Source organism: Brachyhypopomus gauderio, chromosome 7, assembly GCF_052324685.1.
Source record: "Brachyhypopomus gauderio isolate BG-103 chromosome 7, BGAUD_0.2, whole genome shotgun sequence".
Taxonomy (NCBI): Eukaryota; Metazoa; Chordata; class Actinopteri; order Gymnotiformes; family Hypopomidae; genus Brachyhypopomus; species Brachyhypopomus gauderio.
The window spans coordinates 15,911,273-16,050,194 of NC_135217.1; the positions used below are offsets into that span (position 1 = coordinate 15,911,273).

Consider the following 138,922-nt stretch of genomic DNA (forward strand, 5'->3'; position numbering starts at 1 on the left):
CACGCCCACTAAGATCACAGGGTGCTGGTCTTTTATTAGTTCCAAAAATTAATAAGGTAACAGCAGGGGGAAGAGCCTTTTCTTGTAAGGCCCCCCAGCTTTGGAATAATCTTCCTAAATGCATCCGGGACTCCGACACAGTCATAATCTTTAAGTCTAGGTTGAAAACCCACTTATTTAGTTTAGCGTTTGATAATTAATATCCCCCCTTAGATAAAAGTACAGATCCAGGGGTTCATAGACGAAGGGTTTTATGGTAGACTGGGGCGCTGGTGCTGTCGTCCTGTCACTGCTCGTGGTCACTCAAGTTTGTTGACAGTGCAGTGGACGGATGCCATTGTCTCAGAATGCCCCCAAGCCTATGTTACCTTCTGGTTCTGCCTTTTTAGCTAGGCTGTAATAATTTAACTAAATGCCGGAGTTGCTGCCACACTCCGGAAATGTTTATAATTTTACCTGTCCTGTATATGTCCTCATACAGAGCTAATTTTCCCTGTTTCATTTCTCCACATGGCTGCCCGCCTGCTTGAGGAATAATGAGATGAGGAGACCAGCGATCCATCCTGAGCCAGCCACCTCCTGCCTAACCGGATGCATACATCATGATGGACATTATTACATATTTTTCCTTTTCTTTCTCTTCTTTCTGTCTAAATTGTTGTTGTTGTTGTCATGGTGACCGGTGTTGGCCAGAGGAGGATGGGTTCCCCCCCTGAGTCTTGGTTCCTCTCAAGGTTTCTTCCTCATGCAAAAAAAACTAGGGAGTTTTTCCTTGCCACTGTCGCCCTTGGCTTGCTCACTGGGGGCTAGGACTCGGCACTTGTAAAGCTGCTTTGTGACAACAACTGTTGTAAAAAGCGCTATATATAAATAAAATTTGATTGATTGATTGATTGAAGAGGGAGTTCTTGTAATGATACGTGCAGCTGAATTTTGAACCAGTTGAAGTTTGTGAAGTGATTTATGTGGTAGACCAAAAAGAAGGGAATTACAATAATCTATGCGGGATGTAACAAGGCTGTGGACCAGAATAGCAGTAGTGTGGGAGGAAAGAGAAGGCGTTAAACGATTGATATTTCTAAGGTGAAGGTAAGCAGATCTGGTAATATTGTTGATATGTGACTGAAGTGATAAGGTACTATCCAGGATGACACCCAAACTCTTTACCTGAGCAGAGGGAGAGACAGAACAATTATCAATGGTGAGAGAAAAACTGTTAGCTTTGGATAGATTGGATTTAGTGCCAACAAGTAAAACCTCAGTTTTATCACCATTTAATTTGAGGAAATTGAGAGAGAGCCATGTTTTTATTTCAGCTAAACAATCTGTAAGGAAGGGCAGAGGAAGATTGGAAGTAGGCTTACTTGAGAAATAGAGATGTGTGTCATCCGCGTAACAGTGAAAGTTGATATGATATTTACGGAAGATGTTACCAAGGGGGAGAAGATAGATTATGAAAAGAAGGGGGCCTAGGACAGAACCCTGAGGGACACCAGAAATTACAGGAGAAGGTTGAGAAGTGAAGGTTTTGAGCTGAACTGTGTGCGGTTTGACAGATATGATTTGAACCATTGTAACGGTGTGTCAGTTATGCCGATGGAGGACAGTCTATGAAGAAAAGTGGAGTGACAGACAGTATCGAAAGCAGCGCTCAGATCTAAAAGAATAAGAATAAAAATTTGACCGGAATCAGCTGTGCAGAGTAGATCATTGGTGACTTTAACAAGTGCTGTTTCTGTGCTGTGAGAGGAACGGAAACCAGACTGAAATTTTTCATAAAGATCATTGTGTGACAGATAGGAGTGAAGCTGAGCTGTTACAACTTTCTCAAGTATTTTTGAAATGAATGGGAGATTGGAGATAGGGCGTAGGTTATTAAAATCGGTAGGATCAGCACCAGGCTTTTTAAAAATTGGGTTGATAGCTGCAGTTTTCAAAGCCGCTGGTACAGTCCCAGTTGTGAGAGAAGAGTGAATGATTGCAGTAATAAGAGGAAGCAGGGAAGAAAGACAGGATTTTACCAGTTTAGTGGGAAGAGGGTCCAGTAGAGGTCTGCGCGGGACTGCTTTTTTAATCCCGCTCCCGCTTGTTTTAGACCCGCTCCCGCCAAAAAATCGCTTGTTTTAATCCCGCTCCCGCCCGCACCTGCTTGTTTTAATCCCGCTCCCGCCCGCACCGGCCAAAAAATCGCTTGTTTTAATCCCGCACCCGCCCACCACATACACATTTCTGTCGACCCCCGCCCGCAATCCTAATATGAATTGAATTAATTAGATTTAGTACTTGAAATTTTCTTATGTATTTATTAAAACAGCAATATAGCGATTGATCGCGCTGTCCCATTTCTTACCACAGTCCAAACACATCCCGTTAGGTGACGTACACCAACACTTTCTGACATGTATCACAACAAGCCGATTTCCATCTCCATTAATTACAATGGAATATGACTTCCATACATCAGACTTTCCTGTAGTTGGCTTAATTGTGGTGTATTCGCCTGTTTTAATAGAATTTTCCACAGCTGAAACTGGTTGACCGTCTACAGCAGGGGTCGGCAACCTATGGCACGCGTGCCACCATTGGCACACCGAGGCATAGTCACTGGCACGCGACACGCTGGACCAGCATCAGCAAAAATATATATTTTATTATAAATTATTATGTTAATGGATTATACTTTCGCGAGTGACCGTAGCGCGCGACTCCGCACGCACACCTCGCGCGAACGGCGGAGGCGTTTAAACTTGGCGATCGATCGCGATATAATACTTTTTGTGTCGATTTACACCTCCCCCGCTCCTCGGTCAACAATTTAAACTCGCCGCCATAGTGGCACACTCATTGACTGGACATGTTAAAGTTGGCACTCCATGTCTCAAAGGTTGCCGACCCCTGGTCTACAGTCTCTGCCATTTCTGTATCAAAATGACAAAATGACGCACACTTCATGTTCACGTGATCAGTTGCTTAGCCAATATTTTGAATTAGTTTATTGCTTACTTACTGAATGATTAGTTGTTTTCGTCCTGTTCCTTATGCATGGAAATCATTGCGTTGTTATTATTATAATTTTCTAGACTATTAATTTGCGGGATTTTTCTACATGTATATGTGGTCCCGCTCCCGCATCGCCTGGACTAATTAAACTCCCGCTCCCGCCAATAACAATTAAATTCTGTCCCGCGCCGCAAGATATTCTGTCGGGTCCCGCGGGATTACCGCGGGAGTGCAGACCTCTAGTATGAGGGCCCGACGTCCACAGATGGGGGTTGTGCTTACAGCCCAACACCGTGCAGGACGCTTGGCATTTGCCAGAGAACACCAGGATTGGCAAATTCGCCACTAGCACCTTGTGCTCTTCACAGATGAAAGCAGGTTCACACTGAGCACATGTGACAGACGTGACAGAGTCTGGAGACGCTGTGGAGAGCGATCTGCTGCCTGCAACATTCTTCAGCATGACCAGTTTGGCAGTGGGTCAGTAATGGTGTGGGGTGGCATTCCAGAGGTAGCCTGACTGCCATTAGGTACAGAGATGAAATCCTCAGACCCCTTGTGAGACCATACGATGGTGCGGTTGGCCCTGGGTTCCTCCTAATGTAGGACAATGCTAGACCTCATGTGGCTGGAGTGTGTCAGCAGTTCCTGCCAGTGTTGTATAGTAACAAAGTAAAAATACTTCACTACTGTACTTAAGTATATTTTGGAATACTTTGTACTTTCCTCGAGTTAAAAATTTTTTGACAACTTTCACTTTTACTTCACTATTTTTTCTATTGCATACTTTTACTCCGATACATTTTCAATGTTCGGTTTAGTTACTCGTTACAAAAAAAAGAGAAAGAGAGAGAAAACGCAATGTTTTGACCCCACCTACTGAAGTCAGAATCATGCCTGGGCTTGTTCATCACCGCCAATAAGATACACCTGTTTGGCGCCCATTAAGCACAAAGCCAGCTCGCAATCAGCAGCCACATGGAAGACGAGATGGAGACAACGATGACAACAACAACAGCAGCAGTAGCAGCGGCGGCGACGGACTCGGCTACAGGGGAACCACCAGCAAATCATGAGAACCCGTGGCCTTATTTAAACACAATGTTTGATTTCTTGGGGGTTAAAGATTTGTCGTACCGCATGAAGTGCATGTTATGCCTGCCCAAAGACGTGGAAATTCTATCGTACAGAAACTCCCCGTCCAACTTGAAGAAACACATTGAGGTAACTTCTTATGAAATTGTTATAATCCTCCTGTTTCCTTAGCATGCTCATTAGGCACTATTGTAGAATCTTGAATATAACGTTACTTGTACAAATGAACTTTTTGTTTGGCATTGTTTCGGTTTCACATGTGTATTTAGCCTAGGCTAAATGTTGGCTGTAGCAGGCTACCTAGCCTCTTTGATTCAAGGGGGGATGAAGGTGAAAGCGATAGCTATTTAGAGTAAATTTAACGAATATATGAAAGGCATGCAAGTTTTAAATGACAAACCATTAACATGTGCTACTCTTTAAAACTGAAACAAACTTTGTGTGTGCGTCTGCTGTCAAGCCGAGGTTTGCTGACCTTGTAGCCCAAAACCATGTCAGTACCACTACCATGCTTTACTGTAGGCATGGGACACTTTTCTTTACTAACTTGGTCACCACCACACATTTGACACCATCAAAAACAAATTTGTTTATTTTGTCAGAGCACATGACATGCTTCCAGCAATCCTTAGTCTGTTTTTTTTGAGACCATGATAAACAAATTTGCTTTAGATTGCATGTGATGGAAGTACAAAGAAAAGTGTCATGCTTGCAGTCAAGAATGTTAGTGGTACTGACTTGGTTTGGGATTGCATGAATGGTTGGTTTGGCAATATGAATTTCATCAAAAGAAGCAAACATGTCTACATGTATTGTGACTGCAGAAGCAGATCAAGATACACTATGGAATTTTAACATGGGGGGTGTACTCACTTTTGCACCACCATCATTTCACAAAATGGTAGTCATTGAAGTTAACATTACTTTTGTAAGCTGAACAGATATATTAAACTTACGATAAGTTTGTCTTGACACTTTGTAGTATCAACAGATTTGCCTGTTGGTTGGTGCACGAAATGAATGAAGGCAAGAGAAAAATCAAATGCTTTATTTCACTGTGACTATGGCCACAACATAGCAGAAAGCTGCATCATTTAAGTGCTACAACTTTTCTGTATTTCAGGAATTGATTACATCAAGCAGCATCTCGAGAATCCCTCCATGCAGCCAGGTGATGCGACCAGGTCAAGTTCTTCAGATGAAGATGACTTCTTCTCGTCTCTGCAGGCGTCTAAGACCCAAGATGGTGCCAAACAATTTGATGCCTACCTGTCCTGCTCAGCTGACCACAGGGATTTGCTGAAGTCATTTCCTTCTGTCTGCAAGCTATCTGTCAAGCTCAACATGCCCCTCCCAGCGTCGGCAGCATGTGAAAGGCTGTTCAGCATAGCAGGTCTTGTTTTCAGCCCACGAAGAGTACAGCTAAGTTCTAGGCATTTTGAAAGCCAGTTGCTTTTGAAGATGAACAGAAAGTTTTATAGTTTCATGTGATAATGGGGTATTGTGCAAGGATTACCTCAAGGGGAGGTTATTTTAAATACATAGCACTGACCTTATTTGAAGGCTTACAAAATGTTTTGTTTTTGTCAATTTTGCCTGCACTTGATTGTACATTTTAACTGTGTTTAGACCAAAGTTTACTAAAATATAAAAAATGTCATTCAAACTGCATTTGCCTTGTGTACTTTTTACTTAATACTTTTCATTACATTACTTGAGTAGATCTATTTTTACGTTTCAGATACTTTAAGATACAAGACGTTTCAGATACTTTAAGACTTTAACTCAAGTAACATTTGAGTCACTGACTTGGACTTTTACCAAAGTCATATTTTGGAGGGGTACCTATACTTTTACTTGAGTGTGAGATTTCAGTACTTTATACAACACTGGTTCCTGCAAGATGAAAGCATTGAAGCTATGGACTGGCCCGCCCGTTGCCCAGACCTGAACACTGAATCCACATTTGGGACATCATGTCTCGCTCCATCCACCAACGTCACGTTGCACCACAGACTGTCCAGGAGTTGGCAGATGCTTTAGTCCAGGTCTGGGAGGAGATCCCTCAGGAGACCATCCGCCACCTCATCAGGAGCATGCCCAGGCGTTGTAGGGAGGTCATACAGGCACATGGAGGCCACACACAATACTGAGCCTCATTTTGACTTGTTTTAAGGACATTACATCAAAGTTGGATCAGCCTGTAGTGTGTTTTTCCACTTTAATTTTGTGTGTGGCTCCAAATCCAGGCCTCCATTGTTTAATAAATTTGATTTCCATTGATGATTTTTGTGTGATTTTGTTGTCAGCACATTCAACTTTGTACAGAACAAAGTATTCAATGGCAATATTTCATTTATTCAGATCTAGGATGTTATTTGAGTGTTCCCTTTATTTTTTTGAGCAGAGCATAGTTTGAATACATACACTACCACACACACACACACACACACACTTCTACCTAAATGTATGTATAGTTTGTATTGTGACACCACCACATAAGGGAACCTGTGGGATATCTAGTGGTTATTGACACACTGTTTCCTGGTAGTGTTGGTTTAGGTTATCCTGGCAGAGTAAAGTCCCTAATTTTCTCTAACTGTTCATTGAGACACATTGAGAGGGGGTGTGGTTTTTTGTTTGGTTGTGTCTGGTTTTCCCTTTGTGTGCATGTATATGAGGGTATGTGTATATAACTGTATGCATTTTGACACTTTCTTGTAATACCCATAGAGGGAGACTTTTATTTTGAAAGTAAACCCTGTGTGGAGAACAGGAAAAGGAAGTGGAGCAGCCATTTTTTGGGGATGGTAAAAAGAGGCCTTATAAGCCGGAAATATTGGTGTTTTTTTGGGACTCTTTTTGGGGCGGGTTTTGATTCTACTGGCCTCATCAATGGACTGCAACACATTCAGGCCTTGGACTGGTCATGGTTATTAATGTTCTGAGCTTGGGGACTCTTTTTGTTGCTGTTGCTCTGTTGGGGGGGAGAAATGCAGAGTAAAGAGTAACCGGAACAATCTCTGTTGTAATCTGGTGTTTGCTTTGTTTATACTCACCCAATTAGACCTCGAACCTTATTAGTAACGGCTGAGTTAGTCAGATTGTTACAGTATGCATATCTATAGTATATGCATAGTATATGTCAGTCATGCCAGTAATGTCAGTCGTATCAGTCATATCAGCCATGCCAGTCATATCAGTCATATTCTGCCAGTCATGTAAGTCATGTCATGCCAATCATTTCAGTCCAGTCATATCAGTCATATAAGTCATGTCAGTCAAATCATCAAATCTTTACAGTCATGCCAGTTATGTCAGTCATATTAGTCATGTTACTTTGTTCGTCATCCCAGTGATGTCATTCGCGTCATGCCAGTCATATTATGCCAGGCTTTGCAGACTACATTCATACTTTGAATACACGGGCAGTCATGTTAGCGTGCTAGGTGTGGAAGGAGTGAATTAACAAAGCATAGTCTCTGGCTCCCTCAATCTCTCTCTGTCAGTAATATACAGGCCCAATCACACATGCAGGCCAACCTATATTGCTCACATAGATGCAGCCCTAGCCAGATGTGCTATTTCTGTGTCTCCCTTTCTGACACACGCAGATGTCTGTAGAGCACACACTGGCCAACCCCAAACAGCTTCTTTTCACTTTTAGGTCTAAAGGATCTTTTGGGCTTCCTTTTGCCTATTGAGACCAAAATGCCTATTCGTGTGTGAACCCGCCAATCGCCGCTTGCGGCTATATTTTTTCTTTCTTATTCTTATTCTGTTTCTTATTCATTTTTTGACCTAAAACGCATTGTGCAGCCTAGACAATAATGCATAGAAACCCCAAACTTGGCAAAAAGGTTCAGTTAACTCCAAGGACCAGATTTCCATACAGGGACCCAAATTGGCCTGATGGTGGCGCTATAGCAGATCATGTTGACTTTTGGTCCATATCTCCCACACTGTAGGTCCTAGAACCAAAATTCCAGTTCTTATGCATTCCTTGTCTAAATTCAATAGGACAATTCATATACAACCATGAAGCTCCGCCCACTTAGATTTTTTGCTAATTTCATGAAACTTGATACGCTGATAGGGCACATGATTTTGAGGTTCCATCCTAGACTCAGTAGGTATAGCCCAAAATGTGACAGGGCCTACTCACCGCTGTAAACACACTTTACATTTAATACTTACTTACGGGTTAAACATAGAACTTCATATTGTTTCGGACAACACTGCAAAGCCTAGTGACTCTCGCGACGCTCGCGAAAGTATAAACGCCTACACCGCTCGCGCAGGGTCGCGCGAGGTGGGCGGAGTCGCGCGCTACGGTCGCTCGCGAAAGTAGGCTTGAGAGTCAGCAGCAGCGGCTAGCTACAGCCAATGGCAACAGCGTCTAGCTACAGCCAATTGGAACGTGGAGAGAGAACCGCGGCACCGCTGAAGATATCTCTGAAGAATGTAAAACTTTCAAGAATGCTTTCAAAACAGTAACCCAGCAAACACACAAAATCCTCACCTTTCTTACAACTTTACTACAACACTGTGTTTAAGTCATTGTGACAGCACTGGAGAAATAGAGCGATCTATGTTCACTGCAACGGAGAGATGAAATAATTCTGGCAACTTGGGACTATGGAGTGTTTAAACGGTAAAAAAAAATAATAGACCCTTTCAAAGTTTGTATACAAAGATGACGTCACAAAGATGCGCACGCATATTGGCAACGGAAGTGTAGCATTTTATCATTGACTTGCGTTAGCATCAGCGCTGTTTTTTTAAATATGTAGTGTTGTTCAAAATAGAGATGTCTGGTTGTTGTGTATACGGCTGTTCGAACCGTTATTCGTCGGGTAAAGGTTTATAGTTTTATCGAATACCATCTGGATCGCGTCCATTTCAGAGCAATAGGAGACGGCTATGGCTGCAGGCTATTAACAGGGTGGACTGGACAGAGGACATCATAAAGAATGCCCGCGTCTGTAGCGCCCATTTCATTTTAGGTCAGGTGGATTTTCGTACATTTATTTAATTCAGGACGTCTGGTTATAACTGTCAATTACTCGGCGAGGGCTTAAAATAAAAATGGGCTTGTCCGAAGTGCTATTGCTAACTAGCTAGTGCAAGCACTTTCGGATTTCACGTATGTATTTCATACATTGTATATGCATTGTCTATTGTATATACACATATGAGATTTATCATTTCATTTGCCACGTTTATTAAACTGAGTACAGTAACAAATAAAATATTTTTCTACAATATATTTTTCTGTACTTTTTTTTTTAAATCATTGTAGCATGTTCACCAAAATAATCACCTCATTTCATCCAGTGACTTGTAGGCGCGCAGTTTCTCTTTAGTGTAAACGCTAGGTTTCTCAATCAAATAAGTAAAGATATCTGGCCACTGAACTGGAGGCCATTCTGACAAATCATTCTCCCATTCTAATATTTTGTAAGGATCTGGAAGACTTTCTCCTGTCAGTAGGGTGAGTTTGCTCATATAAATGATACGATCTTGATTATTAAGCTGACTGACGTAGAGACTTACAGTAGATTCGGCTATTATTGAGAGACTTTTATTTTGAAAGATCGAATTAAATCTAAATCCCTGCGTATATGCATCATCATTGTGTGAGGATAATAGTGCAATAATGTCTTGCTACACATACATACAGTGCTTGAAAATAGTAACGTTTATTATCTTGTTTATATGGTAAAGAATTTGGATCTGCACTGTGGTCCCATGGGACAAATCTCCACTTCCGTTGCCAAAATGCACGCGCATCTTTTTGGTGACGTTGCTCATGAAACCGTCTATAATAACGAAAATGTGGAGTACATGTACATTTGGCGCATTTCCACTAGGGCCTGCTTGGCGCGGTACGGTTCGATACGGGTCGATTCGCAACGGAACGGTACGGTCGTGTTGTGTTTCCATTACAATGGTGGACCACCACAATGTGGGTGGAGTCGCTGTTGGCGCGCGGGTTGTAGTGTCGTAACATCATTTGTATGCGACCACAACACCGGTCGATGCCCCTTAACACATACCATTATTGTATCTTATTTATCTTTATCTTCATTATTGTATGTGGTTGCTCTAATTATTGATAATAATTTGGTATTACTCAAACAGGCTGAACACACCCTGCATAAAAAGCATCAGTCATACAATCAAATGAAATCAAACTTTATTATGAAATATAGATATTTAAAGTACAACATATGTAAATAATATAGTTATAGTTAAAAAAAGTGCAAAAAGCAAATATATACGTATAGCTTTATATGAAATAAATATTTATAGTACTACAAGCAACATTTTGTGTGCTTTTACTGGCGTCCGTCTCGCATGGTGTTCACAAGTTCACCAAGCACCCTGAGGAAAGCCCGGTTGAAGGAAACATTTTCCGCCAACTCCGCTCGCCTCGTCAGTGGAAGGGGAATCTTGAACGTAAAAAATAACAAATATTAAACACAAGTATTCCCGTGAAGTAACAACAATATACCATGTCATCGCTGCTGATGCTTTGTTTATGGCTACAGCTAACTAGCAACTAGCAAGGCTAAGAGCTAGCTATTGTACAGTAGTGACTGTGGTGGTAACATTAACTACAAACACAGCTCTAAATTCCTGCGTTTACAATAGATGCGTTCATATTACGTTCATATTACATCTTTTACGAACCTAGTAAAACTGAAATCACAATACACTCACCATTATCCGTGGCCTCCAGCACTGACATTGCCGTGTCTGTCCAGCTCTTTCTCTTCCGTTACTGGCTGGCCGGTGACCGTATATGACATCCATTTGCTGGAACCATTTCCAGTCTTTGCGGTTTGCTCCGCTGCGTCCGTTATGGTCCTTCACCGCCCGGTAATCGCGTTAAGCTTTTTTAGCTTGGACCGACCGGCACTGCTGAACGGACCGCTGGTAGCCATGAGTGGCCATTAGCGCGGAAACCTCGCTAAAAACCTTTACATTTCTAGTGGCCCCGTCCAGTTCGCCCTGGATTTTTTGATCGCTGATTATTAACAGAAAGGTTTGTACGTCGGTGTTTGACTTCGCTCCTTGGGTTTTAAAAATGGCTGAGGAGTCCATAGCATAGCGGAGGAGTCGCTCTCCTGACGCAACCTGTGACGACACTCCCTGGCCAATCAGTGTCATGCTGTTCCTCCACGTCACAGAACTGTACCGCTTCGGAACGGTTAGAACCTCAAGCGAGTCGGTACGAAAATAGTACCCGAAGGGGCCGGCTCACAGGGTACTGGTACTAATGGAAACACCCACAAACCGTCGCGAATCGAACCGTACCGCGCCAAGCAGGCCCTAGTGGAAATGCGCCAATTGTGGTGTTGCTGGTTCTCGCGAGAGTTTCATTTTCGTGATCTCGTGTTTTTGAACGGCAGCCAGATGAGTCTGCGATTTCCCAGTCGTGTGAGCCCGCGTCGCCGATCAGTCATGTAATGTGAAAGCCACAACAACTGAAAGACTCGCGATTACAGCACAACCAGTCGTGTAGTGCGAACGGCACAAAAACCTGACGACTGAAAAGTCGTGTAGTGTGAACCTGGCATAAGTCTACATCATGTATATTCGACCCAGTTCCAACCCGTCTGTTTAAACTTTAAAGACCTACTCCCAGCCATTGCAGGGCACTTACTTAATATGATTAACTCCTCCCTTAACCTAGGGTATGTGCCCAAACAGTTAAAATGCGCCGCAATTACACCCTTGATTAAAAAACAGAATCTCGATCCAGAGATTCTAGCCAACTATAGACCAATTTCTAATCTCCCATATGTCTCTAAAATTCTAGAAAAAGCAGTTTCCAATCAGTTAAGCCAGTGGTTCCCAAAGTGGGGGGCGCGCCCCCTAGGTGGGGCGCGGAGCTATTGCAGGGGGGGCGCGGAGCTTGGAAGTAAAACGTGCACATGTGTCAATATTAGGGATGCACCGATTCCGATATTAATATCTGAAACAATTCTAGATCGGGTATCGGTGACAATGTGACCGATCCATAAAAACAGATCTATTCAGTCTAATTCTATGCTTGTATTGCTTGCTTTTCTGAGTTAGTTCAACCTTAAATATCCACTCTGTCCCGGATAGAAGTGAACCTGGACAGTTAACAGGCGAGTGAAACACGAAGCACACAGAGGAGAGGTCAATCACTGACTTGTACTCGCGCTGGTGCTATTCCACTTAGTCCGTTTATTTGCCGGTTGACCAAATTAAACCTGGGCTCCAGCACTACTTGACTGTTCATACATGAACTGGTGAGTTGTCCAAAGCTCATTGAATGCGTTACTTACAGAAATGAAATAAAGATAAAATAAAGAGCAGTGGTCTGAGTCAACAATATTCCATATGCGCACTCAACTCGCTCCCTTAAAGAGACAGTACACATATTTCTGGCCGTTACATGCTTTGTGCTCTGCGTGATGTCTGCGCTTGCAAACTAGCCGCATATGAATTGCTTTTTCTCTTATTTCACAGGGTTGCTCATGTAAGCGATCAACTCCCAATTTGAAAGCCTTTTATAGCCCGAGGTCCTTGTGAGGTATGCCAAGTTTGGTTCTAATTGGCCTGTCGGTGGCGCTACTGTATCCAAAAACCTAAGAAATCATAAAAACTCATGCTGCAATCCTGTTATGCAGAATACAGACAAGTAATGGGTCTTGTATGATTCAGATCAATGAGTTCTATAACATTGCATTTACATCTCATAACAAAAAGTGCACTGCCTGACCAGAAATTAACCTTTTAATTCACCAAAATGTCCTATTTCATTACTGAGATTAATGAGATATCAGTATGGTAGTACTTGGGCTCCATCTAGTGGCCAAATTACGGAACTGACTGAAAACTATTGCTCACATGAAATACCACACAAACACACAAAGCTGATCTCAGCATGTGATTTAGTTCTGTGATCTAAATCATTTTGCCAATACAATTTATTTAGAACCTTTTGGGCCTTTAGTGCCTCAATAGAATCTTTTTTGCACATTGATTTAATTATGCCTTATTTCCACAGAAACAGCTTCTTTTCACTTTTAGTTCTAAAGGACCTTTTGGGCTTCTTTTTACCTACTGAGGCCAAGAGACCTATAAATCACATACTGCAGCCTAAAAACACATACTGTAAAACACATACTGCAGCCTAAACATAAGGCCCAGAAACACCAAGCCTGGCAGCAGAGGTGCAATGAGAGAAATATAGACAGGGACACACATTGGCCTGATGGTGGCGCTATAGCGCACCATGTTGTGTTTTTGTCCATATCTCCCACACTGTAGGGCCTAGAAATGAAATTCCACTTCTGATGGATTCCTTGGCTCAAGCCAAACAAAAAAGCCTAAAGAACCATTAAGCTCTGCCCACTTAGATTTTTTGCTAAATTGCATAAAATGCTAAATCTACTTTTGCCTACTACTCCTTGGGTTTTCATGCTATCCTCACAATCTTGGTGCCAAACTACTCAGAAGAATCTCTTTATCAAGAAATATGAAATTTACATACAGTCTTGTTGTCACATGTCAATCAATAGCTCTGAGGCATGGCCAAATTTACTTCAGCAGCTATATCTCAGCAATGCTTTGACCAATCTTCATGAAACTTGATCAGCTGATAGGGCACAGGACTGTGAGGTCACAGGTCAAAGGTCACAAAATGCTGACATCATCACTTAAATAACAATGGTTTTGGCCATTTGACAGACTTAACATTGGCCAATCAACATGATACCTGACCAATATGCATATCTCAGGACTCATGCTATGCAGTTTTGAAACATTTGGACAGTAGATGGCAGTATTCGTGAAAATCATGCATAACTCCTCCAAATGTTTGCTTATGAACATGCAACTTGATTCTTTTGATTCCTTGCAGTACACCTGACAACTTTGCTATTACAAGCAACCCACAACCAACTGCTGTTGACTGTTCTTGCTCACCATTACGGTTCAAATTTTCATGATAATGCAAACAAAAAATTCTCTCCTCTTCTAATAGATGCCTCTTACAAGTAAAGAAAAAGTGGCTCGCCACAGAGCACATGTTAATGTTGATCCTGCTGCAAGGGCAAATGACCTTGATAAAATAAGACAACGGTTTCATGAGAAAATAAAATCAGTGACGTAGATACCCTAAAAGGGTAGTTTTATTGAGATGTTTGAAATCAAAATGGAAGACAAAATAAGGCCCTGGACATTCGATTAACAGTTTCAGTCATCTTCTGTACTTTAGCTATCAAAGAGAAAGAGACAGGGAAAGATCACAAACATCCAGTCACAGATCTGCCCAGGGAAACACAGGTGCAGATGAGGGAAGAGTGGAAGCAGTATCAGAGGCAGTACTGAGAGAAGAGAAGAAGAAAAGGGTGTTTGCTGAAGTTTTGAACCTAACTCCTCTATCACTGAATTCAACAGCAGATGAGCAGCTTTTAATTGCCCTCCAGAGCCCATAGTGTATGATGCTCATCATGACTATGTGCAGTCAAGTTTAAAGAGACCACAGGCATCCTCCACTCATGTGAGGGCAGTGCAGAAAACTACCAGCAAACATAGAGCAGTACTGAAGAAAAGGGAGAAGCTAAGGTTCATAAAAAAAGAAACTTGAGTGAAAGAATGAAAAAAGCTGCAATGGAAAGTTGATGAACTCAAAGCAAAGAAAAGAATGAAAGTGTGTGTGAGATTCATAAACACTGGATGAGATGGTATTACTATCCATTGTGCCATTAGATGTTAAGTCACATGAGTTTCCTTGATGGTAAGAGAGACGTAGGGATTGTCTCTGTCAATTAAGGACACATCATCAGTAGTGTTCCTTTGCAACAGGGGGTGTTTCAACCTTTCAACACTACCAGACATTTAAGGATGGGGCAGATTTAGGGGTTTAGGGCAGGAATAAGGCCTTAACCTCTCACTCTTCTTTGTCCAGACTGGTCAAATATTAAGAGCTAGTGGGAAGGAAAACACGTTTTACCCAGAGCAACCCACTCTCTCATTCTCAATTCAATTCAATGGTGCTTTATTGGCATGAAAAATATGTATATTTGTATTGCCAACGCATAGGGTACATACAATTGTAAAATATAATAAAATAACATAGTAAATTAGAATAATAATAAAGTAAAATAATGGCTATATTGTCATTACTATTTCCTTATCCACCACTGCTTCCGCGACATTTATAATAATAGTTTTGATAAAATAGTGGGTTCATAAACATTGGACGAGATGGTATATAGGACACATCATCAGTAGTGTTCCTTTGAATCAGGGGGTGTTTCAGCCCTTCAACACTAGACACCCTCATCAAAGGTGGTCAGCTACAAGGTGATCAAGCCTGAGCTTGTGTCCCATACCCAATTACAAGTCCAAGGGACTATGAACGGCAGGGGCGTCCACTCCCCTGAGTCAGGCTTGGAACTGACTGCATACCTTGAGAAAGGGTGTGGGGTGGCTATTCGCTAGTGATTGGGTACAGTAATTTTCTGACCCCAGCAGGGGTCCTTCCGCTTCACCTAGTTCCAACGGCTGCTTCTTTCGGCTGCCTCAGACATGGATTTGATTGTCTGTCACAGTACCTGTCCCTGAAAACCAAGGTCTTTTAAAAGCCTGATGGTAGAAGTGGCCACAACACCTCAGCATCCTACTTCTAGAGGTGTCTTCAACTATGGATTTTCATAGTCGAATCTGATTCGTCAGATTTTCCCTTTAGTCAACTAATAGTTGAATCTGGGTTTTTTTTTATCTAGAGCACCTAAATGGGATCCCCTTCTCATTTAGGACTTTTTTCCACTTCAAAGTAAAAACCTAAAACATTCAGATAAATGAATAAACATGAGCCTCAGGCTTTTATTTATTTTATTTTTTTTCAACTCTTTATTTAAAGCATTTTTTTGTTTTGGCGAACAGGATCAACATAGGTAAAGAGAAAATTAAAAAAAAAAGGAAAAGAAAAGAAAAACACACGCCGTGGGGTGACAGTTCATATGTTTAAGTCCTTTGCATTGAGGTTCTTGTAGAGTGTCCATTTCTGCCAGTTCTGTTCAAACGAGGGTTTTTTGATTCGCAGTAGGAATGTCAGTTTCTCCATGTTATGCAGCTCTACCATTATTTCCATCCATTGTTTTATTTTTGGTGTCTCTTTTTTCAACCAGTTCTTTGTAATGACTTTCTTCATCGCCACGAGCATTATTTTAAAGATATAGACGTCTGCTTTTTCAATCAGTCCCTCTGGAATCAAGCCGAGGTATAGAATCCGTGGATCTCTCGGTACTTCGTATTGGAGGACTCCATCTATTATTTCTAATACTTCCGCCCAGAGTGGTTGTATTTTCACACATGACCAAAAAACATGTAGGTGACTGGGATTTAAATGGCCACATTCTCTCTAGCAAATCTGGTTAACTTTAGTTTGTTTACTTTTGATAAGGGGGGTAATAAAGTACCTTAGTAGATTCTTCCAACCGAATTCTCTCCAATTTCTGGAGCTGGTAGAAGTGAGTTGTGTTTTACACATCAAATGCCAATCACCTTCTGAGACATCCAATTGCATTTCATTTTCCCATTTAGCTTTTACATAATATTAATTAATCCCATTGCATTTCTGAAGGCAGGAATACAGTTTAGAAACAGTTTTAGAGGGCATCTGTTTGACTGAGACCAACAACAGTTCCACTAGCTTATTGCAGTTGTCTAATTGCGGCTTCACCTGGGTGTCGTAGAAGTGTCGTAGCTGCAGATATCGAAACAGATCTTTATTTTCTAGTTTGAATTCCTTTTTAACCTTTTCAAATGATTTAAAGTTGCCTGCCTCAGTCAAAGTACCTATTGCTGTTATACCTTTTTCCGTCCATCGTTTGAAGGTCTGATCAGTCATTCCTGGTCTGAAGGTACTAGTATGTGAGGGCCAAAGCAGTAATCGGCAATCTCCCTCCAACTTATTTCTCTTTACTATCTCTGTCCATATGGTCAGTGTTTCTGTAACAGTAGTGTTATCGTCCTCCTGGAATCTACTCTGTTTCTCTCCCAGTCTGGCCTGTGGTTTAACTTTGCTTTGGGTCAGTTCTATCTGTTTCCACTTGGCAGTATAGTCTGAGGAGCACCAGCACACAATATATCTCATTTGGGCAGAATAGAAATAATCCCTTAAGTTTGGTAGGGTAAGTCCTCCCTGTTCTTTCCCCAACTGCAATGTCTTGAATTTGATCCTCGGCCTCTTGCCTGCCCAAATAAACCTTGATATTTGTCTGTCCCAGGCTGTGAACTGAGAGTCTGGGATTTGGACTGGCAGAGAGCTAAACAGGTATAATAATCTGGGGAGTATGTTCATTTTTATTACTTCTATTCTTGAACTAAAGTCCATAGGCATTAATGACCATTGTGCTAGATCTCTTTTTATGTTATTGTTTAGGTCTGGGTAGTTTGCCATGAAAAGTTTCTTCAAATCTTTTACCAATTTAACTCCCAAATATTTTATTGATTCCCAATCCCATTTTAGTTTGTACTTTTTTTTAAGGAAATTACTTGGACTGTAGTTGATACTAAGTACCTGTGTTTTTGTAATATTTAGCTTATAACCAGATTTCTCTCCGAATTCATTAAGGATTGAAAAGAGCTTGGGAAGGGATGAGTCTGGATTTTGGATATATGTGATGATATCATCTGCGAATAATCCTATCTTATGTTCTTGTTGTGCTATCCTTATGCCTTCAATATCATTGTTTTGTCTGATTTCTTGGGCCAACGGTTCAATAAATAAAGCAAAAAGTGAGGGGCTTAAGCAGCATCCTTGCCTTGTACCTCTATAGAGACTGAATCTAGTGGAAAGGGTGCCATTGATCTTTAATCGAGCTGTTGGATCCTTGTAGAGGGCTTGTATGCTCCTTATGAATTGGCTACTAAAGCCCATTCTCTCCATAACTGCGAACAAAAAGGGCCAGCTCACTCTATCAAAGGCCTTTTCAGCATCGAGGCTTATTAGGACAGCGCCTATTTTTTGCTTATTGACTATGTCTATGACTTGAATTGTCCTTCTAATATTGTCCTGGGTTTGACGGTTTTTTATAAATCCTGTCTGATCCCCATTTATCAAGTTAGATAGTAGTGTTTCCATCCTCTTGGATATTATTGAGGTATAGAGTTTATTATCAACATTAAGCACAGAGATTGGTCGATATGACTCACAATGTTCCTTGTCTCTGCCTTGTTTAGGGACTACGGAGATTATCGCTTCCCTCCAGGAGGGTGGAATGGTAGCCTTTTTAAGTGTCCAGTTAAAGGACTCCAGCAGTAGGGGTGAGACTTCCTCCATAAAAGTCTTGTACCACTCGTTTGGGTATCCATCACCCCCTGGACTTTTGTTGGTTTTCAGTTTACCAATAACTGTAACCAGTTCAGCCTTTGTTATTGGGGAGGTTAATGCTTCGTTCAGGTGTAGGTCTATGGTTGGAAGGTCCAATTTGAACAAGTAGTTTCGAATTACGGTTTCATTTGTGTTTTCCAATGGGGAATATAGTGTTTCATAGTAGGTCTTAAAGACTGTGTGGATGTCCTCTGGGTTAGAAGTTAGCTTATTAGTTGAGGGGTCTTTAATTTTGTTTATAAAGTGCTTAGTTTTTTGTCTAAGACGCCTTGCAAGAATTTTTGTTGCCTTTGATCCAGATTCATAAAACGTTTGTTTAGTGAATCGCAGTTTCTTTTCAAGATCTTCAGATGCCTTTTGGTCCAGTGTTTGTTTTATTGTTTTTATTTGTTGTGCTACTTCTTCCCTATGGTTAAGTTGGTGTAGCTTTTCAAGTTCTCTTAACTGTTTTTGTAGGTTGTCATATTCAAGTCTCTCCATCTTTTTTATATAGGATGTTTTTGATATCAAATATCCTCGCATTACAGCCTTTACCGTATCCCAAAGTATTGTGGGTTCTACTTCATCATCTTTGTTTAAGATTATGCATTCTTGTATTTCCCTCTTAATAGCCTGCACTACCGTTTTTTTATTTAATAATGCTATATTTAATTTCCATTGAGTTGCTCGTTTCAAGTCTTCTATGTTAATTGTTAGATATATAGTGTTGTGGTCTGAGATATCAGCGGTCCCAATTGAACAGTCGCAGACCCTATGTCTATCTGTGGTGTTCATTAAAAAATAATCTATTCTAGAGTAGACTTTATGAGTTGCTGAGTAATGAGTAAAGTCTTTTACGTCTGGGTTGAAGTCCCTCCACACTTCAAATAGCCCATTATCTTTAATCAGGTTTCTCATGTTTTTAGATATGTTTTGCTTTTGTATTCTATTACTTGTAGTATCCAGACTGTGGTTCAGTATAGTGTTCCAGTCACCTGCACAAACCAAAATGCCTTCACTCATGAAGAGTATTTTGTCGAAGAGAAGCCTTAGAAATTTCAGATCACTCGCTGGAGGTATATATACATTGACTAAAGTAATCACAACATTATTACATCTGCCCTTAACAATAACATATCTGCCATTCTTATCTGTTTCTACTGCCATAATTTCAAAATTGACATGGTTAGATATTAGCGTAATAACCCCCCTCTTCCTACTGTTTTTGCATGAACTGAAAAAAGAGTTAGTGAAGCCTAGTTTTTTTAATTTTTCATGTTCATTCCTTGCTAAATGTGTCTCTTGGAGAAACACCATATCTGATCTTGCCTTTCTCAGCTTTGCGATGACTTTACTCCTTTTTATAGGATTACCTAGGCCATTAACATTCCAGGACACAATTTTAACCCCATGCACCATAGTTACATAACAGTGTGAGTGCTACAGTCACCCCTTTAAACAGTACGTGTGCGTTATAGAAAAAATGAACTGTGGAATAAAATCTAAAATAAATAAAGAACAGGCTGAACCTTGGACTCCAGTGATGGAGAAAAAAACTATCCTTCTCCAGGGCCCTGCTGGTGGGCCGAGGGGGAAACCAATCATAAAGAAAGGGCCCTATGTAGGTGGTTAACAATAAGTTATACACCATCCTATGTGTCCAGCGATCTATACTCTTTCTGGTGCTGCTCCCAGCTATGAACATCTGAAACTCGTTACTCATCTGACCCGACACTGCAGCCAAACCTGGTCCTATCGCTCCTTTCGAATCTCCGAAGTATTTCTTTGGCTCTTCCCGTGGCTGCAGATCGACTTAATTTCCGAGATTTTTCCTGCCGTTGCCAGCCCAGGAGCTCTTTCAGTCTGGACCCAACCGAGTCGAACTGTTCTCTTTCCTCGGGTACGGCCACCGTAAAACCTCGTCTCTTTAATTCCAGCCCAGCTTCGTGTGCGCTATTGTAGGTTTGGGTGCCGTCGTCCCAGTTGATTCTCATATTAGTATAAGGCGTCTGAAATCGGATGTTTCTCTCCTTCAGAGCTTTCTTTAGTCCGTTGTATTCTCTGCGCTTTTGGACGATCTCCGTGGCATAGTCATGGTCGAAAAACAACGTTCGGTTTCCCAGTTGCACTTTCCCTTTCTTCCAAGCCTCCCTTAGCACTAGCTCTTTCGTTGTAAACTCCTGAAAGTTGACGATAAGAGGACGCGGGGGAGCCTCGGACCTTGGCCTGGGAGCGAGGGATCTATGGGCTCGCTGAATTTTAAGCTCCAGCTCCGCAGCCGCTGGAAATTCGCGCTTTATAAGCTCAGACGCAAAATGCGTCACTGAGCTACCTTCCTCTCCTTCAGGTACTCCAAAGATGCGGATATTGTTCCTCCTAGACCTGGATTCCAAATCTGTGAGTTTCCGCTGCATATTTTCTTCCCGCTGCATGGCTGTCGCGAGGACTCCAGAAACTTCCGTAGCCCAATCTTCCACCTGCGTCAGGCGGGTTTCCATCTCCCCCATTTGCTCTTTCAGCCCTTGCACTTCCTCGGTGAGGCTATCTAGCTTGTTGCTCATCTCTCGGCGTATTGAATCCATAGACTTTCTTAATTGGTCATTGTCCCCTTTGAGATCGGATCTGAGCTCCTTTATGGCTTCCAAAAGATCATTCGACGTTACATTAGGTCCGGATGGCTCTGGTGTTTCAGTTGGGTTAGCGTTAGCCTGTGAGGTTGCCTCGCTAGCTTTTGGAGTTTGGCTGTTTTTCTCCTTATGTTTAGGCATGGTTGGTTCAAAAAGTTAGTTTCTTGCTGTTCTGGTTTCTTTTTTTTATTGTAATTAAACTCTCTCCCTACCTTAGAAATGAGTTTTGAATACAAAACAATCGAGTTTGAGCTGGAGCACGTTGCACACAGGTCTGACTACTCCGTCCTCATACCGGAAGTCCATTTATTTATTTTTTTACTTATTTATTTTTTAATGAAACAGTCACGTTGAGGTCTCCGACCCCTCCTTTTGGCCGTGTGTTTGTTGTCTGCTTCAGTGGATCTCACCTGTGGCTCGTCTCGTCATCACGTGGGGATTATGTGATTTGTCTATTTAATGTGCGTTCGCGCAGTGTCCTGTGCTCATCGTTGTCTGAGTCTACGTTATTATTAATTGTTATACGTGCGCTGTCTGCGCTTTTTGTGTGTGTATAATATAAACATAACGTTCGTCCTGGAGAGGATTCCTGTCTCGTCCTTCACTGACCCACGAACGTCACAGAACGACGAGCCGTTGTAGAGACACCATGCCAGGCTATGCCACCCAGGCCAAGAAGGGGAAGAGGCCCAGCAAGCACCACCATGCCTCTTCCCCTACCCAGCATTGCAGGGATACCGAGCATCCCGAGATGATGGAGCAGGTATGTGCGTGTATGCTGCGTCAGGCTCGGGAGACCACCATCTCTGAGATGGCGGATTATTTCCGCGTGGCCACGGTGCGGATATGGAGGGAGCGACATCCCTCTCCCACCAGGGAACCCTCGCCCCTGCGGGTAAGCTCCTTCGTCCTCTGCTCTGCGGAGAAAACCCCAGAGAGCGAGTTTGAGGAGGAGGACTCGGTGTGTGAGGAAGATGAGGAGGGCGAAGAACCTGCTCCCTCTGTGTGTTCCGCCCCCACCGTGGACTACGGTGAGGGTGAGGAGGAAGATGGCGAGGAGGAGGAAGACCAGGCTCACTCGGTGTGCTCCGCACCCACCATGGATTACGGTGAGGGTGGGGAGGAAGAAGAGGATTACTCGCCCTCCGTATGCTTCGCACCCACCGAGTATTACGGTGAGGGTAAGGAGGAAGACCGAGCACACGGAGAGCGAGCCGTTCAGAGGAAGAGGAGGGGAGTTCGCTCCCGTCGGAGTACTCCACCAGGACCGTGAAGGGGAGGAGGACTCCGGAGGAGGGCGTGTCCTCCGAACGCAGTGCCATGTACTACTCCAGGGGTGAGAGCCCGGAGCAACCCATGAGCTGGAGCCTGGGCAGTGAGGAGGAGATGGAGGTCGAAAGCACTCAGGTCCACCGTCAGGTCCAGACAGGAGGCGCTTGGAGGAGGAGGATTCCCCCGGTGTGGTTCCCCAGAGGGAGAGACCAGTCGCGCTGCACCTGGCAAGTCCACCAGACGTGCTGCACCCGGTGGAGGGTTTGCGGCGAGGGCAGGAGGAGGACCCGCAGCTCCCGGCTTCTCTCCACTCGCTCTCCTCTTGGCGCGCAGCCTGGCGCCGTTTACATGTGTGTCTGTCCCAGTGTTCGTATGTATTCCCGTATGTCTGCCCAATCTCCTTTTCCCTCTCGTGTCTCTGTGTGTGATTGTTCCTGTTTGTGTGTTTGTGAACGTCCCGTTGTGTTTGTCTAACGTGTTTTCCCCTGTCTTCCCAGGGAGGGTATTCTAGGCTGTTCATGGCGGACCTGTCACCGAGGGCGGTCACCTCCCAGACACAGGACTGAGCGTGTCGGATCCGCCCACCGATGTGGGTTCAGGGCACTTGGTCCTGTTGGCACCCCGTGACGGGTAGTGCCCTTGGTGGGGGAGTCTGTCACGTTGAGGTCCCCGACCCCTCCTTTTGGGCGTGTGTTTACGTCGTCTGCGTCTACTAGTCTTTGTCAGTGGATCTCCGTGGGTGCGGTTACGTCTTGTGCTGATTCGTCTCACCTGTGGCTCGTCTCGTCATCTCGTGGGGATTATGTGGTTTGTCTATTTAATGTGCATTCGTGCAGTGTCCTGTGCTCGTCGTTGTCTGAGTCTACGTATTTCAATACGATTGTTCCTTGTTATACATGCGCTGTCTGCGCTTTTTGTGTGTGTATAATAAACGTAACGTTCGTCCTGGAGAGGATTCCTGTCTCGTCCTTCACCGACCCACGAACGTCACAGAAACGTTAGAGAACATTAACAAAAAAAGTCACCGTCAGTGCGCTTATCGAACTGTCAGACAGGCACTGTGCAAAATGTCAAATATTTTAAATAAAATATGCCTGCCTGAAAAAAATAATAAATTTGCCACACAACAGCAAAAAATATAAGGAAAGGTTCAAGTAACGGGGTTTAAAAAGCAAACAACAAAAAATGTTTATAGCCCTACTTGCCGAGACGCACCACGACGAGACGACACGACCGAAACTACAAACGGCTGAACTGTTTTTTTTCGCCTTACTCGTTTTAAATGGTAAGCCACGTTGGTTGGTGTTGTGCGAAATGAAAGACGTTGATGACATAACTTGCACTTTACTTTGTTTGATTCATCTTTATCTTTTTCAAAATACTCTCACACTTTTGAAGGTTTTTTAGTAGACATTATAATCTTGGCAGATGCTAACTATCCCGTAGCGTGTTCAGCTCTGCTCATTTGGATTGTGCAACTGCAGGATGTGATTTATTAATGTGTAGTAAGGAAGATGCCTATTGTTAATGCGCACACATCATTTAAAAATATTTTGTAGAAATTAGGATGATTTTATTTGACAAAAGGCTATATATAACAAACACAAAGACATTTCATGTAACAATTAATGCTTAGCAGCATCACTGGGCACCCCCATGCAGTTAGAATTGTACATTCGACTATGACGTTCATAGTCGACTAGGGGGTATAGTCGACTATAGTCAAATCAGCGACTATTGCAGGTCACCCCTACCTACATCCATTGAGTAGACTTGTGCATTCCACCCTCGTTGTCTTGCGTCTGCAGCCTGCTCTGTGTAGCGCAGCCTCTTGTGCTCGTAGGCCTCTTCTGTTGAGTCCTCCCATGGGACCGTAAGCTCAATGATGTTAACAGCTTTGAGTGAGGGAGACCAGAGTACCAAGTCTGGTCTGAGTGTTGTAGCTGCTATCTCTGGTGGGAAGATCAGTTGCTAGCCAATGTCAATCATCTTCCAATCCTGAGCCAGGAATAACTTTCCAAGTTTTGGCTTAGTTGGGAGGTGTTTGGGCTGTAGCTGTCCCTCTCGAATAAATGTTCGAGTTTGGATGGAGTTGGATACTGACCTAGGTGAGGAGTTGATGTTGGATCTCCTTTTCTCCAGAGCTGCTGCCAAACTTTTGAGGACCTGGTTGTGCCTCCAGGTGTAGCGCCCCTGTGTGAGGCTGGTCTTACACCTGGTCAAGATGTGCCTAAGAGTTGCTGGAGTTGGACAGAGGGCACAGGTTTGGTCTTCCCCATACCAGTCCTGGAGGTTTTTTGGAGATGGTAGCACATCATACGTGGCTCTGATAATGAAGCTTATGGTGCTTGCCTCCATTTCCCAGAGCTGCCTCCAGCTTAGTGCTCTCCTCTCTAGTCCTTCCCACCTAGTCCATTGTCCTTGTTTGGTAAGAGACACAGCCTTTGCATTTCTTCCAGCCTCTTCCTGATGGCGCACCTCTTCTACCAGCATTCTCCTCCTCTCTGAAGTTGAGGCCTTCCGCCAAGATGGTTTTCTTGGCACAAGCCCAAAGCCTCCTCTTCCCATCTGGACATGCCCCACAATGTCAGTATGCCTCAGGGCTGACATGGCATGCTGCGCTGCATCGGATGGTGTCCATTTCCGCCCAGCTGACAATGGTGGTGCAGCCTTGCTGATGGTTTGATCTCTAGAGCCCCTCAGAGTAATCAGCAGCCTTACCTAAGAGCACTTGTACTCTTCAACAAAGTTTGTAATGGGTAGCTGAAGGACTCCTCTGCCGTAGCGTGGGACTCCAAACCATTTTTTTCAGTCACCATTCGCTCCATCTTTTCCACAGTTGTTATTGGGATCTCATAGATTGTTAGTGGCCACATTATCCGAGGGAGAAGTCCAAATTGCAAACACCAGAGCTTGAGCTTCCCTGGCAGTAGTGTCATGTTGATGTTTTGTAAGTTGTTGTTAAGGTCCTGTCTTATCTGCTTCACCTGGTCTTTGTCCTTGAGACTTGCATTGTACCATTTGCCTAGGCTCTTGATGAGTTTTTCAGTCACTGTTGGTATGGGGTCTTCATCAATGCAAAACCTCACATTTTTCAGCTGTCCCTTGACAATGGAGATACTCCGGGATTTGTTCAGTTTGAATTTCATCCGAGCCCACTTGACGTTTTCCTGCAGCTTGCCAAGTAGCCGCCTAGTGCATGCTGCAGTGGTGGTCAGAGTGGTCATGTGTAACGCAGCTCGCGCTGCGGAGCGAGGGGATGGACACAAACACTGAGAAGAGCGAGATTTATTACAGGGCATTCCATCATCATCGTCACTAAAGCAATCCGGGGTCATAACGGGAGGGCAGTCCGAATAACATAGATAAACAGGCATGACGAAAACAGGGAAACGCGAACAAGGCAAGGAAACACAGAGCACACGAACCACAGGAGAACAGCAATCCAAACTGAAACAAACCACAAGAGAACAAAATAACCGACAAGGGGCTAGGGAAACACAGGGACTATAAGTACACGGAACTAACAAGACACAGCTGAGGACGATTACGACACAGGCGTGGCAGACAGGCAGAAACCAGGCAGACAGACAAGCAGGGCGGGGCTAACGGGCAAGGAACAACAGAACCAAGGGAACCCAGAGTGACAGCTAGGAGAGGGGGCGTAGCCATACGTGACATCATGTCATCCATAAATGCTCGGATAGGCGGTAGGCGGACGCCTCGTTCTCCTCCCACCACCCACCTTGAGGCCCTGATGATGATCTCCATGGCCATTGTGAAGGCCAGTGGTGAGACTGTACAGCCTGCCATAATGCCGATCTCCACTCGCAGCCAGGAAAATTAAAGTCTGCCGTTGAGAAGCACAATTGTAGGTCTTCAAAATAGGATCTTACTAAGGTGGTGATGGATGGTGGGACATGGAAGAACTTGAAAGATTCCCAGGGTAGATTGTGGGGAACTGACCCAAAGGCATTGGCCAGGTCGAGAAAGGTGACGTGCAGGTTTCTTTTTTCTTTCTTTGCCTCTTGGATATGGTGCCAAATCATACTAGTGTGCTCCAAACAACCAGATGACCCTGGAATGCCTGCCTTCTGTATGGATGTATCAAAGTATTCTTTCTTCTCTAGGTACGTAGAAAACAAGAGAGACAAAAATTTAATTGCAGAGGAGAAAAAGAAGAGGGTTGTCACATTTCTCACTGAGATATGGATGTTTGGAATGTTTAAACATCTCATATGCACAAAGTACAATTTGAAGGGAGTTTTTCTTGTCTGCTAGATATAGTCTTACATTTGATTGTTGATTGTGTATGAATTGTTCTTACTGTACTGAAATCAGAGATCAATCCATTTCTTCATTGTTAAAAGTATTGTTTTATATGGTATTTTAAAAATCTATTAGATTGTGTTCGCTTTTATTAAAACACCTAAATCACTTAACTACATTACTTTTAATTCAACTTTTAATTGTCAATTGCTTGTCGTCAGTTGGTGTAACCGATAAATGTCAATTGGCGTAACCTATTTTTCTCATAAAAATCTAATGCACAAGAAACCTTACTATGAATATGATTTCAACACTGTACTACACTGTAAAAAATTTAATATAAAATTATTTTAAACCAACTGACCCAAGATTTGAGAGAAAACATTAATGTCTATGGCATATTGACTTGCTCAATAGAACAAAAACCCATATTATCTTAGTTAAGAAATAAAATATTTTAAATATAATTTGAAATGATATTTCATAAATCATTTATTTTCATCAGTATACTTACATAACTTATAGAAGGCTGAATTATTTAATACTTGTCATGCTTTTATGGTTACACCATTTCACAATTTAATGTGACTGTGATTCTTTAATTGGTTAAAAATTGTAGAAATGTCATATAAAATGCTATGGCACCAACATAAATGCAAACTATACATCTAAACAAACATCTAGCATGTTGATTTAAAGTGTTTAAAGCACATTTGTGATTTGGACATTACTAACCCATATTTGTCTGACCCCTCAATTTTATACTTTTTGCACATTCATTTATTTATCAATTTTTGCACTGAAGTAGCTTTATTTCACTTGTTGGTCTAAAGGACCCTTTGGGCCTCTTTTTGCCTATTGAGGCCAAAATGTCTATTCATATGTGAACCCGCAATCGCCGTTTACGACTATATTGTTTTGTTGTAATGGTATTGTCTGACCATTTTAATGACCATTTTCTCCATTTTGTTTATTTACTTATTTATTAAGTATCCTTGCGTTTTTCATACACCCACAGTTTCCCTTGCACCTCTGCTTTAATTTTCCCAAAGGTTCTGGAGGAGTTCCAAACCCGAGCTGTAGACTCCGCACAAACGCAACCTCTTCGCTCAGCGACTAAATTCAAATGGCTGATCCCGAAATCTGCTAACTACACAGGGAGCCAGTAATAAAATTGACTAAATGATTAAAGGGCAAGTCGACTTGGAAACCGTGATACGTAGGAATAAGGGAGAAGAAGCTATCGAAGCAGAACTAATTCTTGTGGAACAACAACTGCTGACCTTAACTGGGTAAGACATCAGCTTGCTAACTAATAGGCTAACGAGCTGCTACCCTAACTGCTATAGCATCCCTCTCCCCGAGGGCTGGCCTCTCCAATGCTGCATTCCCTGTTGCTTTTTCCGCTGTTGCCTCAAGCTCACCCGAGGCTCTAGTGTCTGAAGCTAGTGTGGAGTGGTCATGAAAACCTGCTTTTGTCAGGAAAGGAAGGACGCGTTACCGCGAGTAACAGTTAAGTCGAGACGACATCATGACTAGACATTTAGAATTACGGGCTACTTAACTTAAAACGTATTTTTTACGTTTTTTTACGTCCAACTTTATATACCGTAGCTATTATACGTTTAGGTTAGCTAGCTAATGCTATCTAGTTTATATTTTTGATTTTGTTAGCTAGGTAGCCAATTTAACTGTTTTAGGTGGCTATTCGCATAATATAAGCAAGCGAATGGATAAAAAACTTACATTTACCAATTACTGGTATATTCCAGATTTTAAGACAACTAAGCTAGCTACTTATAAAAGTCATATTTTCACAATCTGGCTAGCTAGCTAGCTGATTTGCTATCGATAAAATTTCGTAAAAATAATGTTAGATTCTTGCTTGCTTATTCACATTTTATAAGGACGCAACCTAGTTTTGCGCAATAACAAAACCGCAATGCTGAATTAGCTAGTTAATCAACGTCAACTAGCTAGCCACTTAGCTACATAATTATTCTAACGTTCTGTAGTGTAGTGAAATAATCTTGATACCGTATTATCTTTTGGAGAGATTCAGTGTTTCGTGATCAGTTTCGTCTCATGTAACACGTTTCAGTTGCTTTGGCAACTGCTAATTCCGGACGGTCTTTTTTGTATCTTTGTGGTAGTCGTGACATGGCTCCACCTTTAAACCGTTTGTTGTTTGGCATTTGGAAAAACAAAACTGACAGTAAATTCCTTATTTACAGTCAGTGATAAAAGGATATGAATAATTTGTAATATATTGTACTGTTCCAAATTGTGAGTATATGGGTGCACAAGAATATAACTGAGACCATATCCAGTCTTGTACAAGGGTTAGGTAATACATGCTTCCACTAGCAGTAACGATGAAATAGAGGAAATATGAGACATTCTACTTAACTCGGGTGTAGAGTGAAACTGTTTCTTGCCTTCATGGCAAAACCTATAGAAATGGAAAATGAAACCACCATGGGGCAGTCATGGTTTTGTGGTAGGGAACTGGTAGTGGGCTTGATTCCCAGACCTGAGGCCTTGACAGAGGTGCACTTGAGCAAGGCACCTAACCCCAACTGCTCCCCGGGCACCAGGCTAGGGCTGCCCACCGCTCTGGGCACGTGTGCACCACAGCCCCCTAGTAATCACTAGTGTGTGTGTGTCTGTGTGTTCTAACTGCACAGATGGGTAAATGCAGGGGACAAATTTCGATTGGGGTGAAAATCACAATTGACAAATATGGCACGTTTACATGTTTTCTTTTAAGCCGCATTTGTGTTCTCTTCCTAACTAACATCTGAGGGACCTGAAACAAGACCTCTGCAATATGAGTACTTAAGCTTGTACCAAATGTTTGTAATGCATCTGTCTCTTGCACATACTGATTAGCTTGGCCTTTCTTTATATCCATTTATGCTCAGGAAGGTTACTTTTGTTAGGTCTCGTAATTTTCATTTTTAGTTCACATGAAGACAAGTGACAGATTGGCTTAAACAATCTAATGATTGCTAATGATTGGTTTGGTACACTCAACGCATTTGTTTTGAACTTACTGTACAAAACTAATGCTTCTGATGAATGTAAGTTTAATTTACAGAATAGAACTATGTTCGTTAGAGCTCATATACTTTGCTTTATAAAGTATAGTGTACACCTGACCACTAATTATGCAATATGCCACTCCTGTGTGGAAAATGTTTGTCAGCATCAGCAGGGATCTTCCCAGTTTGTAAGCAGTTGGTAATTAGCAAGGTCACCTTTTTTCTTTCTTTTTTCCCTAATGAGAAGAACGTAACCCTTCTGCTGTGTTTGTTTCAACCAGCACTCGTAGAGTTCATGGTCATTTGATCAGAAATTTTGTTTCCATTATATACACACAATAATACAAATATCACCTAATGTTGTATTGGCACTTTTTATCGAGTTTTGAATTAATATTCAAGTTTTGAACTTGTATTGAGCTCATACTACTCGATTTTTTAAAAACTATAACAAATACTAGGTTGAAACCTGTACTAATTTGTCACTTCACTGAAATGATTATCAAAGTCATGTTTTCTGAAACCTGTTAAATATTCCAAACAGTGCCACAAAATAATCTTTGTTTTCTTAGTCAAAACTGACTTATTTTATTATTATGATTTATTTATTGAAAAAAGCCCACATATACACAGGACAATTACACTATACTAGACAAGTAATGCTTGAATAATACACTGTATTAACACATTTACTGTTTTCTAAACAGTAGCTCTATAAAGATGGTGTCATCCTAATGTTCCTCAGTTTTCTCTTCTCATGAGCATGTTGGGCAATATATTGAGGTTGGTGCATGTTCTTTGCAAATATGTACACTGCATCTGTGGCACATGAAGCTGCTTGTTCTCTTGGTACACACAGTTGGCATCTGTTTTTAGACTCTTTCTTTGGGTGGATATGGTCAACACATAGACTCCTTGTCTGGTAAGTGTAGATGTAGCCGCTGGTGCTTGCCTGGCTCTCACCCTTACGACACAATATGGTGTTTGTGGAAGGTGTTGGCGCCGTTGAATGAAGCATGGGCTCCCCCATGCTTTTGTTTCATTCAAGCTCCAGCACTAGCCTACTTGAGTATGGTCAGGTATCCTTAATAGGTTTGAGAGTCTGATTAAACAGTGTATCTAATGCAAAGTCGCCTAAACTGTGAACTGTTTGACGGTGCTGTTTTTTTAAGCTTTTTTCTTTTCATCATTTTAATTTGTGTATGTAGACTTCTGTATAGTTTTTTTATGAACACTACCTCATCTCCTTAGAATTTCGCAATGCCTGAGGTGAGGGACCTATCAGATGCCCTACCAGAGATGCCCATGGATCCCATTACTGGAGTAGGTGTTGTTGCCTCAAGAAACAGAGCACCCACTGGCTATGATGTGGTAAGTGTCTGAGCAAAGATTTATGATTAGAAATACTGAAAGTCTGGTAGTACACATTTTTACACATTAAAGAAATGCAGTGGAGATGTGTAACTGGGTAGTTGAGTTGCTAGTTCAGTAGACATGCCAACATGTGCCATAACAATGAATATTCAGATGCAAGGGAGACATGTCTTTCTGAGAATTACAATGGATATCTTGTCTTTCTGTTTACTTCACTGTCAAGAGACAGTAGATAATGGGTTGACCTTAAGGCAGAGTGCAAATTCTAAATTTAAATCCCTTTTGAAACTGGGCTGATGAATGTTATCTAGTTAGAACATCACATTATTGAGTTTTCCAGCCTCAGAGTAATGTAGGAATGTAACATCCATAACATAAACTCCTTGTTGAATCCAATTCCATAGAAAGTAATATGAACTTGGTGCCATATTCAGTTCCCTCAACCATTAAAAGGGTTATAAGAAATGTACCTTTAGGTCTATTACCATAATCTCCAAAATGCAACCTTTTAAAATGCAAGTATTTTTTATAAAAGAAAAAAATCACCATCAGGATGTAATTATTTTCAAATCTGCATATACCATAATTATTGTCACTACTGCATTTAATAAAACAGCACATGGTGTCTCTAAGTTGTAGAATACAGAGCAGGCATTTTAGCTTTCTCTCAGATTTTCTATGTGGTTTAGATCAGTGGACTAAGATGGTTATTACTAGGGGTGATCTGCAATAGTCGCTGATTCGACTATAGTCGATTATACCCCCTAGTCGACTATGAACGTCATAGTCAAATGTACCATTCTAACTGCATGGGGGTGCCCAAGGATGCTGCATGAAATGTCTTTGTTTTCGTTATATATAGCCTTTTGTCAAATAAAATCATCCTAATTTCTGTTAATAAATATTTTTTAATGATGTCTGCGCATTAACAATAGGCATCTTCCTTACTACACATTAATAAATCATACCCTGCAGTTGCACAATCTAAATGAGCGGAGCTGAACACGCTTACAGGATCAGCATCTGCCGAGATTATAATGGCTCCTAAAAAAACTTCAAAAGTATTTTGAAAAAGATAACTTGCACTTCGTTTGATTCATCTTTATGTCATCAACGTCTTTCATTTCGCATGACAACAACCAACATGGCATACCATTTAAACCGCGTAAGGTGATAAAAAACAGTTCAGTCGTTTCGGTCGTGTCATGTCGTCGCGGTGCATCTCGGCACGTCTCGTCAAGTAGGCCTATAAACATTTTTTGTTGTTGTTTGCTTTTTAAACTCCATTACTTGAACCTTTACTTATAATTTTTTTGCTGCTGTGTGGCATTTTTTTTATATTTTCAGGCAGGCATATTTTATTTAAAATATTTTTGACATTTTGCACAGTGCCTGTTTGACAGTTCGATATGCGCACTGACGGTTAATGTTCTCTAACGTTTCATTAAAAAACAAATAATTAAATAAATTAAAGCTGAATAAAGCCAACCTACCGTGTTTATTAATTTATCTGAGTGTTTTAGGTTTTTACTTTGAAGTGGAAAAAAGTCCTTAATGAGAACGGGATCCCGTTTAAGGTGCTCTAGATAAAAAAAAAACAGATTCATTAGTCGACTAAAGGGAAAATCTAACGAATCAGATTTGACTATGAAAATCCCTTTAAATATTGTTACTTATTTTCAGTACTGGATAGAAAGATGTATTCTATCCAGTAATTACATTTATCATACATGTTTATTAGCTTTCTTTTTAGCATTAATTTCTGCATTTTCCAGGATTGCACTCCATAGTTTCAAGTTAAGCAAGGTGAAATTATGTAGAAAAAATTCAAGAAAATGTAGAAAATCTTCTGCAGAACTTCCAAACCATCAATACAAGTCATCAGTACTAGAGATAGGACCGATCTGATATCGGTATTGGGGCCGATATTGAGGTAATTTACCGTATCGGATATCGGGTGAATGCGGCCGATCCACTTACTGATCCATTTTGCAGTCTGCAGCTTGCTTGAGCTGGACAATAAATGCGCTGTAACGTTAACACGAAATGCACCAGTGATCCGGATTACACAGTTTACCTTGAACTAGGGGTGCACGATATGGACTAGAATTGCGATGTGCGATAACATTGTTGGATATCCCGATATCGATGTGAACCACGATAAATTAAGATTAAAATACAGAAATGTAGTGTCTCTCTGAACAGCAGCACGTTAATTTGTTTTGTTTTTTACTGTGTAATGAATCCAGAATAATTCCAAATATTTTGCAGGTTTATTCAACAATAGATTCAATCTAGGTTTATACTTTCACGAGTGAGCGACTCCGCACACCTCGTTAACCTCCGCGAACGGCGGAAGCGTTTAATCTTGACGTGTCACATTCTTTGCAGTGTTGTCCGAAACGATATGTAGGCCTAGTAGTATAAAAAAAACACCCCTCAAATACAGGGGAATGAACTTTTACCTGACCAATTTTAATGTTGCTTTGTGTTTCAGGTTTGAAAAGTGCTGGAATTTAGGCTAAAGTATTTGAAAAGGCTTGAAATTGTAACTACTTCGTTTCACAACAAATATCTGTCTGACTGAACAATTCTCTTGTATTACGTTAACAAATACGAGCCTCTTGTAATTCCAGGACGAAACATGAGAGAACGTGAAGACGTTAAGATTGGGCGTTTTGAAAATAAATATCCATTAAATAATGTGATAAAAAAGCGAATTATTTCGAATCATTTAGAGTATATGTATAAATATTTAATTCAATAACGTGCTGGGAATTATTGAAATGGACCTTGAAAGTGACGTACAAGTGCTTGAATTCTACCTTGTATAGGTGTATGAACCCTGCAAACATGACTGTTCTCATTGCGCCGAGACGCGGCGCGCGCGAACTTTAAATAAATAATAACATTAAATAATGTGATAAAAAAGCGAATTATTTCGAATCATTTAGAGTATATGTATAAATATTTAATTCAATAACGTGCTGGGAATTATTGAAATGGACCTTGAAAGTGACATACAAGTGCTTGAATTCCACCTTGTATAGGTGTATGAACCCTGCAAACATGACTGTTCTCATTGCGCCGAGACGCGGCGCGCGCGAACTTACAAAATTCGAGAGGTGCACAACCTCGTGAATCGACAGCGCGCGAGGCAATTGCACACGGGCGAAGCCACCGCGATTACGTTATTTTCGTCTCCCGGACCCTCGCGCCGCATCAAGTGTAAACCAGGCTTAAACCAAATCGCGTGTCTGATGAGCGTGTTCACCCCACTTCAGGGTTGCCAGGTCCTACAAAAGTTTTCCGCACAAAATCTGCGAGTGTAAGTTGTCGGCGGAGGGGGGGGGGTGTTGCGAGTGTGAACTGGAGACAAATTAAGTATTATATCGCGATCGATTCTTAGTGTTGACTTGTAACTTCCGCAGTAGCCCAACTCAAAAGTAGCCCAAAAACCGCACCCCGCGGCCCCAGAATTTTTACCCGCGGCTGGATTTTCAAACAAGCCCAATTTGGCGTGAAAACCGCGAACCTGGCAACTCTGCCTCACTCTGCCTCTTGCCTACTTACGTCACGTGATCATAGTCTGCAGCGCAAATAGCTCCCTCTATTGCTGGACGAGGATAACGCAATTTGAGTTTGCTGTTATTCAAGGAGTTATCGTGGCTCTTTCGATGTGTTTATCGTGAAACTTCACATCGCGATAACGATAAAAATACGATTAATCGTGCAGCCCTACCTTGAACCCCCAGCAGCTTCAGTCTGCAGCTGGCTGGAAAATGTCCGTGATATAAACTAAAACAGTGATTCTCAACTGGTGGGTCGCGACACGTTTTGGGTGGGTCGTGGACAGCTTGTAAAAAAAATGTATTCTAATAAAATAACTTCTAATTTTGTACTTTTATCTTGAAAAAAGACAGAGGCACATGCCAGGGCTCCAGACTGCGACTAAAATGGTCGCAATCGCGACCATAAATATTAATTTGCGAGTAATATAATTATTTCAGCATTATTTTTTTATGGGTAAAAAAAATATTTTTTTTTGTCATTGTAAAGATATCTACCATTTTCTTTAGAGTTTGTATTTTAAAAGTTAAACGGTATGCTGTATCTCCCTCTCACATGTTCGTCTCTGCACATCAACAAATGTGTGAATCTGATCACATGACTCGTGAAGAAGCGTAGCTGAAACTTTAGCACTATAGTGTTGTCACGATACTAAGAATTACAACTTCGATATGATACTTTAAAAAATTTTGAAATTCGATACCATACCAAAGTCAGATACTGTGCTCATTTCCGTTTTAAAGCCTTTTTATTATAATTTTTTTAATAAACAAACAAATGAATATTGTATTTTGTTTCACAAATGTCAAATAAATAAAAGGTGTAGTCCCTACCACATTAAAACAGAAAAATAAATAATTGCACATTTATATAAATTAACATAAACAATAGTAGTGCACTCTGAAATTCACATTTAGAAGTCAAAAAAGGCTAGTGCAAAAAGTGTATTTTAAGTATACTTTAAACAACTTTACGTAAGTATTTAAGTAACTAAAACTTCAGTATTAGAGTTCAGTATTCATAGATGATTGATCCGTTGTAGTACGATCACTCTTTTTTTTTTTCTCCCTGTATGCTGTCGCACTTATGGCTCTTAAACCAAGAATATGACAAACATTTGCTAGGATACCATAATCGGACACATAATTTTGTATGCTATAGCTAATACTAGAAATAGGAATAATCACCAACCTCTTGGAATTCTTTGTACAAATCTGCGTGACTGTCCTTCAGGTGTTTGGTCAGATTCGTTGTGTTAAGCTAGGTTTATACTTTCGCGAGTGACCGTAGCGTGCGAGTCCGCACACCTCGCATTTTATGTAAAAAGAATCGATTGGCTCCTTTGGTTGGTACAGCTTTAAAGCACCATTTGCAGACCGGCCTCAGCGCAATGAACAAAGTCACGTTTGCAAGGTTCATACACATTTACAAGGTGGAATTAAAACACTTGTACGTCTCTTTCAAGGTCAAGTTTCCCAGCACGATAAACTTAATTAAGTTAAATATTTATATATATACTCATAATGACTGGAAATCATTAGCTTTTAATCACATTATTTAATGGTGGTTTCTTTTCAAAACACCTAATCTTAACGTCTTCACATTCTCTCATGTTTCGTCCTGGAATTGTTAACGTCATACAAGAGAATTGTTCAGTCAGATAGCTATTTGTTGTGAAACGAAGTAGTTACAATTTCAAGCATTTTCAAGTACTTTAACCTAAATTCCAGCACTTTTCAAACCTGAAATACAAAGCAACATTAAAATTCGTCATAAATGTTCCTTCCCCTGTTTTTGAGGGGTGTTTCTTTATACTACCACATGTGTTTCGGAGAACACTGCACGCGGTAAGTATAAACGCTTCCACCGTTCGCGCAGGGTCGCGCGAGGTGGGCGGAGTCATGCGCTACGGTCACTCACTGCTGTATGCGCACACTGCCCCCGTGTGGCACTCTTTGCAAATACTGCTCTTTAAAAAAAAACACTCAGTCCTATAGCACCGATACTAAGCAAATTGGGTATTGTACCGTTTTTAATGACGAAGTATCGCGATACTACTCTAGTATCGGTATACCGTGCAACACTATAGCACTAAGCGTTAACTTGTTGAAAATATCGGATTTTTTCACACAGTCTACATCTCTGTTGGACCATAAGAGGACACACTCCATTATAACTGTACATAGTTTTAAGTAAATTTTTATGGGATCAAAAGTCACTCATATGCATACTAGGAAACTTGGTAAAATTCGTTAAGTTAAAAGTGCCCAAATATGCAAATTCTTATTTCTGGCAACCATCAAACATCTACAACTTTGTTTACGTCAGGAATAGATGTATTTTAAAAACATCTTATTTTAAATATTGTTCCCTCCCTGTCTAGGTCAGGTGGATAACAAGAAAATTAATTTAAAGAAAGATAGAAAACGGCCCTGATAAACCTCAGGTAGGCCCACGCTGAAAAAGGGAAAAGAAAACCAAAAATGCCAAATAATCAGCAGCCTATCCTACCAGGTGCTAACCAACTTAATGAAATTATAACTTCAACAACAGATCCATGATAATCAAATTACTAATAAACCAACATACAACCAAACAAAAGATAAACAATCACCACTCCATGGGCAGTTTAACAATGCTTTCTAATGGATTGCTGATACACAACAAAATCTCCCAAAAGGGAGAACAAACGAGGAGAGCCTGCCACTCTCCTGCCGTCCACACTTCCAGAGAGCCTTTTGTAGCCGTGAACTTGAGTCCGACAACGTCCAGGAACACGTGACTCCATAATGGGAATGTCGCCATAATCACACACAGGTGCTCCTTTAAGACACCAGCATAACACTCCACACAACTCATTACTCTTGTCACCGCGGCAACGTCTAAAGAACCGTCTACAAATGACCTTAACACGGACACAAGTGGCGGCCGTAAAGGCCCCAGAGCACTGCGCACTCTGATTTTTGCAATAATTTCTATAGCTTTTAAACGGTCCAACTAAGACCACCAAATAATTAGGGGTCCAAGCACCAGCGGAGCTGGAACCCTATTGTATTTGTTCCGATTTTTAGGGGTCCAAGCACCAAAGGTGCTGGAACCCTATTGTAATTGTTCTGATTATTAGGGGTCCAAGCACCAGCGGTGCTGGAACCCTATTGTATTTGTTCCGATTTTTATTATTATTATTATTTTTTTTTCTGCCTTAAAACGCGTTGTGCAGCCTAAACCGTAAGTCCTACAGACTTCTCCTTTGGCCAACTTGTAGTACTCCTCTCCGCTACTCAGGCGCAACACGCCAGCCCGATCCGACCATAGGTGGCGCTATAGCGCACAAACGCATTAAAAAGTTTACACAGGTGTTTCTCCTACACCGTATGTCCTAGAGATAAAATTCAAACTTCATCTGATCAGGCATGTCCTCATCTAAAAAAAATTTCATTGAAGCCATATGCTCCGCCCCTTATTTTTCGAGCTAATTTGCATAATATGCAAATTTGCACACATTTTTGAGCGCGAACTAGTCCCTGGATTTTTCACATACACGTACATATGTGGTATCCAGCCGCTCACAAGAGTCTAAACTTTGATTCTAGCAGAGCAAAAGTGCACATTTCTGCACATGGGCGTGGCCACATGCCTCAAAAGTCAAAGGTCAATAAATCCTTCGCCAAAAATCCACATATTCTGCTATATCTCAGGTATACTTTCACGTATTCACTCCAAATTTCACACACATGTACCTATTGGGTGTCTAGACCTGCCCATACATTTTGGCAGACATGCACACCTAGGTGGTGCTATAACGGCCAAAATACTCTCCTGCCCACACCGATTGGCCAAATAACTCCAAACTTGGTACGCATCATCTATATGCACCTACGGCACAGGTCCTTGACCTGCACCATCATATGTCCAATATGGCCACCGCTATCGACCAATCAGCTTTCAGTCTGCTAAAATGCATCATGCAGCCTAAACCGTAACACCTACAGACTTCTCCTTTGGCCAACTTGTAGTACTCCTCTCTGCTACTCAGGCGCAACATGCCAGCCCGATCCGCCCATAGGTGGCGCTATAGAGCGCAAAAAATTTTCACGCCTACACCGTATGTCATAAACAAAAAATTCTAATTGCATCTGATCAGTCATCTTCCATTCTACAAAAAATAAATTTGAAGCCATAAGCTCTGCCCCTTACATTTCGAGCTAATTTGCATAATATGCAAATACGCACATTTTTGAACGCGAACTAGTCCCTGGATTTTTCACATACAAGCACATATGTGGTATCCAGCAACTCAGAAGAGTCTGAACTTTGATTCTAGTAGAGCAAAAGTGCACATTACTGCACATGGGCGTGGCCACATGCCTCAAGTCAAAGGTCAAAAATTCCTTCGCCAAAAATCCACATATTCTGCTGTATCTCAGGCATGCTTTTACTTAATGACTCCAAATTTCACACACATATACCTTTTGGGTTTCTAGACCTGCACATACATTTTGGCACACATGCACAACTAGGTGGCGCTATAACGGCCAAAAAACTCTCCTGCCCACACCAATTGCCCAAATAACTCCAAACTTGGTATGCATCATCTATATGTACCTATGGCACAGGTCCATCATATATCCAAGATGGCCGCCGCTATCGACCAATCAGCTTTCAGTACACCTTTCACAAGCTTATCATATGCCAATTAACATGAAACTCACATATTATGTTCATCTACACACCCTCTAATACATATTAAAGTATGATGGGAATTGCACCACTAGGTGGCGCTATACTAGAATATATACTTCATATACTTTCATATACATTTCATATAGCTTTACATGATGTGCCAATGGGTGCCCAAATCTTGCCAAACCTGAGCTTGGACCCCGTAATTGCCGCTTGCGGCTATATTTTGTATTACATTAAGTCCATCCTAAATAACAACCTACAACTAAAAGATGGGTATTTATACCTTGCACCAATTTGCGGGGGTCAGTTTTTGTCAAATATTTCAATAGCTTTTAAACGGTCAAAGTCAATTTTATTTATATAGTGCTTTTCACAACACGTCACAAAGCAGCTTTACAATCGTATGGGTCCAGATCCCTGATGAGCAAGCCAAAGGCGACAGTGGCAAGGAAAAACTCCCTATGATGGTGGGGATTAGGAAGAAACCTTGGGAGGACCAAGACTCAAAAGGGAACCCATCCTCCATTGGGTGGCCCATTAGCACAAGTCCGTGGTGTGCGGGATGGCTCTACAGATAAAGTTAAAGTACTTGTTCCCCAGCCAAGTAGTCACAGTCCCTTCGATGTGCCTCAGGTAGGAGCTAGCATCAGCACGTCCTCTTTCGGAAATGGCACATCCAACCCCTGCATCAGTACATCCACCGGCAAGCCAGACCATCTCCCAGGTGCTTGTAGGTGCTTGCATGCATTCGTCTTGGGTAGAAGCATGCAAAAAGATAGACAATACAGACTAAGTGTGTGGACATCAATTTAAACCATCATTGATTTAAACGTACATAAACGGTCTATCATAAGTCCACAAAACAAGGTTGTTGATTAGGATGCACTTAATGTACTATAACATGTTTTATGCTCTTATGATGGACATTTAAAAAGCTATTGAAATATGTGTCAAAATGCACTTCATAAGATAAAAACAAGTTGTTTTTATGTTAAGGTTTATATTAAGGTTCAATTAAAAACTATTGAAATTGTTGCAGAAAAACAGAGTGCACAGTGCTCTGGGGCCTTTACGACCACCACTTTTGTCCATGTTAAGATCATTTATAGACAGTGACGGTAGTACATTTCAAATAAAATGTCTAATTCCAAATATGCGAACATGAAACCTACTTCACCACAGTTACAATGAAGAGAAAGACATCAGGCATGTTGGATGGCAAAAATCCTAAATAACAGCTGATCTGATATGAGTGTTGCAATGCTTATTATTTTGTATATTATTATTGGTGCCTGATTTTTTCCTTTTAGGACCTACTGGCTCCTTGAGAATTTTTTTTGTCTGGAGCCCAGCATGCAAACCAATCTTGCTGCCATGGTAACCACCAATTGTTTACCCTTTTTTGTACAGTATAAAACTGGGTCTCGACTTAATGACAATGAGAAATGTGGGTCCCAGGCTGAGACCAGTTGAGAACCCCTGAACTAAAGAGCCCTTACATCGGTGTTTGTATCGGTATCAGTATTGGCAGTTATATATTGGTTAGTATATATATTATATATATATCGTTATATATACAAGACAAATATATGAACCCAACCATGAATTAATTTTAGCTAAACTTTTAATAGTAAGGACATTGGTACAACCAGAATGTCTGATTGTAAATAAAGATAACTAGATATAAAAAATCTACATAATGTATTTGTTTATAATGAAACACAAATGCTTGGATGTGCATAAGACATAATATAATGCTTTAATGTTTTTTGAATGACTATCCATTCATTTTATTTGTTGAGTCTGAATGACAAAAAACATTATTAACCTCCTTTGAAAATGAAATGAAAACCTTCACCCTGACTCGGACAGCACAGGCACTGGGATTTGGGCATGCTCAGTGATATGTACTAAATACAATACATGTACAAGGGAATATTTAAGAAAATGATGTATTGTACATTCGTTTCATAAAAAATGAAAACTCTAACTGACTTTCATTCTTATTTTTATTCTTTTTTTCCTCAGATATATACAGTACTAATTATTACTTTCTTAGCAAGTGCCATCATGATCTAAAACAGAAATGGAATGTAGGAAAGTGAAAATATTGCAAGAAATTCATGTTTAGTTTCAGTTCCATTTTTGCATCTTTTTCTCCACAGGTTGCTCAAACCACCGATGGAATTGATGCTGATTTGTGGAAAGATGGCCTGTTCAAATCTAAAGTGACACGTTACCTCTGCTTCACAAGGGTTTTCTCAAAGGAAAATGTGAGCTTTTTTTTTATATCAATTCGTAATTTTTTAAATACTTATTCTTATATGATTGAACCAGGTGTCTATAGTGACACATGATAAAGTGTGTTTTACTGTGTGTGTGTGTGTGTGTGTGTGTGTGTGTGTGTGTGTGTGTGAGAGAGATGGGGAGAGAGAGAGCGTGAGAGAGAGAATGAATTTAAAATTTTTTTGACTAAGATTAAATTAAGAAAAAATGTACTCATATCGAACAGTACAGTGCTCACGGTTTGGTGCGTGCAGTCACACGGAGAATATACGGTACATCCTATAGGGACGTGAAGACCAGTGAATGTAATGAGGAACTGAAGTTCCCAGGCGAGTTGCACCCAGAAACCATAGCTATACACTTTGCTAAGTGTATCTCGCACTATGTTCAAAATGGCCTACTAGTACATGCTGTATACTGCATACTTGCCCTTGTAGTAGAATGCTGTACAGTATCCAGTATGCAACAGAAGCAAACCATGCTATCAATCAAATTTTTTTATATAGCACTTTTTACAACTTTTTACACTTTTTTTGTTGTCACAAAGCAGCTTTACAAGTGTAGGGGGGGGGGGGGGGTCCATGTGGATAGGCAGGCAGTCATGTGGAGAAGATAAAACGGAAGATTAGCTCTGTATGAGGTCTAGGGTTGCAGCGGTAACCTGTTTCATGGTATACCACGGTATTAAAATGCATGGTTATCATACTGTATGCATTTGCTTATTAGCGGTAAAAGACAAGCCAGCGGAGAAACTCATCCACGCATGCGCAACTCCGTTCCGGTTCAGCTACTGAGCACACAGCGGTGAGAATGGCAAAAAGTGCATCAGACTTAACAAATTTTTTAACAAAAAAAGGCTAAACTAAAATCAGCGGCGAAAATGATGTAATTGCGGTGCCTCCGCCCGTGCGCGAGGGCCTCACGTGCTGTTGATTCGCAAGGTCGTGCACCTCTCGAATTTTGTAACTTTGTGCGTGCCGCGAATATACATGTACTCAAAATGATTAGAAATAATTTGCTTTTCATCACATTATTTAATGGTTGTTGATTTTCAAAACGCCCAATCTTAATGTCTTCACATTCTCTCATGTTTTGTCCTGGAATTACAAGAGGCTCGTATTTGTTAACGTAATACAGGAGAACTCTTCAGTCAGACAGCTATTTGTTGTGAAACAAAGTAGTTACAATTTCAAGCATTTTCAAATACTTTAGCCTAAATTCCAGCACTTTTAAAACCTGAAACACAAAGCAACATTAAAATTCGTCAGGTAAATGTTCCTTCCCCTGTTTTTGACGGGTGTTTCTTTATATTGCCACATATCGTTTCGCACAACACTGCAAAGAATGTGATGCGGCAAGTATAAACGCCTCCGCTGTTTGCGGGAGGTGTGCGGAGTCTCACGCTACGGTCACACACAAAGTATAACCTAGCTTTTTAAGGTACTTGCTTTCACTGGATGTGAAAGACACCATTAATTTACATGCTTTAATTTTCAAATTCTGACGTGCCTGTTTTTTATATGTTAAAACCAGACTCGGGGTGAAAACCTTAAAATAGAAATCTCTATTGTGAGGATCATGTCAGAAATAAATCATCTCTTTCTACAGTATCTGGTTATATTCCAACTTGGCAGTAAAAAGGACATTTACAACAGTTGTTGATCAGACACTGAACCAGGCTCAGTTTATCAGATATTAAATAATTGAAACTTAAATAATTGTAGGCCTACTGACATCCATGATTTAGGTTTCTCCAATTTTGCAGTATTTATATTAGGGGTGACCTGCAATAGTCGCTGATTCGACTATAGTCGACTATACCCCCTAGTCGACTATGAACGCCATAGTCGAATGTACCATTCTGCATGGGGGCGCCCAAGGATGCAGCTAAGAATTAGTTGTTATATGAAATGTCTTTGTTTTCGTTATATATAGCCTTTTGTCAAATAAAATCATCCTAATTTCTGTTAATAAATATTTTTATGATGATATTTGCGCATTAACAATAGGCATCTTCCTTACTACACATTAATAAATCACACCCTGTGTCCAAAATCCAAATGAGCGGAGCTGAACACGCTACAGAATACGCGCAGCATCTGCCGAGATTATAAAGGCTACTAAAAAACTTCAAAAATATTTTGAAAAAGATAAAGATGACTCAAACAAAGTAAAGTGCAAGTTATGTCATCAACGTCTTTCATTTCGCACGACAACAACCAACATGGCATACCATTTAAAACGCGTAAGGCGAAAAAAAACAGTTCAGCCGTTTGTCGTTTCGGTCGTGTCGTCTCGTTTCGTTGCGGTGCGTCTCGGCAAGTAATCCTATAAACTTTTTTGTTGTTGTTTGCTTTTAAACCCCGTTACTTAAACCTTTCCTTATATATTTTTGCTGTTGTGTGGCAATTTTTAAAATATTTTCAGGCAGGCATATTTTATTTAAAATATTTTTGACATTTTGCACAGTGCCTGTCTGACAGTTCGATATGCGCAATGCGCACTGACGGTTAATGTTCTCTAACGTTAACTCTAATGTTCTCAAAAAATAAATAAGTAAATAAATTAAAGCTGAATAAACCAACCTACCGTGTTTATTCATTTATCTGAGTGTTTTAGGTTTTTAATTTGAAGAGGAAAAAAGTTTTGAATGAGAACAGGATCCCGTTTAAGGTCCTCAAAATAAAAATAAACCCGATTCGACTATTAGTCGACTAAAGGGAAAAGCTGACGAATCAGATTCGACTATGAAAATCCTTAGTTGAGTACACCTCTAATTTATATAAACATGTGTATAGCTTATTTTTAGAAAACTTGTAATTTCTTTAAGGGGCAGTGTATCTTTTAATAATATATGTAACAAACTAGGATACCGTGATACCGCTGTATTTTCTGAGACGGTTATCATACAGTGAAAACCTCATACCGTTGCAACCCTAATGATGTCATATGCGGGACAGATGAAATTATAAACATTTCTGGAGTTTGGCAGCAACTCCGGCATTAAATTAAATTATTACAGCGTAGCTGAAAAGGCAGAACCAGAAGGTAACATAGACTTGAGAGCATTCTGAAACATTGGCATCCATCAACTGCACTGTCAACAAACTTGAGTGATCACGTGCAGTGAAAGGATGACCACACCAGCGCCCCAGTCTATCATAAAACCCTTTGCCTATGATCCCCTGGATCTTTACCTTTATCTAAGGGGGCATATTAGTTATCAAACGCCAAACTAAATAAGTAGGTTTTCAACCTAAACTTAAAGATTGAGACTGTGTCAGAGTCCCAGACGCATTCTGGAAGGGTATTCCAAAGCTGGGGGGCCTTATAAGAAAAGGCCTGCTGTTACCTTATTAATTGTTGGACCTAATAAGAGGTCAGCACCCTGTGACCTTAGTGGATGTGGGGGTTCATAATAGGAAATAAGTTCCTGGAGGTAATCAGGAGCACGCCCGTGCAGTGCTTTATTTTTTTATATACTTTATTTATAAGGTATCACACAAAAACAACCTATTATACTATTAAACTATATATACTATCATACTAATAATGACAATACGCGATCAGGAATAGTAACCAACACCCAAGCATTTAAAGCTAAAAAGGGAAAGAAAAATAAATAAATAAAATAGATAAATACATAAACATAATACAGGCGGTCAAATTCAAGCATTACAAAGGATCAATGAAAATAAATCAAGCTGGAATATATCCAATATCAGACTGGGACTGGTATCAGTTTAAGTCCCCTCCAAATAGTTAAAAACCACTCCCCAGACACTCTGGAAGCATTTATTTGATTTCGTGTCATCGCAATGTAATCGATCAATTTTTATAATGACTAACATCTCATTTCCAAGACAAAAGTGACTTTTTTAGCTGCCACTATACCCGACAGCTAGTTTGTAATCTGGGACAATGTTCCAGAATGCTTCAGAGAACCAATGGAAGATACCAACCCAATAGTCATGCAACACAGGACAGAACTATTGACGCTTGTCCTGCAAAGCTATTGTCAAAATAAAAATCTTTGATGCACTGTAAATCCCTCTTTCTCCATGCAAGAAACACATTATCTAACTGGCCTGGAGCAAAACAATGGTTACAAGCTATAGGAGTAAAGTTGGAAACTGGAGGCAGAGAAAGAAACCTCTTAATTTGATTCAGAATCCTTAGAGTTTTTAATTATAAAATTATTACCGATTATTCTATTGACAAGTTTCGTCATTGTGCAAGTGGATGAAAAGGTTACCTTTTCATGTTATCATTTTTATAAATAAATGGAAATAATTGTAATTATCAAATATAGCCGCAAGCGGCAATTGCGGATTCACACACGAAAAGACAAAAAAGCCCAAAAAATTGGCAAAATGATTCAGATCATAGAAGTAAATGACATGCTGTGATAAGCTTTTTGTGTATGTGTGTTTGTGTGTTGTTGTAAGCAGTACATCTTGTCTTGAGCCAAGGAATGCAACAGAAGTAGAATTTTGTTTCTAGGCCATACAGTTTGGAAGATATTGGCAAAATGATTCAGACCATACAACTAAATCACATGCTGAGATGAGCTTAAAAGCACTGACACACTGACACACACACAAACCAGAGAATGATGGCTTACCATACAATAACACAAAAATCTTATCTTTGCCTGTTCAAGATGTATCAATACTGCTTTCATTCTGGTTCCTACTCTGAAATGTTCTCACTGTTGTGCCCATAGTAGGGATGCCACTAAGAATGTGTATTTAACAAAACTTTGATGATAAGTAAAGCATGCAGAGTTATATAGAGGTTGTGTGTGAAATGTGAATTACATATCTGTCTTCTCTTATGTCATAACAGGATATATAGAGGGCATGTGTTGAGAGTGTGGATGGAAAAAATTAAGCCAAGTATCGGTTAGTGTGTAGGAAATGGCTAGAGAAATGTATATATGAAGCATATAGGTTGGTCCTGTGTGAGTGTGTGTGGGGAAAAAAAGAAGCGAAATATCTGTATATTAGTCACTGGTTAATAGGTAGTAATGGCTAGAGTTAGTCTGTATGTGAAACCTATAGAGAGGCCTGTGTTTTTGTGAGTGCATGTGAAAGAGAGAGAGAGAGGGGGGGTAGGCAGAGCCCATGGGTTGTAAATTGTTAGAAGGATGGGTGAGTGTGGGGGGAGTGGAGGGGGGGCACTCAGTGTTTGTGAGAATGGCAAGCGTGTGTGGCTTAACAGCTCTCTATCCTTCCCTGCACTGCTTAGTATGGAAAATGAAAATATTCACTGTAGAGCCGTTTGGGAATGGATTTTGCTCAAACTTGGCAAATACCACCACAATGGTCATGTGAATGTGGATGTCAATTTTCATAACAATAAGACATAGTATGGCAGAGTTATTGAAATGTGAATTTTATGTGTTATGATGGTAGCATTGTGATGCAAATGAAAAATATTAATTTGTGAAAACCTTAGGATTTTCTCGATAATCTTAGCATTTCAGAGTCTGCTGAGTATTACAAGGTATGATTTAAGGTGTGATGGAGTTAAAATGCTAAAACTAGTATGAAAATGACAAGTTATAAATATTTGATAATAGTGAAAAAGTGGTACATTTATGCAAAGCACATGTAATTAGAAAGTTGCTAGGAATTCTGCATACAATCATACGAGTCCAAGCTTTTCTTGATAAGTGAAAATATGTAGGAGAAATTCTGGATTTTCTAGTATAGCGCCACCTAGTGGTGCAATTCCCTTCTAACATGAGTATGTTTTAGAGGGTGTGTACATGAACATACCATGTCAGTTTCATGTGTATGTACCTATGATAAGTCTGTCAAATGGCCAAAACCAATTAAGTGGCGAATGGCGGCCATGTTTTTTGAGTGATAACATCATCATTGTGTCTCTTGATACCACTTGACCCCATGATGATGCATGTAAAGTTTTAGTTTGATGTGACCCATGGTTCATGAGAAACAGTTTTTTCCATGTGATAGTGCCCCCTATTGAATAATCATGTCCACCTTTGACCTCTGACCTCAAAATCATGTCCCCTATCAGTGTATCAAGTTTCATGAAAATTGGTCAAAGCATTGCTGAGATATAGCTGCTGAAGTAAATTTGGCCACGCCTCAGAGCTATTGATTGACATGTGATAGTCAGACTGTATGGAAATGTCACAATGTTGTCGATAATGAGATTCTTCTGAGTAGTTTAATACCAAGATTGTGGTGATCAGATGAAAAACCAAGGAGTAGTAGGCAAAAGTAGGTTTCGCATATTATGCAAATTAGCAAAAAAATCTAAGTGGGCAGAGCTTCATAGTTGTATATGAAAAATGTCCTATTGAATTGAGCCAAGGAATGCATAGGAAGTGGAATTTTGTTTCTATGACTTATGGGCCAAAAGGTCACTTAGTGTGCTATAGCGCCACCATTAGGCCAATGTGAGTCCCTATAAGTGAGTGTGGTCGTTTTGACCTAGAGATCTGTCTTGGCAAGTTTGGTGTGTCTAGGCCTTACGGTTTAGGCTGCAGTATCATTTATATACAGGAAAATTGGCAAAAGAATAATAATAATAAGAAGAAAAACGCTAACAAAAACACACTAACGCACTACGTGTGTGAACCCTAATAATAAAAGAAAAACCCGAGCAATAACAATAGGGTTCCCACACTGTGTGTGAACCCTAAAAATACCAGCAATTACAACAAGTTTCCCACACTACGTATGAACCCTAATAATAATAATAATAATAATAAATATAGCCGCAAGCGGCAATTACGGGGTCCAAGCTTAGGTTTGGCAAGATTTGGGCACCCACTGGCACAACATCACGTAAAGCTAGATGAAATGTATATGAAAGTATATGAAGCACGTTCGTGAATGAAGTACCTGCTCAAAAAACAGCCTTTTAAAATTATGGTGGAGTACTGTCCGATGTGGGATTCGAACCGCCATTGTCCACGTGCGTTGGGGCTGGGAGCACCTTGCTCTACCCATTGAGCTAATGGAGATGACCCAATTACAGGCTCAACTCTAGCTCTTTTGAGGAAAAGAATGACCTTTGATTAGCATGCATGTTCAGCATGGAAAATGAAAATATTCACAGTACATCAAGTTGTGGATGGATTTGGCTCACACTTGGCAGATATCACCACAGTGGTCTTCTGAATGTGTCTGTCCATTTTCATAACAATCAGACATTACATGGGGGAGTTTTTGAAATATGTACTTCGTATGTCATGACGGTACTGTTGTGATGCATATGAAAAATATTAAATTGCAAAAATCTTAGAATTTGTTCCACCAGTTTTGCATTTCACATGCTGCTGGATATTACAATATGTGATTTGATGTGATGGAGTGAAAATCCTAGGACTAGTATGAAAAGTGTAAATTATACGTATTGGATAATACACAAAAATCTGTAATTTTTGCAAAGCACTTGCAATTACAAAGTTGTTAGGGATTTTGCATGGAATCATATGAGAACATGATTGTCCTTCTACATGTAAGTGTAATTCAGGAATTTCTAGTATAGCGCCACCTAGTGGTGCAATTCCCATCATACTTTAATATGTATTAGAGGGTGTGTAGATGAACATATGTGAGTTTCATGTGAATTGGCATATGATAAGCTTGTGAAAGGTGTACTGAAAGCTGATTGGTCAATAGCGGTGGCCATATTGGACATATGATGGTGCAGGGCAAGGACCTGTTCCATAAGTGCATGTAGAGGATGCATACCAAGTTTGGAGTTATTTGGCCAATTGGTGTGGGCAGGAGAGTTTTTTGGCCGTTAAAGCGCCACCTAGGTGTGCATGTCTACCAAAATGTATGTGCAGGTCTAGACACCCAATAGGTGCATGTATGTGAAATTTGGAGTGAATACGTGAATGCATGCATGAGATACTACAGAATATGTGGATTTTTGGCGAAGGAATTTTTGACCTTTGACTTGAGGCATGTGGCCACGCCCATGTGCAGTAATGTGCACTTTTGCTCTACTAGAATGAAAGTTCAGACTCTTCTGAGTTGCTGGATACCACATATGTGCTTGTATGTGAAAAATTCTAGGACTAGTACGCGCTCAAAAATGTGGGCATATTATCCAAATTAGCTCGAAAACAAAGGGGCGGAGCATAGGGCTTCAATTTTCTTTGTAGAATGGAAGATGACTGATCAGATGCAATTGGAATTTTTTGTCTATGACTTACGGTGTAGGCGTGAAAATTGTTTCGTGCAGTGCTTGGACCCCTAATAATAATCAGAACAATTACAATAGGGTTCCGGCACCTTCGTTGCTTGGACCCCTAAAAATCAGAGCAATTACAATAGGTTTCCCACACTACGTGTGTGAACCCTAATAATACGAAAAATCTGAGCAATTACAATAGGTTTCCCACACTACGTGTGTAAACCCTAATAATCGGAACAATTACAGTAGGGTTCCAGCACCACTGGTGCTTGGACCCCTAATAAGAAAAATCTGAGCAAATACAATAGGTTTCCCACACTATGTGTGTGAACCCTAAAGAAGAAGAAGAAAAAACCGAGCAATTACAATAGGTTTCCCACACTGTGTGTGAACCCTAATTATGACCTGAGATGATGGTTTTAATGTATTTAATTCTACCATCTTCGCTCCCATACTTCCCCATTATGTTCAATACTATTAATGAACCTCTGGTTTTTTTATTTAAAGATGCTGAGGATGCCACATAATAGTGTTTGTTTGCAAAGCGTTTAGTATCCTGTGTTCTTAGATGTTATTCCTGTATGAATGCAACATCAACTAATTGCCTATGTAAGAAATTCAAGCAAGCAGCATGCTTAATAGGGCCATTAAGGCCATTTACATTCTAGCTAATTACATGGAGCTTTTCCATAATGTTAAAGATGTGCTATGATGTATGACATAAATTGAATGAAACAAAGTATTTCAGTGCAGTCATTTACAAATAAGATATCTAGATAAAATAAAGTAAGAGATCCATACCCACCCAAATAACACTGTCGCCATGACCCCGAAGCCCTCCAAAGAACACTAAAGGGCGGACCAACACAACATTCCCCTTCAGCTCCTAACGAGCTTGGTGTACCCCAAAGCATTGGACCTGTGATCCTTGAATACAGTAGCAACCCTCTAACCCAGTGGTTCCCAAAGTTCCCTAGGTGGGGCGCGGAGCTATTGCAGGGGGGGAGCGGAGCTTGGAAGTGTCGCCCTTGGCTTGCTCACTGGGGGCTAGGACTCGGCACTTGTAAAGCTGCTTTGTGACAACAACTGTTGTAAAAAGCGCTATATAAATAAAATTTGATTGATTGATTGAAGTAAAACGTGCACATATGTCAATATTAAGAGGAGAGGTGAATCACTGACTCGTACTCGCGCTGGTGCTATTCCACTTAGTCTGTTTATTTGCTGGTTGACCAAAATAAACCTGGGCTCCAGCACTACTTGACTGTTCATACATGAACTGATGAGTAGTCCAAAGCTCATTGAATGCGTTACTTACAGAAATAAAATAAAGAGCAGTGGTCTGAGTCGGTCTATGGCAGAAAGCTAAAAAAACAACAATATTCCATACGCGTGCTCAACTCGCTCCGTTAAAGAGACAGTACACATATTTCTGGCCGTTACATGCTTTGTGCTCTGTGTGATGTCTGCGCTTGCAAACTAGCCACATATGTATTGCTGTTTCTCTTATTTCATCTCCTTATTTATTTTAAATTATATTTAGAATTCTTGAACCGTTTAAAAGGTTTCTTGCAGTTTATTTTTTTCACGTTTGACCAAAGTTGTGAACCTATTGTTTTTGTAAGTTTCAGGTTCTTTGGTATTATTTATTTTACATTCAATGTTATATTCATAATTGCACTGACTGAACAAATGCAAGTTGTGTTGTTTTTACATGTTTTTGTGTGTGTTTAAGTGTGCTATACTGGTGCAGAGTTTTCAATAAACTTGTAATTCAGTATGTCTGTTTAAAAAAAAAATATTTTAAGTCGATTCAGCACAGTTTAACTCTATCAGATCGGTATCGGATCAGTAAGCCTCAGATATCTGAATCGGTATCGGAAGTGAAAAACGTGAATCGGTGCATCCCTAGTCAATAGGGGGGTGCATCCCTAGTCAAAAATATTGTCATCTACTAAAGGGGGGCACGGCAGAAAAAGTTTGGGAACCACTGCTCTAACCAAACCCCACAATCACCCCTCCTTAATCAGACAATTGTATACCACATTGTATTTAGTAAGTCACAAATAAAAATAAGCTACATTTGCAGGCTGTTCACAAATTACAAGTGTTGGACAGTAAAAGACACTTTCGGACAATAAGAGTTGCAAGACAATATCAATTTTTTCAAATGTTGGCAATACTTAGCCATTGAAAGACTGCGCAAAGTCTTCTGCCTCCTGTGGAGTTTCAAAGAAGTAAGTGGCTGCACCTCGCATCACTTTCAATTTAGCAGGATACTGCAAGAATATGCGGAAACCCATTTACTGTAGCCTATCAATCATGTTGGAGAAGGCCAGCCTGCAGGCAAAGGTTTGTTTGCTGTAGTCCGGGGAGAACCGGATCGCCTTACCACCCAACTCTACCGCCGTTTTACGCGCCACGGCTAGAATCTTATTTGGTCCGTGAATCGCAGCAGCTTCAGCAGTATAGTGTGTGGAATCAGCTTATGGTTGGCATCTTCCCTTTCCGAACCAACTCGATGGGCACGCATTATTTCATCCGAACCTAGGTCCAGGAACCACTTGGGTATAGCTTTAGACAAATAGGACAGAGGGTTAGCAGTTTCATAGTTTTCAGGAATCCCATGAATCCTTATATAGTCTCTGCGCGAACAATCCTCCAAATCACCAATCTTGTTTTCCAGTTTGGTGCAAAGCGCCTTGAGTTTGTCCACTGAGGTAGAGAGCTGGCTGTCGACTTCTGTCAAATGGTTGTTAACTAGTCTCAATTTGCGACATGCACGTCAAGGTGTCCGCCTGAATGGAAGACATCACTTTTCGAATTTCTGACATTTGTTCAGCCACAATAGCATGAGTTTTCTCTGAGAGTTGAGCAACCACATCGTCTACGAATTTGGGAAGAGCTTCCTTGATAGCTTCTGCCACTGCTAGCCTAACTAGCTTGGAAAGTTCATCGCTCTCGACCACACAAATCTGGTATTAAGTTTGTTTAGAAGCTTGTTTTTTTGATGAAGTCGCCATTACTATTCTAAACTCTACTAATATAACAATTCAGCCAAGAATAACCCCCATAAGTGGTAAAAAGTGAAATTTGGAGGGTAACTGCGGAGCTCTCGCAAAAAGCTACCACATCTCTCGCAGGTGGAGAGATGGAGTCAGGTGACTCCATGGATGAGTCTAATTCTGATTGTGGGAGTGATTGAAAAGCATCAAGTGTTTCCTAATGTGAAATTTAAATCAATATCGACCAAACCAGATGACATACCAGTTGGACTACCAATAAATGGTTTTATATTTTGTCTAATATTCTCTGTTTTATTATCAAAGAAATCAATTAATACATTACTAGTGAGGTTTACTGGAATCTGAGATTCTGTACCTGCTTGGTTTTTTTTTTTGTAAGAAATTGTAGAAATAGTATTAAAAATAAATTTCGGATTGTTTTTATTATTCTCTATCAGTGAGGCTAAGTATTCTGAGCGTGCTTTAGTGAGTGCCCTTTTGTTTTCAATAATACTATCCTTCCAGGCACAGTGGAATACTTCCAGCTTAATGGATCTCTAATCTCTAATTTACGTGCTATTTGTTTTAAGTTTTGAGTTTGGTCAGTGTACCATGGGGAGAGCTTTTTAGATCTAGCCTTTTTATATTTGAGTGGAGCTACTATATCTAGAGCTGATCTGCAGGTATTCTCTAACTAGTCATTAGGCTTTCTAACTCCTCTGGATCCTATGGCGAGTAGGATAAATCAGTTAAATGTGTTGCTGTTGATGAATTTATCAAGTGCTTTATACACTGCCGAGGAGACGAGCTGGTATTTAGGTTAAGATGAAGCTCGAATTGGACTAGATAGTGGTCGGAGATTGCTGCAATTTGCGGGAGTATATTTAAATTACGTCGATACCCAGCGTTAAAATTAAATGTAAGGTATGATTTCAATAATGAGTAGGTCCTTTTACATTTTGTATAATGCCGACATAGTTAAATTTTGAAGTAAAAGTCCTTGTCAGCGGATCCTCCGCGTTATCAAAATGTATGATAAAGTCTCCTACGATTATTATTTTGTCACTGCATACCACTAAATTTGCTGCAAAATCTATGAAATTTTCTGGTCGGTTATAAGCTTGTTCACAATAGCTGCTTTAGAATTGAGCGATTGAATATTGAGGAATCTGATTTTCAGATCAGTCATATAGGTAGTAATAATCGGATGTGAGGTTTGAATATTAGTTAAAATCTTAGGACGGACTATTTTCCTATGATTTAATTTAACCCGGGGCACAGACACAGTCTCAATTCTGTGGGAACTTGGTGACGCCTCTTGGCAGCTCGCAGACAGTCAGTTTAGCCTGTTTGTCTGTGGCCTGGTCGTGACTGGATTGTCAGCAGCTCCAAATACTACTCTGCCAACTAACTAGCAGGCTATGGGCTATGCTGCAGGATAGCAAGGCGGCGCCATCCCAGGTGGGGTGGACACCATCCCTGCCTAAAAGACCAGGCTTGCCTTCCAGTGCTTTATAATTATCAATAAAGCCCACTTGATTTTCGGAGCACCATTTGGTCATCCAGCGGTTAACGACGTGAGCCTGCTGTATTGCTCATTGCCGTGCTGCACTGGGATGGGACTAGAGCAGATTACCACATCGGACATTGTCTGGGCCAATTTAACCACCTCTTTAATGTTAGCCTTAGTCACTACTGACTGCCGCAGATGAATATCGTTGGCCCCTACATGTATAACTATCCTAGAAAATCTTTTATTGTCTAATAGTTTAAGGTTGCCACTAATGTCCGGTGCTCTGGCTCCTGGTAAACAACTTACTGTAACCGCTGGAGCCCCTAAAGGAATAGCTACTGTCACGTGCCGAACGATCACCTATGACCAAAGTCCGTTAGACAGGCTCCTCAGCGGGTGCTTCACTAAGCGGGGCAAATTTGTTGGACATGTGAACTGGGCAGTGGTGCTCTGGTGGGCTAGTGTTTGCGTTAGCTGCAGCCCTCGCTCTCCGACTATGCCGCAGAGACGTCACCCATTCGCCCCACTGTGAGGGCTCTAATACCTGAGTTGCGGAGGCTCTATTTCTCCCCGGCGCGTCCACAGCTATTACTGACTCTTGTTCTCTATCCCTTAATAATGAGTGGACACATGGCTCTAAACTTTCCACTTTCGCCATGAGAGGAGTAACTAACTGGCACCTCTCACAAAGGCTATCACTATTACTGTTGGTGGCGAAAGGGTCTAAGCAAAACATGCCACACTTTGAACAGGTAAATACACCAACACCAGCCATAGATAAATCAAAAACTTACCGCGTTTAGCCAATTTATAAATACTTACGCTAGCAGATTTGTCAGTGGCCGGAATAGTCAACTGCTACTATGGGTTCATACGAACATATAATGCTCCGCCTATTTATTTTCCAACAAGATTAGCACTTCTGTTGAATGTTCCAAAATGTCTGACTGTTTATCAGTATTGGAAAATGGTTTCAGTATTGGAAAAATACAATATGACCTTTATTTGCGATCTATTCAGAACAGAACACGTGCTCAAGCACCCCTAAATTGAGACCCAGATTCAGGATGAGTAAAAAGTCATTTTTGTAATAGACATTTGTCTCTAATAAGCTGATGAATGTTAACACCATAGAAAATATATAATTAAATATTACATTTTTACCAAAACAAAGGAATTGCTCATAAATTACTCATAAATGGTATCTCCCACTTTTTCTCTCCTACTCCTGCTGTGCTCTCTCCAAAGCAGCAAAAATGCTTGACTTGTACAAATTTGTGTTGTGTCTCCCTGTAAATAAAGCCTCATTAGAGGCTTGCTAGCCTATACGTGCCTCTGTAGTATGGTCTGTCTTAGTGCTGGGCAATAAAACAATCTATTTGTTTCGTGATAAATCTTTACTAGATGACAATGATAAGCTTGGGCAATAGAATTCAATTAACATTCGTTTCCATTTCCTGCCTTAAGTAGTGCCGCCAACAGATGCAATCTGATGATGTAGGACACTACTAGGCAGCACACTGAATTGCATGCTATGGTGGCCTTGAAAGCCCATCGCACTGCAAAAGCAAAACGCGCCGCAAATATGCAGAGCAAATTTATAAAAATGACAGCCTGCTCCCAGGACTTCTCATGTATTTGCATTCCCAATTCTATTTCTTATGTATGCTTAACCCATGGGTTAAAGTTTTCCGTCACTATGACGGATTTCCGTCATTTGATTTTTTGGGGGGAAAATTCTGTCAAATCATAATAATAAACCACACACGCGCGTGCTATGTTTTGTGGCCGAAATATGACTCTCACTGGCGCTCATCAGCACTGGATGGATGACGGCGGTGTCATTTGATTGACTTGCGGGTCCGCCTTCAGATTTTCGGACATTACATAGAAAAGTTACCTCCCTCCTTATACTTTCTCGAGTGACCGTGTCTCCGAAACGATATGTGGTAGTAGAAAGAAACACCCCTCAAAAACGGGAATGAACATTTACCTGACGAATTTTAATGTTGCATTGTGTTCCAGGTTTGAAAAGTGCTGGAATTTAGGCTAAAGTACTTGAAAATGCTTGAAATTGTAACTACTTCGTTTCACAACAAATATCTGTCTGACTGAAGTTCTCTTGTATTACGTTTTGTAATTCCAGAAACATGAGAGAACGTGAAGACGTTGAGATTGGGCATTTGGAAAATAAGCCACCATTAAATAATGTGATAAAAAAGCGAATTATTTCGAATCATTTCGAGTATATGTATAAATATTTAACTTTATTAAGTTTAACATGCTGGGAAATATTGAAATGGACCTTGAAAGTGACATACAAGTACTTGAATTGCACCTTGTAAAGGTGTATGAACTCCGCAAACATGACTACACCGCCGTCATCCATCCAGCGCTGATGAGTGAATCATATATCACGCCAGTGAGAGAATCATATAATCGAGGGTCCGCGCGCCGAAAATGACGTAATCGTGATGGCTCCACCCGTGCGCAAGAGCCTCGCGCGCTGGCGATTCGCGAGGTCGTGCACTTCTCGAATTTTGTAACTTCGCGCGCGCCACGCTTCAGCGCAAAGAACTAATTAAATATTCATTTGTTCATTCATTTTGAATATTATAATGTCATGTCCATACTATAGTGACTACATTTCAATTTTTATTTGAATTTGTAGTGAAATATAGAAGTTATGGTTATTTATACTAAAGAATCTCTCCACCGATCACAGACTTTTCTTCATTTAGCTTTAATACAGTCGGAGAAAATAGGTGCATTTCTTCCATTTAAAATGTCAACTTTTTTATTTCTAAACCAATTTAACATGGATGGTGTTGTTCTGTTTGTATTTAAAAGCTCTATCCAGTGGTGTGATTGAATTTGCCATTTTTGGATATTTAATTTTTTTGTAACATACCTACTTAAAGCAGGTAATCTTACGGCTTATGTTTTTGCGATAGTGAATCTGATAAAAACGAGAGCTTCATACCTTTTAAAACTCACCAGAAATTTGACTTGATCTTTAAATAATTTTCTGGAAGAGCACCCCCAGATAACTCCATTATATAAACATTTATGTACATTTATTGCTCAGGTGTTGCATTTTGTTCCTTCATAGATTCTTTCTTCTCTCCTTACACAGGCTGTTTAGATAAATATACTTTATAAATGTGTTTATTGTGTGGCAAAAGAGGCCTTGTCCCAACTACACCACATTGTCAGTAATTGCTGGCATTGTCTTTTGTCAGGAAAAATTTTCAGTCGAATGAAAATTTCTTGCTTTAACCCATGGCTTAACCTTAGTGCTGGAGTAATTATTGAAAGCAGAGATGGTGCCATATAGCTTTGAAATAACTCCTCTATTGTGACGCGTGGCTTGTGGCGAAGGATGAGACACGGGATCCTTGCTGCGACAGACGTCACTTTTATTTATAACAATTATAGCGCTTACTTGCGCACCCAGCGGGGTCCTAAACACGACAGACGCCCCTCCAAGGGCACTACCCGTCCCGGGGTGCCAACAGGACCGAGTGCCCCGAACCCATGACGATGGGCGGATCCAATGCGCTCAGTCTTGCGTCTGGGAGGTGATCGACCTCGGTGAAGCGTTCGCCACCAGTCATGCCAGTCAAGCCAGTCATGTTGAGTCAGGATGCATGGCTTGAAATGACATTCAGTCTTTTGAATTTTCATTGTATTAACCTCGTTTTTTGATAACGTATTCAGGGGTAACAGTAGTTAAATGCTGCCAGGTGCAGTCCTTGAATTTGAGGAAGTTGGTCCTGGAAAGTCATTGAAAGGTCCTTGAATTTGATGTTAACCAAGGTGTGGGAACCCTGTTAAAAGTAAAACCTTTATTAAAATGGTTAATATAAAAAGGGTTATATTATTAAAATAAGTATTGTTGAATGTAGAGACATGTCCTTTATGTGGAATAGCCTACACATTCACCAAAGTCACCAAAATAAAAATTCGGAGGATTCGGCCATTTCTCTCTAGGGAGGCCACTCAGGTCCTTGTCCAGTCCCTTGTTATCTCAAGACTGGACTACTGCAACTTCCTACTGGCTGGTCTTCCTATGCATGCCATCAAACCCCTGCAACTGATCCAGAACGCTGCAGCTCGGTTGGTCTTCAACCTTCCCAAGTTCAGCCATGTCACTCCCTTGCTGTCCTCCCTCCACTGGCTTCCGGTAGCTGCCCGCATCAAATATAAAACCCTGGTGCTGGCCTACAAAGCAAAGAATGGTCCAGCTCCTCCTTACTTGATGGCCATGGTAAAACCCAGATGCATATCTAGAGCCCTCCGCGCCTCAAGTATGTCTCGTCTTGACCCTCCATCATCCAGGACACATGGGAGACAAGCATCCTTTTCTCTGTCCTGGCTCCAAGGTGGTGGAATGAACTTCCCTTGTGTGTCCGAACATCGGAGTCACTTGCTGTCTTCAGACGCCGACTGAAGACCCACCTCTTTCAAGTGCACTTTGCATAATTATGCTTTGTCTATTGTACTTTATCGTCTCTTTCCTCAGGTATTGTGCATAATTGGGTTATAGGAATTGTATACTGTCTTTTTCCTCAGGGGATGTGTATATTCAGGTATAATTGTTAGGTATCATTTGACTTTCGTCTAGTGGTTTTTCCAGCTTAGAGTACCTTGTGTTCAGGACTATCTATTCTACCTTGGAGATTCCAAGCAACTACATAGCACTTTTGTAAGTCGCTCTGGATAAGAGCGTCTGCTAAATGCCATAAATGTAAATGTAAATGTAAAAAAAATGCTAACCAGATGTTTCAGTCCTGTGAGTTACAGTGAAACTCTAGTTTTGTCCTAACTAGATAATTAGACATAAGCATTTGGCAAAAATCATATTAAAAAGAAAATGTCAGGCTGTCCATAATATATAATTGGGCAGTCCCACGGGGCAGTCATGGTCTGGTGGTAGGGAACTGGTCTTGTGACCAGAGGGTTGTGGGTTCGATTCCCAGGCCTGAGGCCATAACTGAGGTGCCCTTGAGCAAGGCACCTAACCCCAACTGCTCCCCGGGCACCAAGCTAGGGCTGCCCACCGCTCTGGTGCATGTGTGCACCACAGCCTCCTAGTAATCTCTAGTGTGTGTTCTAACTGCAGAGATGGGTTAAAAAACATCTTCTTATTCTTCCAATATCCTGAGCAAATCTCATTTTTGGTCAGAATTTCCAGTGTTCTGAAAACTGTTTGCTCTGTTTTCTGCCCTCATCTATTGGTCTGTGTACAAAAATAAACAAGATGTTGAGGTTTATGATTATGTTCATTGATTCATTCATCATTCAAACTTAAATTAATATTTCTCATGTACAATATTGAAATGCAATTAAAATGCGATTAATTTCGATTAATTAATTACAAAGCGTATAATTAATTCGATAAAAATTTTTTAATTGCGTCCCACCCCTAGTAATTTTATATTCAGAGGTGACTGTTTCGATACCCAAGTTAAAAGTGACTAGGGTTAGAGTTAGTTGACATCAATTGTAATAACAAGATTATCAATGATTGTATAAGAAGATGTACTATGTGTCACGCTACAGCCCCTGACCCCTCCGCTTTGGGCATGTGTTTATGTTGTCTACGTCTAGTCGTCTGCATCTGTGGATCTTCGTGGGTTTGCTTGTGTCCGAGTGTGTTCATCAGTCTCATCTGTGCCTCGTCTCGTGATCACTCAGGGTTTATGTGGTCTGTCTATTTAATGCGCATTCTCTCAGTGTCCCATGCTCGTCTTTGTCTGAGTCACACACATGAGTGTATAAGTGTTCTATATGTGCTATCTGCCCTATTTGTATTTTCACTATTAAAGTAACGTTGCTGTGTTTGTGCTGGATTCGTGCCTCGTCGTTCCAGCAGCACCCAGCGTTACACTATAAATATAATAGATTCTTTCAAGAAACATCCTAATACAAATTATAAAACCACAATGGCTTTTGCTCATTCCAAATTTGTCAAACGGCCCATGTCTCTTAAAGTGAAAGACCCATTTCAAAATAATAAATTAGATGCATCCTGTTGTCATGTTTCTTGAAAGATTTACATTTGATTCATGTGCCTTTTGTAAGTTAGAAGATGAATCCATGGAGTATTTGTTTTTTGCATGTCAGTATTCACAAAGTTTTTGCATGGACATTATGAAGCCCTCCTCCTTTATGTAGAATAAAAAACTCAAAAAATGCTACAATCATCTCACACCACATCTCTAGAAAGCTGTTCTGCGTATGTGCATGTGTATATACATATGTGTGTTATTTTGTTTTTTTGTCAACCGCTATTAACGTGATTTATTTTGTCCGCACAAGTTCATTTAAAATTACATTGATTCTGCAGGGCCTATAATGACTTTTAGTTTGCAAAAGTTTGGTCATTCTCCTGTAGATTTTATTGGCAAAATTTGTTTGTTCGGCACTGAATTCTGGTGTTTCCTGTATGTAGTTAACGTGTGTGTGTAGCCGCTTTACATGTGTGCCACCTTCTCACAGGTGAAATAGTAAATTGTCAGTCACATTGTGTGTGAATGAAGTTTTTGCTGAATGCATTTACATGTGTAATTTAATGCATTTAAATAATAAGTGTTAGCTAACAGCTAGCCCTGGCAAAGCGGGATTATACCCGTGAGATGTTTCCTTTGAGATATTGACTTGATAAGTAGGTTACCATTCGCAGATTTCCTGCAAACTACTAAAGCATTTATTAGGCAAAACAAGACTCACTCAGTTTGAAAACCGTTGATGTAAACTTATATCAAGTATATATTAAATAATATTAATAAATAAAGTATATATTTTAAGAATTTGGAAAGTGAAACACTTTCACTTTCGTTCAATGGATGAATTCCGTTTTTTCTTTACACACACAGTTTGAAGTTTGTGATTAATTTTGTTTTGAAAACTATTGATCTTTATTTATACAAAAAATTTAATGACATACGAATCTTTGCGACACCCGCTGGCAGAAAAGAGAATCACATTCTCTTTGGGGTTTAGGCCAGGTTTGCTGTCAAATCAAGGACAGTGATGCTGTGGTTATTAAACCAGGTATTAGTGCTTTTGGCAATGTGGACAAAAGTATGTGGTAGTGCTGGGCGGTATACCGGTTCGCACCGAAAACAGGTGTTTATTTTTGTTCTCATAAGAATTTTGGTCGATTCGCAAGGTTGTGCACCTCTTGAATTTTGTAACTTTGCGCATACTGCGCTTCAGCGCAATGAACAAAGTCATGTTTGCCGGGTTCATACACCTTTACAAGGTGGAATTCAAGCACTTAATTCGCTTTTTTATCACATTATTTAATGGCTGTTTATTTTCAAAAGGCCCAATCTTAACGTCTTCACGTTTTCTCATGTTTCGTCCTGGAATTACAAGAACGTAATACAAGAGAACTGATCAGAGAAGTAACATAATACAGGAAGATGATAAAATCCTGCACCTAACATCCGGAGTCATGCAACAGGCTTGGCTAGGATGTATTAACCAACCAATGACTATGATCTAATAATACCTACTACTATGCCCATGACCCATCATCTCAACTACCCAATACTACTAAAAAGACAAGATAGATTTCACACACCCTATGCACACACTAGTTGCTTGAACAGAACACAGCAGCAGCTACAATCTGATACTGGCTCGACAAGGATCCAGAAGCACAGCGCACTATGTTCATGGTCTATTGCCTCAACTGCCAAGTTGTGAAGTAGTTACAATTTCAAGAATTTTCAAGTACTTTAGCCTAAATTCCAGCACTTTTCAAACCTGAAACACAAAGCAACATAAAAATTCATCAGTTAAATGTTCCACTGTTTTTGAGGGGTGTTTCTTTATACTACCACATATCGTTTTGGACAACACTGCAAAGAATGTGACGCGGCAAGTATAAACGCCTCCGCCGTTCGTGCGAGGTGGGTGGAGTCGCGCGCTACGGTCACTCGCAAAAGTATAAACCTAGCTTAAAGCTGCTTATAATTGACGCGTCGCGACTGGCGTGAGGCTCCTCGCGGCAAAAATTATGCACTCGCGGTGGCGTCGGCTTAATTGTTACATACACTACCGTTCAAAAGTTTGGGGTCACCTACACCAGGGGTTCTCAACTGGTCTCAGCCCGGGACCCACTTTTTCTCATTGTCATTAAGTCGCGACCCATTAAAGAAAAAAAAGTTGTAGGTTTCCATACACCATGCACTTTATGTAATACAACTTGTTTGGTGGTCTTATGAAGGACCTTTTAAAAGCTATTGAAATTATTTAAAAAAACAGAGTATGCAGTGTTCTGGGGCCTTCACGACTGCCCCTTGCGTCCGTGTTAAGGTAATTTGTAGACGGTGCCTTAGACGTTGCAGTGGTGAAAGTTGCACATTTAAAATAACATGTTGTCTGCTATTTAAAATACGTCTATTCCTGACGTAAACAAAGTTGTAGATGTTTGTCTTAGTTGCCAGAAATAAGAATTTTCCTATTCTGGCACTTTTGCTAATACTGTCAAAGTTATTTTGTGAGTTTAATCGAACCAACAATTGTAATGCTCCAGATTCTCAACTAGCTTAAAGGAAGGTCAGTTTTATAGCTTCTCTAATCAGCAAAACTTTTCAGCTGTGCTAACCTACTTGCACTAAATATCCAATAGCCTCCTTACACAGTTAGCAAACACAATGTACATTTAGAACACTGGAGTGATGGTTGTTGGAAATGGGTCTCCATACATCTATTTAGATATTGCATTAAAAACCAGACATTTACAGCTAGAACTGTCATTTACCACATTAATAATGTATAGAGTGTATTTTTGATGCATTTAATGTTAGCTAAATTGAAAAAAAAAACTGCTTTTCTTTCAAAAATAACATTTCTAAGTGACCCCAAACTTTTGAATGGTAGTGTATTTATACAAATACACATATGGTCGAAATGATTCGAATCATTTCTAGGGGTGTGTTTAAAAAATCGATCTTTCGATTCAAATCGATCTTCATTTGAATGATTCGATATCGATTTATGAAACCTCAGATCGATGTTTAGAATTAGCCAATTTTCCCCGCATATGCGTACCGTTTTAACGTCTCGCGAGATCATCCTTTTTTTCTCAAGCACCGCCACTTGGCTGGGGTGATCAGTTAAGCATGGCTGCAGCAAAAGTAAAAAAATGTAGGTCTGATCCACATCTATGATTCAATGAACTACTAGTTCGCTGTGGTGCCAACCACTGGCGAGCGATCGATCGCGATATAATACTTAATTTGTGTCCATTTTACACCGCCACCCCCTCCAGGTTCAAATCTCACTCCAAGCGATCTTGAAAAGTTGGCAACCCTGTAGATGTATGGTTACATTTTGGATTCAGAAACCATGATGGTAGGGAAGAGTTGGATAAAAGCACAGCCGTGTGTAAACTGTGCAACATGGAGGTGAAATATTGTGGGAATACCACAAATCTGAGAAATCATTTAATGCGACACCATCCTAATATTCAAAAAACGCCAGAACCCAAACAAACTCCACTACAGAAGGCATTTGCGATTAAACTATCTACAAGTTCTCCCCGTGCCAAAAAAATAACCGAAGTGCTTGAATTCCACCTTTTAAAGGTGTATGAACCCTGCAAACATGTCTTTGTTCATTGCGCTGAAGCGCAGAATTCGAGAGGTGCACGCGATTACGTCGTTTTCGGCGCGCGGACCCTCACGCCGGTCGCGACGCGTCAAGATATACTTTATACTTAGTATAAAGCTGTGAAGTTTTCTCAGCAGTTGGCAATATTGTTACTGCAAAATGGAGCTGTCTCACTCCTCAACAGTTGGCAATATTGTTACTGCACAAAGGAGCTGTCTCACTCCTCAACATGTTGATCAATATTGTTACTGCACAAAGGAGCTGTCTCACTCCTCAACATGTTGATCAATATTGTTACTGCACAAAGGAGCTGTCTCACTCCTCAACATGTTGATCAATATTGTTACTGCACAAAGGAGCTGTCTCACTCCTCAACATGTTGATCAATATTGTTACTGCAAAATGGAGCTGTCTCACTCCTCAACATGTTGATCAATATTGTTACTGCACAAAGGAGCTGTCTCACTCCTCAACATGTTGATCAATATTGTTACTGCACAAAGGAGCTGTCTCACTCCTCAACATGTTGATCAATATTGTTACTGCAAAAAGGAGCTGTCTCACTCCTCAACATGTTGATCAATATTGTTACTGCACAAAGGAGCTGTCTCACTCCTCAACATGTTGATCAATATTGTTACTGTACAAAGGAGCTGTCTCACTCCTCAACAGTTGGCAATATTGTTACTGCACAAAGGAGCTGTCTCACTCCTCAACATGTTGATCAATATTGTTACTGCACAAAGGAGCTGTCTCACTCCTCAACATGTTGATCAATATTGTTACTGCACAAAGGAGCTGTCTCACTCCTCAACATGCTGATCAATATTGTTACTGCACAAAGGAGCTGTCCCACTCCTCAACATGTTGATCAGCTCCTTTTCTTGCAGAAAAATTTTACAATCTCCAAGATGTCAGAAAGCAGTCATGAATAAATATTAGTTTTTGGACCTTAATGTTTACAATATTCAGAAGTATGTTCATAAATGTTTTTGTTACATGTAAAAAAACAATTTAATTTGCACTTTAAAAGGCTGTTCAAAACCGCTTTCAATGCCTTTTCTGGTAAAGGAGCTATGTGGAAGAGTGTGCATTAATTGATATTAAAAAAAGAATGTAACTGTTGTTCACAGTATTTACTAATATCTTAATACATTTTAATAAAGTTTGAGTGTTCCTTGTATCATTACAACATTTCACATTCAAACTACACTTTTTATTGTAACTGAAATGTCCCTACAAGAATCGATATTGAATCGGATCGAATCGAATCGAAAATCGAATTGAATCGGGACCTTGTGAATCGAAATCGAATCGAAATGGGAAATCAGAGGCGATACCCACCCCTAATCATTTCGCTTTTTTATCACATTAAAAGAGATGGTACCGTCTCCCCAGTATTCGACCACTGTTATTATTTATTTGTTTAAATATTGTTATTTAATTAAAGGTAAGATACTTGGGACTTTTCAGTACAATACCACCATTGTCAAACAGCCCTGTCTAAATACCTTTTATATGTTATTAACAAACTGGTGTGCAATATATAATATTATGTGTAGCTGGTTCACATAAGTTGTATAAACCTACAGTTTTGATGCTGTCTGAAAAATGGTTTAAATAAAAGGTTTTGGATTTTTACTGTAAAAGTCATGCTATATAATTCATTCACTGCTTTAGTGCTATCATGTGGGACCATGCAAATCTGTATTACATGTAATACTTAGGTGGAGACGTTTTTCTAAAAGTCATGCATGGGGGGAAAAACCGTCAAATACCATGAAACCGATATCATTTCGAAAAATGACCGAATTTTGGTCATATCGTCGAGCACTAGTATGTGGCAATGTGGACAAACATTTGTGCCAAGTACTGCTGGAAAATGACATTTTCATCTCCAAAAAGCTTGTCGGCAGAGGGAATCATGAAGAGCTCTAAAATTTCCTGGTAGATGGCTGCTCTGACTTTGGTCTTGATGTAATACAGTTGACCTACACCAGCAGATGACATGGCTCCCCCAAGCCATCACTAATTGTGGAAACTTCACACTAGACCTCAAGCAGCGTGGATTGTGTGTTGTATAGTGTGTTGTATAGGGATGGGTATTACCACCGATTTCCCAGTTCGATTCGATTTCGATTCACAAGCTCCCGATTCAATTCGATTTTCGATTCGATTCAATATCGATTCTTGTAGGGAAATTTCAGTTACAATAAAAAGTGTAGTTTGAAATGTAATGATACAAGGAATACTCAAACTTAATACATTTTAATAAAGATATTAGTTTTAATACTGTGAACAACAGTTACATTCTTTTTTAATATCAATGAATGTATCCATCACTCTACAACAATGTACATGTAATGCACACACTTCCACATAGCTCCTTTACCAGAAAGCGGTTTTGAACAGCCTTTTAAAGTGCAAATTAAGTTGTTTTTATAACATGTAACTGTTGTGTTTCTTTCACTTAACACGAACAATAAAATCACGAGGCACAGAGACAGAGGGAAAGGAGATAACTTTCATTCTTTACTTTTTACCTTCCTAGTATCACTGCGCTGCAACATCACTTACTATAGTATAGTTACGCTAACTAATGAACAAGAAGAAAAGTAGTTCGCGTACAGTTTACTAAGACACATTTCCTCCCTTTCAGTTGTAAAATTTTACCAAACAAATTATTAATAAACATAACAATGTCACTTGTATTACAAAAATAAATTTTTTTTTAACACGTATCGATTCAATTCTCCACTATCACCTATCAGTCCGTAGATTTCAGTTTATCTACAAATTAAGTCTTTGAGGAGGTTTACGTATACGTTCTGGGTAACGCAGCTGTTGGGAAGTGGTAGGCTGTTCAGTTACAGGAACAGTAACTGAGTCAGACAAGGTCTGAGGTGTGTCTGGCATGATGAGAGCAAACTCCCCCGCATCCTGGGATGTAGGTAATGCTTCCCCAGTGTCCTTGTATTTACCTTGTACTGTCGCATCCAGGAGTTGGTCTATATGTCTTCGCCAGACCATGTTGTGACCAACCTTCACTGTGTATGTCAGAGGTCCAGTCTTTGAAACAATTTCACCTGGCTGCCATTTCTGGCATGCATTTCTATAGTCTCTTGCAAGCACTTGTTGACCAACATCAAAACTTCTGAGCAGGGCTTTCTTTTGGTCTTGTGTACCCTGTTTTCCTTGCATGTGAAGCCGCAAGTTGGGTTTCAAAAGATCCAAGCGCGATCTCAGATTCCTTCCCAAAAAGAGCATAGCTGGTGACTGATTTGTGACTGCATGAGGGGTGTTTCTGTAAGCAAGTAAGAATGTTGCTATCTTCTCTTGTAATGAGCCTGTCTCCTTGTTCATAGCTTTCAGAGATTGCTTGAAGGAGCGAATAAATCTCTCAGCAAGGCCATTTGTAGCTGGATGGTAGGGCACAGAGGTAATATGTTTGATACCATTGCTTTTGACAAAAACATGGAACTCATCTGAACTAAACTGGGTTCCATTATCGCTCACTAGCTGTTCTGGAAAACCAGTACGTGCAAACAATCCACGGAGAATTTCAATTGTAGTGCTGGATGTCGCCTTGTTCACTGTGAAAATTTCCGGCCACTTTGAGTATGCATCGACAGCTACCAGGAACATCTTGTCAAGGAAGGGCCCGGCATAGTCAATATGAACTCTCTGCCAGACAGTAGAGGGCCATTCCCATGAGTGTAAGGGAGCTTTCTGAGGTTGTTGCTGGGTTTGTTGACATCCTGGGCAAGCTTTAGCTGTCTATTCTATTTGACGATCAAAACCTGGCCACCATACATAACTTCTTGCCAAACTCTTCATTTTGACAACACCCATATGACCTTCATGCAGTGCTTCCAGTACTTTAGGACGGTGCTTTGGTGGCACAATCACCCTTGTTCCCCACATAATGCAGCCTTGGGAAATAGACAACTGTTCCCGTCTGACTGAGTACTCAGGAAACTGTGGGTCACCTGCCACAGGCCATCCTCTCATGGTCAGTTCGTAGACCTTAGCCAGGATTGGGTCTCGATTGGTCTCTCTCTGTATTTGAGTGGCAGTCATTGGAAGTGGTTCCATCTGTGCAATATGGAACATTTCAACTGGATCTTCCCCTGTCAACTTCGTACGTAGCGCACAAGGTAAACGCGACAGTCCATCGGCGTTAGTGTGTCGTCTAGTTCCCCTGAAATCAATGGCATAATCATAGGCCCCTAAGAACAGTGCCCATCTTTGTAAACGGGCGGCCGCCATCAGCGGTACACCTTTGTGGGGGCTGAAAATGGCCAGGAGCGGTTGGTGATCCGTTACTAAAGTGAAGTGCTGCCCATATAGGTACTGGTTGAATTTCTTTACACCCCATACCAAGCTCAAAGCTTCTCTGTCAATTTGGGCATAATTTGACTCAGCTGAAGTCAACGACCTGGATGCATATGCAATTGGTCTTTCGGATCCATCAGGCATGCGATGTGATAACACTGCACCAATGCCATAAGGGGAAGCATCGCAAGCTAGGTGTAGGGGCAAGCTGGGGTTATAGTGAGTAAGCACATTGTCTGAAGTTATTAACTCCTTTGCTTTTTGAAAGGCTTGCTCACAAGCTGGTGTCCACTTCCATTTTCGCTCCAGCTGTAACAGACAATTCAAAGGATGAAGGACCATGGAAAGGTTTGGCAGAAACTTGTGGTAGTAATTTATAAGGCCCAAAAAGGAACGCAACTGACTTACATTCACTGGTTGTGGGGCCTTGAGGACAGCACTAATTTTGTCCTGAGACTTGTGAAGTCCATCTTTATCTATTACATGTCCACAGTATTCTATAGAGTCTTTGAAGAACTCACATTTGTTCTTGTTTGCTTTCAGTCCAAACTCTGCCAATCTGGTTAAAACAGCTTCCAGGTTTGCCAAATGAGTCTCATCATCAGGACCAGTGATGAGGATATCATCCAGAAAGCACTGTGTGCCAGGGATACCCTGTAGAACTTGGTCCATAGCTCTCTGCCACACTGCTGGGGCTGAAGTTACACCAAAACTAGTCTATTATAGCGAAATAGACCTTTGTGGGTATTGATGGTCAGATAACTTTTGGAGTCCTCCACTTGCATCTGCAAATATGCCTGTGCAAAGTCAATCTTTGAAAAACTTTTCCCACCTGCAAGTGATGCGAAGATATCATCTATGCGGGCAGTGGATATTGGTCAGCACGTAGAACCGGATTTATGGTCACCTTAAAATCGCCACAAATGCGTACTGTGCCATTTTTCTTCACTACTAGTACTATAGGCGTCGCCCAGTCTGACCAATCCACCTGAGACAGTATACCTTGGTCTTCTAAACGCTTGAGTTCTGCTTCAACTTTAGGGCGGATAGAGTACGGCACAGGTCGAGCCTTATGGAACTTGGGCTTGGCATTATCCTCAAGTGCAATTTGTGCCTTTATATGTTTCAGAGTACCGATATCCTCTTGAAACACCTGAGCTGACCGTGCCATTAGCTTAGCTAGCTGCTCTTGTACCAAGGCTGGACTGTGTGATGTCATGAGCTGCACTGCTTTGGTGGACTTCCAGTTAAGCTGAATACTTTGTAGCCATTCACGTCCAAAAAATGGTACGCCATCATTTTGCAGGACATACAAATCAAGTATCCTCCGCTTGTTTTCATACTTCACTTTAACTTTCACTTTCCCCACAGGTGCTATCTTCTCCCCTGTGTATGTCTTTAACATTACTCTGGTGTGTTTAAGTTTCAGGTGCGAGAATTTTTCTTTGTAGGTCTGGTGGGAAATGATTGACAAGGCGGACCCTGTGTCCAATTCCATTTTTTATTTCACTCCCTCAACTACAGGTAACACCCAGATTCTTTTATGATCTTCAAAAGAATGTAGTTCTAGAGAAGTCAACTCTTCCCAAACGTCCGAGGAGTCTGAGTCTGTGTCATTCATATCATGTACCTTTTTGTGTTTGCTACCTAATTTCCAGTTTTTTTGCTTCACCCTCATTTTGCATATTTTCTGAATGTGACCTTTTTTGTGGCATTGTCTGCAGTCTTTATCTTTGAACCAGCACTCGGAAGGCTCGTGTGACCTTTTTCCGCATCTAAAGCAGCATTGGCTTTTCTCTGCGCGCTTTGTGGTGAATTTGTTCACTTGGCAGTCTAATACGGTCTTTCTTTGCAGTTCGAACGCGTCCTTCGCGGCTGTTTCCATTGAAATCGCTATTTCCAACGCGCGAGTTAACGTTAAATCATTCTCTGTAAGCAGTCTTTTTTGTGTGCTCTCATTGTGCAGCCCGCATACAAACCTATCTCGTAGAGCATCTGATAACCCTCCGCCAAACTGGCAGTGCTCCGCGAGCCTGCGCAGCTCTGCAATATAGTCTGATATGGACTCGTTCTTCTGCTGGTTACGCTTATGAAAGCGAAAACGTTCAGCAATGACTAGCGGTTTGGGATTTAAATGCATCTGCATCACTTCCACGATTTCTTTAAACGTTTTCTCAGCGGGTTTTACCAGTGCTGTTAAACTGCGTAACAGATTGTACGTCTTTGCGCCCATGACCCTTAGGAGAACAGCCACTTTTCTTTCATTTTCAATGTCGTTTGCCAGGCAGTACTGTTCAAGTCTCTCTATATATGTTGTCCACTCTTCCACTGTGCTATCAAAAGCATCCATCTGTCCTAGATGTCTGTACATCTTAGCTGAAATGGATGGTTCACGTTACTCACTTTCCTTTCGTGTTCGTCCCCTCTCGTTCAGCAGTACCAGCGCCCCTGTTAGCGGTCGTAGGCCGGAGATGTCAGAACAAAAGTGTAGTTACTGACGAAAGAAACGCCGTTGTTTGTTTCCGACCACTTGTCCACCAAAAAAAAACGTAGGGCTCCAAAATCCTCGTCGCCAATTTTGTTGTGTTTCTTTCACTTAACACGAACAATAAAATCACGAGGCACAGAGACAGAGGGAAAGGAGATAACTTTCATTCTTTACTTTTTACATTCCTAGTTAGGCTTGTCACGATACTAAGAATTACAACTTCGATACGATACTTAAAAAAATATTGAAATTCGATACCATTTTCGATACCAAAGTCAGATACGGTGCTAATTTCCGTTTTAAAGCCTTTTTATTTTTTTTAGAAAAAAACAAATGAATGTTGCTTTGTGTTTGAAAATGCTTGAAATTGTAACTTCATTTCACAACAAATATCTGTCTGACTGAACAGTTCTTTTGTATTAACAAATACAAGCATCTTGTAATTCCAGGATGAAACATGAGAGAACGTGAAGACGTTACGATTGGGCGTTTTGAAAATAAACAACCATTAAATAATGTGATAAAAAAGCGAATAATTTCGAGTACATGTATAAATATTTAACTTATCCCAACAAACATGCGACATCAGAAAGACGTTAAAATCAAGTCTGTATCACGTCGGTCAGTCCAGACCCATTTTTGCATGTCTGGTGGACGTTCAAAACTGGTTCAAAATCTGACAGTGTGACTAGGACCTTAACCTTTTAACTTAACATGAACGTCTATGACGAGTTTTCTATCTGAACGTCTGAGGACCTTTATTGGATGTCAGGACGTGCAAAAACTGCAACTGAACGGCAGTAATAGACGTTTAAAAAAGACGTCGCTAAAACTTTCATTCTGGCTTTTCAGTGGACGTCTTTTGAACGTCTGACAAAGTGTCTTTGCTCGTGCTGGGAAATATTGAAATGGACCTTGAAAGTGACATACAAGTGTTTGAATTCCACAAGGTGTATGAACCCTGCAAACATGACTTTGTGAACCCTGCAAACATGACACGCGAGGTCGTGCACCTCTCGAATTTTGTAACTTTGCGCGTGCCGCGTCTCAGCGCAATGAACAAAGTCATGTTTGCAGGGTTCAATTCAAGCGCTTGTACTAATATTTCCCAGCACGTTAAACTTAATTAAGTTAAATATTTATACATATACTCGAAATGATTCGAAATATTGCGCTTTTAATCACATTATTTAATGGTTGTTTATTTTCAAAACGCCCAATCTTAAAGTCTTCACGTTCTCTCATGTTTCATCCTGGAATTACAAGAGGCTCGTATTTGTTAATGTAATACATGAAAACTGTTCAGTCAGACAGATATTTGTTGTGAAACGAAGTTACAATTTCAACATTTTCAAGTACTTTAGCCTAAATTGCAGCACTTTTCAAACCTGAAACACAAAGCAGCATTAAAATTCGTCAGGTAAGTGTTCATTCCCCTGTTTTAAGGGGTGTTTTTTTTATACTACCACATATAGTTTCGGACAACACTGCAAAGCGGAAAGTATAAAGCCTCCACCGCTCGCGGGGGTTCGCGCAAGGTGCGTGCAGAGTCGAGCGCTATGGTCACTCAACCAGGCTTTAGCGCCCTTCGTTGAAATGTTCCAAAAGCACCGCTTGCAAACGGGCTTGTTCATGTCCTTCAGTTTTCCATCTGTATCTGCTTCGAATCCAACAGCACTGCATTTGCTTTAGCTGCCATATTAGCATTACAAACTGTCCTGTGCATTACGGTAGTTTGGGTGGGTCAAACGAAAGCGCATTTTATGTAAAAAGAATCGATACTTAAGGGAAACGTCAGTGGATTTTCAGAGAGTGGAATAGGTTTTATTTCCCTGTATCGGCTCACTTCTTCCCGTGATTTGTCAGCTGCCGTTTTCTCTGATAAAGTGTCTTTTGGGGTGTAGGCTAGTCCAAGGAGTGACATCAATGCAGAAGATTCCTTTGGTTTCTTGGGTGGTGTAGGGGCATCATTTACTTCAAAAGAATCATTGCAGTTGTCTTCTTTCTCTACAGGTACAATGTGCTCTGCTCCGTCACCATCAGATTGTTGCTTTTGAAAGATGAAAATATTCAAGTATAAACTTCAATGGAAAACTGATTAGGAAATCCAGTCACACACACACAGAAAAAAAAGTACGAAACTATCACTGAGTACCACACCCCTGCATTACTGGGGAGGTATCACACACACCACACTATGAGTGTAGGCCTTTATATGAATATATAATTTATATAATACATATTAATGGCACACATTGGTCCTTAAACCATTGTTGTATTGTGCTATTTTAACACTGCAGGAGAATATTGTTTAATATTCTAAGGAAAGGGATTATTTTGAATGTATGTCTGTATAAAGCTGTAGAAGTTATTTTTATATTTGCATAACTTACATTAGATGCTTCTACAGGCTCCAGAGCAGCAGCTTCAGTAACCAGTCTAGAAAAGTGTTGTCACGGGCCTCATCAGTCAAGAAAGGCAGGGCCTTGAAACGAGGATCTAATGCTGATGCGACATACAGCTTGTCTTTCAGCAGAACATATCTTAAAATAAATTTTACATGGATCAATTACCACAATGCATTATATACATAGATTTACCTAAATGCATGCACAAACTGCATGTATATTAATTGTAGAATGTAAAGTGACCAAGCATATAGCCCTTACTAGAAATCCATTGTATTGTCTTTTGTATATATTTATTTATTTCTGCTCATTATAATGGATATCCCAGTCCCTCAAACACACAAGTGAGCATACCTTGATTTCAAGTTGTTGTGTGCAGCAGTCTTGAGGTCCTTAATCACAGTGGAGTCATGGGTCACATTGTTCATCTCCGCAAGGAGCTGTGCATGTAGAGGTGCAATGACGGATAAAGTTTGAGACTTTTCCTCCGACATTACCAGTGTGGCTGTCTTCAGAGGTCCGAGAGCTTTCACCACATCTTCTGCGACAGTTATATCAAGCTCGCTCAGCGTGCAGAGATCGCTTTCATTCCTGCGTACTTCTGGAGAAAGCAGAGTTGCAGAGATTGCCGGCTGCTGCTCCAAAAAGCGTTCTAGCATCTCCAGTGCGCTATTCCAACGAGTCGCCACATCAATCACCAACTTGTGTGCAGGCAGGCCCAGTGTCCTTTGTTGCTCTAAGTTTGTGGCTAGCTGTAGTGCTACGGTGAAAAAATGATGCAATGCGCCTCACTTGCCCAAGCAAACGCGCAACAGATGGAATTTTGAGCGCTGCCTGTGAGGCTAAATTGAAGGTGTGGGCGAAACATCCAATGTGCAACAAGTTGGTTAATTCCACAGCACGGGTCATGTTCGCAGCGTTGTCCGTCACGATAGCTGGATCTTTGTTTGCAAGGTCCCACTCTTGTATCACTTCGGACAATAGTTCAGCAAGATTACTGGCTGTGTGACTAGTTTCGATTTCCCTTGTCTATAAAACATGAGACATGAGCCTCCATTCGTCGTCGATATAATGAGCCGTAATTGTTAGGTACGAATCCTTTGCTCTGGATACCCAGCTATCACAGGTAAGGGCGACCCCCTCTGTCGACTTAAGTGAAGTTGCGAAACTGTGCTTCACATTTCCATACAGGTTTGGAATGGCCACTTCACTCAAATGTTTACGTGTGGGTAAAACATAACGTGGTTCCAGAACATTAATTAGGTTTCGGAAGCCATCATTTTCTACAACGCTGTATGGATGTATATCCTTACATATAAAGGTTACCAGAGCTTCGGTTTTTTTTTTTTTTTTTGCACGGGGAGAACTTGTAGGTAGTTTCATCCCAAATGCCTTCTCTAGTGGAGTTTGTTTGGGTTCTGGAGTTTTTTGAGCATCGGGATGGTGTTGCGTTACATTATTTCTTAGATTTGTGGTACTCCCACAATATTTCAACTCCATTTTGCACAGTTTACACATGGCTGTGCTTTTATCCAGATGTCCCCTACCATCATGGTTTTTAAATCCAAAATGTAGCCACACATCTGACTTCAGGTTCTTGGGCGTCTTCACTCTTGCTCCAGCCATGCTTAACTGATCACCCCCGCCAAGTGGCGGTGCTCGAGGGAAAAAAAAGGATGATCTCACGAGATAAAACGCGAGACGTTAAAATGGTACGCATATGCGGGGAAAATTAGCTAATTCTAAAGATCGATCTCAGGTTTCATAAATCGATATCGAATAATTCAAATGAAGATCGATTTGAATCGAAAAATCGATTTTTTAAACACACCCCTAGTGTTGTATCAAGACCATTGTGGAATTGCTTCTTAAAGTTTCTCTCATTGTATAGTATTATCTTGACAAAATCTTGATGAAATGAAATTTGTTTTTGGGGGCAATAATGATCACCTTCTATTTTGTTCATTTTCCACAGAGTCATTTAGGAAACGTGTTGGTAGACATGAAACTGATTGACATTAAAGACACACTGCCTGTGGGCTTTATCCCAATTCAAGAGACTGTGGACACACGTGAGCAGTTTTTTTTTCTTTCCCCTCTGTTGTTCTTGTTCCAGTTCTCTCTTGGCCAGCTCTCCCCAGCTCTCAGTGTGTTTCAAACTCTGTAACTTGATCACAATGACATTATACAGGGAATGGAGAACAGTTAGCTTTCAGGCAGATCCCCAGTAAGATTGTAAATATCTTAATTTTATTTCACTAGTTTCACTAATAATAATTTTGCAATGTATAATTTGCATATATTTACATGACTAAGTAGCATTTATTCTGTGGATAATTTGATAGGAGTGGTGCCCCCTATTGACTAGCTGCCACTGGTATTGGCTCTGATCAAGCAGCAGAGAAATGTTGTAATGTTAATTTACACTGAAGGAAAAAATATTCATATTCATGAGTTAGGAGATTTTAAAGTTATATTTATTTAGTGCCAGGAAAAAAAAATCTGTGTATTAACTTTGATGAATGCTCCCCTGTTTCAGTACCCTACCCATTCCTTTGAAACCATGAACCTATAAATTCTATAGACACCACATAAAATTAGACCATTTTTATTTGATAATATTATCTTCAGAGTATATGTAAAATATATTGAAATCCACTTAAAAGAGGTTTTCTAAGGAGTGGTGCAGATCTTATCATGGTACAGTCCAGATAAAAGTCACATGAAATTGCCAGTTGTAAATGTACTGTTAGGTAATGTTGAATATGTATATATGTATATAACTGAATGTATATATGTATATAACTGAATATTAATGGATTTGACCTGTTTTGTTAAGTGATATGTTTGTTAAGCTCATTAATATTATGTTTGCCTCTTTTATCACCTTTTGTACAGCCTTTCTGTATTATTTGCTGTCCACATATACACTATATTGCCAAAAGTATTTGCTCACCCATCCAAATGATCGGAATCAGGTGCTCCAATCACCAATTCCAATTCCATAGCCACAAGTGTATAAAATTAGGCACCTAGGCATGCAAACAAACATTTGTGAAACAATGGGTTGCTCTCAGGAGCTCAGTGAATTCCAGCGAGGAACTGTGATAGGATGCCACCTGTGCAACAAATCCAGTCGTGAAATTTCCTCGCTCCTAAATATTTCACAGTCAACTGTCAGCTGTACTTTAAGAAAATGGAAGCGTTTGGGAAGTACAGCAATTCAACCACAAAGGTAGGCCACGTGAACTGACGGAGCAGGGTCAGCGGACGCTGAAGTGCATAGTGTGAAGAGGTTGCCAACTTTCTGCAGAGTCGATCACAGACATTACAACTTCATGTGCCCTTCAGATTAGTTCAAGAACAGTCCGCAGAAAGCTTCATGGAATGGGTTTCCATGGTCAAGCAGCTGCATGCAAAGCCATACATCACCAAGTGCAATGCAAAGCGTCGGATGCAATTATGTAAAGCAATTTAGTGGAGGCACATTCTCTAGAGCAGGGGTACTCAAATAGAAATGATGTGGGGCCACTTTTTTTTAATGAATGAAAGGTCTATTTACGGGTGGGGGGGGGGTGGCGTTGACTAACGTGAACTCTTGACCGGGGGGGTTGAACGTAAATTGTTGGGGGGGGGGGGGGGGGGGGGGTGGCAAATGTATTTGGTCATCTGCTATCTTTTATTGTTGCCATGGAGGCAATCCCCAGCCTCGTCTTGATATCGCGGTGCGTGATTTCAAAATAAGAGCGGATAGTGCGATTGAAAAAATAAATCATAAAAAAATTTTTTAAACACTTTTCAAAACAGCTCGTGGGCCAGAAATAGATAGCCTGCGGGCCGCTATTTGAGTATGAGGGCTCTAGAGTGACGAATTGCACTTCTCCATCTGCCAATCTGAATGACATTTCTGGGTTTGGCGGTTGCCAGGAGAATGGTACTTGTCTGACTGCATTGTGCTAAGTGTAAAGATTGGTGGAGGGGGGATTATTGTGTAGGGTTGTTTTTCAGGAGCTGGGCTTGGTCCCTTAGTTCCAGTGAAAGAAATTTTGAATGCTTCAGCATACCAAGACATTTTGGACAATTCTATGCTGCCAGTTTTGTGGGAACATTTTGGATCTGGCCCCTTCCTCTTCCAACATGACTGTGCACAAATCAAGGTCCATAAAGACATGGATGGCAGAGTCTGTTGTGGATGAACTTGACTGGCCTGTACAGAGTCCTGACCTCAAAGCGATAGAACACCTTTGAGATGAATTGGAGACTGAGAGCCAGGCCTTCCCGTCCAACGTCAGTATATGACCTCACAAATGCACTTCTGGAAGAATGGCCGAAAATCCCCATAAACACACTCCTAAACCTTGTGGACAGCCTTCCCAGAAGAGCTGAAGCTGCAGTGGGGGGCCAACATCATATTAAACCCTATGGATTAGGAATGGGATGTTACTTAAGCTCATATGTGAGTCAAGGAAGGTAAGTGAATACTTTTGGCAATATAGTGTATCTTAAGAATTTCAGTGTTGTCTGTGTTTTGTTACTAATGAATCTAATAATGGTCTTGTTCTTTTCTGGACTTAGTTGTGATCAAATTTATTCAACCCCCAATGCTGCGAAGGGTTTTATGGAATTCAGTGCACATTTGTAATTGTGTTCATAATGAAATCTTACAAGGACTTGTTAAAGAACTAAATGCAACTAAGATAGCATCAATTTTTTTTGTCATAAAGTATTAAATGGCCATTTTGTGATTTCTTCATTGACACAATTATTCAACCCCTTTACGACTACCACTCCTAAGAACAGAGGTTCATTCCAGTGTTTTCCATCAGGTATTGAAAACATCTGTGGATGTCAACGAGCAGCAATCAAGCATGATGAGCACCAATTAGGCAGATTTAAAAGGACTGTGATACTCAGCTCCTTCTAGACATCTACTGGTGTGTTTCGAAGCATGGTGAAGGCAAGAGAATGGTCCCAGAAGACAAGAGAAGAGGTTATTGCTCTTCACAAGAATGGCAATGGATATAAAAAGATTGCGAAGTTGTTAAATATTCCAAGAGACACTATCGGAAGTATCATTCGCAAGTTCAAGTTAAAGGGCACAGTGGAAACGTTACCTGGTCGTGGCAGAAAGAAGATCCTGACCGCGACTGCTGTGCGCTACCTGAAGCGTAATGTGGAGAAAAATCCCCGCGTGACTGCTAAGGAACTGAAAAAAGACCTGTCAGATGTGGGCACTGAAGTTTCAGCTCAGACAATAAGGCGCGCACTGCATAACGAAGACCTCCATGCCAGAACGCCCAGACGCACCCCCTTGCTGACTCCAAGGAACAAGAAAAGTCGACTGCAGTATGCCAAAAGTCATGTGGACAAGCCACAAAGGTTTTGGAACAGTGTACTGTGGTCAGATGAAACTAAATTAGAACTGTTTGTTTGGGACAATGGACCAGCGCTATGTTTGGAGAAGGAAGAACCAGGCTTATGAACAAAAGAACACCTTGCCTACTGTGAAGCATGGCGGGGGGTCAATTATGCTTTGGGGCTGTTTTGCTTCTAATGGTACAGGAAAGCTTCAACGTGTGCAGGGTACCATGAATTCCCTTCAGTACCAGGAGATCTTGGAGGAAAATGTGATGGAGTCAGTCACAAACCTGCGGCTTGGGAGACGTTGGACCTTCCAACAGGACAATGATCCGAAGCACACATCCAAGTCCACTAGAGCATGGTTGAACATGAAAGGCTGGAACATTCTAGAGTGGCCATCGCAATCACCAGACTTGAATCCAATTGAGAACCTCTGGTGGGACCTAAAGAAGGCAGTTGCAGTGCGCAAGCCTAAGAATGTGACTGAACTGGAGGCTTTTGCCCATGAAGAATGGGCTAAGATACCCATAGGTCGCTGCAAGACACTTGTGTCAAGCTATGCTTCACGCTTGAAAGCTGTCATAACTGGAAAAGGATGTTGTACTAAGTACTAAAAAATAATGTCACTAGGGGGTTGAATAAAACTGATAATGATGTGAGCACAGTAAAGACATTTGTGGTTATTCCATCATAAATATTATGTTATGTTTGTCTAATTTATAAGTGCCTCTTTGATATAATTGTAAATAAGATGACTGAAATGATCAAAATCAATGTCAAACTGGCCAAAACACTTTATTTCAGTGGGGGTTGAATAAATTTGATCACAACTGTAAGCTAACTGATTGAGTTTTTTTTCCCAACCACACTGCAGAATACTACTTGATTTGTTTCTTTCTCTCTGTTTCTCACCCTCAACAGAGGAGCCAGCATTCAGGAAGAGGAGGCTGTGTATTAAGTTCATCCCAAGGGACTCCACTGAAGCTGCAATCTGTGACATTCGCATCTTGGGTCGCTCCAAACAGGCCCCACCACAGTATACATTTATTGGGTTAGTTATCAATATATGCAATGAGAATTGTGATTCAGTTTTTTCAAGACTTGGTGCCAGTTGCCCACATCCAGATTAAGCCTAAGGCCAGACTAAAACAAATTTCCAATGGTGATTTTCTATTGGTGCTGCAGAATTATTAGCTCCCTCAATTAATGAGTAAAATTCAACATACATGTGCTTCTCAAAAAATTTGAATATCAATAAAAATGAATCAAAATTTATTTATATAACCCTTTTTACAACAGTTGTCACAAAACAGCTTTTCAAGTGTCCGAGTTTTCAAGCCCCCAGTGAGCAAGCCAAGGGTGACAGTGGCAAGACAAAACTCCCTAAGAGCATGAGGAAGAAACCTTGAGAGGAACCAAGACTCAGGGGGGGAACCCATCCTCCTCTGGCCGACAGTCACCATAGCAACAATTGGAGAGATACATAAACAAAGATAAGATGGGAATGATAAATAATTTCTTTTCCACATCTTTGTGTGGATGTGTATACATGTCCTAAACTTCTTGATGCTTGGTAATAGTACATAGTACAGGGCTGTGGAGATACATCCATAGAAGGGGAGAATTCAGGGTGGTGAGAAGGGCCAGGGCAGTGGGTTAATCATTCATTCACAGCTGGTTAGGCAGAAGCTGGCTGGCTCAGGGTGGATATCAGGAAAGACTTGTCCCTCCTCATCTTAGTATTTCTCGGGTAGGCGGGCAGCCATTTGGAAAAAGAAAAGAGGGAAAATTAGGAAATTTAAAGATTTCTGGAGTGTAGCAGCAACTGCTGTATTCAATTATTACAGCCTAGCTAAAAGGGTAAGATCCAGAAGGTAACACAGATTTGGGATCATTCTGAGACATTGGCATCCATCCACTATACCATGGGTATTCAATAAAAAATTATTTCACTAGGTTACATCTTCCACAAACTCCCATACAGCCTCACTTTGTTTCAGAGTTTACCGGCCAATTGGAATCCGCTTGGTGGTATCACGTAGTAGAGCCAAACTCGCATGCAATTGGTCCGTAGGTTTCTTTGGACACATGATCGTTACCGTAAGGACTGTAAAAGCAGCGCCAGTAAACTACAGGAGTCAATGGCTGTGTTCGAAATAGATTACTACATACTGGATACTGCATACTGGACTCAGTATATACTGGATACTGCATACTGGTCCTCGTAGTAGTATGCAGTACAGTTTCCAGTATGCGACAAAAGCAAAGCAAACTACGGGGTCACGTGAACGTAGCGTTGCATGATGGGATGCAGTACACCACGAAGATAGCTCTGTTTGCGTACTGGAATATTTTGCGGAAGTAGTAGGTCATCCGGGTATGTTTCGCGTACTGGAAATTTTCATTTTGGTCACATACTGCATACGACATACTGATTTGGGGCTCGATCAGTATGCCAGTAGTATGTAGTAGGCTATTCCGAACACAGCCAATGTCATTACCTAGTGTTTTGCAAGTTAGACGTTTGCTAAGAAGCACAAATAACCATAGACAGACATACAATTTAAGAACAACGGCAAGTGGTATCAGCTAAGTTAGTGCTCTGGTAAGAACTCAACAAACAGGTGGGTCTTCAGTCTACGCTTGAAGATAGCAATAGACTCTGCAGTCCTAGCAGCTAATGGAAGATCGTTCCACCATCCTGGAGCCAGGATGGAGAATAGTCTGGAGCTTTGTCTTCCATGAGACTTTAAGCATGGAGTTTCGAGTCGAGCCAAGCTTGAGGTTCTGAGTGTTCGCTGTACGGATCGGCTTTTGACCATGGACATCATGTAGGGAGGGGCCAGTACATTTTTGGCTTTGTAAATAAGTATCAAGGTTTTATATCTGATGCGTCCCGCTACTGGAAGCCAGTGAAGAGAGCGTAGCAGAGGAGTCACATGTGAAAACTTGGAGAGATTGAAGACCAGTCGTGCTGCAGCATTCTGAATTAGTTGTAGAGGTCTGAAGACCTGCAAGTAGGGAATTGCAGTAGTCCAGCTTAGAGATTACTAGAGACTGCACAAGCACTTGAGTAGCTTCCTGTGAAAGGGTCGTATTCTCTGTATGTTGCAGAGGAGAAATCTGCAGGGTCTGGTTTTGAAACGTGTTGAGAAGGACAACTCATTTCCACCCAGGCTTCGTGCAGTTTCTGATGGTGTTAACAAGGTGTTCTCAAAGGAAACTGTGAGGTTGTTGTGTGGGTTTGGGGTTCCTGGAATGTACAGAAGATCTAGAAGAAATAAAACTGATGATAGCTTGTTAGCCTTGGCAGCATGGAGCTTCTCGGTCACTGCTTTGAGGGCAGTTTCTGTTGAGTGTGCCCGTTTGAAGCCAGACTGATTAGGATCATGGAGTTGGTTCTGGGTGAGGAAGAGAGATAATTAGTCATAGACAGCTCACTCCAGAGTTTTTGATAGAAAAGAAAGAAGTGATACCGGTCTGTAGTTTTCATGTCAGAGGTGTCAAGTGTTGCTTTTTTCAGGATTGGTACCACCCTTGCCATCTTGAACACGGTAGGTACATGACCCGAAACTAAGGAGTTGTTGATGATTGCTGAGATGAACGGAAGGAGTTCTCTTGACATTCTGGAAAAGAGTGGAAGGAATTGGGTCCAGTGGGCAGTGGGCCTCTCTCTTTGGGCATCCAGTGGGATCCAGTGAGAGAGAGGAGAAAGAAGCCAAGGAGTTTAGTGTTGGGTTAGATATACTAGTAGGAAGGTTGGGAGCTGGGGAGAAGGACTGAGGGACTGCTGCAATCTTTTCTTTAAAGAAGATGACCAAATCGTCAGGTGTGAGAGAAGATGGAGGAGAGGGGGTAAGGGAGGGTTAAGGAGAGAAGAGAACCCCTGGATCTGTACTATCTAAGGGGGAACATTAATTACCAAACACTCATCTAAATATGTAAGTTTTCAACCTAGACGTAAAGATTGTGACTGTATCAGAGTCCTGGGCACATTCTGGAAGGTTATTCCATAGTTGGGGGGCCTTGTAAGAAAAGGCTCTTCCCCCTGCTGTTACCTTATTAATTGTTGGAACTAATAAGAGGCCAGCACCCTGTGATCTTAGTGGATGTGAGGGTTCATAATAGGAGATAAGTTCCTGGAAGTAATCAGGACCAAGCCCCTGCAGTGCTTTGTAAGTCAGTAGAATAATTTTAAAATCAATACAGAATTTAATTGGAAGCCAATGAAGGGCTGATAGGACTGGCCTGATATGATTGAATTTTCTAGTTCTATTCAGAACTCTGGCTGCGGCATTTTGAACTATTTGAAGTTTAATCAGATTCCTATTTGAGCATCCTAACAGTAATGAGTTATAGTAGAGTTATAGTAGTCTCATCTAGACCTAACAAAGGCATGTACCAATTTTTCTGCATCATGCTGTGATGATGCATTTCTTAGCTTGGCAATGTTGTGGAGATGTAGAAAAGCTATCCTAGTAGTATTATCTATATATTTATCAAATGATAGGTCAGAGTCGAGTATGACACTGAGATTTTTGGCTACTAAGCCAGGTGTAATGGAGTAGTCTGTGACATTTAGCATTACATCTGGTATTTTCTGTCTTGCGAACTTTGGGCCCAGAAGGAGAACTTCCGTCTTTTTACCATTAACCTCTTTGACAATTTGCGCCCCCTAGCGATCCCGTCGCCGGGCAAAATCTGTTTATCCACACAAAATAATTAATATCGCCATGAAAACGCAATTCTTAAAACGCAAACACAACACACTGATTGTATTTTTTAAACTAGTATAACATCCTGCATACCGATTTTCAGCCATCTACAAGCAACTGTTTTCAAGAAATCCCCTTCTGGACACACCGTGTTTACAACATGTGGTTTACACGTGCAACTTGACTCGCCATTTAAATTGTCCTTTTAAAAAGTATGCGAATTAAGATGACCATGTTTTGTCACCTAAAAATTGTGTACTAATAAGGCTTTAATTTAAGACCTTAACATCGTATATCCGTTGTGGATAAATACCTTAAAAAGCTTGCTCACCTCACTGCAAAATTTTGCGTAATCCACTTCCTGAATGAGACGCTCCGACAAATCTGCCCCCTAAGCGTCACCGAAGCATTTGGAAAGCTGATTTGTCCTCTTATTACAAAGCTGAAGGGGTTCTGCTTTGATTTGAGTGGTTTTTATTGGTCAGAAGGGGGGTAGTGACTTTGAACGACAGATTTTACAACCTCTCCCCTGGCGAGGTGCGAAGGGGCGGGGGGGGGGGGGGGGGGTGAACCTATAAGCCCACAGAGACAAGCTGGAGCCTTAGAAGTGATTGAAAGCTGTTCTAACCAATAGTTTACTTCCTTCTGAAGCTAACCAGCCCTCATTTGCCATGATTGGTCAATTATATTTTTACTAACCCTAGGCCTCGGAAAGTCGCCGTTCATTTCCAATGTCGGTCTGCTAGCATAGCAACATAAGCTAACCTTTGCTAACCTAAGCTACGCTCCCCAGAACACACTGTTCGGCGAAACTGAAGCAGCCGTGGATTATTTTGTTCGTTTTTATTCCGATTGCGGATACTTTCGACCATAAAAGGATTACTTTGTATGGAATATATGAGCAATTTTCGGAATTTTCGCCAACCTGGAAGTGAGACGGTACACCCGCATGTTAGCATGTTAGCTTGGTTGGCTAAGGGTGTGTATCGGGTGTGGCATATTTGGACAGGGTGTGGTGAACTTGACATTCCTTGGAACAAAGTGGAATAACTTTGCAATGCTTGCATGGATTTGTTCATTTTTTCTGTGTTATTAGAAAAGACCATAGCGGAATATATTGCAAATTTACAGACCGTATTGAATAACTATGTGAATATACATGCTTATGATGCTCAAGTTCAAGTGTGCATTTCTGACATTCCTGGCATATTTGCATGAGCGATAGAGGCTCAAAAATAAAACAAACCAAGGAATATGATATTGAAGTGTATCAATATGTTCCCCCAACTGTCTACTTCAGTTTGAGCCATGAATGATCATTTTCATATATGTACAACTTGAGATATCTAGTTTTATAGTGGACTATGTCGGGCATCTGAGGAATTTTAAAAATGGCCGCTGGAATGTAGCTGCACAAAGAGGTTAAGTTGGAGCAAGTTTAGCAACATCCAGCATTTTGTCACCAACATGGCGCCCTTGGAGGCAGATGTGTTTGCTCTCTCTGCTCAAGAATGCAGGCTTTTTCTTTTTTTCTTCCTGTGCATTTATGTTCTCTGCAGTGCACAAGTGCTAAGCGATATTGGCCTACGACAGACAAATTCTGCTGGACATTGCAACAGATAATAACCATGGATTTAGCTTTATTCCACCGGAGCTTCAACTTATTGTCCGCACCCGCAGCCACCACCACCAGGAAGACCCAGACCTATCGACCGCGAGTGAGCATGCTGACCCGAGGAGAGCGCTTCAGAGGCGGCAACGCAAGCAAGGCAAGAGGGGAGGACTGCATGCTAGGCTAAAGGCCCGCGCTTGCCGACCACCAGTGCCTAGCCTTTTGCTAGCGAACGTGCAGTCATTGGAGAACAAGCTGGACGAGTTGAGAGCTAGGATAACATCTCAGCGGGAAACGAGAGAGTGCTGCGCTCTGATTTTCACTGAAACATGCGGTGTAAAAACATACGGACAGTTTATAAGCACTGCTCACCAGACCTGGAGCTTTTGATGCTAAAATGCCGTCCCTACTATCTACCACGGGACTTTTGTGCTGTGTTTTTAGCCGCTGTTTACATTAATCCGCGGGCTAACTCTGCGGCAGCACTCTGCAAACTACATGATGTCATCAGTGTGTTGGAGACGGCTCACCCTGAGGCAGTGTTTATCATTGCTGGTGATTTCAACCAGTGCAACTAACAGACTGTACTTCTAAAATATTTCCAACACGTAGGCGTTCCAACCCGGAACAAAAACACCCTGGATCATGTGTACAGTAACATATGCGGTGCATATAGGGCTGCACCCTGCCCCCACTTTGGACACTGAGACCACATCTCCTTGTTCATGCGATGCCACTCGCTCGCAGAGGTTTAAATTACGGTGATGGTGTGTAGGAACATTCACTGATAACCATACATCTATAATAATAAACCCTTTAAATTTAGTGCTGTCGTTAACGGTCTACCACTGTAGATTCACGTACCCTCCTATAATCTTAATTCAACGTTATCGCTAAACAGTATTCTGAACTAGTAATATAGAACTGTCTAGCTGGATGTCGGCTAGTATCTTTCACTCAACATAATTTTCAAACAAAAGTTATGAACTATCTTCATTTCAACAAATGGCGATTTGGAGCTTGTTGAGATGATTTAAGCGAGTGGCCGATATGCAGAGTCTTTAGATGTCTGTCAGCAGAGGCAGGCGGCGTTTCTGGACAACGGAGGCCACAGTCACGCAGCACTGGCCACACTAAGTGCCACGATTATGTGGCAGCTGCCACAAGGTGCCATTTCTGGGTGGCACAGTGGTCACTATCGTGCTGCTTACATGCCACTTACACGCCAAACAGGGACCGCACCCTTACAGGAAATTTAGCAGAAAAACGCGCCTCCCAATGACCTCTGATATGTTTTGTGATTGGCCAGATGCAGTTCGATTAGCTCTGAGTTTGTTTGCTCATCCTAAGTATCCCGGATGCATTCCCGACCCGAATTTCAACCTGAACCTGAATTTCGACCCAAACCTAAATTTCAACCTGAACCAGAATTTTTACTTCAATTTTTTTCAAGGTTTTAGTGACACTAAAAAGCTCCATACTGCACCCCACCCTCTGTGACTGGCTTTTGGACTTCCTAACAGGCAGGCCCCAGTCTTTCAGGATTAGCAACAGGACTTCAGCCAGCATCAGCACCTACACCGGCCAGGTTTATTGGCCATGTACTGAGTGAAATGACAGCGAGCTTTAGTTGGGAACAGTTGCTCATCAACAGTAAAGTTCTCACCGGGCGTGTAAGAAGCAATACTGTTTTTCACAAATTTATCAAATATCTCCGAGATCATGGCAAATTTATCAGTCGCAAGGCGGGCAGCCCTTGTGGTCATCAAAGCGCAGATAGCGCATGATATCTCTGAATGTCTGTCTAGGGGGGGGGGTCTCCAGGGGTCTCCAACACATCGCTCGTGAGCTACCAGTAGCTCGCCACCCCTTTCCGAGTAGCTCGCCAAAGGGCCAATGAATTAACACACTCCCTCTCGTGTTCTATTGCTCAATTAGCTGCCAATCAAAAAGTTAGGCTGCCATTAATATTGAATAATCCAGGGGTCACCCACGTCATGAGTCGCCCGCGGGCTTGTTAAAAAAATTGCTCACTATAGTGCGAAGCGCTGCATCGTTTGTTTTTGCTACTATTATAGATTGTCCGCGGTTGCTAGCGGTCTTCCCGCTTAGCAATTGACACTCGCACACTTTCGCCCTCTCCATCCGACACCTCACATTGTTCGCCCTCCGATTCCATCTCATTAATATTGCACAGCATGTCCAGCACTTGCTTTGGGGTGTACATGATTCTCTGTGCCATTTTTATAACGCACTATGCAACCTTTCAAACGCCCAAACTGAGGAGTCACGCAAACTGTGTTGCTGTTCAAACGCCCAAACTGAGGAGTCACGCAAACTGTGTTGCTGTTCAAACGCTCAAACTGAGGGGTCACGCAAACTGTGTTGCTGTTCGATCACCCAAACCGAGCTTTCAAGCAAACTGTGTTGCTGTTCGATCACCCAAACCGAGGAGTCACACAAACTGTGTTGCTGTTCGATCACCCAAACTGTGTTGCTGTTCGATCGCCCAAGCAGAGTTTTCACTCAAACTGTGTAGCCACGTCCCGACTAATTTATAGCTCACATTGCCTCATGAATGCTATTGTGAATAAGTGTTCATAACAGCACTGCCCATGCCATCATCTCAGTTTCGCTCGCAAAGGTATGCATTTACATACGTAACTTGCATTCTGCTTAATTCTTTTGTAATGCCAATGTGTCAAAAGCAGCCATACATAATGTATGTATCTAACAGCTAGCACTGGCGAAGAGGGATTATACCCGAGAGATAATTCCTTTGAGATATTGACTTGATAAGTAATTACCATTCGCAGAATTCCTGCAAACTACTAAAGCATTTATTAGGCAAAGCAAGACTCACTCACGGTTTGAAAACCGTTGATGTAAACTTATATATAGTATATATTAAATAATATTAATAAATAAAGTATATATTTTAAGACTTTGGAAAGTGAAACGCTTTCACTTTCGTTCAACGGACGAATTCCGTTTTGTCTTTACACATAATCAGTTTGAACTTTGTGATTAATTTAGTTTTGAAAACTATTGATCTTTATTTAGTTATACTAAATATTAAATGACATACGAATCTTTGCGACACCCGCTGGCAGAAAAGAGAATCACAGTCTTGAAGTGTAGGCGACGACGATAATATTACAGAGATACGAGCGAAATCGATTTAAACTAGCCTGTGCAGGGTTTCTTTTAACAATGTAAAAATACTAGTTTATTAAAAGGACAATTCTGGGAAAAGTCATGAAATGAGGGTTCTGAAATTGGATCCAGTGCAAAGATATTATTTTATTTTGTGCTGATGCGGTCAAGTGACCGGTGCCCGGCGCTTCTAGGTATAATTAGGTTGAACAGAGGCGGCGCTTCTAGTAGACGTCACAGCGGTCAAATGACCGGCGCTTTGGCGCTTCTAGTGTTACGAGCCTCCTGACCAGTTGCATCACTGTGTGGTACTGCAGCGTGACCATGATGGACCACAAATGCCTACAGAGAGTGGTGACGACTGCAGAGAAGATCACCAATTCCCCACTGCACTCTCTGCAGAGCATCTACAACCAGAGTCCAAAGGAAAGCTGCCGCCATCATCAAAGACCCACCCACCCCCAGCACGGGACTGTTCAAACCTCTGCCCTCAGGCCGGAGGTACAGAAGTATGATGTGCAAGACCTCCAGACTAAAGAACTTCTTCCCCACCGCAATCAGAGTTCTGATCAGAAATAACTATTCACATTTCAGACTGTCCAGACATGGGTACAGAAGTGTGATGTGTAATTCCACTGTTAAAGAACTTGTGGATATTTACACCCCACTGTCACTTTACTGTAGCACATGTCTACAATCGCACTATTGCACTTTTTGCTGCAGATAATTTTGTTTCTGTCCAGGACAACACTATACATTAGGGATGCACCGAAATGAAAATTCTTAGCCGAAACCGAAAACCGAAAATGAGGAAACCAAGGCCGAAAGCCGAAAACCTAAACACCGATATAGCCTACATTATGCCAATTATTAGTAACATTGGATTTATGGCTAACCTCACTAAAATCAAGGCATTGCTATTCAAAGAATAAATCAACTACAAAATTTGATTTGAAAATATTTATTTAGCACTGACATTACAGTAATGCATATTATAAAATAAAATTAGTGGTGGGCCGTTAACGGCGATAACGCTGACAACGGCCGACCACTAATTAAATTTAACTCGCTTGCAGACTGTTTTTATCTGAGAGGATAAATATATGTATTTTATACGAGTTAAATTTTATTATAACTGACTGGCCTGAAAGATAAATATAAATTCTCTCATAAAAACGTGACGTGAGTTGCAACAACATTAAACAGCTCAGGTAAACAATTGTCTGCTCGGCAAAACATAACGGGGCTCAATGTGCTCTATCTACGAAATCCCTACGACAGAGAACGGCTGATCGTCTAAGGCAATGAGTTCCATAATTTTTGGTGTAATGTCCTTTGCCTTGGCGCCATCACCATTTTTGCTAGCTTTATCCAAATAAGCGCGTGCAGGTGGCGATTTTTGCTTGCGTCATCACAACACATTGTTTCGGCCGTGTTGTTTCGGTGATGAAAGTATTTCGGCTGAAAACCGAAAATGCACATTTAAGCCATTTCGGCCGAAAATTTTCGGTGGCCGAATTTTCGGTGCATCCCTACTATACATACCACTGTAACTTATACATTGTACATTTTTCACTGTAATTTATACATTGTAGCCTCTGGTGTAAATTTAAGAACCTCCACTATAGTAGCTTATATTTTATTTAGTGTGTATCTCTTGAAACTATGTACAGTGAGGAGAACAAGTATTTGATAGCTGCCGATTTTGCTGGTTTTCACACTTGCAATGCATGTAGAAATCTGTCTTTTTTATCATAGGTGCTCTTCAAGTGTGAGTGATGGAATCTATAAACAAAATCCAGAAAATCACAATGAATGACTTTTAAATCATTAGCCTTTTGTTGCAGGAAATAAGTATTTGATACATCAGAAAAATGAAAGTTAATACTTGGTACAGAAACCTATGTTTGCAATTACAGAAGTAAGACGTTTCCTGTAGTTCTTTACAAGGTTTGCACACACTGCAGCAGGGATTTTGGCCCACTCCTCCATACAGATCTTCTCCAGATCCTTGAGGTTTCTAGGCTGTCGCTGGGCAACACAGAGTTTCAGGTGTCTCCAGAGATTTTCGATCTGGTTCAGATCTGGAGACTGGCTAGGTCACTCCAGGACCTGGAGATGCTTCTTACGTAGCCACGCCTTAGTTGCCCGGGCGGTGTGCTTCGGGTCATTGTCATGTTGATAGACCCAACCGTGACCCATCTTCAGTGCTCTTTCTGAGGGAAGAAGGTTGTTGGCCAATATCTCGCAATACATGGCTCCATCCATCCTCCCTTTAATGCAGTGCAGTCACCCTGTCCCCTTTACAGAAAAGCATCCCCAAACCATGATGCTTCCTTGTTTCACTGTAGGGATGGTGTTCTTGGGTTTGTACTCTTCCTTCTTTGTACTCTTTTTCCTCCAAACATGGCGAGTGGAGTTTAGACCATAAAGCTCCATTTTCATCTCATCTGACCACATTACCTTCTCCCACACCTGATCTGGATCATCTATATGGTCATAGGCAAACTTCAGATGGGCCTGGATCTGTGCTGGCTTAAGCAGGGGGACCCTGCATGCACTGCAGGATTTTAAGCCATGACGGCGCAATGTATTACTAAATAGTTTTTTTGGAAACAGTGGTTCCAGCTTGCTGCAGGTCATTGACCAGGTCCTGTTGAGTAGTTTTGGGCTCTTTCCTTACCTTCCTCACTATCAGTGCAACCCCTTGAGGTGAGATTTTGCAGGGAGCTCCAGACCGAGGGAGGTTGACTGTTATCTTTGTCTTCTTACATTTTCTGATTATTGTGCCTACAGTTGTTGTCTTCTCATTAACCTGTTTGCCTATCTTCCTGTAGCCCATTCTGGCCTTGTGCAGGGCTATAATTTTTTCCCTGATGTCCTTGCACAGCTCTCTGGTCTTGACCATTGTGGTGAGGTTGGAGTTTGTTTGTGTGTGAGTGTGGACAGGTGTTTTTTTATTCTATTTAGTTCAAACAGGTGCAAGTAATACAGGTAATGAGTGGAGAACAGGAGGGCCTCTTAAAGAGCAACGAACAGGTCTGTGAGAGCCAGAATTCGTACTGTTTGGTAAGGTATCAAATACTTATTTCCTGCAATAAAATGCAAATTAATGATTTAAAAGTCATTCAGTGTGATTTTCTGGATTTTGTTTTTAGATTCCGTCACTCACACTTGAAGAGCACCAATGATAAAAATGACAGATTTCTACATGCATTGCAAGTGTGAAAACCAGCAAAATCGGCAGCATATAACGTGTTGTGAAAAGCGCTATACAAATATATTTGATTTGATTTGATATCAAATACTTGTTCTCCTCACTGTATATACTATGTATCTATGTATATACTGTATACATTCTTAGTGACATGGTTGGCATTCTTAGCGAGGAGCAAAATAAGTTTTTCATTGTATCTAAGGAAACCTGTTTCCTCTGTGCATATGACAAAAAACACTTTGAACTTCAATCAGGTTTGGCTGACATGTATAGTTGGGTGCCATCTGCATAGCAGTGAAAGTTGACACCATGTTTGTTTATAACTATGCCCAATGGTAGCATATAAGTAGCTTCCACTCCTAATATTGTAGCAATTTCTCGGATGGGTTTTTTCTGTTTTTGCAGCTTAAGGATGGCTTGTTTCACCTGCATGGAGTGCTCCTTTGACCGCATGTTTTCTTCACAGCAAAACCTTCCAAATGCAAGGACCACACCTCAAATCAACTCCAGGCCTTTTATCTGCTTAATTGAGAATGACCAAACGAAGGGGTTGCCCACACCTGTCCATGAAATAGCATTTGAGTCAATTGTCCAATTACTTTTGGTCCCTTTAAAAACAGGGTGGCACATGTTAAGGAGCTGAAACTCTTAAACACTTCATCCAGTTTTAATGTGGATACCCTCAAATGAAAGCTGAATGTCTGGGCTTTATGTCCATGTACATTATATAAATATAACTTGAATATATTTCAGTAAACAGGTAAAAAGACTAAATTTGTGTTGCTGTCCAAATATATATGGACCTAATTGTATAATGTATATAATAGTGGTCCTAAGATGGAGCCTTGCGGGACTCCGTATTTCACTGTGTGTTTGGAGGGGAAATTATTGAGCTCTACAAACTGATAGCTTAGTTAAGTAAGAATTAAACCATGAAAGGGCTGTGCCTGAGATTCCAACCCAGTCATGGCCTGGTGGTTAGGGAACTGGTCTTGTGACCGGAGGGTCATGGGTTCGATTCCCAGACCTGAGGCCATGACTGAGGTGCCCCTGAGCAAGGCCCTTAACCCTCAATTGCTCACTTGTATAAAAATGAGATTAAAAAAAATTAAGTCGCTCTGGATAAGGGCATCTGCCAAATGCCATAAAACCCATTGTGTCTAAAGCTGCAGTAAGATCAAGAAGCACTAGTAGAGATACATAGCCTTGATCTGAGGCAAGAAGGAGATAATTTGTTACTTTAACTAGGGCTGCTTCAGTATTGTGGTGGGACTCAGATTGTAACTTTTCAAATATGTGATTCCTATGCAGATATAAATAAGCATAATTGCTGGGCTACAGCTTTTTCTAGGATCTTGGATATAAATGATATGTTTGAAATGGGTCTATAACTAGATAGTAGTTGGATCAAGATTTAGTTTCTTGATCCGAGGTTTAATGACCGCTAGTTTACAGGATTTGGGCATGTGACCTTTTGTAATGGATGAGTTAACAACCATTAGACGAGGTTCAGTCACAACTGTTAATACCTCTTTTAGTAATTTTGAGGGAAATGAGTCCCTATCTGAGTGGAGTTTCCATGTTCTCCCCATGTCTGTGTGGGTTTCCTCTGAGGTCTCCGGTTTCATTCTACTGTCCAAAACATGGAGGTTAGGTAAATTGGCAGTCCCTGACAAATTCTCCCTGAGTGTGTGTCTGTGTTTCTCTGTTCAATAAAAGCAGTTGTCTGAGTGTCTGTGCATTAATGTGTGTGTAGATGTGGATCAGAGGTAAATAAACTAGATTTTTTTGTCGGCGTGAGAAATCGGATGTGTGGCGTGTGAAGACGGTCAAATGCGTGTGTCTCACGCTCAATGGGTGAGAGTTGGCAACCCTGATCATTACACACATATGTTATAATGTAGTTCTCCTGTAGTTCGTGTTGGTAGTGGTTTACAGCACAAAAAGTTTTCATGCGACATGCCCTCATACTCATATCGCACGTAAACGAGCAAGTTGGCTAAATCTGCGACATCTATGGATTCATCTGCAGTGAGAAGCATTTACTCATTTTAATTCTCTCTGTCAATGTTTGTCTGACGTTGTCCGCCATTTCATCAATTCTGCGAGTGACTGTGTCGTTTGAAAGATGCACCAGATCGAGCTGTTTAGCGACATTTTCTCCGCACATAATACGAGTCATCCCTTTTAGTTTCTGAATTTCAGGACTTGTCATAATTCTGTTTTAATAAAAAAAAAATGTGTTGTGTAAAAAAAAAAAAAAAAAAAAAAAAAACTCAAAGCATCTTTTATTTTCCGAGTTCATCTGGCGTACCACCGCGGGGTGCTCTGCGTACCACAGTTTGAGAACCACTGGTCTACACAATCATGGGGATGACTGCTGACTTGACAGATGTCCCGAAGGCAGTCATTGACACACTCCACAAGGAGGGCATGCCAAAAAAGGTCATTGCTAAAGAAGCTAGCTGGTCACAGAGTGCTGTATCCAAGCATAATAATGAAAATTGAGTGGAATAAAAAATTGTGGGAGAAGAAAGTGCACAAGCAACTGGGATAACGGCAGCCTTGAAAGGATCCTTTCAAAAATTGGAGATTCACAAAGGAGTGGACTGCTGCTGCAGTCAGTGCTTCATATTCAGGACATGGGCTTCAACTGTTCCATTCCTTCTGTCAAGCTACTCATGACCAAGATACAATGCCAGAAGCACCTTACCTGGACTGTTGCTCGGTGGTCCATTTCTTTTGGAAATCAAGGTCCTACAGTCTGGAGGAAGAATGGAGTGTGAAGTTTCCACAGTGATTGTTTGGGGGAGCTATGTCAACTGTGTTATCAAGACCAAAGTCAGCACAGCCATCTATCAGGAAATTTTAGAGCACTTCATGCTTCCATCATCATTGTTGCCAACATGTATTACAATTTTTGAGTATTTACGTTTAGCCAACACCTTTACGTTAGCCCTGATGTCAGGTGCTCTTGCCCCTGGAATATCGTATGGCTGCTATATTAATAGCTGTGAATCTTCTATAACCAGAGTTTTTTTCACAGGTTTCTCAGCCAGTCTATTCGAGTAGGGCACACCTGTTTGACACAAACTTGAATGGTCCTCAGCCTTACATCTATGCCTCTGAGATGTCACCCATTTGACATTGCTGTTGGGACTTTAATGCAAGAGCTGGGGGCTAGTTATAACTGCCAAACTTTCTAGAACCCAGATGCGCTCCTCTTGACCCAATCCCCTCTATCAGGCTAATAATGAATCTAGACCAGCGTTTCTCAAAGTGTGGGTGCATGGGTATTGCAGGTGGGGCGCAAGCAATTGGAAGAAATTAACCTTTTTAAGCCTGTCGTTTTAATGCCTGTTCGTTTTGCGTAAGCCCCGGATGTTTAAAATGTCGGCGGAACAGTGTGAATCAGGGCTAGATTCAGCCCTTTAATGAATTTGTACCGGCCCCTCCGGTCAACAAATTACGTTCGCCACCCCCATTTGTATTTTATTACCATTTTGTTTGCATGATATGGGACAGGTGGGTCATGGAATTTCCCCTTCTTCTGAAGTGGGGAATGATAGAAAAAGTTTGAAAACCACTGATCTAGACATATAAAATTAACACTACTGATGGAAGGGTAACAATACATGCCACAAATTACTCAGATATGGTGAAATACTTAGCTTCTGTAAAGTTGTTTGTCCATATGTTTTTGATGGTAGAAAAGGTCTTCCGATAGCTCCTGGAAGATGCCGATGTGGTTATGTGTAGATATATCCGAGAGAAAAATAAAGATTTCCAAAAAAAGAATAAGCAACCCGTTGAACTAAGGATGGCAACATTGTGGCGTTTGTGCAAAAACGTTGTGAAAACCAGAAGCAGGAAATAAACCTTTGTGATAGAGCCACTTGTATACTGACAGAATATTTTGCTGATTTGGTTGCAGAATGGGCAGGTGTTTTTTTGTTTTTGTTTTTTTTTTCCCAAACCTCTGGCAGAGATTTCTAGGGCATGCTAGTGTGTAATATCTGCCCAGCTGATGTCTCTGCTCAGTGTTGCCATGATGTTCAGTCTGCTTGCCAGACCTGTAACTCTGCAACAATGTAGCATTCTTAGTCTATTTAATCCACAACCATGGCCTTTTGTTTTGTTTCTTGGTGGTTTTAGACCAGAATTGTATCTTATATTCCCAACCTAATCCTGTTCGTTGCACCCAGACCTCTTTGAGCTGTAGCCTGCTGATAAAAATGACAAAGGTCTCTGGCTCTGTGATGGATTTCTGTTGTATAGTCATGAGTCATGACTTGGACATTCTTAAAAATATCTAATTATTAGGGTTGGGCGTAGATTAATTTTTAAATCTAGATTAATCTCACCGAAATCTTGAAATTAATCTAGATTAAAATGGCTCATTCAAAATTTGCGTGCTACCCAAGTAATGACTAAAAGTCAGTTTTTGAGATAGGGTTTCTTAATACAGAGGGTGCATTAGACCAGGGGCTCATCTCCTGTTTCCAGAATGCATCAATAACTGCTTGAGAAAGCTGTTCTACTTTGATACTTGAAAAAAAACATGCTCAATAAAATGTAGGCTACTCGTGTTCAACGGTAAACTAATTTTGCGTTGCATAAGGTGCAAACAAATTTAGTCTTGTCAATGTTTCCATTAGAAAGCTTCTTAAAAATGAATTTTCCATGAAGCAAACCTGGTGGCTTTGTGGCTTCATCCATGTAAGTGCACAAGCTATTTGTTGTGGGTGGTAATTCACAGGTTTGAAAACTCGTTCTCGCCCCCTACTGTGCAATTTGGTTAGGAATACACCTGAGCTAAACTATCAAGGTGAAACTCATCATAGTTTGCTTACCTATTTTGACCCAGCTCCCAACCCAACTTTAAGAATAGATTAATGGCGATATTTTTTATATTGCCCGATAAGAGTATAACATTATCGAACGCCATTAACGCCGATAACGGCCCACCACTACTAATTATACTACATTTTTGCAAAAGACAGCTTAAACATTAGCTCACAGGTGTCCATGTGTCCAGTTCAGGTGATTTTCAAAATTTTTACGATAAAGTGCCTGACGACTTGTCGCTTATCCAAGTTGTAGGAACAACAAATAAAAACTTGTAGTTGATGTGACGCTCAGGGCAGGGCGAAGGACGGGGCACCTAATCCTTGCTTTGGCGAATGTCACTTTTGTTCTTACACTAAATAGCGCAGATAGCGCACGAAGAACACGTATACATATAGACGTGTCGGACTCAAACAAAGACGAGCACAGGACACTGCGCGAATGCACATTAAATAGACAAACCACATAAGCCCCGAGTGATCACGAGACGAGCCACAGGTGAGATGAATGAACACATTCAGATGCAACCGCACCCATGGAGATCCACAGACGCAGACGACTAGATGTAAACAACGTAAACACACGCCCAAAAGCGAGGGGTCAGGGACCGTAACGTGACAGTTGATCAGTTGAAATCTAGATTATACTTAATCCTTCTAGATTATACTTATTATACCAAAATACCTTTTTGTATTATACATTGAATTAATTAGTTAATAATTAATGTAATTAGGATGGTATGGTTAGATTGTGCTTGGACTTGCATACAAAAATAATGTTGAAATACATATATTTTATATATATACAAACATGCTACAAGAACATTAGAACATAATGCCATGGTGCCTTGAAAAAATGTATTAATAGTATGTATGACTGCCATGACCTTGGAGGACTGCATCAATACATCTGATGCTAGCCCCTACCTGAGGCTCACCATCTGCACCGAAGGGACTGTGGCTACTTGACCGAGGAACAAGAACCTTAACTATAGCTGTAGAACCACCCTGCGCACCACGGACTTGTGCTAACGGGCTGCCCAATCGAGGATGGGTTCCCTTTTAAGTCTTGGTCCTCTCGAGGTTTCTTCCTAATCCCCACCATCATAGGGAGTTTTTCCATGCCACTGTCGCCTTTGGCTTGCTCATTAGGGATCTGGACCCATACGATTGTAAAGCTGCTTGGACCCATACAATTGTAAAGCTGCTTTGTGACAACATGTGTTGTGAAAAGCGCTATATAAATAAATTTGACTATTTGACTTGACATCTTGGAAATGACTAAAATAACTTATTGATGAAGTCATCTGGAATGGCAAAGAAAGCTGTCTTGCTGTACTCCCAGAGTTCAAGACTTTTTCATTTCATTTTCTAAGCCTCGTCCTTCATCTTACTTCAGAAATGCTTAATAACATGTCTGTTCATGTCTGGTGACTGGGCTGGCCAATCCTGTAGCACCTTGATCTTCTTTTCTTTCAGGAACTTTGATGTGGAGGCTGAATTATAAGAAGGAGTGTCATCCTGCTGCAAAATTTGCACTCTCTTGTGGGTTAAAATATAATGGGCAGCAAGAATGTCTGGATACTTCAGAGTTTTAATGTTGCCATCCACTCTGCAGAGCTCCTGGACAACCCCATACTGGATGTAACCCCAAACCATTATTTTGCCTCCACCAAACTCCACCAGACTGTTTTATGGTTTAATCTTGGGTCCATGCACATTCCAACAGGTCTTCTGCACTATTTTCTCCCCTCTCTCCTCAGACAAGATACACTACCGTTCAAAAGTTTGGGGTCACTTAGAAATGTTCTTATTTTTGAAAGAAAACCAGTTTTTTTTTTTTTTCAATTTAGCTGATATTAAATGCATCAAAAATACACTCTGTACATTATTAATGCTGTAAACGTCTGGTTTTTAATGCAATATCTACATAGATGTATGGAGACCCATTTCCAACAACCATCACTCCAGTGTTCTAATGGTACATTGTGTTTGCTAACTGTGTAAGGAGGCTATTGGATATTTAGAAAACCCTTGTGCAAGTAGGTTAGCACAGCTGAAAACAGTTTTGCTGATTAGAGAAGCTATAATACTGACCTTCCTTTAAGCTAGTTTAGAATCTGGAGCATTACAATTGTTGGTTCGATTAAACTCACAAAATGGCCAGAAAAAGACAACTTTCAATTGAAATTCGACAGTCTATTTGTCAGGAATGTCACCTGATAGCCATTAAGGACTCAGCTGTTCCTCATCACCACACCCACATTCCAGGCATTCATATACACCATCATCACAACACCTCGTCGCGAAGTATTGCCAACCATGTTGCATACCGAGCGTTATCATACCCTGCTGTTTCTCCTGTGTACCGACCTCTGCCTGTTCCCTCGACCCCGTCTTCTGCCTAGCCCTCAGGTACCGTACGGACTCTGCCTTCCCGTTACGACCCCGGACCGGATAGACCACTCTCAACAAACGGCATTAGATCAACTCCGTTTATGCATTAACATCTTGCATTCTCTGGTTGTATCTATCTGCCAAATAAAGAGCACTGTGCTTTTGCATAAGGATCCCTCTGTGTCTCTTCCTGACGTTACACTATTCTTGTTCTGAGAAATGAAGGCTATTCCATGCGAGACATTGCCAAGAAACTGAAGATTTCCTACAATGGTGTGTACTACTCCCTTCAGAGGAGAGCACGGACAGGCTCTAACCAGAGTAGAAGGAGAAGTGGAAGGCCCCGCTGCACAACTGAGCAAGAAGACAAGTACATTAGAGTCTCCAGTTTGAAAAATCGACGCCTCACAGGTCCTCAACTGGCAGCTTCATTAAATAGTACCCGCAAAACGCCAGTGTCAACGTCTACAGTGAAGAGGCGACTCCGGGATGCTGGCCTTCAGGGCAGAGTGGCAAAGAAAAAGCCATATCTGAGACTGGCTAATAAAAGAAAAAGATTAATATGGGCAAAAGAACAGAGACATTGGACAGAGGAAGATTGGGAAAAAAAAGTGTTATGGACAGACGAATCAAAGTTTGAAGTGTTTGGATCGAACATTTGTGAGACGCAGAACAACTGAAAAGATGCTGGATGCATGCCTGACACCATCTGTCAAACATGGTGGAGGTAATGTGATGGTCTGGGGTTGCTTTGGTGCTGGTAAAGTGGGAGATTTGTACAAGGTAAAAGGGATTTTGAATAAGGAAGGCTATCACTCTATTTTGCAACACCATGCCATACCCTGTGAACAGCGCTTGATTGGAGCCAATTTCATCCTGCAACAGGACAATGACCCAAAGCACACCTCCAAATTATGCACAAATTATTTAGAGAAGAAGCAGGCAGCTGGTGTTTTATCGGTAATGGAGTGGCCAACGCAGTCACCAGATCTCAACCCCATTGAGATTACCTCAGCAAATTAACAGCTAGAATGCCAAAGGTCTGCAATGCTGTAATTGCTGCTAAGGGAGCATTCTTTGACAAAAGCAAAGTTTAAAGTAGAAAATTATTTCAAAAAATAAAAATAAATTTCTACCATGTCAATGTCTGGACTATATTTCTATTCATTTTGCAACTCATTTGATAAATAAAAGTATGAGATTTCAGGGAAAACACAAAATTGTCTAGGTGACCCCAAACTTTTGAACGGTAGTGTACATCAACTTCTGACTTCTAGCAATCCTACTACATGCCCATTGGATCCAATTCCTTCCAATCTTTTCCAGAATATGTCAAGGGAACTCCTTCCGTTCGTCTCGGCAATCATCAACAACTCCTTAGTTTTGGGTCATGTGCCTACCGTGTTCAAGATGGCAAGGGTGGTACCAATCCTGAAAAAAGCAACACTTGACACCTCTGACATGACAACTACAGACTGGTATCACGTCTTTCTTTTCTATCAAAAACTCTGGAGCGAGCAGTCTATGACCAATTATCTCTCTTCCTCACCCAGAACCAACTCCATGATCCTAATCAGTCTGGCTTCAAACGGGCACACTCAACAGAAACTGCCCTCAAAGCAGTGACCGAGAAGCTCCATGCTGCCAAGGCTAACAAGCTATCATCAGTTTTAATTCTTCTAGATCTTTCTGCAGCCTTTGACACTGTCAACCACAACATCCTCCTCTCTGTTCTTTCTAGCCTCGGTGTGACTGCCTCTGCTTGAAAATGGTTCCAGTCATATCTTGAAGACCGTTCCTATCGGGTAACATGGAGAGGATCTACATCCAATCCATGTAAACTTTCCACTGGAGTCCCCCAAGGCTCAGTCCTAGGCCCTCTTCTCGTTATATACTCATTCTCTTGGTGACATTATTTTGTCTCATGGTTTCTATTATCATTGCTATGCTGATGACACCCAGCTAATTCTTTCCTTCACTCATTCTGACACCCAGGTCTCTAGGTGTATCTCAGCATGCTTGGCAGATATTGCTTCATGGATGACTGCTCACCACTTGAAGCTCAATCCTAGCAAAACTGAGCTTCTGTACATTCCAGTAACCCCAAACCCACACAATGACCTCACAGTCTCCTTTGAGAACATCTTGTTAACACCATCAGAAACCGCTCGAAGCCTGGGTGTAACGTTGGACAACGAGTTCTCCTTCTCAACACATGTTTCAAAGCTGACCAGATCCTGCTGATTTCTTCTCTGCAACATACGGAGAATACGACCCTTCCTTACACAGGAAGCTACTCAAGTGCTTGTGCAGTCTCTAGTTTTAATCTCTAAGCTGGACTACTGCAATTCTCTACTTGCAGGTCTTCCTCTACGGGTCATGAGACCTCTACAACTAATTCAGAATGCTGCAGCACGACTGGTCTTCAATCTACTTAAGTTCTCACATGTGACTCCTCTGGTACGCTTTCTTCACTGGCTTCCAGTAGCGGCACGCATCAGATATAAAACCTTGATGATTGCTTATAAAGCCAAAAATGGACTGGCTACATGATGTCCATGTTAAAAAGCCGATCTGTACAGCGAACACTCAGAACCTCAAGCTTGGCTCGACTCAAAACTCCATGTTTCTGAGCACTAATTCAGTCATGGAGACCATTGCGTGAAATAATTCAACAAATTGTTGCTGACCAGTTCTCATGTAGTTCCTGCTGCAGTTGAAAAAGGGCTGGCCCTGGACTGTGGAAGCAACAAATTGTCCTCTCAAACAGTTGTCTTAAGGGATCTGCCTGATCTGGGCCTGTCATGAACACCACCAGTTTCTTAAAATATTTTTCTCTACTTGATATTTGAATACATTTAAAGATGGTTCCGTGAGCACTTTGGTTTGTGGTTGAATCTTTGGCATGTTGCCAGAGATCAGGTTCCACTTCACATGAAAATCTGGTGTGCTGGGGTTCTTTTTTACACACCTGGGAATATGTTAATTACATTATAGGTCCCAGGTGAAGCTCAAATCTGTGATTCGTTGAATCATTTAAAGACACAACAAGGTGAATTCTGGCTTAATGTGCCTTAAAAGTAATGGTTATTAAGGTGTCTTAATGGTTATTGTTGGCTTCTGGTTGTGAATTTATGATGGAATTTATGAATTTATGATGTGAATTTTTTCTCCTCAGGGAGCTGAACAACATGGGGATTTGGTACCGAATGGGGAAGGTGCCTAGGACCCAGGACTCATCACCCATATCAAACAACTCTTCCTCCACAACCATCACCAACATTCAAACAGTCACTAACTCTACTCCAGCACCTGTGATGCCAAAGTATGTGCCACTGTGTGACAGACATCAGACATGATAAAGGGAGAAACAAGAATATTTCATTATTTGAATGTGTGGTCTATGAAAAGATAAAGATTAATCTTTATTTCTTTTTAAAATCCTTTAAAAGAAAATGATCAACTTAAATGCAAATGTAAGAATGTCTATGGCTACCCTCACGTCAACAAATTAAAGTGACTCAAATCTGAATTGTATGCCTGTGTTTAAATGCGCTTTTCAAATCAGATTCGAGCCACTTTCATATGTGATAGATTGCATATATATCTGATTTGTGGCCATCTAACTTGAATAAGAAAGGGCAGATTGGATTTCATCTGGCTTTTGCCTGCAGACGTGTTTAGCCCAGTTGTCATAAAAACGGTGAAGGAGAACAATAGTAGTCGCTGCAGAAACAACTGAAGCTAGCTGTCAAGGTGTTTTTTCACCTTTTCAACTTGATCATGTACAGGTGCTGAAATGTTAGCCAGCCTCCAGAGCAAAATGTATCTCAATACATAGCCTAAAGACATTTTCTGATGAGATTGCGTTTACATGAGGAGATTATTACCTGCATTCCTCAGTGACTTTATTCTTGTCTGAATTAGCTGTCAGTAACAATTCCAGCACCTTTTACCTACTGTAACACCAGTAGAAATAACCCAAGGTTATTTTAATTCTGTGCAAATGAACATGTCAGTAAATATTTCATCATGTAGAAAATGCTGTTTATGTCCCAAGAATAAAAACACATTAACTTAAGTTATATACCTTAATTAATATAAGTGTAATTACTTGCCAAAAATTTTCTCACAGGAGCAACACTTCTCGCAGCTTTAAGTAAATTTTACATGCATGCAGCTTTCTGTAATCGGTTTAATTAAAAATCTAAAGCTTGCATAGAAGATATGTGTAGGGTTTCACATATCAAAGTACACTGGTTCATAAAAGCCATAAAATTAGAAGCCATATAGAAAGACCATCTAAACTATGTCTGTCTGTCTCATCATTGGATGTGAAATATTACACTGCTCTGGGATGCCAGCATTATGGGCCAGCATCATTAGAGCGACAATTACGTATGAAGAGATTAACGCTCAATATTATGATGAAGATCAAAATATCAATATATCTAGAGATATCTTATAATGGTGGTTGCCTTTTTAATTGGATCAAAAGTTCACAAAAAATTGTTGGATTACATATAGTTACAGTTTTCAGTACAACTGTCATGAAAAAATCAGAAGGTTTTTGTTAATAATTTTCTTGAAATGCTTTTTTTCCAGACACATATCTATGACCCTCCCTGCCAGCTTTAGAAGGAGTACCACTAGACCTGACTATGAACATCAGAACTCCAACCTGTATGCCATCTCGGGTAAAAACTTAAACTGTGGTGTTCAAATTTGTGTATATTTGCCATTGCTCTGAGTTTCGTCAGTGCATAGCAGTGTAGATTCATAGATAAAGCAGAGTGGTTCACATCATGCATGTAAATGTAGTGGATCGTAAGAACCACGATGTAGGGAAAGCTATATACTGTTACCTCCAGTGGGCAGGGAAATACGGGATCAGGTCCTGTCCCCACTGCCCAACTCAACTTTAAGCATAAACTATACTGCAACCTAGGAATTTGAGCTTCAGGGTTTACTTTTAATCGTCACAGTTTACCTGAAGGAGGATTTTTTTTTATGTTACCCAGTTCACAGCAGTATTAAGAGAAAAGCTGTCCCTACCCTGGAGAACAGTCATACATCAGATAATGCAAGTACTGAAAATTTTGTTTACTATAATGCCCCAAATTTATATGTAAAGAAAATAAACATATATAGTAAACACGCAGATGATTATTCGAAATAAGATGGCTAATTAGGTTATTTAGTACAACACCCAAATTTAAGTCACTTAAACCTGAACAAATCTACAGTGGTTACTGTACTAAAAAAAAACAACTAAAACGGCATATACCAATATACAGTCTTAGGGTAGGAATCAACAGACGAATGCACTTGCACAGTTCAAAACAGTTGCATTGGCTAGCGCTTTATGAGAGGCTGATGCAGAGAAAATGGAAGTTAGAAGCGCATGGCATGCACCGCCATTGCTCACATGTCCGATGCAATATCTTCCCGAGAGGTGTTTGCATTAGTTGTCCTTGGCGATTATGTTGCACAATTTAGAGAGGTGGTAGTGGAGAGTCGCAATTGGCAGGTAAAACAGAACGCATTAGTGCAAACAGCTGCTCAGTTGAGGTTAGAGATGAATGGGCAATCCTCTGGGTTAACAGAAAGCGTCGCGTTATAACTTTGGTAACAAACGGAAAATAAACCGACTGGCAATGCCAGGTAATACGTGTTTCACTAACTGAACACTTTTTTTACTGCTCTATAAAAAAAAACCGCGAGTTCCACAACCCGCAAAATTATGATAACTCTAACTCACGCACTTAGCAGCTTCTCCGTCCTAACTCGGTCCACTCTCCTCAGAAAGTCGTCTCGAATCTTCCTCCTCCATCAGGAATGATAGACCGCACTCTCTGGCACACGGACACCGCTATATCGGAAGAGTTACGTTGGAAACGTTTCTCATTATGTCTCTCTGAACCAAAAGAAAACCACCGCCATCATAAGTAGGGATGCACCGATTCCGATTAATATCTGTATCGGTCCCAGTATTGGAAAAAATTCTAGATCGGATATCGGTGACAATGTGACCGATCCATAAAAACAGATCTATTCAGTCTAATTCTATGTAGCAACCCTTGGATTTCAAGAAGAGAGTCTCGACAGGCGCTTAAGTTTTCTTTATTTTGCTTGAATCGCAGCATAAACGTCGTTCATTTATTTCACCTCATAGCGCCGTGAAAACTGAATAAAATACAAACAAGATATCAGTCACTCCATACAAATCACACCAACCATATATAAACCATACAAACAAACATACCTCGCTGCGCTGACCAAGGACTGCAAAACATGGATTGTCTTACTCTGTTGTTAGACACAGGCGTCAATATTTCTTTTAACAATGCAAACTCGCAATACACCACAACTAGGCTGCCTTTGCAAACGGCGACGTCTCATTACGCCCACCTGTGACACCTTTACCTTTATAGGCATTCCACCCCGTGCAATCCACGGCATCCCCAGCAGGACAAATCCAACCACATAAATACAAAACGCACACAAACATGCACAGAACAAAATACATCAACACACAAAACCAAAATCAATAAATTCAGTGAATTTAAACCAATGATCCTGGTCAGTTACACTCCCACCAATCATGTCATGTTACAATTCATACATGATTCTCAATTCTAAGGATCATTTAATATCCCAAGGTCAAATGTGCAAATAAGCATAAAATATTCATCATATTCATTCATGTACCCATATGTGTGTGTGATACTCTCAGGGGCGGACTGGGGAGAAAAAGTGGCCCGGGAGTTCCTGACAGACTGGCCCACTAATATATATATATATATATATATGTGTGTGTGTGTGTGTGTGTGTGTGTGTGTGTGTGTGTGTGTACACTGTATCTGAATCTATACATGGCTCGTTGTGTATATGATGGCGTTTATTGTCATATGGACAATATTAATTCCAGCAATATTATGATTACAAAGCCACATAGTGGCTTTTAAATAGTCCACCATAAGACCACCAAACAAGTTGTTTTACGCAAAGTGCATCCTAAAGAACAACCTTCAACTCTAACGTGGGTATTTCTTCCTCTTACCTATTTGTGGTCTAAGAATTTCAATAGCTTTAAAAAAAAAAAAAAAAAACAGTGCGCAGTGCTCTGGAACCTTTTAAGACCGCCACTTGCGTCCGTGTTAACCGTGTTAAGGTAATTTGTACATGGTGCCTTAGACGTTGCAGAGGCGACAGCAGTACATTTATAATAACATGTTATCTACAATTTAAACTATGTTTTCGTAGTCCGGCCCGGATTTTCTGGGACAAGTTGGTTTTTTTTTTTTATCTCCGCTGCATACCATCAGCCCGCATCAGCTGGCCCAGTCCGCGGCCCGGTCCAACTCGTTCATGTGTTTACAGGATCAGTCCGCGGCCGCGCAAGTTTGCCTGACTGGAGCGGGGGAGGTAATAACACCGTTAAACAGCAGCGTGACTACGGACCGGGGACGCAGTAAGCGGCAGTGACTCCTCCACGGGCCGAGTTAAACCACCGGCGGCCCACCGGCCCACTAAACCATCGGCCCACCGGGGAAATCCCCGGTAGCAATGTATGCCAGTCCGCCCCTGGATACTATTCACTCTCAAGTAGCAGAACTAACTTTTGTATTGGTCTTTCTATGATTGAGAATTTAGATGGAAAATTGTGTTTGGATGATCTCTGTTCCCCTACTTGTAATTTAACCCTTCGAACCAAACCATCACCATCCACAGTTGTTTCCACCACTCGTCCCAACTGCCACTTACTTCTCTGAAGAATTTCTTCCTTGATAATGACCACATCATTTACCCTAAGGTTTCGCTGGGGGACATGCCACTTCTGCCGTGTCGAGATATTGGACAAGTACTCCCTCTTCCATCGGCTCCAGAATTGTTCAATCAAATATTGAATCCTACGCCATCTCCTTGTACCATACATGTCCTCTTTCACGAATTTCCCAGGAGGCGGAAGTGCAAGCTTTGATTTCATAAGAATGAGATGATTAGGTGTTAATGGTTCAAGAGAACTGGGGTCATTTATTCCATCCAAAGTCAATGGGCGGCTGTTGACAATGGCCATGGCCTCATAAAGGAGTGTTCTAAGAGAGGCATCATCAAGCCTGCCTACACCTTGAGCCAAGGTAGCATTTAGGACGTTTCGAATAGTACGGATTTGACGCTCCCAAACACCACCAGCATGACTTGCTGATGGAGCATTGAATACAAATTCACACTGCCTTTCAGCAAGAAAATTTTCCAAGGCCTGGTGATCACATTGTTTAAGCGCTATGTAACGCTTAAACAACGCTTGTAACGCTTTTCGGAGTTAGTTCAACCTTAAATATCCACTCTGTCCCGGATAGAAGTGAACTTGGACAGTTAACAGGCGAGTGAAACACGAAGCACACAGAGGAGAGGTGAATCACTGACTCGTACTCGCGCTGGTGGTATTTCACTTAGTCCGTTTATTTCAGGCATGAAAATCTGTCACCTTTCGGCGAAATTCGCCGTTTTGAAGTTGAAAAGGGTGATCTACGTGAATCGTGTAAATCCGATGAGTTTTTTGTTTGGGGGGGGGGTCGGGAGATTATATGTATATATTGTAATTATCATATTGACTTAATAAGCAAACAGAGCACTTCCGAAATTGGCAATTTCAGTGACAGTGGCCAGCAGTTTCCGCCCAGAACCTTCATAGAGGTCAAATAACGTTTCAATCATACAAACGTTCTTCATTCATGTTAGTCATTTACTGCTAAGCGGGACGAGAAGCAGGACCTAGTGCTACACCGGGGACAAGGCAGAAGAGCGTACATTTACCACTACATTTACCAGATCGTACATTGTTAATTGGGTGGATTTAATTGGGTTATTAATGGTTTCAATCGTTTTCATATTTTGTGGTAAAACAAAGTTACTGCCGTTCGCTACAGCGTTGAACACTGTCAGATCTAACCACAAGCTCTTGTGATAAATAGGTAGATAGATGGGCCTATTAAGTTCGCGTCAACCCCGTGTAGTTAACAGTGACATAAAATAAACAAGATTTTTTTTTCCTAGTGTGTCTGTAGTTGTAACTGGTGAATCCAGGGACGTGTGAGGATCACATTCGCACCAGGGCTGAAAAGGTTGAAGATGAAGTTGTAAACGCTTGTCGTTTGAGTCTACCCTGTGCTTTAGCCCAGGTTAGAAAATAAAAACACGTGAACCTGGTATTTTTACACTCATTTTCGCCGCTGATGTATTTATTGGTTCATTAAGACGTAATGGTTTTGACTGAGCCATCCGGAATGGCGAGAGCGGTTTCTTGCGTTTACGGATTGCGTTTACATTGAATCCATTGACATGACAGTCAAAAAAAAATTTTTTTATGGATTTTACTATATTTTACGGAGCCCGTAAGGTGACATCATGTAAAAAATAAATAAATAACACGTGGCCACGACTTGGGAATGAGATACTAACGTCGCCTTTCACACGCGGCAACAAAGTTTATTTTTTCACAGCAAAGCAAGCAGATCCCAGGGATGTTCGCGAACTGACTGCCCAAGGAAGGTAAACCTGGCTTTATATAAAGTAATACTTAATTATCTTGTTCGCACGCGTTAGTAAGTCGTTCGCATGCGTTAGTAAGTCGTGGCCACGCGTTATTATATCTTTTACATGATGTCACCTTACGAGCAATATTTGGCATCACCTGTCGCTGTATCCCCGTACAGCAGCTGCCACCCCCAACCCCCCCCCCCCCCGCAGTATACCCATGACGTCACATGTCAACCCCCCCCACATGTCAACGCCCCGTCGCCGTATCCCCATGACGTCACATGCCCCAGCCCCCCCCCGGTCTTCTCACCTTTTTAACCCCTGACCCATTTTCATGCCTGTTATTTGCTGGTTTACCAAAATAAACCTGGGCTCCAGCACTACTTGACTGTTCATACATGAACTGGTGAGTTGTCCAAAGCTCATTGAATGCGTTACTTACAAAAATAAAATAAAGAGCAGTGGTCTGAGTCGGTCTAAAAAAAGAAACCTAAAAAAACAACAATATTCCATACACGCACTCAACTCGCTCCCTTAAAGAGACAGTACACATATTTCTGGCCGTTACTTGCTTTGTGGTCTGTGTAATGTCTGCGCTAGCAAACTAGCCACATAGGTATTGCTGTTTCTTTTATTTCATCTCCTTATTTATTTTAAATTATATTTAGAATTCTTGAACCATTTCAAAGGTTTCTTGCAGTTAATTTTTTTCATGTTTGACCAAAGTTGTGAACCTATTGTTTTTGTCAGTTTCAGGTTCTTTGGTATAATTAGGGTTCACACACGTAGTGTGGGAAACCTATTGTTTTTGTTAGCGTTTTTCTTATTATTCTTTTGCCAAATTTCCTGTCTATAAATGATACTGCAGCCTAAACCGTAAGGCCTAGACACACCAAACTTGCCAAGACAAATCTCTAGGTCAAAATGAACACACTCACTTATAGGGACTCACATTGGCCTGATGGTGGCGCTATAACACACTATGTGACCTTTAGGCCCATATCTCCCACACCGTAAGTCATAGAAACAAAATTCCACTTCCTATGCATTCCTTGGCTCAATTCAATAGGACATTTCATATATAACTATGAAGCTCCGCCCACTTAGATTTTTTGCTAATTTGCTTAATATGCAAAACCTACTTTTGCCTACTACTCCTTGGTTTTCATCTGATCACCACAATCTTGGTATCAAACTACTCAGAAGAATCTCATTATCAAAACAACATCGACAACATTGTGACATTTCCATACAGTCTGACTCACATGTCAATCAATAGCTCTGAGGCGTGGCCAAATTTACTTCAGCAGCTATATCTCACCAATGCTTTGACCAATCTTCATGAAACTTGAACAGCTGATGGGGCACATGACTTCAGGGTCACAGGTCAAAGCTGGCCACAATTGTCCAATAGGGGGAGCTATAACATGAGAAAAACTGTTTCTCATCAACCATTGGTGACATCAAGCCAAAACTTTACATGCATCATCATGGGGTCAAGTGGTATCAAGGCACATAATGATGACGTCATCACTCAAAAAACATGGCCACCATTCACCACTTAATTGGTTTTGGCCATTTGACAGACTTATCATAGGCACATACACATGAAACTGACATGGTTTGTTCATGTACACACCCTCTAAAACATACTCATGTTAGAAGGGAATTGCACCACTAGAAAATCTAGAATTTCTCCTACATATTTTCACTTATTATGAAAAGCTTGGACTCATATGATTGTATGCAGAATTCCTAGCAACTTTCTAATTACATGTGCTTTGCAAAAATGTACCACTTTTTCACTATTTTCAAATATAAATAACTTGTAATTTTCATACTAGTCCTAGCGTTTTTACTCCATCACCTTTAAATCACACCTTGTAATACTCAGCAGACTCTGAAATGCTAAGATTAGCGAGAAAATCCTAAGGTTTTTACAAATTAATATTTTTCATATGCATCACAATGCTGCCATCGTAACACATCAAATTCACAGTTCAGTAACTACTCCATAGTATGTCTGATTGTTATGAAAATTGAAATCCATTCACATTCACATGATCATTATGGTGATGTATGCCAAGTTTGAGCCAAATCCGTCCACAAACAGCTCTACAGTGAATATTTTCATTTTCCATACTGAACAGTGCAGGAAGAAGTATAGAGCTGCTCAGCCACACGCACGTGCCATTCTCACAGACGCCGAGTGCCCCCCCTCCTCCACTCCCCTCACACTCCCCCATGCTTCTAACACTTTACAACCCATGGGCTCTACCTCCCCCCTCTCTCTTTCACATGCACTTACAAAAACACAGGCCTCTCTGTAGCTTTCACACTGCCCTTGCCATACCTACCCATTTCTCTATGAGTAACCCAGATACAAACACACAAACTGACGTTTAGCTTCTGTTTTTGAAAACACACACTTTCTCTCTCTCTCTCTCTCTCTCTCTCTCTCTCTCTCTCTCTCTCTCTCGCTCTCTCTCTCACTCTCTCACACACACACACACATACACACACATACACACACATGCCTACTTATAGGTTTGACATACACACTGCCCTAGCCATGTATACCCGTTATTCTTTGAATAAAACACACACACACACACACACACACACAGATATTTAGCTTGTTTCTCCATACACATTCACACACAGGACTACAATTATGCTTCATATACATAGTTCTCCAGCCATTTACAACACACTAACTGATATTTAGCTTATTTTTGCCATCCAAAGACACACTAAGATAATCTCAGCAACTGATTTGGATCTATTATCTGAATTGTTTTGCCATTACATTACATTACATGCCATTTGCCATTACTGAATTGTTTTGCCATGACCTTTTGGGCCTTGGTGACTCATAAGCCAGTTAAATGGACACTGATACTTCAGAGCACGCTACATGTATTCAAATCCAAGGTTAATTATTTACTCTAAACAGTGCTCATATCCTATATGGCCCATGGGCCCCTGCATATCTGCTTGAGATTCAAGACATTTGACATTGGGTGACTTTATTTGCTTAATCTGATTAATGTCAGAACATGAAATTAATTTAAACATAATACATTTTCAAATAGTGGATTTTATTGCATTGTCTTTGAGACCACTTTTCTGCACTCATTCAATTTTGGATCTTAGGCCACTTATACCTGCTAAATATTTTTTAATGGACAGCATCGATACATATAATATTCATATTGTTGAAGCTCTTTCATATTTTATCCTATTCTGACCAAAATGCACAAGCCCATTTACAATTTCATCCTGAAAAAATTTGCCATGTTTCATCCAAATCTGTTATTTGTATGGCTCTACAGTGCAATATTACATACAATGGATAAAAATGCATGTTAAAGTGCCTCTGTCACCTTCTCCCTCTCACATACACGCAGGCTGAAACTCACACAGTCTCTCTCACACTCTCACCCACAGTGGCGAGTGTAAATTATTAGCTGTGAAGACAGTCAAATGCGTGTTTTCCACTACACCGGTTTTAAAAGTATTAGCGGCTCGCTAGGCTTGTAAACTAACCGCGCACCACGAAAATGTAGCAGTGTGTCGCCCCGTTTGTGCAGGTGAGCCCGCGGACCGGCTGGGGAGCCGCATGAAACCAGGCAAAGAGCCGCATGCGGCTCGCAAGCCGCGGGTTGGCCACCCCTGATGTATAGTATATGTCAGTCATGCCAGTGATGTCAGTCGTATCAGTCATATCAGACATGCCAGTCATGTCAGTCCAGTCATGTCAGTTACATCAGTCATGTCAGTCATGCCAGTCATGTCAGTCGTGTCATGCCAATAATTTCAGTCCAGTCATATCAGTCATGTCAGTCCACATTCATACTATAAATACACGGACAGTCATGTTAGGCATGCAAGGTGTGCAAGGAGTGAATTAACAAAACATAGTCTCTGGCTCCCTCAATCTCTCTGTGTCAGTAATATACAGTTGTGGTCAAAAGTTTACATACACTTGTAAAAAACATAATGTTATGGCTGTCTTGAGTTTTCAATAAGTTCTACAACTCTTATTTTTCTGTGATAGAGTGATCGGAACACATACATGTTTGTCACAAAAAACAGTCATAAAATTTGGTTCTTTCATAAATTTATTATGGGTCTGCTGAAAATGTCACCAAATCTGCTGGGTCAAAAATATACATACAGCAACATTAGTATTTGGTTACATGTCCCTTGGCCATTTTCACGGCAACTAGGCGCTTTTGGTAGCCATCCACAAGCTCCTGGCAAGCTTCAGGTCGAATGTTTGACCACTCTTCTTGACAGAATTGGTGCAGTTCAGCTAAATGTGATGGTTTTCTTGCATGAACCTGTTTCTTTAGCACTGTCCACATGTTCTCAATGGGGTTTAAGTCAGGACTTTGGGAAGGCCATTCTAAAACCTTAATTCTAGCCTGGTTTAGCCATTCCTTTACCACTTTTGATGTGTGTTTTGGGTCATTGTCTTGTTGGAACACCCAACTGCGCCCAAGACCCAACCTTCGGGCTGATGGTTTTAAGTTTTCCTGCAGAATTTGGAGGTAATCCTCCTTCTTCATTATCCCATTTACTTTCTGCAAAGAACCAGTTCCACTGGCAGCAAAACATCCCCAGAGCATAATACTACCACCACCATGCTTGACAGTAGGCATGGTGTTCCTGGGATTAAAGGCCTCACCTTTTCTCCTCCAAACATATTGCTGGGTGTTGTGGCCAAACAGCTCAATTTTTGTTTCGTCTGACCAGAGAACTTTCCTCCAGAAGGTTTTATCTTTGTCCATGTGATCAGCAGCAAACTTCAGCCGAGTCTTAAGGTGCCTTTTCTGGAGCAAGGGCTTCTTTCTTGCACGGCAGCCTCTCAGTCCATGGCGATGTAAAACACGCTTGACTGTGGAGACTGACACCTGTGTTCCATCAGCTTCCAAATCCTTGCAGACCTGCTTCTTGGTGATTCTTGGTTGACTCTTGACCATCCTGACCAATCTCCTCTCGGCAGCATGTGATAGCTTGCGTTTTCTTCCTGATCGTGGCAGTGACACAACTGTTCCATGCACTTTGTACTTGCGTATAATTGTCTGCACAGTTGCTCTTGGGACCTGTAGCTGCTTTGAAATGGCTCCAAGTGACTTCCCTGACTTGTTCAAGTCAATAATTCGCTTTTTCAGATCCACACTGAGTTCCTTTGACTTTCCCATTGTAGCTTTTGTAGCTGAGTCTAATCACTGGGTCAAATGAGCCCTATTTAAATGGGCTCATGAGAAGTCAACAGCTGTAGTCAATCAGAATCACTTACAAGAAGTGAAGAGGCCATGACATGAAGCTAATTTGATTGACACAACTCGCTACATCACCAAAATTGACAAATTTTGTTGCTGTATGTATATTTTTGACCCAGCAGATTTGGTGACATTTTCAGCAGACCCATAATAAATTTATGAAAGAACCAAATTTTATGACTGTTTTTTGTGACAAACATGTATGTGTTCCAATCACTCTATCACAGAAAAATAAGAGTTGTAGAACTTATTGAAAACTCAAGACAGCCATAACATTATGTTTTTTACAAGTGTATGTAAACTTTTGACCACAACTGTACAGGCCCAATCACACATGCAGGCCTTCCTATATTGTTCACATAGATGCAGCCCTAGCCAGATGTGCTATTTCTGTGTCTCCTTTTCTGACACACGCAGATGTCATCACACACTATCTGTAGAGCACACACTGGCCAAACCCAAAAAGCTTCTTTTCACTTTGATTTTCCAATATCTTTCACACTGTAGGGCCTAGAAACAAAATTCTACTTCTGTTGCATTCCTTGGCTCAAGCCAAGATGTACTGCTTACATTTTTTGCCTTTTCGTGTGTGAACCCGAATTCGCCGCTTGCGGCTATATTTTATTTTACCTTCAATGTTATATTCATAATTGCACTGACTGAAGAAATGCAAGTTGTGTTGTTTTTATGTGTGTTTAAGTGTGCTATACTGGTGCAGAGTTTTCAATAAACTTGTAATTCAATATGCCTGTGTTAAAAAAATATATTTTTTTTAAGTCGATTCAGCACTGTTTTACTCGGTCAGATCTGTATCGGATTGGTATCGGGCGATACTAAGCCTCAGATATCTGAATCGGTATCAGAAGTGAAAAACGTGAATCGGTGCATCCCTAATCATAAGTCTCTCTCTCACCACATTTCGCGCTTCTCGCTCGACTCTCGCGCGCCTTTCCTCCCACCAAGCTGCTCACTTGCGCTCATTGGCTGACAGTTCACATATGAGAATGTAATCCAAAAGCAGGGGTGAATCAATCAGTCCAACCATTTAGACTGTGCATCCACATAACCATCATCATCATCAACAACATTTTGTCACCAGCCAATTAGAAGCTCGCTTGGCCTCGCATGACACTTCAGTGTCACGTGGTACTGACGGTAGCGTAGACCAAAAGAAAATGGCTGGATTAGATAGTCTGACAAATAGAATAAAAAATAATAATTGAATCAATTATTTATCAATATCAACTTGCTCTGTGTATGCTGCCATGATGTCTGAGTACCACGTGACACTGAAGTGTCATGTGAGGCCAAGCGAGCTTCCAATTGGCTGGTGACGAAACATTGCTGAGCCAAATTGCTCAGGCGAGCGCACATGGTGAGATTTCGAGCACGCGTGCCTGAAAATATCAAACATGTTAGATAAATGTCTCACAGGTACGAGAGGCAGAAAATGCGGGTGGCTTAACATACTCAGTCTGTTTGGCCTGAGTTGGGATTTCCTGACTGCGAATCCACTTATTTATTTTTCATTTGAAATGCTGAAATCTTTAATTGTTCCAGGTGGTGCTGGATAGTGATTCAGATTTTCAACTCACTTTCTTTTAAATTATAAATGAGGAACTTCACATGAAAGAGCTTTACCTGTAAGTTTAAATACTGTTATTGATGGAATCATGTATATATCCTATGTGCTAATTTGTTTCTTTGTTTTGCACAGCTATGGATGGAGTGCCTTTCATGATCTCTGAGAAGTTTGCATGTGCTTCCAGTGATGTAAGTTATTTTTGTGTTTATATTTATTTGTTTATGTATTTTGCTTCTTGTTCTATTCTAAGTTTTTATAATACTTTGAAAAGAAGTAATCAAATAAAGCATGTAAATGAATAAAAGATTTAGTTATAAAATATTTTTATTATTATTATTATTGACTTTATTTGAGATATTTCGCTGAATTGGCCGATAATTTTCCTTGAAACTACAAAAATACAAAGAGATCACTTTGAATAGAATCTCTAAATGGGAGGTTTTAGGTATTTACACCAAGATGTTTTCACTTGCTAAAGTTCCTTTTCACATGCTAATACTTTCTGTTGTTTTCACACAGCAGTGTAGCACTGTTTTTAAAGTTTTAAGATTTTTTATTAGTACATCCCAATATATTGTCACCTCCAAAGTTAAATATTCATAGCCAACTAACTTGAATAAGAAAGGGCAGATTATATCTCATGTAATTTTTGCCTATAGGTATGTTTAGGAAAGTTGTCAACACAAAATAGCTAAGGCTTTGATTTTTTCACCTTTTCGACATGATCATGTACAAAGGCTGAAATGTTACCCATCCTCCAGAGCAAAGTGTTACTCAATACATAAGCTACCAGGTCTCATGCAATTGCAACTATTTTTTCAGGAAAAAAACTAAAATAGGGCACGTAACAATCTTACTGTCAGGTCCTAACAACTGATGAAAAGCTGACTCATTTAAAAGGATGGAAAATTACTAATAGTCTGTGAATGGATATGGTGTTTCTGGTAAATAAATTTTTCTAATAGCATTGTGGGTGAATGTAAGTCCTAATTGTTTTTACTGAAAGATGCTCCAAATGTATTTCATGATTCTGTCTACTGCGTTTTCTAGAGCCACTCAATGGTACATCTGTTGTGTAGATGTTTGTACTGTACCTTTACTGAACATATTTTGGAAAGTCATGGTGCCAAAACACCTGTATCTATGTATGTAATACTGGAAACATCATCAGTGTATCTTCCATCTTTGTTCTCATTTGCAGTTGCAGCAGGTGGACCTCATGGGCATTAGAATCAAATCACTCGCAGAGATTGAAAAAGAGGTGGGATATTCATTGTTTGAGGAAGTTTTTGTTGGGTGCATTAAAACTCAGTCAATGCTGCATACTGGAAAGTATATTGCACATATGGTGCAGAAAATGTTTTATCTATTTCTGTATCCTGCTGTCATTTTATGAGATAATTATAAAATGCCCACATGATATTGTCAGATGAAGTAAATTTCTCACAGCACTGAATAATATTGAATCATTCCTTTATTAGCCAGTGTATTAAGAGCATTTGACTTGACATGATTGCTTAAAATATGCAGGCAGTTCAGCAAAAGATTGATTCATCTTCATTTATAGTATTGTGTTAACAGAGAAATACTAGATATTGCTTGTATTCGTGATGTATTCACTTTGTGTATTTTGCATTCTGCCAAGCAAACAGAGGTCAGGGTTTGCTCAAGAATAATGTCTCCATCTCTCTCTCCCTCCCTCTCTATGTCCCAGTATGAGTATAGTTTCCGTACAGAGCATAGTGCTGCTGCCCGCCTACCACCTAGTCCTACAAGGGCCTCTCTGAGTTCTGAGGCCTAAGGTACTTCAAACGGCCGACAGATGGAATGAGCACTGGCCCAGAGTGGAAGACACTGCCTCTTTCATACTTCAAACAGTACCCCCATACTTATCCCATATCTCTCATCCATAAGGGTAGAAATCGGTGACAAGATTTTTGTTAGAAGAAAAACATTAATCTCACAATTGTCTAGCATTTCCTATGGTTAATTTTGCAAACCTCTTGTTGCTGATAGGAGTGGCCAGAGAGTGAAAGATGACTTCACTGCTAGTGTTCTAATAAAGCCAATTAGAAGGGATTCCAGCAACAGGCATCGTATTGTTTCAGGAGCCCCTCTCCACTCTTGCTAGGCAACACCACTGGATGTAATACATTTCTGTCTTATTAGAAAAATCTGAGAATTTGTGCTACTCAGAATTTGCTTGACATCAGTGGTTGAAGAGTTGAGCACACATTCTCAAGTCTCCAGTAGTTTACATATAGAAGTTCGTCAAACAAAATAAAGGGTTTAATTATAAAGAGCATGGAATGGAAGAAGTGTTTTATTGTGTAGCCCACCCCACATCCACACATGACTCTGGTCTGATTTGTGTTTGCCATTGAAAATTGAGACCAGTTCAAAGTAAACAGACTTCTCAATAATTCTGAAATACCCTTTGGTTAAAAAGTGGGCAATACTTGGAAAATAAAACCTGCAGATTATAGATTATAAATCAGCAATGCACTGTGTTTTGGTTTTATCCTGTTGTCTCCTATTAGTGATTTTTCCCCATTTTGTGATGACTTTTTATTTTTAATTTTTTTAGTTGTTTCAACTTGAAAGTTTTTTTTTCTTCAGTTCCTCCATTATATTGCTGTCAAATAGCAATAAAGCCACTAAGTTATCACTATGATTTTAGAAAAATTATGCATGCTTTGCTTTACACCTCATGACCAGAATGACCAGAAAATGCACTGATTTTCCCATCCAGTAGCTTCTGAAGGTCTTCAGCTATACGAGTTTACCGCTAAATAGTTATTGTTCTGGGTTTTGAAAAAATCCATTCAATTCACTTTCATTGAACTTTCATCCATTCATTTTCCATTCACTGAAGGGAGACAACAACAACAAAAGCTCTTATGGCTGCTTCAAGTATGCATGTTCTATATAGGAACATGGAATCCTTTATAGCAGGGGTAATCAATTAAATCTTTCCGTGGTCCATTTTTGGCAGATAGCTCAGACCTTAGGTCCGGGTCCGCGGCGGCGAACGAAAGTTGTTGAGCGGGGGGGGACGTAACACTCAAATGGGTGGTGAACGTAACACTCGTCTGAAAATAAATTCTCCGGTTTAAAATATAGTCTCCAGTTAATCAGGAATGTGATTGGTTCCGGACAGGACGGCGTTCGGGTCCGGATCCGGACCGCGGTCCGCCATTTGGTGATACCTGCTTTATAGTATCCTCTATAATGCATGTGCTTATTTTGGAGAATGTACACCTGGCATTTTGAAATGATCTCGACTGATTTCTGTCACACTTCCACTGCATTTGTTTTTAGACAGAAATATACTGCCAGTCATGCACCTTGTTCCTCTAGTGAAGCCATGAGCATCACTTTTATTAGTCTAGCTTGTTTTAACTTATTTGCTTAGCTTCCAGTTTCCAGTCTCACATTTATTACATATTTTCGGTTGGAACGGGTGGTACTCTGTTACTATCAAGGACTTATTACTGTTCAAACTAGAGATGATGGCCTGATGCATCCCACCTGTGATGAAGTTGTTTTAGTGATAGGATTACAGTGTGTCTTTGAGAGTAGTTGTGTGCAGGGATGTAGTTTCTGGCTCTTGAAACTGCCCTTCACGTATATTCAATCTCAGGTGAAAGTGTTAAGTTTGAAACGCCAGGTGCTGAAATTTCCTGTGCTTTTATCTGGTGGTTAGGCTGTATCTAGCACATTCACTTTGGCACGTTTTCCATTTTTTCTACATTTATTAAAAGTTGGTAGTTGACTTCTCGAATTGTAAGATAGCCTCAAAAATGTCTTCTTATTTTGAAATGTTACTAACATAATTGCTAGCATGTAGTTTTGATGCAATGACTGAATTTTGTTGTAGCCGCTGAAAAGACAATGGAAAACAGTGATTATGTGCATATATTGCATAGATCTGCTGAGAGGAATTGTAACAAAGTGATTTCTATTGAAACATTTTTGTCAGCCAGAAAATCAGATACAACTTTCTTGGACAAATTCTCTTAAAATCTCTCCTCAGATTTCTTCCCAAATGTGCAAAGGGGGAATTTTTTTCTATTTTCTTGTTAAGTTGTACTAAAGTTAAAAAAACATTCCATATTGGGTTTTATGTTTTATGACATTTATCATATACCTCATGCCTTATGATCTTTTTCTGTTTTTAGTTGACCCCAACCGCTCAGTATTATCAATCTGCGTGAAAGTTCACTGACAATTCAAGCCATTGTCTGTAGTAAAGAAGATGCATGTAGAATGTTATGTTTAAATTTCATTTAATGATCTTTATAAGATCATCAATTCATTGCAAACATTAAAATGAGTTTCATGAGTTTCCATGTTTCAGTGTGGTCTTTATCAGTAATTTTTTCAGACATCATAGGTTGGGGTGTGGGGGTTGGTGATCTGCTTCATGTTAGCTTGGAGAACATACTGTTAATAAATCACATCCCCTTTGTTTAACCTTACATACTCTTTTTAAATGTCTGTCTACTCTGGTTCCAGTAGCTTGTTTGTCTCCCGGGGTACATGCTGTGTTAATGTCAACTTAAATATAACAACTCTAGCACTTTTAAAATATGTATATATGTGAATAACTACTGTCCTGCTGGGTAATATTCATTATTTTGTGTAATGTAAATAATTTGAAATTGTTTTCAAATTCACAATCTTTTCCTGTGAATCTTTTCCATTATGGTTGTTTTGCTTTGTTAAGCCAAAGAACCTCTTGTGGTTCAAAGCCTATTTTTCTTAAATGTTCTGAATGGTCAGTGACAGCATACAGCTGTTTCTGACTGCTTTTGTCTGTTTTTTTTGTCCTAATAAGTACATCTCTGAATTGAATTGAATGCACTGAATTGAAAACTTAATTGAATGCACTTTGCTTTTTAAGTTCAACAAAATCCTTTATCATTACTCACTAAACAAAACTTTCTGAGGTCAAAATAATTAAAAGAGCAGTTAGGTAAAGCACTACAATAAAACGGTAAACCTCCTATTTAAAAAATGGAATAGATATACTGTAAAGGTATATATATTTTTAGCAATCTCACAGGTCAATACAGAAAGCATAAAACTAATACCAACTGTATCTTCTCTTTCCATAACAATCCATCAATCCCATCATTGTGAGAAGACATGAACTACAAAGTCAGCACGTTCTCGATGGTAGAATGTTAACAACACCCACTACTCCAGTTCGTTCCTATTGAGTATCCTCAGGAAATGGAGTATCTGTTGTCCCTTCTTTACCAGCATTTTTGTCTTTGCTAACCAAGAGAAGTCATCTGAGTTACAGAGTGAGGTGGATGTGATTATACTGGACCTTACATCGGGAACATTAGAGGTTTCGAGGCACCTGCCCAGGATATCACCATTGGACCCCATTTATAGTTGGAGAGGTGTTGTAATCCCTCCCACACTTGTCATGAGATGTTATTCCCTAGGTAGCCCTTGCTGTACTGGGATGTACAACAAATTGAGTCTTGAAGGAACCATAACAGTAAAAATCATCACATTCTCACTCTCTCTTGTGCGAGTAATGGCCAGTCAAGTAATCTGCTGTTCCAGATGAGTGTGTACCAAAGCACAGTCAGATGTAGTCTCTGAAGTGCATAAATAAAAATCAATCATAGGTCCAGGAAAAAACCTTGAAGCCAGTAAGATAGACAGTCAGCAATGCTGCATTACTCAGCTTCAAGCAGGTTAAGTCTTGTGTCCTCTCTAGGTAGTCTAACTTGGTGAGTCACTTTTCTTGGTCATCTAGGAAAGCAATTGATAAGCATTTGTAGCTTTCCCACATACCCTTCTTCATCGGGGTTCACCTTAAGGATTGTGCCCACCTTCCACTAATTCCAGTGTGTAGTGTCATCTTCTACAATTACTACAATTACGGGGCAGTCATGGTCTGGGGAAAGGGAACTGGTCTTGTGACCAGAGGGTCGTGAGTTCGATTCCCAGGCCTGAGGCCATGACTGGTGCCCTTGAGCAAGGCACTGAACCCCGACTGCTCCCCAGATCCCGTGCTAGGGCTGCCCACTGCTCTGGGCACGTGTGCACCACAGCCCCCTAGTAATCACTAGTGTGTGTGTGTGTGTGTGTTCTAACTGCACAGATGGGTAAATACAGAGGACAAATTTTGATTGGGGTGAAGATTGACAGATATGGCACATTTACTATGCGCTTTTGTATCTTGTTACATTTTTGTCTCTATTACAGATTATTACAGATCATCTTAACCTAAACACCTGTTCGTCTCCTCAGCATTGTATAAAGTGCTTAATAAATGTATCAACAGCAACACAGTTTATTGAAAACCTCCCTGATTTAACTTGCTTTAGCCTACTTGCCATCAGATACAGAGGAGTTAGATAGACCGCTCTGGGCACTTGTGATCCACCGCCCCCTAGTAATCACTAGTGTGTGTGTGTGTGTATGTGTGTGTTCTAACTGCACAGATGGGTTAAAAGCGGAGAACAAATTTTGATTGTGGTGAAAAAATCACAATTGACAACATATGGCACATTTAGTGTAACCTACTGCTTAGAGCAGGGGTCGGCAACCTATGGCACGTGTGCCACCGTTGGCACGCAGAGGCATAATCACTGGCACGCAGGACCAGCATCAGAAAAAAAAAATAGACCGGTTTTGGTCCCCTGCAACTTAAAACAAATAGCAGGTAAATTAGAGCAGAAATGGCAATCCACTAAGCTGGAAGTATTCCACTGTGCCTGGAAGGATAGCATTATTACATACAAAAGGGCACTCACTAAAGCACGCTCAGAATACTTAGCCTCACTGATCGAGAATAATAGAAACAATCCTAGATTTCTTTTTAGTACTATTTCTAAACTTACAAAAAATCAAGCAGGCGCAGAACCTCAGATTCCAGTAAACCTCACTAGTAATGTATTTATAGATGTCACATCACACAACCAACCGGACTCTAATACCCATAATTCCTCACTCTCCCCAGCCCAAAAAGCCATAATAAGATCATCATCACCGGATTATTGATTTCACCTGCATGTCTGTTATTTAAGCCCATTTCCCTTTCTGTTTGTTGCGAAGTATTGCCTCATTATTATGTGTGCTTACCAAGCGTTTCCACAGCTACAATGCTGGTTCCGACTTTTGCTTCTGTCCTGGTTTTTCGTCCCTAGCCTGCTCCCACAGATTTGGTTGCCTGATGACACCTGCCATTTACTTCTGCCTGCTCCCGGAGTTCTCTGTCTTCAGCCCTTCTCTACATTTCTGTGTTCCGATTAAAGACCTTTTGATCTGCACGCGTCTCTCCGACTTTGTATCGTTACAATAGATTTCTTTGATAATAAAATAGAGAATATTAGACAAAATATAAAACCTTTTATTGGTAGTCCAACTGGTATGTCATCTGGTTTGGTTGATATTGATTTAAATTACATACTGGGAGAAAAACTTGCTTTTCATCCACTCCCACAATCAGAATTGGAGAAAATAATTTCTTCCTTAAATTGTAAGTAAGTAAAAAGTAAGTAAAATTCATTTATATAGCACTTTTCACAGGCACAAGCCACAAAGTGCTTTACAACGGAAAATAAAATAAAATAAATCAAAAACACACACTATAAAAATTGTACTACCTGCACACTAGACTCGGTTCCCTCAAAGTTATTAAAAGAGGTATTACCAGCTGTAACTGAACCTCTTCTAACTATAGTTAACTCATCCATTACAATAGGTCACATTAAATTAGCATAAATTAGCAGTTATTAAACCTCTGATCAAGAAACCAATTTTTGATCCGACTGTGTGATCTAATTATAAACCCATTTCAAACACATCATTTATATCTAAGATCATAGAAAAAGCTGTTGCCCAGCAATTATGCCTATATCTGCATAAGAATCACATATTTGAAAAATTCCCATCTGGTTTTAGGCCCCATCACAGTACTGAAACAGCATTAGTCAAAGTAACAAATTATCTCCTCCTTGCTTCAGATCAAGGCTATGTATCACTGTTAGTGTGTCTTGATCTTAGTGCAGCTTTTGACACAATTGATCATAGGATCTTGCTAAAGTGGTTAGAACGCTGGGTTGGAGTCTCAGGCACAGCCCTTTCATGGTTTTACTCTTACTTAACAAATCGCTATCAGTTTGTAGAGCTCAATAATATTCCATCCAAACGTACAAAAGTTAAATATGGGGTCCCGCAAGGCTCCATTTTAGGACCACTATTATTTACATTATATATGCTACCATTGGGCACAGTTATAAACAAATATGGTGTCAATTTTCACTGCTATGCAGATGACACTCAACTTTACATATCAGCCAAACTTGATGACAAACTCAGTTTAGGAAAAATTGAGGCCTGTGTAAGAGATATTAAATGCTGGATGTCTCTAAACTTCCTCCAACTTATTGAGGACAAAACAGAAGCTCTCCTCCTGGGCCAAAGTACAAAAGTGAAAATAAACTTCCTCCAACTTAATGAGGACAAAACAGAAGTTCTCCTCCTGGGCCCTAGGCCTCAAGACAGAAAATTCCAGATCTAATGCTTAATCTTGCAGACTACCCCATTACACCTGGCACAGTAGCCAAAAACCTAGGCGTCATACTTGACTCCGACCTATCAATTGATAAATACATAGATAATACTACTAGGATAGCTTTTCTACATCTCCGCAACATTGCCAAGTTAAGAAATGCATTATCACAGGATGATGCAGAAAAATTGGTGCTCTCCTTTGTTAGCTCCAGATTAGACTACTGTAACTCACTACTGTCGGGATGTTCAAATAGGAATCTAAATAAACTTCAAATAGTTCAAAATGCCGCAGCCAGAGTTCTGACCAGAACTAGAAAATTTCAGCATATCAGACTAGTCCTATCAGCTCTGCATTGGCTCCCAGTTAAATTCCGTATTGATTTAAAAATTATTTTATTAACTTATAAAGCACTGCACAGGCTTGCTCCTGAATACCTCCAGGAACTTATTTCTTATTATGAACCCCCACGTCCACTAAGATCACAGGGTGCTGGTCTCTTATTAGTTTAAAAAATAAATAAGGTAACAGCAGAGGGAAGAGCCTTTTCTTGTAAGGCCCCCCAGCTTTGGAACAACCTTCCAAAATGCGTCCGGGACTCTGACACAGTCGCAATCTTTAAGTCTAGGTTGAAAACCCACTTATTTAGTTTAGCGTTTGATAATTAATATCCCCCCCCCCTTAGATAAAGGTACAGATCCATGGGTTCATAGATGAAGGGGTTTATGGTAGACTGGGGCGCTGGTGCTGTCATCCTGTCACTGCTCGTGGTCACTCAAGTTTGTTGATAGTGTAGTGGATGGATGCCATTGTCTCAGAATGCCCCCAAGCCTATGTTACCTTCTGGTTCTGCCTTTTTTAACTAGGCTGTAATAATTTAACTTAATTTAACCGGAGTTGTTGCCACACTCCAAAAATGTGTTTAATTTCATCTGTCCTGTGTATGTCCTCATACAGAGCTAATTTTCCCTGTTTTATTTTCTCCACATGGCTGCCCGCCTGCTTGAGGAACAATGAGATGAGGAGTGATAAGCGATCCATCCTGGGCCGGCCACCTCCTGCCTAACCGGATATGCCTACACCAAGATGGACATTATTATATCTTTTCGTTTTCTTTATTTCTTTTTGTCTAAATTGTTGTTGTTGTCATGGTGACAGGTGTGGGCCAGAGGAGGATGGGTTCCCACCCTGAGTCTTGGTTCCTCTCAAGGTTTCTTCCTCATGCAAAAAAGAGTTTTTCCTTGCCACTGTCGACCTTGGCTTGCTCATTGGGGGCTAGGACTCGGCACTTGTAAAGCTGCTTTGTGACAACAACTGTTGTAAAAAGCGCTATATAAATAAAATTTGATTGATTGATTGATCTCAACCCAATTGAAAACCTGTAGTGGAAATAGAAAAAAAATGGTCCACAAGAAGGCTTCAACCTGCAAAGCTGATCTGGCAACTGCTATCAGAGAGAGTTGGCACCAAATCAATGAAGAATACTATTTGTCACTCATTAAGTCCATACCTCAGAGACTGTAAGCCATTATAAAAGCCAAAGTGGTGCAACTAAATACTAGTGATTTATTTTGAATGTTCCTTTGTTTGTTTTTTTCATGATTCCATATTTTTTTCTTCAGAATTGAGTGATTCCATATTTTTGTCCCTGTGCTTGCTCAATAAAAGTAATATTTACTTTGTTTCCACAATGTTGTTTTTTTTTCCTTTTGTGTTTCTGAAAGCCAACAAGTTGCACTTTGGAATGACCTTATTAATATATCATGTTTTTGATCTGAGTTTGTTCTACAGAATATTTCTGAATCAGTGCTCAACCCAGACTGGTGATTCCATACTTTTTGCCAGGGGTTGTAGAAAATTTGATCATATCAGACCAGTCCTATCAGCCCTGCATTGGCTCCCAGTTCGTATTGATTTAAAAATTCTTCTATTGACTTTCAATCAATCAAAGTTAATTTGTATAGCGCTTTTAACAACTCAAGTTGTCGCAAAGCAGCTTTACAGGATTTACAAGGTTAACAATACTATGGGTCCAGAACCCTAATGAGCAAGCCAAAGGCGACAGTGGCGAGGAAAAACTCCCTAGATGGTGGGGAATAGGAACAAACCTCGGGAGAACCAAGACTCAAAAGGGAACCCATCCTCCATTGGGCGGCCCGTTAACACACAAATACATAAGTCACACACAATTCACACAATCAGACTAGGTAAAAGGTAGAATTGAAAGTTCTGGGTTTTGATATTGTCACTGTAAATGTCTGTTGATGAACGCCAGGCTTTCATTCCGTGTCGGAGCAGTGATGCTGGTATTGTAGGCTCCGACTGCAGTGTTACTCCCCAGGTGAACCCCAGCATCAGCACATCCACCAGCAGCCAGACCATCCCCCAGGTGCCTGTATCCAATTGTCTTGGGTAGAGCCATGCAAGAAGATAGACAATACAGACTGAGTGGACATGAATTTAAACCACCATTGATTTAAATGTACATAGCTCACGTGCCAGTGATGAGCATGTGGCTCCGGCAGACTAATCTATAGCAGCATAACTAAAGGGAGGGGTTCAGAGGTGACCACAGGCATGAGGGCTCACTGAGACATTGCTTTCCAGTCAAGTCATAGTCACAAATAGAGTGATGCCAAGACACAGCTGGATGACAGCATCAACATCTCAGATCACCAGAAATCTCAACGTCAGGGGGCCCCCAAGCACCTACACCTTACAAGGGGAATTTTAGCTGAAGGCTTGATTAAACAGGTGAATCTTAAGTCTAGATTTAAAGATTGGAACTGTGTCAGAATCTCGGATTGGAGCTGGAAGGCTATTCCATAATTGAGGGGCTTTAAAAGAGAAAGCTCTGCCTCCGGCTGTAGTTTTACTAATTTTTGGAACTAGGAGAAATCCAGCATTTTGGGAGCGCAAAGGGCGAGATTGGTTACAGTAATCAATGAGTTCACTCAGATATTGTGGGGCAAGACCATTTAACGCCTTATAGGTTAACAGGAGAACTTTAAATTCAATGCGATATTTAATCGGCAGCCAGTGTAGTGCGGCGAGAGTGGGACTAATATGATCGAATTTCCTAGCCTTGGTTAGGACTCTAGCTGCGGCACTTATAAAGTACTGCACGGGCTCACTCCTGATTACCTCCAGGAACTTATTTCCTATTATCAACCCCCACATCCACTAAGATCACAGGGTGCTAGCCTCCTATTAGATCCAACAATTAATAAGGTAACAGCAGGGGGAAGAGCCTTTTAATCTAGCCACTAGGGTGCACACACTAATGTATTTTAGTGCCGGTCCCAAGCCTGGATAAATAGGGAGGGTTGCATCAGGAAGGGCATCCGGTGTAAAAACTGCGCCAAATCAAATGATGAGGATCAAAAATAGAAATTCCATACCAGATCGGTCGAGGCCCGGGTTAACAACGACCGCTGTTGTCCAACAGGGCATTAGCGGAAATTGGACTACTGTTGTGACAACGAGGAGGAGGAGAGGGGGGAAGAGGTTTCTGAAGCTGAAGGAAAGGAGGCAGAGCAGGAAGGTGGAGGTTAGAGTTGGTACGTTGAATGTGGGCTCTATGACAGGTAAAGGGAGAGAGCTAGCTGATGCGATGGAGAGGAGGAAGATAGATATACTGTGTGTACAGGAGACCAAATGAAAGGGGAGCATTGCTGGTGGCTTCAAACTATTCTATCATGGTGTAGACAGGAAGTGAAATGGAATAGGGGCAGGCCCGTTGACAGTCTTACTGGGTCCCGGGACAAGAAAGTTTCATGTGGGAGTACAAGTTTTAGGAGCAGTCAGAACGGGTGAGCTGCTCAATAACAACCTCACAGCCCGAAAAGTGGCATCACACTCATGGGACCACAAGAAAAGAGCGTTTTTGTGGAGATTTGTGAGGGGCGCCACCACCACTGCAAAGTTTTTACAAAAACATCGATAGTAACCCACCATCACCAGAAAACGCCGTAATTCCCGCCGAGTGGTCGGCACAGGAAAATCAGCAATAGCCCGCACTTTGGCATCAAGGGGTTTCACATGACCTTGTCCCACCATTTTCCCCAAATACGACACAACCGCTCTACCGAACTCGCACTTTTCCAAGTTCAAAACCAAGGAGGCGTCACGTAGGCGTCTAAAAACAGTATCCAAAACCTCCAGATGACGTTCCCATGTTTCGGTATAAATGACTGTCATCTAGATAGGCCACACAATTCTGGACGTCCCCCAAGGTGAGGTTCATTAAACGCTGAAATGTGGCAGGCGCGTGACAAAGACCGAACGGCATAACCATATACTGCAAAAACGCATCAGGGGTTGAAAACGCAGAGATGTCAGAAGCGCGTTTTGTGAGCGGTACCTGCCAATACCCTTTTAACAGGAAAAGGGTAACCAACACAGTCGATACAGTCCTCCAGATGAGGAAGGGGGAAAGAGACAGGTGTGGTTATTGGGTTCACTTTACGAAAATCGGTACATAACCGATGAGTTCCGTCAGGTTTCGGAACCAACAAACACGGAGACAACCACGGGCTACGGCTGGGTATGGCCAAACCGTTTTCCACTAAATAGGACGTTTCCTGGGAGAGCACTGTCCTTTTCCTAGGATTTACGTGGTAGGGATGTTGTTTGATTGGAGCATGACCACCAACGTCTATGTCGTGTTCCAACACTGTTGTATGGCCAGCGGTGTCTGTGAATAGGGAAGGATAATCTGTAATAATTTTCTTAATATCCTGGGAAAGATGGGGAACATCAACTAATTTGGCATCCAGTAAGGCTAAAGCCTCTTAGTTCGGGAGACAGGCACAGGGAAGACTGTATATGCCTAACTTGATATAGTCCATTTCAGGCGAGTAATCAGCGAGCGTGGGTGGAGATGTGATCGAAACAGGGGTCGCGTTGCAGGTGGGTATTACTGAAACAGGGGTTCTGGCTTTGTAGAACTTCAACAAGTTAATGTGACAGACCCTGGTTTTTCGTTTTCGGTCTGGGGTGGTAATGACGTAGGTGGTGTCATCAACCTTTTCTTTCACCTCATAGGAAACAGAAAATTTAGCATACAAAGGGGACCCCACTATTGGCAACAGGGCCAGAACTTGATCTCCTACTTCGAAGGATTGCAACACAGCTTTTTTATCATATCTTGTCTTCATAACGGACTGTGACGATACTAGCACTTTCTTAGCCATCGAGTGAGCCAACTGCATTTTCTCTCTTAGGGCGCGCACGTAAACACCCACAGGCTTGCTTTCAGCAGGCAATGTCGGAGCCAACCACTGCTCATATAGGGCTTTTAAGGGCCCGTGTACCACATGCCCAAAAACCAATTCAGAGGGAGTGAATCCAGTGGATTCCTGTACAGCCTTTCTAACTGCAAACAACAAGAGGGGAATCCCCTCATCCCAATCTTTTTCAGTCTCTAGGCAGAAAGACCGAAGCATGGTTTTAAACGTTTGATGAAAACGCTCGAGAGCTTCCTGTGATTCAGGGTGATATGTGCTCGACATCTGGTGTTTTATTTTCAATTCGCGCATCACCTGGGCGAATAACCGGGAGGTAAAATTTGAACCTTGATCGGATTGTATAACTTTGGGCAAACCAAAAGTGGTACAGAACTTCACCAAAGCTTTAACCACAGATCACGTATGTAAGCTCCTTAAGGGTATCGCCTCGGGAAATCTTGTTGCAGCGCACATCAACATAAGCAGGTACAGTGTTGTATAAAGTACTGAAATCTCACACTCAAGTAAAAGTATAGGTACCCCTCCAAAATATGACTTTGGTAAAAGTCCAAGTCAGTGACTCAAATGTTACTGTGAGTAAATGAGTTAAAGTCTTAAAGTATCTGAAACGTCTTGTACTTAAGTATGAGAAGTACTGTAAAAATAGATCTACTCAAGTAATGTAATGAAAAGTATTAAGTAAAAAGTACACAAGGCAAATGCAGTTTGAATGACATTTTTTATATTTTAGTAAACTTTGGTCTAAACACAGTTAAAATGTACAATCAAGTGCAGGCAAAATTGACAAAAACAAAACATTTTGTAAGTCTTCAAATAAGGTCAGTGCTATGTATTTAAAATAACCTCCCCTTGAGGTCATCCTTGCACAATACCCCATTATCACATGAAACTATAAAACTTTCTGTTCATCTTCAAAAGCAACTGGCTTTCAAAATGCCTAGAACTTAGCTGTACTCTTCGTGGGCTGAAAACAAGACCTGCTATGCTGAACAGCCTTTCACATGCTGCCGACGCTGGGAGGGGCGTGTTGAGCTTGACAGATAGCTTGCAGACAGAAGGAAATGACTTCAGCAAATCCCTGTGGTCAGCTGAGCAGGACAGGTAGGCATCAAATTGTTTGGCACCATCTTGGGTCTTAGACGCCTGCAGAGACGAGAAGAAGTCATCTTCATCTGAAGAACTTGACCTGGTCGCATCACCTGGCTGCATGGAGGGATTCTCGAGATGCTGCTTGATGTAATCAATTCCTGAAATACAGAAAAGTTGTAGCACTTAAATGAAGCAGCTTTCTGCCATGTTGTGGCCATAGTCACAGTGAAATAAAGCATTTGATTTTTCTCTTGCCTTCATTCATTTCGTGCACCAACCAACAGGCAAATCTGTTGATACTACAAAGTGTCAAGACAAACTTATCGTAAGTTTAATACATCTGTTCAGCTTACAAAAGTAATGTTAACTTCAATGACTACCATTTTGTGAAATGATGGTGGTGCAAAAGTGAGTACACCCCCCATGTTAAAATTCCATAGTGTATCATGATCTGCTTCAGCAGTCACAATACATGTAGACATGTTTACTTCTTTTGGTGAAATTCAGATTGCCAAACCAACCATTCATGCAATCCCAAACCAAGTCAGTACCACTAACATTCTTGACTGCAAGCATGACACTTTTCTTTGTACTTCTCACTTGGTCACCATCACATGCAATCTAAAGCAAATTTGTTTATCATGGTCTCAAAAAAAACAGACTATGGATTGCTGGAAGCATGTCATGTGCTCTGAAAAAATAAACAAATTTGTTTTTGATGGTGTCAAATGTGTGGTGGTGACCAAGTTAGTAAAGAAAAGTGTCCCATGCCTACAGTAAAGCATGGTAGTGGTACTGACATGGTTTTGGGCTACAAGGTCAGCAAACCTCGGCTTGACAGCAGACGCACACACAAAGTTTGTTTCAGTTTTAAAGAGTAGCACATGTTAATGGTTTGTCATTTAGAACTTGCATGCCTTTCATATATTTGTTAAATTTACTCTAAATAGCTATCGCTTTCACCCTCATCCCCCCTTGAATCAAAGAGGCTAGGTAGCCTGCTACAGACAGTGTTGGGGAGTAACGAATTACATGTAACGACGTACATGTTACGTAATTTAATTACAAAAAAGTGTAACTGTAATTCGTTACAGTTACAATGAGAAAATATGTAATTCAGTTACAGTTACTTCTGGAAAAATTAAGAATTACAATTTTAGTTACATTTTAAAAATATAAACAAAAACCTTTGCGAAATATTTAAAGATATTTTTATTGCTTTGCGCCCTATATCGCCGTTTCCCGCTTATTTCTGTGCTGGAACAGCAAGCGCGCGGTTCAGTTTCAGCTCAAGCAGCAATAATGACAGACGCCTTCAAGCACTGGACATCTAAGGAGCATTTGTTTTGTTTTCGTGTTGTCAATAAATGTGAACCATGTGCCACCATCGGCAACTATTTGTGATTATGCCAAGCCTTTGTGTAAATTTCGGAGTTTGGAGGTTTATTTCCGATCAGAAGGCAACCAGTATTGAGGTTGTAAGCGAGCTAACAGCAAGGTATGCTGACCGTCACACACACAGTGGTTTCCATAGTTACCTGCTAGGGTAGCTACTACCATTCACTTGAATGTGTTTGTCCTTTAGCATGCTAGCTTGATTTACAGGCTAACCACATTAGCTGTTTAAAGTCCTAAACAGGTATTCGCTGGAATCATACATGACTATTATAGACAATGACAGACGGTATCAAATGAGTATTTATGACTGTTTGGTGTTGGAAAAACATTTGTCGATGTCTATGACACAACCTAGCCTACCCAATTGGTATCATTGGACCTATCTTAGACCTACCGTTCAACAAGCAATACATTTAAATTAAATTTGTATGAAGTAATGAAATGCAGTTTGGTATCTAATCAAGTGCAACACATGCAGATTGTATAGAATGCAGTATTTAGAGATACAATGCAGCTAGTTACAGCTAGTGTAAGTAAAGATGGTTAATAAATATGTGCAGAGTAGATAAATTACCTAGGGAAATGCATGTGTGTGTAATGTAGTTATGGTAGTACAATGCACAGGGCAAAGAAAAATATATGGTATAAATTTGATAAATACAGATGGAATCATACAGATAATATACAGATTATCCTATACCACTGTAGATATGGCTATGCAGATGTGGATTGAAGAGGAACACTGTACAGATTTTGTTTGGATGGTAAGATATGGATAGAGGGGAAGGAAAGTATGGTCTTTGGGAAGAGTTCAATAAGGTGACCGCTGTGGGAAAGAAGTGGTTTCTGAACCTGCTTGTGTTAGTCTGCAAACTGAAAATGGTAGAGCCTGGGGGAGGAGCAGAAAAGAGTATGGCTCGATGACAGTAGTCTGAGAATCTTACATGCCTGATGCAGGCATCTCTTCTTGTGGACCTCCTGTGATTGCCTGTCAGCAATTCCCTCTCAGCTTAGTACTCTTTTAAGTTTTACACTGTCAGTTCTCAAAAATTAAATGTTGATCATGGGTCAATACTCATTTAAACCTTAAAGTAATCAAAAAGTAATTAGTTACATTACTTTTCAAAAGTAATCAGAAAAGTTACACTACAATTACATTTTAAACAAGGTAACTTGTAACTGTAACGAATTACTTTTTCAAAGTAACTTACCCAACACTGGCTACAGCCAACATTTAGCCTAGGCTAAATACACATGTGAAACCGAAACAATGCCAAACAAAAAGTTCATTTGTACAGGTAACGTTATATTCAAGATTCTACAATAGTGCCTAATGAGCATGCTAAGGAAACAGGAGGATTATAACAATTTCATAAGAAGTTACCTCAATGTGTTTCTTCAAGTTGGACGGGGAGTTTCTGTACGATAGAATTTCCACGTCTTTGGGCAGGCATAACATGCACTTCATGCGGTACGACGAATCTTTAACCCCCAAGAAATCAAACATTGTGTTTAAATAAGGCCACGGGTTCTCATGGTTTGCTGGTGGTTCCCCTGTAGCCGAGTCCGTCGCCGCCGCTGCTACTGCTGCTGCTGTTGTTGTTGTTGTTGTCGTCGTCGTTGTCTCTATCTCGTCTTCCATGTGGCTGCTGATTGCGAGCTGGCTTTGTGCTTAATGGGCGCCAAACAGGTGTATCTTATTGGCAGTGATGAACAAGCCCAGGCATGATTCTGACTTCAGTAGGTGGGGTCAAAACATTGCGTTTTCTCTCTCTTTCTCTTTTTTTTGTAACAAGTAACTAAACCGAACATTGAAAATGTATCGGAGTAAAAGTATGCAATTAAATTCAGAAAAATAAAAAAATTTTAACTCGAGGAAAGTACAAAGTATTCCAAAATATACTTAAGTACAGTAGTGAAGTATTTTTACTTCGTTACTATACAACACTGAGCAGGTAACTGTAGCCGGTTCGAGTTTTTGGCAAGGGACCTACACAGTCGATAATAATGTGGTCAAAGGGGTTGACAGGTATGACAGGTACGACAATATTCAGCAACGTCAGACTTTACGGTAGGCCAATAAAAATATTTCAATAAGTGCAGCAGGGTTTTCCACACCCCGAAATGGCCTGCACATGAGTGGTCATGTGCTAAAGCTAAAACCTGCGGTCTAAGGTCCACAGGTACCACCACTTGATAAACTTCATGTCGGTCATCTACTGCGTTTGGAGGAGACCATTTCCTCATCAACAAACCATCCATAACAAAATACCGATCAGCATTTGAAGTACTCGCGACTGTGAGATACGGCTCTAAGGCAGTGGGGAACCGTCAGAGCCCTCTACGCCCTCTCAGAGGGCCTAAAATATTCTTAAAACATTATATATATAATTATCCAATTTATTTTATCTACATACAGTTTTACAATCGACATCTAAACAATTACAGAAATATAAGCAAATAAATTATTCAACCGTGTCTATTCAATCTGTGTTGGAAGGTGAGGGGTTAAGTGGAAGCCTGTGAGCCTGTGTCTCCCCCTATCAGGACTGTGATGCCCGCTGTTTGTTTACAGAGGGCCTGGCAGTTATAATTCAGCGCAATACCAGTTTCAAATGACAGCAAAATTGACCAGTCATATCTTCCCTATTAGTGGGCGGGCTTAACTGTATGATAATTTCCGCCCGCTGTGGCGACGCTAGCTGTCGTTAGCACCACTGCTAGCTAGTTTCGATTCATTCCTTTGATGCCCTCGTGTGCGTTGTTTACATATTCCGCTTCCGAGGAACACGGAGCTGTGAACCTTATTTTGTTGGAACCTTATTTTGCTTAAGAAGTTATCTAGTACAGATATTACTGTTTATTGCTTTTCTAAAGCTGTACTGTCGTCTCAGTTTTTTCTTTATTCTTTATTGCAGTTTATTAGGAGCCCAGGTTTAAAGGTCACGGTTCGCTACTGCTCTAAGGTAAGTAAGAGAGACCACAATCCTTTCGGCCAGTTCAAGGTAGTGGCTATTCGTTCAAATACGGGAAAATATGAGTCTACCTCATGTTCCCTGAATACAGGTACTAACCCGATTTGTCTACTGACATCGAAGTCCGTCCTATGACCATCAGCGTCTTGAGGGCGTGGAGACAACGGAGCGACAGGCAGATCACTAGTGGAAAAACCCATAGGCTCTCGAGGAGAACTGACCTTTCGGGGACACGGAATAGGCTTCCCGTTTTCCAATTCCAGCCTTTTTTTATTATTATTTTATTTTTTCCAAGGTTGCATGCAAGCTTCAAACACAATGATAGCGTTACAGATCACATCCACACCCACAGTCTGAAACATAATCGCATATTTACATCTAGAACAGCACATATAATCTAGAACAGAGCATGGTCTCTATTGGGCTCTAGCCAAGACCTCCCAGCTAAGTCCAGACAGGAGTCCATATCTGAGAAAACCTTGGTGGAGGTCATAAGTCAATTTCTCTAGGGGAAGAAGAGACATCAGCCGTGAGATCCACAGAGTCATAGACGGGGCTTGCCTCGAGGACCACAACAGCAGAATACATTTTTTTTGCTATAAAAGTCAGCAAAATAAAAATCTGTCTCAGTCGGAAATCAAAAACATCATCTAGCTGGACATGTAGTAAATACAGAGAGGGGTGCATAACAAACTTCATACCAAAAATGTTCTCTAAAGCTGAATGCACTTCCCTGCAGAACAGTTCTATTCTGCTGCAGGACCAAAAAGAATGGATAAGTGTACCTCTCTGTGTCTGACATTTAAAACATAAGTCAGATCTCTCTGGATATATTTTGTTTAAACGTGTTGGTGTCAAATAGATTCTATGCATTAATTTAAAGTTAAGCTCATGCACACTAATTGGGGTACATTTGGGGTACAAGTTCAAACATATAGAGTCCCATATGTCCTGGTTAAATTCCTCTTCCAAATCCCAATGCCAAACATTTTTCAAACTAATCAAAGAAGATGAGGACTCATTAGATAGGACAGAATATATCCTCGAGATCAGCCTCTTAGATTCGTATTGTTTAGTGAAGAATTTTTCTATCTCTGTCAGCTTCACCTGCAGCTGCTGTCAGAAAGTGTCTGATTTGAAGATATCTGGAAAAAATCTGATTTTGGCAAACTATATTTCTCTGCAATATCTGTGAAGGACAACAAAACTCCATCTGAAAATAAACAAGAGATCTGCATAATTCCCTGGTTAAACCAATTATGGAGAGCTATATTGCGCAATTGGTAGGGAAAGTCCGGGTTATGAGCTATTGGGGAAAACAGAGAGAGATGTTTAGGTATTTAAAAATAGTTTTTAACATCTTTCCATGTCAACAGGGTATTGGATATGACAAAGGAGGCAGAAACACCCTTCAATTTTTCCAGGTTATGGATAAACGGTAGAAGATGGGCTGGAAGAGGAGAACACATCCTAGACTCCATATTAATCCATAAAGACTCTGATCTGTTAGCACACCATCCGAGGATGTGCTTAATCTGAGCTGATTATAACCAAAAATATAACTGCATGTTTGGTACCCCAGCACTCCCCTTTTCCTTCACTTTCATTAAATTGGCAAGTTTAAGTCTAGGTTTCTTATTATACCAAATAAATCTTGAAAAACAACTATTCAAATCTTTAAAGAATACACTAGAGAGGTAGCAGGGAAGAGATTGGAATAAATACAAAAAACGAGGAAGAACATTCATTTTGAGGGCATTTATCCTGCCAAAAAAAGATAGAGGGAGAGAACACCAGACATCCAGATCAGTCTTTATTTTCTGTACCAGGCAGTGGCGTGCATAGACATTTTGGGGGGCAAGTGCTCGGGGGGAGGGGGGGCACTTTTTAGCGCACTTCATTATAAAAAATTATTACAAGCACATGTTGAATGAAATTTGACTCTTATTTGTAACATTCTCTAAACGTGAGGTTTCAATGGAAAAAAGTCACACCGCCAACTGATAAAATCCATATCCAATATTAACTATATACAGTCATTGTTAAGTCTTTCAATTAACTTCTGTTTACCCTCCACTGTCTGCAGGCCTTGTTGCATATATTTTGCTATTAGTAAATCAATATAGGCCTACAATTAAGACAGTAAAAAGACCAAAAAGTAGGAGGAGTTATAGGCTACTGAGTGTTTTCATTACATGAATGCAGATTGGCATTTTTCACAGGTAATGGGGAACTTCCCGTTTCTTCTTTCACAAATGAATGTGTTAATTTATGTTGCCTAACAAAACCTATACAACAGAAAACATTCAGCTTAACACACAGATTTGTAAACTCTACCTTAATTATCTGTATGTGGTCGTCTTCACGTTATCTATCATTGATTTGGGCTAGAGCGATTAGTTTATCGGGTGACCAGTCGGCTAAAAATGCTTAGTACTTTGGTGTTGTATGAGACATTTTACTGCACAACAAAATGATTTCACGTTGGGCTTAGAGGGCAAACGGTACGATTTGACTTGATGTGTATGTGACCTGGCTGGTGGGGCACGGGAGAAGAAGTCTATCTGTGACCGTGCGTGCTGTGCTGAAGACGCTTCCTTCCACTCGCTGAACTGAACTGCTGCTGCAGCGCATCTGGTGTTAAAGGAAGAGAGAGGTCGGGTGTGTGCGAGGTGGTGGCTCATTTCAGGGCATTGTTTTTAATCTCTCAGGTTTTCTAAAGATCATTTTAAACCGACCTCAGTAAAATGTTAATAATAATAATTTTTTTTTTAAACCGAAGTTTCAAAAGGGCACTTTTGTTGATAAAGGGCAGAGTTGGTGGTGCTTTAGCACCACCTGATGTCTATGTGTGCACGCCACTGGTACCAGGGGTAAGTAGTTTTCAGAAAAAAGATTGCTAAGAGTTGGTGTTAAGAAAATACCCAAATAGTTAAAACCCTTGTGGGTTAATTGTAATGGGAAGTCATCCTCCAGAAAAGCAGACAAAGATGCAGGGGAGTTGGCCTGAACATTAAATGGTAATGCCATGGATTTTAAAAAGTTAATTTTGTATCCAGAGAATGTGCTATATTGAGCAATGTTATCCAATATTACAGGGAGTGATTGAGCGGAATTGGAGATAAACAAAAGAACGTCATCGGCATATAAGGAAATTCTGTGGTCCTCATTTCCAACTTTGATCCCCAAGATATTGGTGTCCCTTCTGATCAGCTCAGCCAGTGGTTCTATCACCAAAGCAAACATTAAGGGTAAGAGAGGGCAACCTTGTCTCGTGCCTCTTCTGATGTGGATAGCTCGCGATATTTGTCGATATAAAACTGTGGCTCAAGGGTCAGAATATAAAAATTTGACCAAATTAATAAAATTCTGTCCCAAATTACATTTTTCAAATGTGGCAAAACGAATAGCCCACTCCACCCTGTCAAAAGCCTTTTCTGCATAAAGTGACACAATAAGAGCAGGGTGTTTAGACGTATTAACAAAGTCCACAAGGTTTAGTAACCGGCGTATGTTGTCAGAGGCATAGCGCATTGTCACAAAGCCAGTTTCAAATTTTTTTCAAAGTTTTTAAAAATTCAGGTGGAAAGCCGTCAGGACCGGGGGATTTGTTGGAAGGCATGGCTTGCAGTGCTTGGAAGACCTCTTCCAGAGAGAACCTGGCATTTAGGTTAGCCCTGTACTCATTAGATAGAGCAGGGAGAGCTAACTTATCCAGGAAGGATGAAATATCCACCTCTGATGCTGTATTTTCTGACTTATAAAGAGATTGATAATTTTTTAATGAGCTGTTTATAACTGAGGGGCCATACAGTGGGGAAAATAAGTATTTAGTCAGTAACCAATTGTGCAAGTTCTCCCACTTAAAAAGATGAGAGAGGCCTGTAATTGACATCATAGGTGGACCTCAACTATGAGAGACAAAATGTGAAAAAAAAATTGAGAAAATCATTTTGTCTGACTTTTAAAGAATTTATTTGCAAATAATGGTGGAAAATAAGTATTTGGTCACTCACAAACAAGCAAGATTTCTGGCTGTCACAGACCTGTAACTTTTTTTTTAAGAGGCTCCTCTTTCCCCCACTCATTACCTGTATTAATGGCACCTGTTTGAAGTCGTTAACAGTATAAAAGACACCTGCCCACAACAATAACAGTCACACTCCAAACTCCACTATGGTGAAGACGAAAGAGCTGTCGGAGGACACCAGAAACTGAATTGTAGACCTGCACCAGGCTGGGAAGACTGAATCTGCAATAGGCAAGCAGCTTGGTGTGAAGAAATCTACTGTGGGAGCAATAATCAGAAAATGGAAGACCTACAAGACCACTACTAATCAAAATGATCACAAGAACGGTGAGGAAAAATCCCAGAACCACAAGGGGGGATCTAGTGAATGACCTGCAGAAAGCTGGGACCAACGTTACAAAGGCTACCATCAGCAACACACTACGACGCCAGGGACGCAGATCTTCCAGTGCCAGACGTGTCCCCCTGCTTAAGCCAGTCCATATCCAGGCACGTCTGAAGTTTGCTAGAGAGCATTTGGATGTTCCAGAAGAGTATTGGGAGAATGTCATATGGTCAGATGAAACCAAAGTAGAACTATTTGGTAAAAACACAACTCGTCGTGTTTGGAGGACAGTGAATGCTGAGTTGCATCCAAAGAACACCATACCAACTGTCAAGCATGGGGGTGGCAACATCATGCTTTGGGGCTGTTTCTCTGCAAAGGGACCAGGATGACTGGTCTGTGTACATGAAAGAATGAATGTCATATATTGTGAGAT

The 138,922-nt window shown here is 40.8% G+C and overlaps 2 protein-coding genes across 6 annotated transcripts; one reads left to right on the forward strand and one right to left on the reverse strand.

Annotated features, from left to right (window-relative positions):
• Positions 1-16,075: 16,075 nt before the first annotated feature.
• Positions 16,076-28,763, reverse strand: LOC143519059 (uncharacterized). 2 transcript variants are annotated; one of them, XM_077012106.1, is made up of 2 exons: positions 28,666-28,763; positions 16,076-26,485 (listed from the first exon to the last, which is right to left on the reverse strand). In XM_077012106.1, exon 2 carries the CDS (start codon positions 22,877-22,879, stop codon positions 21,689-21,691), a length of 1,191 nt encoding a protein of 396 aa, XP_076868221.1. In that variant the 5' UTR covers positions 22,880-26,485; positions 28,666-28,763; the 3' UTR covers positions 16,076-21,688. Both variants share the same exon structure in this region, with proteins under 2 accessions (XP_076868221.1, XP_076868222.1).
• Positions 27,667-119,223, forward strand: mvb12ba (multivesicular body subunit 12Ba). 4 transcript variants are annotated; one of them, XM_077012110.1, is made up of 11 exons: positions 27,667-27,920; positions 30,924-31,043; positions 41,468-41,575; positions 75,130-75,226; positions 79,437-79,566; positions 101,638-101,784; positions 103,065-103,156; positions 103,481-103,546; positions 115,011-115,066; positions 116,080-116,139; positions 116,593-119,223. In XM_077012110.1, the coding sequence occupies exons 2-11, from the start codon at positions 30,933-30,935 to the stop codon at positions 116,677-116,679; spliced, it is 954 nt and encodes a 317-aa protein (XP_076868225.1). In that variant the 5' UTR covers positions 27,667-27,920; positions 30,924-30,932; the 3' UTR covers positions 116,680-119,223. The 4 variants fall into 4 exon arrangements, 3 of the variants coding, with proteins under 3 accessions (XP_076868225.1, XP_076868224.1, XP_076868226.1); XM_077012109.1 differs by lacking the exon at positions 27,667-27,920 and adding an exon at positions 27,965-28,140; XR_013132349.1 differs by lacking the exon at positions 27,667-27,920 and adding an exon at positions 27,967-28,140 and having other exon boundaries at positions 103,481-103,542; positions 116,593-116,671.
• Positions 119,224-138,922: the final 19,699 nt, after the last annotated feature.

Bases quoted from the DNA above. Each gene is read 5' to 3' on its own strand.
- LOC143519059 (XM_077012106.1), bottom strand. From the start codon at position 22,879: ATGAACAGCCTAGAATACCCTCCCTGGGAAGACAGGGGAAAACACGTT.
- mvb12ba (XM_077012109.1), top strand. From the start codon at position 28,090: ATGAAAACCTGCTTTTGTCAGGAAAGGAAGGACGCGTTACCGCGAGTA. The intron at 79,567-101,637 runs GTTAGTTATCAA...TTTTCTCCTCAG, and splicing joins CCACAGTATACATTTATTGG to GGAGCTGAACAACATGGGGA. The intron at 103,547-115,010 runs GTACTGAAAATT...TGTTTTGCACAG, and splicing joins TCATACATCAGATAATGCAA to CTATGGATGGAGTGCCTTTC.